This window comes from Physcomitrium patens, chromosome 8, assembly GCF_059467195.1.
Source record: "Physcomitrium patens ecotype Gransden chromosome 8, ASM5946719v1, whole genome shotgun sequence".
NCBI classification, from domain to species: domain Eukaryota; kingdom Viridiplantae; phylum Streptophyta; class Bryopsida; order Funariales; family Funariaceae; genus Physcomitrium; species Physcomitrium patens.
The window spans coordinates 8,732,087-8,874,037 of record NC_143417.1 but is presented as its reverse complement, the minus strand read 5'-3'; the positions used below and the strand labels follow the sequence as shown (position 1 = coordinate 8,874,037).

Below are 141,951 nucleotides of genomic sequence, written 5' to 3'. Positions count from 1 at the left end.
TCATCAAAATAATAGATGATAAAATCATTTTAAAATTCATAAAAGATATCATTCATTAAATGTTAAAAAGTAGTTGGTGCATTCATGAGTCTAAAGGCATGACATTATAATCAAAAGATCCATACCTAATTTGAAATAAAGTTTTTTATTCATCTCTTTTTTTTGATGTGTACTAGGTTGTATGCTCTTTGTAGATCTATTTTTGTATAGATCTTTGCATAATTTACTTGATCAAAAAACCTTGAAATCAAAGATAGAGGATACTTATTCTTTATGGTGATCTTGTAAACTCCTTGATAGTCAATATACATCTACAGAGATCTATCTTTTTCTTCACAAATAAGATATGAGCTTTAATTAGAGATTTAAAATGGTGTATGAAGTTTTTAGCCAAATTTTCATTAATGTATTCTTTCTATGTATTAGAGACCATATACAAGACAAAGATTCAAGACCAAGGAATAGAATTAACTCAATATTAAAATAAAAATTAGATACAAGGCAAGAAGGTCCTGTCTAGACCACAAAAAGTGAATTTTTGAGATTGAGGATCCCCTCAACCTCGACTCTTATATATACTATATTCTAGAAAGCTTCTTGAGAAGTTTTTATGAGGCTTGAGAATAAAGCAAGGCTAAGATCCTTCTTCAACAACTTCCTAAATCATCTAAACCCTCCTAAAACCTTCTAAGATTTCCTATGACCTTCTAGAATTTTCTTAGAATCTATTAGAATCTTCTAAAACCTTTTAGAACCTCCTAGAACCTTTAAGAGCCTTCTTAGAACCTATTGGTACCTTCAAGAATCTTCTAGAACCTTTTTTAGTTATATGTATGTAATATTGTCTCCTCTTTTAGCTTTGAGGTTTCCAATAAGCAATGTTGCACCAAGCTAGTATATACATAAGAAGTTGAAGATTTTTCACATTATGTCCATTATATATTGTAATTATTTTTTACGAGAAAAATGATTCATAGGCCCTTGTAGCCATCAATAGTATCCCAAGCCTTCTACTTGTAACCAAGCATGAACTTTGGTATTTTTATTATAGAATTGTCCTGCAAATACTTCTTTTAGATGTCCTTCATAGGTAGGTTCTATCTCAAACACAATTATCAATGACCTATTATTAAGTATCCTTTGACATCTTCATGATTTAGGTGGCTCTTCATCTCAGAGTTGTCTTCGTGAGCTATTTGGTTGAGATGGTATGACCGGCAAGGCATCTATTTTTTGAAAATCTATATCATATAAAGTAGATAAGATCAAAAGAATATAAATAGGTTATGGTCGTGAACTCAAACTATTGATTTATACTATTCTAAATATTTGATAATAATTACCTCTTCAAAGGTTACTTCCTCCATTTTTTTAGGAGGCCAAGAATTAAGAATCTTCATAGTAAAGCCATCTTATTAAACTATCATTCTTCATTTTGCTACTTTTAATCTAGATGGATGTTATTGATGGAACCTTCAAACCTTCATTTTTGCATTTATAAGGTTGTCAACTAATTCCCACGTACAATCATTGATATCATATCTATGCCAATGGACCAAATATTAAAGCTTTTTATGTCTTATCCTAGAATCTAATACCTCTTCTATTTCAAATTTAATATGATCATTGATTTCAACTATAGGAAGTAGCAGTTGTCTTCGACTTGGTATGTTTGATTCTTTATACATTTTTAAATATGAAACATGAAAGACTACATGAAACTTCATGGATGAAGGTAACTTCAAGCAATAAGTTATATTATTAACTTGTTTCTAAATCACAAATGGTCTCAACCTTCGATAGTCCAACTTATCACATGGCATATTGGTTTTTATATTGTACTGAAGAAGCCATACTTTATTTTTAACTTAGAATAAAGAATATTCTTTCTTTAATTCATCCACTAATAGCTTATAACATTGTTGAGCCTTTTTTAGATAAATCTTTATGGTTGCTTGAAATTTGACCATCTTCATAATAAACTCCTCTGCTATTGGAGTTGCCGCCTTTGAAGGCTCTATCATATCCAACTTTGGATGATGAACGTAGTTTGAGTAGAATGGCGTTTGCTATGTAGATGCATGGATTGTGTTGTTATATGCAAACTTTGTCAATGACAAGTAGGAAGTCTAATCGTCTTGTTACTATTGATGGTGTAATTCAAATATTGCTCAAGAATTTAGTTGATCCGCTCTGTTTGGCGAACAGTTTGAGGGTGGAAGGTAGAGAAAAGATTGATGTCAACGTCAAGAATCTTGAAAAGTACCTTCCAAAATCTTAATACAAATTGTGGTCCACGATCCAACACAATGTCGTTTGGCAATCCGTTGTCATATTGTAATTGCTTATAGTATGTAAAAATTAATTAAGACATATAATATATTTATAAGTCTTAATGTAGATTAGAGTGGTTAGTAAATAAATTTAAAGAGAATTGATATAGAAAAATTTATTTGGAGATTTATCTATTTTGATTATAGTGTTTATATTATATAGGATTTAGATATTTAGTATAAAACTTAAGAGGAGGTTAGAGTCTAAAGATGAAAGTCTAAACTATTAGGAGGCTTATTGGAAGGGATGAAAGAAAGGCATGATTGAATGAAGGCAAGGAATCGAGATCTTCATTCCTATTAGTCAAAGGCCATGCCCAATGGGCTTCAAGGAGGCTGCTTGAGGCCTTGTTAGGGATTAGGATTTTTTTTTTTTAATCCATTCGATCTTTGGAGGCTAGAATCAACAAGTTCAAGATATTGGGTATAATTTGGGTGAAGAATTTGTATGATTTCGAGTTTTTGTGAACAAGATATAGGTGTTCAAAGTTAAGGTGTCAAATTTGTACCTATTGTCACTCTTTGAAGTATAACATATGCATACAAAAAGCAATGAAAGATCGGCAATTGGATTTGGATAGAAATATTTCTTGGCTACACTTTATATATATTGTATGATGATTTCCAAGTCTAGATGAAGGAGTTATAGGGCATTGAAGATATCACATATAATTCAAAGGCAGTAAGTGAGTCATTTTATTGATAGTAATGGTTGGAGCCATATCTTGAGTTTTTGGACGATTTTTTGGCTCAAAATTTTGAAATCATCTTTTAAGCTTTGAAAAACTTTCTTTGCTTCATGGACTCACTCTAGTTTATCATTGCATGTCAATCACATAAGTAGAGCAGCAATGTTGGAATAATTCTTAACAAAAATCCTGTAAAAGGTTGTAAATCTAAGAAAGCATTACACATCACGTACAGTTTTTGGCTTTGCCTAATCAATGATTGCTTGTATTTTTTTTAGATCTATAAAAAGACCTTTATTAAAAATAACATATCCAACAAATTTGACTTGAGGTGCATGAAATATACACTTCTCCAGTTTTGAATATAGCCCAATACTTTGTAGCTTTTCTAGTACAAGGTAGACATATTTTTTGTGGTCTTCCGGATTCTTGGAAATAATCAAAATATCATCCAAATAGATCATAAAAAAGTCATCAAGATACTTACAAAATATGTCATTCATTAAGTATTAGAATATGACTAGAGTATTGATAAGTCCAAAAGAAATGACATTGTATTAAAAATGTCCATACTTGGTGTGAAATGCTATCTTCCATTCATCTCCTTCCTTAATGTGTACCAAGTTATATGTGCCTCGTAGATCAGTCTTTGTAAAGATCTTTACTTAACTAAGATGATTAAAAAATTTGGATATCAATAGCAATAGATATTGATTTTTTATCGTGATTTTATTAAGATCACAATAATCGACATACATTTGTAAGAATTCATCTTTCTTCTTTACAAATAATATTGAAGCACTAGCTGGTAACTTAAAATGTTGAATAAAATTTTTAGCCAAATTTTCTTCAATATATTCTTTTAAAGTTATAAGCTCATTCTAGAATAAATTATAGATGGGTCCAAATGGTGGTTGATTACCTTCTTGAAAGTCAATTGTACAATCATTAGGACAATGCTTTGACAGTATATCTACATTTTTTTAAAAAAATATATTTACAAAATCCTTATATGCCTCTAGAATTATTGTTGTAGCTACTACAAGTTTAGATTGTGAATTTGCGTAGATAGCAAACGCAATACCTTGTTTGGCCGCCCTCACAAATGCTCTAGCTTCAATAAATAAATATTATTTAAGTTTTGGCTTGTAGGATGTTAGAAGCTTTTTCATAGATCTAAGGATTCCATGATCTATTAAAAAAAAAATTAACTTTTGTGATATCCAATCAATTCGTGGATTATATTTTTCAATCTATAAGAGTCTTAAAATGACTGGACTTAATAATGATCTAATGACGTTGAATACTACTTGGTTGCTATGGTTGTCAAAGGTTATTTCTAATGGAATTGTTTCATAAGTGATATCTCTACAGGATAAAGGTTGACCATCTATTACTTCTACAAATACGGCTTTGGTTTTTTCTATTGTATAGATTTTATGTGATCTAAAAAATTCTTTGTCAATAAAATATACAAAGGCTCCCACATCAAGTAATGCATGACAATCTATTTTTGTGACTCCTAATCGTATAGGTATAGTAAAACAATGAAAAAGGCTGGCAGAGAGTATAAGACTTTTTTTGGTTTGTGATAGTGAAGAATTGAGCTATTGTCGTGATATAATATGACTATATAGTGAAATTATAATCAAAGTTGAATTTTTAATTAATATCTAATTATCTTAGTTCAATTATAATTTGAGGTATCTAAACATGGCTTTTAGAAAAGCCTCTTAGGTTATTTTCTTATCTTAATAGTTAGTAGGTTGAAGGATAGTTAATAATTTTACCTTCTAGGTTATAAAAACTCTTCTACTACCTTAAAAAGACCATTAATTAATAAAATTAGGATAAATGAGGTAAATGGTTGATATGGTTGATACTAGGGTCAAGTTAAAGGTAGAATTGGGCTAAAAAATCCTTCAAATAAGTTAGATTGATATCCGAGGGTCGACCATTTGTGAGACAGGGTCAAAATCAATCCTCTGGTCACTCAAACGACCATCGAGGGTAAGTTAGGGGATCATTCAAAATTCGAAGGTTAGAATTTGAGAGCTAGCTTGAAGTTCTTTTTAGAGACATAAGAATTTCTTTGAGAAGGTTTTAGAAGACTTAATAATTTTTGTTCAAAGTCAAGGTTTGTATCAGTGATTTGGATTTTATATAATATAATTAAGGCTAGTAATTTTGGCTAATTCGTGCAATTGGTGTAACATCTAAAATTAAAAACTAGAAACTCTTTGGATCATTGGATGTGCTAAGTATATATAAAATTTAGTGATAATCTAATAGCGTGGTTTAGAGATATCTAGTTTTTAGCACAAGAGGATTTTAGAAGGTGGCAGTTTGAGGTTGGGTAGGATTTCTATGATATCTAAAGATCTATTAGTTGGATTAAGGTAAAAATTGGCATGGTGTTGAAGGACTTAAAGATCAAGCTATGTACTAATTTTGAATCAAAGTTAATAATTAGAAAGGGAGAAATCATTGTTGGGATTTTTGCTTCACTTTTCAAGTTGGTGGCCAAATAACATCAGTGCAATTTTTGGAGGTTTTCTCACAATCTATAAGTTGGATTGGACTAAAAATTCATGAGCATATATAAGACTTATATTGACAATTTTATGCAAAATTCCACATCAAGTAGATAATTGGATTGGATGTTACAGCTTATTAAAGCTCATTAATTAGGATTAGGGCTTACAAGAAAAATCTAAATTACTTAAATATAAAAGTGATAAGGTAATTAGGATTTACGTATAGTTAAGACTACTAAGAAGAATATTTTAGCACTTTTGAATTGAAATTCAGATTATATTCTTCTCGTATGGGCAAAATCTATTAGGATTTCTTGGCTACTTAAAAAAACACAATCTCACCTTCCACAGCTAGGTACCTGATGCATTCCTGAGAAAAATAACATGTAATACGATACCGCACAGTTCCTACTATGGCTGGATGCTTTTGTCTTCTTATAACGCTTTTGATGATGTAACTGCACTCTTCATTCAATATGTATATTGGCATTTCTCTCAATAATTATAAACCTTGTGGCCAGATTTTCCGTAATATAAGCATAGGCCAAGTTCCCTTTGACATTTTTTTTCTTCTTCAGAAAGAAGTTTGAAGCAAAGTGCATCAATTTGCATATCTTCTGATTTAAACTGCTCATTAGAATTGTAGTGAAGAAGCTGCAAAATAATTAGTATATACATGTGACATAATTAAAGAATATTTATCTTATTATCGTTGAAATAAACAGTTATGGCACTTCACAACTTGACCAATGGCTTCATTGAGTATTAGAGGATTTGGCATAGACAACATTAAGTCCTTAATATCGTCTCTTAATCTCTAATGAAATTGGCTCATCAATGCATCTTCTCTTCAATTTATATCACATGCTAATTGTCAAAAATCTAAGGCATACGTTGATGCAAAGTAGTTTCTTTGTCAAAGGCTTCAAATTTTAGTTGTTGAAGAATGAATCTTATCATGTTCACCAAATGCTTCCACAAATGCTACCAAAAATGCTTCAAAATTATACAATATAGGAGAATTCTTTTCAAATAATGGAGTGAACTAGGATAATACTTGACTCAAAAGTAAGGTTTCAACCAAATCAACATGAGAGATTTCAATAGAATATCGTTGAGGTTGAAGCAAGGTGATTAGTTGTACTTGATTTACAAAGCCACAAAATTTTGAACGGGTGCCATCAAACTTTTTTGGAAGGCTAATCCTTGGTTTTTTTGTTGTTATTGTTGTCAAATCATTACCTTCAGTGGATGCACCTCCTAAGTTTGAAGTAGATATAGTCGTTATAGAATTTGAAACCTCTGTTATGATTTGATGTAGTGGTTGATGTACTCTAACTCTTTAACTATTATATATGGTCATATATAGTTCTTCATTCTGCTTTGACAAAGTCTCTGTCCTAGTCATCAATGTTTCAAGAGCATTAATAATAGAGCCTAACTTGATTTCTTTTAAGTCTGTTATATTGATTTTTCTACCTTCTGCCATAAAAAATTAAAGAAATATCCGCCTTCAAAAATAAATAAATAAATAAACTTGATCTATAATTTAAAGAAAAAAAACTAAAATAATATTAAAAAAAGAACAATATTAGTCTCGAGGAGGGTAATGTACAACCTCTAGATTGCTATAGTACTTCCAAAAAGAGAGCTAATCGACTCTCTATCAAGAAAGATCAAGCTCTTAATATTCTTTTATAGTAGTCTTGACAAACAGTTAGGGATCATATACAAGACAAGGATTTAAGACCAAAGAATGGAATTCACTCAACATTTAAACAACAACTAGATAGAAGGTAAAAAAGTCCTAACTAAACCACAAGAAGTGAGTTGTCGAGATTGAAGATCCCTTCAAAATCGATCCCTATATATACTAGGTCCTAAGAAACTTCTTGAGAAGTTTCTATGAGGCCTGAGAATAAAGCAAGCCTAAGATCCTTCTTCAACAACTTCTTAAATCATCTAAAACCTCTTACAACCTTTAAAGACCTCCTATGACCTTCTAAAACTTTCTTAGAATCTACTAAAACCTTTTAAAACCTTTTAGAACCTTCTAGAATCTTTAAGAGTCTTCTTAGAACCTATGGGTACCTTCTAGAACCTTTTAGAACTTTCTAGAATCTTTTGGAACCTTCTTCAGTTGTATATCTGTGACACCATTCAGTAAATTTATTTGGTGAGAAGCTATAGATTGGTCCAAATGGCCAAATGGTAATTGAGTTCATTCTTAAAGATCAATAGTAAAATCATAGGGACAATTATCTATAAAAAATATCTATATTCTTTTCAAAAAAGTCTTGATAATCTTGATATTGGCTTAGAATGTTACTTGAAATATTTTTTCTATCAATAATAGATATGGTGTTGTCATAATGTAACATGACTAATAGGTGAAAGAGTGGAAATTATTATAATTTAGGAGATCTTAGTTCAAATTATTAGAGAAAATCATCTTAGAAATATAGTTAATAGTCAAAGGAATAGTAAAACTAAAAGGTACTAATACTGCCTTTCTAGAAAGGTGACTTCTACTTACTTTGTAGGACCATAAATAAGGCAAAATAAAGTAGATTGAAAAAATAAATGATATAAGCATCTTTAAAAAGAAATTAAGAGTAAATTCTAGCAAAATTTACTTAAAAAAATTAGATATTGATACCCAAAGAGGGCCGGTTATGAACTAGGATCGAAATCAGACCTTGAGGAATAAAATCAAGTCTCAATAATGATCCTAGGATTCTTTTGTAGATAAAAGAATGGACTTTGATAGCAAACTAGATAAGATTTATATGAGCATTGGTTTTGAATGATTTGGAATTTTTATAATTTTTTAAGAGCTTTACAAAGTCAAGATTGTTTTCAAATGACTTGGGTTTTGTGAAATAAATTAGGGTTGACATTTCTAGTGATTTCAAGAATTTTGTAATAGATCTATAAGTGAAATTTTGTGAGTTAATGGTCATAGTTGTGCTTAATATGTGTTGTGATTCTTAGCTTGATCTAACAATTAAATTGAGGATTATTGAGGTTTAAATGGATCAAGGTCTCAGAAAGTAGAATTTTAGGTCTAGTGAGGGTTTTTAAGATTTCTTGCAATATATTAGTTAGATTGGAGTGGTATTTATATGAAAGGATATTAGACTTGTTTTTCTATATGTATGAGAATTTTGAGATCAATCGAATGGTGAAAAGAAGAGAAATTGGCTCTGGGAGATTGGCATCAGGGTCAAAGAAGGAGGCCGGCTAATATCCAAACACATTTTTGAGGCTATCCTCTATTTGGTAATTTCAATCCTTTTCAAAAAAAAATTTAATTGTTTTCAACTTAATTGTTAAAAAGCATGAAAATTTTGAATTAAGATCAACAGTTTATTCATTAATAATTGAGGTATAAATTTGTTGTATAAATTACTAGGATTTGATTTAGGATTTAGGGTTTGGTTTAGAATTTGGTTAGGATTTGATTTAGGATTTAGGATTTGATTTAGGGATGGTTAGAATTTGATTTAAAATTAGGATTTAGTTAGGACTTGATTTAAGATTAGGATTTAGTTAGGATTTGGTTTAGGATTGGTTAGATTTTGATTTAGAATTTAGGGTTTGATTAGGGTTTGTTTTAGGGTTTAAGATTTTATTTGAGTTTCTTTTAGATTTAAGATTTAGTTAATTTTTGGTCTAAATTTTGAATGAAGTCCAATAGGATTTTAATTAGGATTAAATTAAGATTAAATTGTGATGTATTTGAGATATATTTGTAATTATTCTAATATTTCTTTAAGATTTCTTATTGTTTCTTTGTAATTCCTTTGAAGTTTCTTTGAATTTGATTAAAGCTTGCTTAGTATTGTTATGATATAATTAGATTTTAGTTAATATTCTATTAGACTTAAGATTTTGTTGTTACAATTTCCATTCTATCTTCCACAACCAGGTGTTCAGAGCATTCTCAAGTAAGACTTCACGTATTATGATAGCATGTATAGCAAAAGTTGACATTTTTTTGTAGCATGCATAAAAGCTCTTACACCTACTAATAATGGATTAGATGTATTGATCTTATGAATTTGTATATGCCTAGTAAAATCAAAGATTAAACTAAGAAAATAATCAAGGTTACAAGAAATTTAATTTATTTAAAGAGTATATTTTTTTAGCAACAATAATTTTAAAATAATTGAATTAAAAAGAAATTTAATTATATTAAATATTACTAAACTATTATGACCACTAGTTATTACATCTAAAAGAGTAGTTTTATATATAAAATCTTTAAAAGATAATAAATTATCATCTATTATTTTTATATGTACATGTTTGGATTTTTTAATTAAAAATACATCTTATTTTTTGACAAAGTCTTGGTCTATAAAATAGGTTGAGGCTCCTAAATCTAATAAGGCTAAGACTTTATAATTTTTTTGTCTTAAATAAACTTCTATTATAAAATAAGGTAAAGGACTTGAAGAAAAATATGAACTTTACTAGCTATTATGCAAGATTCTTATAATAAGGTAACGATAAAGATATTTGTATTGTTGACACATAGAGAAAGATAGTTAGAACCATATTTGAAAATTTATAGAAGTTTCTAGAATTGGGACTCAGCTACTCGATAAAGTAAGATATTCAATAGAATATTCTAAAAAAAATTTAAGGCGGTTATCTAGATAGAATCTACGATAAAACCTTCTAAAAAAGACTTAGGATGGTTATTTAGGTAGAATCCATCATAGAACCTTCTAGAAGGAATTTGAAGCAGTTATTTAAGTAAGATTGATCATTTAGGAATATTTTAGAAAGTCGAGGGTGGTAGAATAAAGTATAAATAGGATTGGCTAAAATTCTAAGGGCATCTAGTCAGGTATGGCTTTAGACCTCCCCTCTTAGTAAAGTTTGGTTTTGTATCTTTTTATTTAGTTTTGATTTATTCTATTTTTATTTGCATAGTTTTATCTTTTGTATCCTATTCTGTTTAAATTTGTTGAGTTTTGTTTTGGTCCATTTTATTCCACTTTGTGATAAGATTTTATGTTGTTGTAAATTAGAAAAGTTTTAGACTCTCAAGATACATTGATTTTATTTTATTGATATCAAAGCAAGTATTTGACTATTTCGTAGTACTATATCAATAACCATCATTTAGTTTGAAGTCAATTATTATAGTCACATTGGATATTATAGTGAGACTACCATGAACTATTCTAAAAAAGTCAACTGAAAGGTGAGAAGGCATTATAATAGTAGAGTTTAGCAAGAAAATTATAGCATGGAAGATGTAGTGGAGCAATCTCACATAGAAGCTCAAATATAACACCTCTTAGGCTAGTTAGCTACTTTGTAAGGACAAATAAAAGCTTCTAGAAGAAGGAAGTCAACATTTGTTAGGCTGAAATTAAATAAGCCTAGTACATACTTTGATACTTCAAGACAAGAAGATGTATGTCAATGGCTCTTCAATATGCAACAATACCTCCAATTATTTGGGACAAATATCATTGAAAGAATTATATAAGCAGCTAGCTATTTGAAAGATGTGGCAGCCATTTGGTGGTAACATGAAGTTCAAAGCTATAGAATGCAAAGTGAATTTTGTGATTAAGAAGAGTTTGAGACTGGGTTTAGAAATCGATTTTGGTCCATCAATGCCGAGAAGATAGTATGTGATCAGTTAAAAAATCTTATACAATCTAAATCAATGTAAGATTATGTCTCTTGATTCAAATTTTTATGCCTCTAAATTGGTAATATTTCAGAGATAAAGATGATGGATCAATTTCTACGAGATTTGAAACCTAGGATCGAGCAAGATGTAGAACTGAAGGATCCACAAACATTTGAAGATACAATTTGGATTGCAAAGAGGGTCAATACTATAGATTTCAAAAATTATGGAATACAACCTATAGTACAAAGTTCTATATCTCTATCTAATACTATGGTACAATAAGTAATGCCAATAGAAATTGATGCCCTATAAAGATCATTGACACTAGAAAGATGACAAATATTTGTGCAAAAAAAATTAAGTTTTCATTTTTAGGAGCAAGGCCATCAAATTGGAGGTTATTTAAAACATCAAAATTCAATCATCAATGGATTCATAATCTTAAAATTTATCAAATTGATAATGAGACAAAGTAAAGAAATAAGGCACCTTAATAAAGGCATCGAGGATCAATGTTGGAGATAGATATTTACTTTCAAAGGCAAATGGCATGGCCTTGGATAACTATAAAAAAAATCATTCGGTGCATCTAATGGGGCTACTAAGAGGACAACTATGTCAAGTGCTTGTCGATTGTAGCTCTACAAAAAATTACATCTCAACTAAAATTGTCAATCAAGTTGGGATTAAAACCAAGATAATCAAGAAAATGAATATATATCTTATAGATGATAGAGAAACATATTAGGTGAAACATATAAAAAAGAAAAGTTAAAATTAATTGACATCTATGTCTTGAGAGTTTTAAGATAACAAAGCTAAGATATGATATTATTTTTTGTATGCTATGGTTAAAGGTAGAAAATAAGCAAGTTGATTGGGTAGCAAGGGCAATCTTCTTCAAAGATGGTGGGTGCAAGGTGACTCTTTGTACCTCCACATCAAGTAAAGAGGAAATTAATCTACAACTAAAGACTTACTCATAGAGATGTCCTTTACAAAGAAGAAAGTATAGTATAAGCAATCAGTATAAATAGTGGTTTTTAATCTTGTATTAGTGGTGGATAAGATAATTAAAGGAGTAGAATGGATAAAAGAACTTATACGAGAATATTGAAATATCTTTCCAACCAACATACTTAGTGGTGTGCCTCTTGATCGAGGGACTTCCTTTCAAATAGAACTATTGTTTTGAGCTAAATCAGCAAGTCAACCAATTTATTATCTAGCACCAAATGAACTTGAAGAGCTACAAAAGCATTAGATGAATTTTTAGAGAAGGACCTCATTCAAGAAAGTACATCACCATAGGAAATACCTATATTTTTTGGACCAAAGAAAGATGGTGGACTTTGGCTTCACATCAAATATCAAAACCTTAATAAGTAAACTATTAAAAATGTATATCCACTTCTATGCAAAGATGATTTTTTTAAATAATTTTAAGATGTGACCATCTTTAATAAAGTGAATATTTGGAGTAAATATTATTAGATGCCTATTGTAAGAGAGAATATAGAAAGAACGGTATTTTTTATATTATCATGATATAATATGACTATATACAAAAAATATAATTAAAATTGAATTTTTAATTAAATATCTAATTATTTTGATTTAATGATAATTCAAAATATTTAAAAATCACTTTTATAAAAGTCTTTTAGTTTATTTTCTTAATTTAATATTTAGTAGGTTGAAGATTGATTAGTAATTTTACCTTTTAGGATATAGAGACTCTTTTACTGCTTTAGAATGATAATAAATTAAAGAAATTAGATTAGAAAAAATAAATAATTATTATGGTTAATACAAGGATAAAGTTGAAGATAGAATTGGACTAAAAACCCTAAGGAAAGTTTAGATTGATATCCAAGGGTCGACCATTTGTAAGACAGGATTAAAATCAGACCTGTGGCAACTAAAATGACTGCCTAGGATAAAATAGGGTTTTATTTGAAGATCGGAGATTAGGATTCAAGAGCTAGCTTAGAACTTGTTTTAGAAGTATAAGACTTATTTTTGTAGAGTTTTTTTGGACTTAGAAATTGTTATTAAAACTCAAGGTTTATTTGAGCAACTTGGGATTTATACAATACAATTAAGGCTAGTACTCTTGGTTAGTTCATGAGATTGGTATCACATCTATAGTTCAAAATTTGGTAGTACTTAGTTAATTAGGTGTGCTAAGTGTATGTAAAATTTTGTAAATATCTAATAGTGCACTTAAGAGATATCTAGGTTTTGATATAAGAAGGTATCAGAAGTTGGCAGTTTGAGATTGGATAGTGTTTCTATGATATTTGAAGATCTATTAGTTGGATCAAAGTGAAATTTTTCATGGTCTTAGAAGACTTCAAGATCAAGCTTCACATCAATTTTGAATTTAAGTTAATAATTGGAGAAGAAGAAATTATTGTTGGAATATTTGCATTAACTTTTAAGTTAGCAACCTAATAACATTAGTGTGGTTTTTAGGCATTTTTTCATAATCTGATTCTTAGATACCTGTAAAACACAATCCTACCTTCCACAACAAGATGTCTAATGCATTTCTAAACAAAACAACATGTAATATGGCATAAGTGGTGAACTCAATATGAATGATTGTGGTAGAAGGTATTGAATTGTATTTGTGGTTATTTGAAAGTGAGGCATGTAAAGGCAAGAAGGTTGAATTTGGAGTCTTTGATAGAACTTTGGTTGAAAATTCAAGTAAATCTTCAAGTAGAGCTTCAAGTGGATTTTTTACTAGTGAATAAGATATGTACTTTGATCCAAATACTACAAAAATATTTTAAGCATTTACATTATTTATGCAACAGCAATAGAGCAATGATTCCAAAGAGGTTTTGGCAACCAAAGTACAACTAGAGAATTTAGTTACATAAGTGGTCGTTGAACTTCATTCTTATCATAGCAATATGAGCTTGGTCTCTGCTATCCTTTTTTTATCACTTTCTCCAAATATAGTCATAAGTACTTTCAAGAATGAATTCAAATATATAAAATTAATGAATCTTTTTCCATCAAAGATGCAAACCAAAAAAGAGTACTCTTAGAGAAAAGTATCATGATGAATCTAACTTAAATAAATCCATCATTGTATTAAAAAAGATACAATCTTTGATAGAGCTTTACTTGTTGTAAAAACCTCTAAAATTTTGATCTTATTCTATCAAACTTCTTTGGCATACTTGTCTTCAGCTCCCTTATACTTGTAGTAAGAAAACTCTTTGGATTCAATTATAAATTTTTTTTGCTTACTTCTCTTAATTGCACAATTTCTTAATGCAAACTTTAAACTTTATTGTTGACTTCTTTGATAGACGTAGGAATAATGCCTCTATGATTCACATTGAAAAAATAAGAGATTTTTATTCTTAGAGTATTAATAAGCTCTTGAAGATTTTAAATAATACAAATCCATTTTTTATTTTTGTTAAGAATAGCATCTATGATCTTTCTTTCCACAAATAATTGAAATGAATTCAAAAAATTAAATTAAAAGAGGATAATCTACAACCTCAAATATCAAATAAAAATTTCCAAAAAGAAGGATAATTCACTCTCTTTAAAGAAAAAATAAGCATTATAAAATTAAATTATTTATTTAAAATTAAATAATTTACAAACTTTAAAATATAATAATAGAAATAAAATAACTCATTTACTTCTAAAATAAGACATAAATAATAAGTTAAAATTCTTATCAAATTATTAAAGATATGAATGTCAAAAAAAGAATCTTTAATATATTCTTGTGTCACTCAAAAATATTAGGAAATTACTCAAAGTTGATAATATATTAAATTAAAATAGCTATTGCCAAAGATAAGAAGACTAGAAAGTCTTGAGATAAGACTAAGGACTAGAAAGGCATTGACAAGAATGAAAAAGGCTTCACTCTTGCCTCTATATATACTATCTAACTAAGAGCTATATAGCAATGTTTTATAAGACCTCCAACATGTATTAACTTTGTTAGATATATATCTTAACTTGTAAGGTAAGTTTTTTATATGTGCACCATATATTTAACTTATTCTATAAGCTACCAATGCACATGGCACATGATTAATTTTTTGACTAAATATCTAACTTACTAATCAATTATAAACACGTTGTCGTAATACATAGAATCTTGCTTGAAAATACTCTAAGCACTTGGCTGTAGAAATTAGAATAGAAATTATAACAATAAAATTCTAACTCTAATAGAATACTAACTAAATTCTAATTAGATCATAATAATACTAAGCAAGCTTTAATAAAATTCAAAGAAATCTCAAAGGAATTATAAAGAAATAATAAAAAAAAATTAAAAATATTAAAATGATCACAAATATATCTCAAATACATCTCAATTCAATCTTAATTAAAATCTTATTAGAATTCATTCAAAATTTAGCTCAAAAACTAACTAAATCTTAAATCTTAAATAAATCCTAATAAAATCCTAAATCCTAAATCAAATCCTAAATCAAATCCTAATCAAATCCTAATCAAATCCTAAACTCTAAATCAACTCTTAACCAAATCCTAATCTTAAATCAAATCCTAATCCTAAATCAAACCCTAATCAAATCCTAAATCCTAAATCAAATCCTAACCCTAAATCAAATCCTACTCTCCAATCTACAAAAGAAACTCAAAATTTGTTGAAGATCAAGAAGTACTTACTTAGTTACAACCACATAGAGATTAAGCATAGTATGTTGCTAATAGTCAAAAGATAGCATAGAGTTAAAGTAAGTTATTGTGGTGGCACCAAGGATTTAGTTACATGAGGTAGAAATGGATGTAATATCCAAAGGATGAAAGTTATCTCATTGATGAGCAAACCACCACCTACAAGTAAAGAGTATTGAAAGGAAGAATCATCTTTCTCTACACTTCTTTTAGACTATAATCCTTGCTGATGCTAAGTGTTTGTAGCTTTTAGACTTCTTTTCTTCAATAGGTTATGGGCTCACTCACATTTGCTTGAGTATTTTTTGAAGTTCTTTGAAGTGGTTTTGTAAGTGTAGAGTAGATCAAGTTGTTGTTGCTGATGTTAGGCTTTGGAAGAACCTAACTTTCAGATTCAGATCTAGATCTAGATCATGGTTTGCTCTTACTTGCAGTTAAGATCATTTTGGTATTAGTGTCTTGTTTTTCACCTATAGACAAAGTTTGCATTGTACTTTTGCTGAGATAGATCCTTGGTAATCTAACTTTATGATTTCATATCCTAAAGTTATTGATTGTACTTAAAAGGCCTCTTATGGTGTATAGAGGTGATTTATGAGCATAAGAGAGATATTAGAGTGGAAAATCAGATTTTAGACACTCAGATAAGTCATCAGACTTGTGAAAAGTCTTAGAAGTGAAGTTGAGAGTTTTTTTGAGAATAAAAATACTAGTTTGTTCACAAAGAAGGATTCTGGGATTTTAAGGCAGCAAAACCTTCTTGCTGATTTTTGACAGCATTAGGACTTCTTCTTATAAACTTTTTTGATAGAACTCTTCTTTAGACATGGTTTTAAGTGAGGGTGAAGGATTGAGAGTTATTGAGAAGTTTAGAGGTAACAATTTCTACCATTGGAAGATAAAAATAGAACTTTTGTTGGCATCTTTGGATCTTTGGGATATTGTAGATGAAAGTGAAGAGGCTCCAAGCAAAGATGCTGATATGAAGGAGAAGAAGGAGTTCAAATGTCGTGAAAAGAAGGCTTTTGGATTGATTGCAACCAATGTAGATGAAGCCAACTTCTTCTACATTATCTCTTACAAATGACTAGCGGAAGCATGGAAGACTCTTTGCAATATCTATGAGAGTAAAAACTTATCCAACATCATCTATACAAGGAGGAAGTTCTTTACTTGCAAGATGGAAGAAGGTGAAGACCTCATGACTCATGTCAATAAGGTAAAGGCTCTTGCAAATCAACTAGCAATTATTAACAAGCCTTTAGAAGAAAGTGATATTGTCATGACCTTGCTAATGAACCTTTCCGGATCCTATAACTACTTTATTGTGGTATTACAGTCCATCAAGCTAAAAGAGCTTACAATGGATTATGTGACGGCAAGACTTGCCCATAAAGTAACCAAGAAGAAAGAAAAAGAGCCTCAAAGTGAAGATTCAGTACTCTATTCACATCAAGGCAAGGGTAACTATTCAAATCAACGAGGTAATGTCAAATCTTACTTCATTTGTGGCAAAGTAAGCCATTTTACTCGAAATTACTACAAAGGTAAAAAGATGAAGAAGGACAATGCAAATAGTATGCAAGATGAGTTTGGAGGATAAGATTATGCCTTCACGGCAACAAATGGGACCTCTATGGCTGCCATATCAAGATGGATTGTAGATTCAGATTGTTCTAAGCATATGATACCTTATAAGTGTTCATTTGATACTTATGAGGCTATTTCAACATGAAACGTGGTATTGGCAAATAGTGGTATATGTAAAGCCATTGGAATTGGCTCTATTATGATAGATGTGGTTGTGAATGGACAAACCAATAGGATCAGATTCAAAAACGTCTTTTATGTACCTAAGATGAAGCAAAACCTACTTTCGGTGAATAAACTTGTAATGGAAGGTTTTAAAGTTCAATTTGACAAGAATAGATATTTTATAAGAATATTAAGTAGAGACAAGGTCTTCAAAGGCTTGAAAGAAGGAAATTTATACTACCTCATTTTTAAGAAGGTGAATAGAGTAGAGGTAGCCGTATTTGCTGAATTGACATCAAACCAAGACAAGTTGAATATATGGCATCATTGCCTTGGCCATTTGAATGTGAAGAGCATGAGAGAGGTCAAGACCATGATAACTGGCTTAGATCTTGGCAATACAAGCCAAAATATAAAACAACTTGCATGTGAAAGATGCATACAAGGCACACAACAAAGAGCCTCATTTTCAAAGAGTGTAGCAACGCGTCCTATCAAACTGTTGGAGATTATCTATTTGGATGTATGTGGACCTATGAAAAACATAGGTATTGGAGGATCGAGGTATTTTCTCACTTTCATTGATGATTATTCAAAAAAGATTTGGATCTACATTCTTAAAGCCAAGAGTAAATACTTTTGGAGGTTTAAGGAGTTTAAACCACTTGTTGAGAAACAAAGTGAATGCAAGATCAAGGTGCTGCATACAGATAATGGAGGTGAGTACATGACTAAGCAATTTGATATTTATTTGAAGAATGAAGGAATTACTAGACAAACCACAACTCCATACATTCCACAACAAAATGGTATTGCTGAAAGGATAAATCAAACCATTGTAGAGATGGCAACGAGCATGCTTCATGCTCAAAATCTTGGCTATGAGTTTTGAGCGAAAGCTGTGGTGAATGTAGTATATATAAGAAATAGGTGTCCAACAAGTGCTCTTACATCAATGACACCACAAGAAGCTTGGAGTAGGAGACAACCTTGCATTTCTCATATGAAGACCTTTGATTGCATTGCATATGCAAAAATACCAGATTGTATGAGGTCCAAACTTGATGCAATAGGTAAAAAGTGTGTATTTCTTGATTATTGTGAAGGTACTAAGGTATATAGGCTAATATGCTTGAAAACCAAGAAGATCATCAAAAGTCGTGATGTTGAATTTTTGGAGCACAAGAGTGCTTGTGAGCACTTAGAGATGTGTCGAAGTGGGAGTAATGGTATGTTTATGGACACATCTTTGAATTCAAGAAAGAAACAAGAAGATAAAGACAATGAAGATGATGAAGATCAAAAGCTGAAGAAGGTTGAAAAGATGAAGGCTCCTAGAATTGATAGGACTAGCAATGAAAGAAATGAAGATGTTGAAGATTGGGCGATGATAATGATGAAGAGTATCAACCATTGAGTGATAAATGATAAGGTTTAAAAGAGAAGAAAGTTAGAAAAGAACAAGGAGTGCAACAAGGTGAATATTCTTCTACAAGTGAAAGGAGATATTCTTTGAGAGAAAGAAGGCAACGTGGCAAATGGTGGAAGGACCATATCTTCCCTCAAGTAAGTGAAGAACATGCAAATGTTGCTCTTCTTGCTGATCCATTGTCTTTGTATGATGCTATGAAGTGTGAAGATGCAATCAAGAGGGAGAAGGCTATAGAAGAAGAGTATCAATCTCTTATAGACAATGGTACATGGGAATTGATACTTCTTCTAGCAAATCGATCTAGTGTTGATTGTAAGTGGGTATTTAGGACTAAAAGAGATGCAATGGATGTGGTCGTGAGGCACAAGATAAGATTAGTTACAAAAAGATACTCACAAGTTGCTGGAATTGATTTCAATGAGATTTATGCATCTGTTACCAAATTCACTACCATTAGGACCATTGTAGCAATTGGGACAATAATGGATTTGGAAATACACCAAATGGATGTGAAGACAGCCTTTTTGAATGGAAAATTCGAAGAAGACATCTATATGGACCAACCTCAAGGATTTGTACAACAAGGCAAATAACATCTTGTGTGTAAATTGAAGAAATCCTTGTATGGATTGAAACAATCACCAAGGGCATGGTACCAACGAATTGACACCTTCTTTATTAATGAAGGATTTGTGAGGAGTGAAGCTAATCATTTATTATATATGATGCAATCTAGAGAGTTCTTACTAATTATAATCCTTTATGTTGATGATTTGATCATCTTGGCTAACAATATGAAAAAGATGGATTAGTTGAAGGTCAAATTAGAGAAGGAATATGAGATGAGTGATTTGGAAGAGTTGCACTATTGCTTGGGAGTGGAATTTGTAAGAGATCATGGTAATAAGACCATTACAATGAGCCAAACTAAGTACATTGAAGAAGTATTGAAACGATTCAACATGGAGGAGTGCAAGTCCATTGTAACACCCTTGAAGGCAAATTTGAAGTTGATGAAGCTCACGGATGAGGAGTTTGCTTAAGTTGAAGGTGAGATGCAAAGTATTCCATACAAGGCAGCAATAGGCTCACTCATGAATGCAATAGTAGCCATAAGAGTGGATCTTGCATATGCGGTGAGTGTTGTAAGCCAATACATATCTAAAGCTGGACCAATGCATTGGAAAATGGTAAAGAGGATATTGAGGTATTTAAAAGGTACAAAAGATTTCAAATTGTGCGTTGGTGGTAAGAACATTGACTTGCAAGGTTATTGTGATGTGGATTGGGCTAGAGATGAAAATGATAAAAGATCCACAATAGGATATGTGTTCTTCATTGGAGTGGAAGCCATTTCATGGAATTGTAAGAGACAACCTACCATTGCAAGATCAACGATGGAGGTGGAGTACATGGCAGTAAGTCATTGTGCAATGGAGGCATGTTGGATAAGGCAACTCTTAGAAAATATGAGTCTAGTACAATTAGAAGCAACTCCAATTATGTGTGACAATCAAGGATGTCTTGTATTTGCCAAAAATCCAAAACACCACTCAAGGACCAAGCACATTGATGTTCAACATCATTTCATATGAGAGAAGATTGAAGATGGAATAATAGGTATAAAGTATTGTTCTAAAAATAACATGCTTACTGATGTGCTTACAAAGGCATAAGTGAAGGAGAAGCATCATAACTTGATTCAGAGATTAGGATTAAAAGCCTTTTGAATATTAACAAAGTGAGAGTGTTGAAGATTAGCAAGTACTTGCTTAGTTACAATCACATAGAAATGAAGCATAGTATGTTGCTAATAGTCAAAAGATAGCAAAGAATTAAAGTAAGTTATTGTGGTGGCATCAAGGATTTAGTTGGATGAGGTAGAAATGGATGTAATATCCAAAAGATGAAAGTTACCTTGTTAGTGAGAAAACCACCACCTATAAGTAAAAAGTGTTGGAAGAAAGAATCATCTTTCTCTACACTTCTTTTAAACTACAATCCTTGCTTATGCTAAGTCTTTTTAGCTTTTAGACTTCTTTTTTTTAATAAAATTATTGTCAATGCTTGGTTTTGTGCCTCATGATCTGATTTCGACCCTAGTTCATAATCAACCCTCTTTGGGTATCAATATCTAGTTTTTTTAGATAATTTTTGCTAGAATTTATTCTTAACTTCTTCCTAAACATACTTATATCATTTATTTTTCCAATCTACCTTATTTTGTCTTATTTATGGTCCTACAAAGTAAATAGAGGTCACTTTTCTAAAAAAGCAGTACTACTACTAAAAGTTATACTACCTTCCTATCTTTTATCTATATTTTTCTATTTTATCTTTTAACTTGGCTCTTCTATAATAAGATCCATATTATCATCTTTCACCATATAATTGTGTTACAACACGACATCTACTCCCTTTGAACTTGTGCATCTTTTGGTATACACCAAATTATCCAACTTTGTTTGATTCATACAATATTTTCAATGTCCTCATCCAATTCTTTTTCATATTTGCTATTCAAATCAAAATCATCTTGTTGTCTTGAAAGATTTATATCTTCAAAAAAGTCTTTATTATTTATTTATATTTACTTTTGTTTGAATATCTTCACTCACTTCTCTTATCATCATCCTTTAATCTAATAGATGTAATTTTATCCAAAAATCTTCCAATCCATTTTCTTGATAAATACCAAAAATCTTTCATCATCTTCTAATGTTCCTAACTCATATAATTCTTTCTCGATTTTTTTTTTTTGAATGCTAATTCAACTTGAATCAAAAGCACCTATATCTTGTAAGAGTATTTTTTTTTTGTATACCTCCATAGTCTTGCTTTACATTGATACTTTTCTAGTTTTTTTTCAATGCCAATAAAACTTAAATCAAAGCCACCTATATCTTGTAAAAGTACCACCATTTTTATACCTCCATAGTCTCGCTTTACAATGATACTTTTCTAATTTTTTTTATTTTTTATTTTTTTTTCAATGCCATTTTTTCTATTTACTCCACATGTGCAAGTAGTTTGAAAATATCCTCCCTTTTATACCTATATAGTCTTTCTTTACAATGATACTTCTCCAAATTTTTTTTTTTTTTTTTTTTTTTTTTTTGCTTTGGTTCCACATTCCATTTAAGATGTCTATGTAATCTTTAAATCCACTGCCTTTATCTTTATATTTTAAGATTTTTAGATTTTCCACCTTTGAATTCTATACTTGATGATGAACCTTATCTTTGTCAAAATCCAATTGTGTCCCTATTATATGTGCATTATCTATGTAACTTTGACTTTGGTCCAAAAGAGAAGTTCTCACAATTAACTTAATCATAGGTAATGACTTAGTACCCTTATCTTTTGTTTCATAATCTTTATTTGCTACATAATCTTGTATAACATCCTTCATATCTTCTCCAATGCATCCTTAAGAAATATCATAACCTTTTGTTGTTTGAAAGCATTGTATAATTTTATAATATTGAAAAATCTCATACTCTTGAAAAGTCTCATAACTTTTATGATAATTCTTTGTGGTTTCACAACCACATTTAGTATCATAACTTTGTATAATTTCATAAATCTTTTTATAATGATCATGTAAAAATCTATAATTTCTTTCATCCAAGTCATATGTAGTCTCATAGCTATATGTAATTTGACTTTCATCATCATCTCCATGCATAATTCTACAATTTCTTACATTATAATATTGTGAATTCATATAATTTCTATGAACATAACCTTGAATAGATTCATAATCCATTTTTTTGAAGGTTCAACCTTAAACTCTTCAATATAATCCAAAGTACTGAACAAAACAACTTCACCTCCTTTAAATGTAGTAAATGTGCTTTGGTCACCAAAAAATGCTCTATCCAAATTGCCATCACCAACTTGCATAAACTTATTCAATGTAGAATAGCTATAGCTACCAACCACATTATCATTAGTTTCCAAATCTTTAATCTTCAAATTTCTCTCAAATTTTTGGATACCTTTGTCTTCCATAGTAATAGTATGAAAAGAGTCTTTGTTCTTTCCTTCACCACCCTTGGTATAAGATCTAATTTCTTTCATTTGCAAAGAATTGGTTCCTCTATGAAGTCCCCCACTTGCTCTTCCATTTCTCTTTTTTTAAGATTAGTCCCTTGCATTGATAAAGATGATATAGAAGCTAAAGTAAAAGATTTCTTAGGCCATATTGCAACTCCTTTAGCTTTTGCTTCTCATTTCTTTATTAAAACAACCACTACTTCCTTCAATTTTTCTCAATTATTGGTACAACCACTCTCCATAGAGTCATGTACAAGAAGCATGAAAAGCTCGTCTCTCAAAGCATCATCAACACCATTTAAAAATAATTCTACCTTTAAAGCACCCAATGATTGTCTCTTTGAGGATGAGAGTTGATAAAATCTCCCATCAAATTCTTCTAAGAATTCATAAAGATCCATATGCCTGCCTATTTACAACTCTATTAAATCCAAAAAAATTTGATTGATAATCTTATCTTCATCTCCATCAATAAATTTTTCCTTCAAAAGTTCTTGAAATTTTGACTATGTCTCCATATCCCTTCCAAGTAATTTCTCTATTTTTTTATGAATTCCATGTTCAATAGCCAAATGGAAGCTTAAAATTATCTTTTCTTCAGGAATTTGGCATATCTCCATCTCACATATATAAACTTGTAAAAACTTAGTAATGTTGCATCCTTCAAATCTCCCAAATTTTTTGATGACTCTTTACACTGCTCTTGTGATATCTTTTTCAATTGCTTGCACTCTTTGTTGCTCTTCCATGAATATATAAAAAGCCTTAAAAAAATCACTAATATTTGATCCATCCAAAATATTCGACTTATTCAAAGTTCTTGATGACACATCTTCCATTTTATTCTACAATGATCAAAAATGTTTCTTGAAATGCTCCAATAAATACCTTATGATACATTAAAATGCTCCATCATGTCTATAAAGCCCTATTATATTCTATGATAATCTAAATATTTCTATTCTATTTTAAGATAGTTTGTAAAGCTCCAAGAAGTCAAAAAGCTCCAAAATCAATCTTCTTTCCATCAAATAGATGATCAATTTCAATAACCACCAATAAAATTTAATACTTTATACTTCAAGCTTTCATGTCGGATTCACCAAATATATTATAATACGAGGAGTCTTGCTTGAGAATGCTCCAAGCACCTGACTATGAAAAGTAGAATACAAATTGCAATAACAAAATCCTAACTTTAATAGAATAGCAACTAAATTTTAATTAGACCATAACAATACTAAGTAAGTTTTAATTAAATTCAAAGAAATCTCAAAGGAATTACAAAGAAGCAATAAAAAAAACTTAAAAAAAATATTTAAATGATCACAAATATATCTCAAATACATCTCAATTCAATCTTAATTTAATCTTAATTAAAATCTTATTGAAATTCATTCAAATTTTAGGCCAAAAACTAACTAAATCTTAAATCTTAAATAAATCATAATAAAATCCTAAATCCTAAATCAAATCCTAAATCAAATCTTAAACTCTAAATCAACTCCTAACCAAATCTTAATCTTAAATCAAATCCTAAATCAAATCCTAAATCAAATCCTAAACTCTAAATCAACTCCTAACCAAATCCTAATCTTAAATCAAATCCTAATCCTAAATCAAATCCTAAATCAAACTCTAATTCTTAAACCAAATCTTAACCTTAAATCAAACCCTACTCTCCGATTTGCAAAAGAATCCCAAAATCATCGTCAAGGCTTGGTTTTGTGCCTCATGGTCTGATTTCGACCTTGGTTCATAATTGGCCGTCTCTGGATATCAATATCTAGTTTTTCTAGATAATTTTTGCTAGAATTTATTCTTAACTTCTTCCTAAAGATACTTGTATCATTTATTTTTCCAATCTACTTTATTTTGCCTTATTTATGGCCCTACAAAGTAAGTAGAGGTCACTTTTCTAAAAAGGCAGTACTACTAAAAGTTTTATTACCTTCCTATCTTTTATCCATGTTTTTTTTATTTTATCTTTTAACTTGGCTCTTCTATGATAAGATCCATATTATCATCTTTCACCATATAGTCGCATTACAACACGACAATGTATAAAGTCAACATTATATTTATGATCTGACCTAAGACTTTGTGACGTTAAGTCCGGCAGCATTGTGCGGCTGATGGGATTGTACCGGACTCTCCACCGACCAACAATTACAATCTCTCAGTTGGCCTAGTGATATCAATTTGCCTGGGTGAAATTGCAATTCATATCAATTTCGAGTCTGTGAAGATAACGCGCCTGCGCGAGAATCCAAGAAAGCATTCGCACTAAATTCTCAGTGCGCGCTGCAAAATTCAGCGATTTTGGTTTGTTTTTCCTACATAAAGCTGTGCAAGGGCTGTAGGTTTTTCTGACTTGTTTTTCCCGACTTTCATCACGTCTATTGTATCTAACCAATAGGTCGGGAAGCAAATTTTAGGAACTGTTAGTCTTCATGAGAGTTCACAGCTGCCTTGACTGAGTCCTAAATTGCAGAGTTAAGGGGATATTGCTGTAATCTCATTTGTGGATTTCTTTACATCTACACAAATTCTTGGTGACGCGAAAGTAAGATAGGTAAGTGATTCCAATTTCCGAATTACTTTACTGCCGTTATGAGCATCCAGTGACACCTGATCTCTCAAGGTCAAGCGTTTCTGAACGAATGACGGAGTTTAGGTCCTGCACTTGCCACCCTAGGAAACAATGTGGCGTCACAGATAAGGACCGGCTCACATTTTTGTCTGCTGCCAATGGCTCTGAAATCTTTGTATCTTCAGTCCGGAGGCACTGTGCTTTAGGTTCGCAAGCATCAGAGACATTTGTAGCGCTAGCAACTGGATTAGAGGATGAGACACTTTCAGATTCAGGCGTCAGATCAATGATTTCCTCAACTGCTTGCTCCAATCCACGAAGTTGTAGGAGTCCTTTCTCTGTGGCCTGTACAGAAAGTTTACATGCACGCACTCTTAAAAAGTATGATCTGATAATTGTAAAGCAGAATCAGTTGCAACTTTCAAAGTCCTCCAAAGCGGAGGTGAGGCATTTCCCGTCAATTTATTTTACTTACCGACCGAGTTTCTATTTGTTGATAGACAGGTGAGGATCCGCTGTATATAGAGGGCTAAATTGTATGTGCCCGAGATATTAGAGATTATAGAGAAAGAATCGGTAGATACCACGTATTCATAAGCTCGACCTCTGCCTCCAGTACCTAATCGCGTGACTTTGCGGTCCGACACCAATCTGAAAAGTCGACAACATAGCAGTCCCTGTTTAAATGAATTTGAAAATGTACAGAAACTCCCTGTATTATAAAACGTTATGTAGCTGATGAAAGATCATCTAGTGCAATTTGGAAGCAAGAAACTTAACAAACAATTTCATCTATCTAGCTGCCATAAAGTTGCATTGTGGAGCTCCAGTACCAAATGTCGCAATATTTTATGTGCTCCACGTAAGGAATCGCATGTGAAAAGAATTTCTGAGGATTGTTGCCTTCCTAACCATAGTGCAACTGGTAGACGAACGATCCAGCTTGTTTTCCATTGTCTTAAAATTTATCAGTGCTAAAAATATGCTCAAGCCTCACAAGAGATGACTCAGTGGAGATGTCTTACAGTCTAAGGGCTTTGCTGGTATCAGGATTATTGCCCAATTCCTGCCTTATGAGCCTCTCTGGAACAGTCAAGTCTCCAATGAACTGTAGAATTTGGAGGGTGAAACGCTCCGTCCGCTTAAATCCTCTACGAATTCTTTTCTTCGTGTCACTAAGTTGACACGAGGATTTGGAGAATCTCCCAAAATTTGTTGCACTTTGAGCCTGAAGTACCTCGGTTTTGGATATTGATTTGTCGACGGAAACCAGGGATTTAGAGAACCTCTCAAGGTTCGTTGCACTTTGAGCTTGAGGAGCCTCAATATTGGACATCAGCTGGTCGCAGGAAAATTTGTCTTCTGAAAGAAGCTCTGATTTCGTAGAAGTTATCGTAGAAACATCAGCCATGGGCAGACGGTTACGTAAACTGCCTGCGTCAACCAAACTGCTAATCGACTCAGTGCAGTAACATAACTCATCACACTTGGATAGACTGGTATTTTTTTGCGGTTTGGTTTGGCATGGAAATATAGTCAGTGATGTTCTTCGAGGCGTACGCAACTTTCGCACAACCTGCACAGGAGTGCAAAACACCTGATGAGAACCTTAAATCAATGCCTGCACCTCGGAAAACTGTTTATCAGTGACTCACCGCTTTGCATAGTCGATTGGTCATTATCGTTTGGGTGAAGATACATGTCCTGACTAGCTAATAACTCAGAAAGTTTACCACGGAGATTTTCGGAGGTAATCCAGCTAGAATTCACAAAGTTGAAGTAGTATACATACACCTCTGTTTAGATTTGCGTTTCTAAAATGTTCCTGGAAAACGAGTTTCTGCGTACCTTGCATGAATTATCTTTTATAAGAAGAGGTAGCTTATTTGAATGCTTATCATGGTAGTGTTCCTTGCAATGAGGATTGGCGAAATTTTTCTGTACAGATACCAACGTCCTTATTGATATTTTATTGGTAGGCGTCTTGCATCAATAAAAGACGTACACGACGAACCAATTATTTCAAGTACTGCAATGGTCTCTCTTACTTCGCGGGGGACTAATCACACTACCGAAATCTAGTTGTATGATGCACTATGTCAACTTCTGTAAGGTGAAGTAGACTGTGGTGTAATTTAAAATACAACAAAAATGAATGTGTTCAGTCTGTCGTCCAACTTTACCTTGTGATAGTCCTTTTCTGAAAGGGTTGAAGTCAGATCGGACGAAAGCTGATGCGTGCGCTTTAGCTTGCAAGAAACGTCTGCAAGAAGTGATAGTGCCTCGACGGTGCAAGCTTGTCCGTAGCCTTTTGAGGTAATCGACCGGCTTGGCATGTAATAGACACCAGCTCCTGGTGCTAGGCATCTCTCGTGCTTCTGAGGAACTTTGAAGCCCACCCCAAGTTTTGTAGAATGCGAGGATCGAGAGGTTTTGGTATATTTCGTGATGTGAGTTTGAGTAAGCTGCCTTTGGTTCAAATGTTCTGCCTCTGCATCTTTCATGAACCCTACCTGATTCCAGTGTTGAGGAGTGAGACCTACCCTCTTTGGACGATTCTTAAGGATGACACTCTCCGTGGGGCCTGGGCATGCAACTTGAGGGACCTCCATTACCTCTGGAGGAGCACAAGAGTTTGCAGATGAAATGTATGCATCGTAGATACTCGACGATTGCTCGCAGCCTGCCATATTCATAATATGTCACCAGTCAACATATACAGTATTCCAAAAACCAAAATGCCTATACCACATTATACTTGCTAACAATATTGAGGGTTTCAAGCTCATCTATATGAAGTCGCAGCCTCGAAGTACGTGAAACACCTCAATGGCCGAAGATGTTAATAAGATCACAATATATCTTGAAAAGTACAGAAAAACGAGTCGCATATTATAGTCTTCAAACCCTTCTTTGAATTGAGCAGAATATTTGTGTTTGCATATATATATATATATATATATAAGTATATTTATATCTGTGTGTGTGTATTCCTCTCAACCACAGCCTATTACAGTTAGTATCACTTGAGCAGCTATATCATAGCAACTTGGCGCCAGTTATATTAATGAAGCCGAATTGCTTAAGTTTTTGTGAGAAGTCTAACTATAGTGTGCAGATGATAGAAAGATTGTATTACTGACGATCCTGAAATACTTGTGCTGTTGGAATCTTACTTTTGAATTCTGCGAACTTCATCTTCCACTCCTTTCTCTTCACTTCTAGTTTCCTGAAACTACTTCAACTTTCAGATCCGTGCATGTAAAATTCTTATCAATTGAGTGTCAATAGTGTTGGTGTCAAAGCCAGAGCTTAGTTTACTGCTAATGATTGAGCTCTACAAATCGCAGAGTTCATTGAATTTAATATCAATAAAATGCACGCTGTTGCAAGCTACGCATAGTTTTAAACTCGAATGTTAGAGTCGAAGAAGGCATTCATAGGACCTAACCTCTGAGGTGTGCTCAGCATGTCCACAGTTAATGAGCTCTCAATAACAGCGTCCATGGAGTCCGCAAGCTGCATCATTCATTTCGTGGTTAGACAGCTTCGGCACCTTGTTCAACAACGCTCTTCAAGAAAGTTTTCACAAATCGTCTTAGTATCTGCAGACGCTTGGATGATCACAAAAAACATCACATTAATGGCAGTGTAAAATTAACGCTCATTATGATAATAGTATACTGCTAGTGCATATTTCACTTAAATAATATTGTCTCGAATTCTAGAATTATTCTGCTGTAACACTTCTTCTCGTCATTTCATCCCCTAGAACCCATGACCAATCCTAGTTAACCAACAACTTGCTACGTCCGTAAACCTTCACAGGTCTCACATAATCTTCTGCAAATCGCCACCTAAATCTCGTACAAACCACCGTGCGAAACGATCACAGTGGGGGGAAATTCGCAATTCCATTCACAGTTGATCAGCTCAAAGGCATCAGATATACCTCACGCACAGTTCAGATTTACATGTGCAAGCAGCATCGTAACCCTCGTCCCAATTTCCATGCTCATGCTCCATCCAACCTTCCCTAGCAAAGTACACCGTCCGGCAGTATGGTGTATAGCAGCTCTGCCACACAACTAAGCTTCACCATCTCAGTGCTTTCGAAGCATCCCACCTCATACCATGACGGGAATGAGACCCGAGGCGGTAATAGGTGAGACCACGCCATAGGAATTTGAATCCAGAGCTGGCGCGGTGGCTGCCAATATTCGAAATTGCAAGAGGCGGGGCCAAAAACTCGACTAAAGTAGCAGTTTAAAAAACCCCTTCATCCACATGTTATCACCCATCGATGTCTATTCGATATATCATCCGTTAGATGAACAACGTTCATTCATTGTGATATTATTTGGCAGGACGCTGTTGGAGAGCAATTTTCGCTCAGCGATTCAAGCTAAATTGATTTTTGGCCTCGTTGTCATCGCCAAGTGTTGCTCCATGCGAATGCCACCTTGCCCGGATGCTCGCCATCGCCGACAGCCTTCTATCCTTGCTTCACCATAAGGTGAAGCAGAAGAGACGCCAATGTAGCCTCGTGAACCAATCCTCACAGCCTTCCGTTGATTTTCAATCTGTGCTTTGGATTCATTTTCATTGCTTTAGAAGGTGATTCGTTTTTTTGCTGTTCGAGCGAACGGTTGATCGATTGAGGTTTCTTTCAAGTTTTTGCTGATCGAAAGGTGAGTGACGCTTTGTGGCGTGTTCTCTGGCGGATTGTGTTAGTTTTGATGGGTATTCTGTTAAATAGCTTCTTCGATTGTATTGTGAACATGAGCTATTTCATTGTCTGTTTTTCTGCTTCAGAGGTTAGAGCTTGAAACAGTTCCGGGCCTTTCGGTTCCCGAAATTCGAGTACATTGTTGGGCATACAACACTCATACCAGTTTCTAGTGCGTGATATGGAGTGTCTCGATTTACTTACGATTTTCTTTATGTGGATCGGGTTATCATTTTTTTTCTTTGCATGTCTTGGACATTGATCAGTGTACATGATGAGCTCTTGCTGTGAGCTTTTACATGATAAAGTGCTTCTGATTTCATTGGTTGATAAATTATGTTGAATTGCATGCCACATAAGACGTCAGTACTTCTGCTGAGAAAATCCTAGTTAAGAGAACTTCTTGGTAGCGTCTAGATGAATATGCAGAATCTGAGGTTTCCTGGGTGCTGCGTTTGGTACACGTGACGAAAGTCAGCTTTGCAAAAGCAAACTTGTTACCATGCATCTCCCTACCCTTCCCCTGTAGCCTTCTGGATGGTGCAGCTTACATGTCAGTACTTCATACTGCAGAACACAACTTGTTCATTGTCTAGTGTTTAGCTTGAAGTTTTTCAAGGTGGTCTACTGGAAAGTTCATCATGTATTGCCGTTTCCTCTATCAGGTCACAAGTATTTGTTCACACGGAAGTACAAAGCGACATGACGAAGGATATAGAATCAGCACATAAACCATGGAAGGCGGAATATGCCAAGAGCTCCAGGTCCTCTTGTAGAGCATGCAACAAACCCATTGTCAAAGATGCTTTTCGTCTGGCCAAGGTTCAGACTGCTCATCAATTTAACGGAGTAATGCCAGTAAGTATTTGCAATCTTAAACACTTCTTCATGATTCGTCGTTTTGGTGAGCGCTGGAATATGATTACAGTATGAAAAAATCATGGTCTTTACTCTTGTCTCTATTTGTGTTTTGAACTCCATCGTTTCAGTTGGTCACCTAAATTTGCGATTGTTAGTTTTGCATCTCGCATTCCTGAAACTGAATTAGCAAAATGTGTTGGTTTTTACAGCTGTGGAATCATGCGAGTTGCGTCTTTCAGAATGAAAATGAAATCAAGTCGTAAGTATCTAGAATTGAATGTGTCTAGTAATTAGGATGCTTGTCTATCGCACGCCTATACCCTAAGATATTTCAAAGTTGCTGGTTTGAGCAGCCGTCGTTTAACTGGCAAATTCAGGCAGAATTGTTAAATGTTTCACATTTCTTTGGAAGTACAGAGTACCAATATTTTTGAAGCTATTCATTCGACTCTTACGAGCTCTCATTATGTGTAGTGTAGCCAGGCTCGCATCGGCATTTTTAGGGTTTATCAATGTCATCTCCTGACCACAAACCTTACATTGCAGTTTGGAAGAGATTGATGGATTAGAGGACTTGAGGGCAGGTGATTTGCAAAATCTGCGAAAGTACATAGAAGGTTTGCGATGTGTTCTCTCCACCTGGTCAGATATTTCCAGTTGAACAAGCACTCTTCTAGTGTTCATTGTTATGATTACACAGCTTTCACTTCCCTTAGTGAGAATTAAAAGTGGGATTAGTCCCACAATAGATCATAACCATTTGAACTCAGGGAATCATGAAAATCATTTACGAACCATTTCAGCTCTTTTGAAATCAGGGTCGTTGGCAGCGTCGGACGAAGAGATTAACAGAGGCAAATCGATTACACCAGCGCCTACAGCTGGAGGGAGTGGAGACAACACTGGTGAATATGAGATTGAGAACGCCAAGAGCTCTCGATCTATTTGCAAGAGCTGTAATGAAAAGATTGAGAAAGGACACGTAAGTGAAATGCTGTTGCAATTCACTCTGAGCAGTGGTTTATGTGGTGACAACCAGGTCGTCCCAGTATGCTTACATTAATGTATAATGAGAGGATCAGGATCCGTACGCTTCCAATCTAATTGCTGGCATGTTTCAGATGAGTGTGCGAACATGACTTCGCAAGAGTACTTGTTAGCGTGTTGCTCAAGTTTCTTAATTTCGAAATTTTGTTGCTGCCAGATCCTGACTTTTGAGAAAACAATACGGCACATGGTAGTTTCATCTAAAGATGAAGTTTTGTCTCGTGCAGGTGCGCGTAGCAACTATGGTAGACAACCCTCGCTTTCGTGGCAAGCAGCCTGCGTGGAGACATGTTGAGTGCTTCCTCAAACTGAGATGGTGGACAAGCCCTCTAGCTGCAATGGCTGGTTGGGATAATTTATCAGTTAAGGATCAGTGTGAGGTCCAAGACCTAGCCAAAGCCTGCCCAGGTAATTCATGTAGTTTCCAGACTCAATGAGCTCCTCTCTACCTCTGCTTGGCGGCCAAGAGTCTGGCACAGCTGTCAACTACTTAAATTCAAGAGTAGTCATGCATTGCTAATAATAGTTTCTGAATGCCATATAAGCCTGCTACAATACCCCCCTAACACTTGAAAATGCGCAGTTCTTTTTTATTAAATATTCAACTCCACACTTCGTGGCTGTGTATTTTTCTCAGGGGGGATAGAAGCAAGCATTGTCGAGGAGATTGAAAATCATGGGGTAGGTAACAAAAGAAAAAATGGAGCTGCAGCAAATCCTAGCCCCAAAAAGTCTCCTCGTCTATCAAAAATCAAGGAGAAGGTTACCAATGCTGCTGTGAAGAAATCAGCAAAGACGTAGGCCTGGGTTGGGTCATGTAGCAAAACGCCCCTTTCTCTAGGTGGCGTCGTTGTAGATTTCAAATGAGGTACTTGTAGCAGACCTGAAACAAGGTATTTTTATTAGGATCGTACAGGGGTTCACACTCAGGTGAGGTGTTTTAACTTATAATTTCCATGGGGCACTCCCATTTAGTGAAAGTCAGGCTGGGTTCAGAATCATTTGGTGTTCATTTCCTCATTATCAACAGTAACATGGGATAGATCCCTTGGACATTGCTAGGTGAAGGGCTAAAATTAGTAGCAATGCATCTAAGACTTCTTTGGGCACTTGGAAAGGATGAAATTATGCTCAAAACGTGAAACACAGACTATCACTTGTTTAATTTATTTCTGAATGACCCAAAAACAAACATGTTCAAGGATCATTTGTAGTCATGAACATGAACTAATACATCTCAATTTAAATGACCAATAACGGCGGTTGTAATAGTTACCCCATCCCCTTCAATGGTTGTTACATGCAGAAATGTAATACATATGACAATTTTACCTACCTCACGAGCAGGTCGATGCCTACTGAGGCTCGGAATAATATGTTTGAATTATGAGCTGAGAGCGGAAGTTCTACCCTGATAGCTTATCCCCTCCGAATCCAGTATTCAGAAACCCAATGTTCTGCAAGTGGCTAACGTCACCCCATGAAATGATCGTCCAATCTTTATCATCAGAGATGTGGAAGACGCTGATGGAAGCATTCACGACCTTGCCGGGACATGGCAGCCCTTTCGCAATAATGTGGCTGGTTCGCAACACTCCACCATGAGTGACTACCACAACCCTTTTGCCTGCACAGCCCACGGGACTCTCATCACAACAATAACAACAACAATGCTGCCACAAATACAAATTCTGTGCCCATCTTCAATGCTGCTTTAGGATGTTGGGGTCGAAGCCTCACCCACTATCCAACCTAAAAATCTAGTGCTCAACAAAACATAAATACGAACGAAAATTCAATCGATTAAAGATAACACCTAGTATTCTAGTACTTGATAGCGCCCTTAAATGTGTGGACAGAAATTCACCAAGATTCTCTAAAGCAACTTGTTCGAAACTATTTTGGACACGCACAAACAGCTGCTCCAGGCTCTCCCCTCCACCCTACACAAGGAATCGGTTATCGAACTTGAGTCGGATGATTAACCATGACGAAGTTGATTGGGCCATCGAGTAATTAGAGCATGTGAATCATGATAACCAACAGAAAAGAAATTGTTCTTAGTAACTGTGAAACATGTAAAACTTTAGGATGTGGTGCTGCTGATCGTACTGGTATTGGAAGGGAGTCATCGTTCTTCATAAACACTTTTAAAGCCTCTGGTGCTGCCGTTCTCGCCTCAGTGCGTGTCAGACCCTCCAGATCCCCTAGACATCTTTCACGAAGATCCTCTCTAACAACAATCTGCTTTAACCTCGATCATTACAAATCTGACAATGGAACTAGCTGGAAAGAGATTAAGCTGCCTGACGATGTGGCTTTTATATGATGCAGGATCGATCGCACGTAATTGTCAAAGTGCATACAAGTGCAGCACTCTTCTGAGAAATTGACTTTCAGAAGAAATTATTTCAGAAATCATCCATACCTTGGAGCACTGGCATTTTTCAGCAATAGATTGGGCTGTATCTAAAGCTCTATGTAGATCTGAAGTATATACAGCAGCAAATTCTAGACCCATGCTTGCTAACTTGTCAGCCACCTAAAGAACAATGCCAAAGAAACAGCCTCAGTGAAAATTGAAAAGAAACACAATTTTCAGTGAATCAAAAAACATGAAGACAAAAGTGCTAGTGGAATAACAACAGCGCACCTCTCTGGAGAAAAAAATTCAAAAAGCACTACAAACTTAACTGCCTGCGCTTGTTTCTTGCCAGGTTCGTTTAGGTCCGATTCTGCCTGCCCCTGAAAAATGCACACATCTTAAGTTACTCTTCAACACTCCCAACAGCAACAACACCAATTGGCATCTTGTCTAGGGTTTAAGAAATTACAGCCCCAATTTAAGTCAAATATGTCTGATGTACTGGAGGACAATCTAACCGGCTGACGAGCATCGAGTTCGCAATTTGCTCGACTAGAGATTGAAAACAACATTTTCTGCAGCTTTCTACACTGGATGAAACCTTCCATCGATAGAATTGGTGTTGAATTCTGTTTCAAAATTTTGTTGAAACAGGATCTAATCTAAACGTGCACATCCTGCATTGCTAAGTGCTATACTGCATCCACAGGGATTTTGTCTGACCCTACAACCATTGCTTCTGTGCACCCTTTGGCATTTCGAGCTACCATGAGTGTGTATAGGCCAGAAAAAACAACAATGGAATTGAACCCGACACGATACAAAGGAGAACATTTCCACCTGCAGTACGTTGGGAAATTGACGATCTAATGACGGTAATGCACGCACGCAGAGAGGCAAAAGCATTTTTGGAGTAGGGTCGAGATGGTAATACCTGAAGCCGGCCCAAAGCATTCCAGCTTGTTTCGCCGTGCCGCACCACCAAGAGCTCTGCCACATTGTCAGGAACCGGCGTTTCTCCCATCTTCGCTGCCCCTCCCTATCTCCACCCCCATTCACCTCGAAATCAGTCCTCTCCATACAATCTCAAAAAACCATGTACGTAAACGTGATCTACACGACCACGAACCCAAGCACCAGATGCTCGCTATCAATGCGGTACCCGCGCTAGGTGGAAACAATAGTAACACTTGCAGAGCCCCGAACTAAAGGCAAAATCCGCAGCAACCTGAAATTTACGGAAGGACGTAGTGAAACATACCACCGGCGCAATTCTCAACCGCGGAGGCGCTAGGCTAAATCTCGCAAAAATAATAAAATCTCTCCTTCAGGCGGAATGCAGCACAACGCGAATTCCACCCTATCGGTGTCTCCACTGACAGGCTCCTCCCAGAACTCTTCTAGCACCATTAACTGAAAGAAAAACTAAACCCGACTCAAAAATAGCACGAACCCACAAAGAGTTACAAGCCACTGACTCTAAAGCGCACTAACAACGCACGCAGACCAGAAAAACAAAACACAAAAGGCTCTGCACCAGCTCAGTAAAAGCGCGAAGCGCGGGAAAGAAACGTCGTTGAAAACGTTGCATCGGTGGTGGAGGGAGGTGGTGGAACCAGAGGAATTGTGCGAACACGCAATGGTTTGAAAGCGCGAGGCGATTGGGGACCAAATTCACCGTCTCAATGTCGTCGATCTCTCTTTCTTTCATCCATCCACTTGTTTCTTCCCAATCTGAAAACTCCAGCTGCGATCCAAACAGCTTTAGCAATGTAACTTCAAGAAAATACACTTCGTGTTAAAATCAAACTGTAAAAAAAAACTCGCCAAATCGAGCACATCATGTCGGTTCAAAAGAATATTCACCGCATCAAACTTCAGCGATAACCAGTCTTATCATTCACGATTTAAAAAAAAAAAAAAAAAACACAAGTATGAAAAGAAGAAAAAACAGAAAGAAAACGCTGGTAAGATTTTCGTAAACAATTCGCGGCAGAAGTTGGCTCATTTTGTGAATGAAAAACTCAAGCACGATACTCTGTTTTATTAAGTGAGCGTGGTCATGGGACCCAAGGAGCTTGTGTCACCACTTCGCCAAAAAAAGAAAAAAAAATGCACCCATCGCCGTGGCACCAAACGTGACGGACAAAGACGTTGCAATTGCTTTTTCTCCGTCCCATACTTTTGCCTTTTTGCTTTTGATTTTTGCGTGTCTCTTTTCCGTGCTCTAGACTTACCATTGTGGGTTCACGAGTGTGAATATGTGGAAGAGGAAGATGCCCGAGGCACAATCCTTTTCCCCGAAACTTATTGTACACATGGGCCTATCCACGTGTTTGACACATGTCGTGATCTGTTTGGTGGAGGATGTTATTTATGGGAGTGTGTGCTCTTGTGCTTTGTTAAGATTGAAGCAAGCACCAGAAAATAATATTATTGTTATTAATTATAATCAAAGAGTAAAGGAAAGAAAGAAGGGAGGAAGGCGCGATGACAACGATGATAATTAAAATCTTATTGTCATATTAAAAGGAAGAGTTTATGGGAGCAACAAGACATCATGTATAATAGCATTCATTTGCATTGGTTTATTATTCTTTTTGAGTATAATACTACATTATGGTTCTTTTGAAAGAAGTTTTTATAATTCTAAAATTGAACTAAGTCATGTGGATTTTTAAAATTGTGTATATTTGACAATTTAATGGAAATTAGTATGAGGCTTGACTAATGATATTATATTGTGAAATATATCTATTATATAAAATAGCTTGCATATAAGATTAAGAGACAAAACCACAATTTGATTGGCTATTAAGAAAGAATTCTAAGAATGTAAGGAATGTAAAGTTATTGGATTTTCTAAGATCCAAGTTATTACGATTTCAAGAATTTCCAATAATAGCTTTATCTATCAAGATTGTTGCCTAGGTGCATCTTATGTTCTACTTGTTGTTGTACTAGCTCTTGTCGAGTTATGCTCTCGGTTGTATTGTGTTGTTTTATTGTGCTTGTTTTTTAAAGCTTAAAGCTCAGATTTTTCGCAAGTGGGATTTATTGTGTTATTGGTCATGTTATGTTATTTTTTTGTATTTGTTTTTCAAAGCTAAAAGCTACAGCTTGTATTTCATCTAAGTGGAATTTATTGTGTTCTTTGTCATGTACTACTTTCTATTGTATTGTGTCGTGATGTGCCTATTTCTCAAAGCTCGTAGCTCACAACTTAGATTTCTTACAAATAGAATTTGTCATGCTTTCAATTGATAGGAATTTTCATTCTAATATTAAATCACATGAATTAAATTTTGATGTTATGTTTTGTGAGTTTTTTCTAATATAAAATAATATTACTTTATAATAAAATAAGTATTTTATTTTATTTTATTTTATTTATTTATTTATTTACAAAATATTGACATATCCAAAATATATATGAACATATACAGATTTTTCTTGATATATGTTTGTGGATTGTAGTTGTTGTATGGCATGATTTTCTATCTATGAATATATTGAGTACCTAACTATAGAGAGTTTAGCATATTAGAAGTTGCAGATTACCTTCTTCCAAATTAATATTATACTTAGTATTTTCTTTGTCTTCAAGCCTTTTTTTCTACTTGTCTTGAGCAATATTAGATATTTTTTTTGAGTGTTATTATGGCAGAGCTTATTGAAATGAAGAATGCAATAGTACAAATGCAAGAGCAATTGAGAAAGTTGATGCTTATAATACCTCAACTTAATATATCACCACAAGGATGAACAAGAATAGCAAAAAGTGACGATATAGAGATGATTAGAGTTGCTTCAATATCTGCACCAACTTATGTCCCTCCACCCATGGTGTAATATCCTTTAAGTGGTAAAAAACCAAGAGTTGCTATGTCCGAGATGTTTCATGGTACAAGATCCAAAATTCGAGGATTTATCAATCAAGTACAACTTGTGGTTGAACTTCAACCTCAAAGCTATCCAACTCCTAAATCATAAGTTAGATTCATTAATATACTATAGTAGTAGGTGACTAGTAGGTGACTAGTAGGTGAAAGGGTGAAGAAATATATCATGTTTTGAAGATCTCACTTCAAAAATATTGTAGCAAATTATCTTGGAAAAATAGATATTAGTAAAAGGTTAGAAAAATTAAAGGTGCTAATGCTGCCTTTTTACAAATTATGCTTCTATTTACTTTGTAAGGCCATAAATAAAGCAAAATGAGGTAGATTAAAAAAATAAAGAATATAGACATATATAGGGAGGAGTTAGGAGTGCAAATTAGTAAAAATTACCTCAAGAAGACAAAAGTTGATACCCGGAGAGGACTGGTTATGAACTAGGATCGAAATCAGACCCTGAGGCACAAAACTGAGTCTCGACGACGACTCCGGGACTCTTTGGTAGATCAGAGAGTGCGGTTTGATAGAAGATTGGATAGGGTTTCTATGGGCATTGATTTTGGGTGATTTGAAGTTGATATGACTTTGTAAGAGCTTTGCAAAGGGGAGGTTTGTTTCGGATGACTTGGGTTTTATGAAATAAAATAGGGTTTATGTTTTGAGTGATTTTGAGAGTTTTGTTGCAGATCTATGGGTGAAATTTTTGGGTTCATGATTATAGTTTTATTAAATATATGTTGTGAATTTGAGCTCGATCTAATGGTTGAAGTGAGAGATATTGAGGTTTAAGTGAGTCAAGGTCTCAAAAAGTAGAATTTTAGGTCCAGTGAGGATTTTTAAGATTTCATGCAATCTACTAGTTGGATTGGAGTAAAACTTGTGTGAGAGGGTATTAGACTTGTTTTTCTATGTCCATGAGAAATTTGAAACCAATCGAACGGTGCAAAGAAGAGAAATTGGCTTTGAAAGGTTGGCATCAAGATTGGAGAAGGAGGCCGGCTAACACCCGAATATATTTTTGAGGTTTTCGTCAATTTGGTAACTCCGATCCTTTTCAAATTTTTTTGTGCTTATTTTAAACTTGATTTTTAAGAAGTATGTAAATTTTGAATTGAGATCAACGATTTATTCATTAGATATTGAGATTTAAATCTGTCATAGGAATTACTAGGATTTGGATTAAGGTTTGGCTAGGGTTCGATTTAGGGTTTGATTTAGAGTTTAGGATTGGATTAGGATTTAGGGTTTGGTTAGGGTTTAGGATTGGATTAGGGTTTGAGTTAGGATTTAGGATTTGATTAGGATTTGATTTAGGGTTTGGATTAGAATTTGGATTAGGGTTTAGGGTTTGGTTAGGATTTGATTTAGGATTTGGATTAGGATTTGATTTAAGGTTTGGTTTAGGGTTTAGGATTTTAAATAGAGTTTGATTTACGGTTTAATTTAAGGTTTATTTAGGATTTAACTTAGGATTTAGGATTTATTAGAGTTTAAGATTTAATTAGGTTTGGTCTAAAGTTTGAGTGAAATTCAATAGGGTTTTAACTAGAATTAAATTAAGGTTGAATTGACATATATTTGAGTAACATTTGTCATCATTCTAATATTTCTTTAAGAATTTTATTGTTTTTTTGAAATTTCTTTGAGTTGTTTTGAATTTGATTACATTTGTTTATCATTATTATAATCTAATTAGAGCATTGTTAGTATTCTATTAGAATTAGGATTTGTTATCGCAATTTCTATTCTTTCTTCTATAGCCAGGTGCCCGGAGCATTCTTAAGCAAGACTTCACACATTACGACAATGGTTTTCATCTTTTCTTGAATGACGAGATCAAATATTGGATAATCTTGAGGCATTTTTGGCAAAATTTCTATCCATGTATGGAAAAAATCATGTAACTCGTATTGCAACCAACAAGATTCATATTTGAGACAAAATAATTCATTTGTAACATTATATGCTTTACAATTTTAACAACTTGTAACTGTTATCAAGTGGGATGATACTGCACTTATTAGCCAATTTTTCTATAGATTATAATATGAAGTAAAGAAATTGATGCTCAATTTACTTGATTATCAAACATTAAGTCAAAAAATTGACTTTGCAATCAAATGTGATAATTAGCTTTTTGAATTTCAATTTGAGAGTCGCATAAATGGGCCTCAATATTACTATAATTTGATAGCAATACCAACATCTCCTCAACACATATATTCAAAAGTAGAAGATATACAAATTGATGCGATACATTTTAAATCTCTTACCAAGTAAGAAAAGACTCATCACCATTAAGAAGGATTGTTATTATATTATGGAGAATCTAAACACAATGCTCAACATTGTCTAAAGAAAAGACAAAAGTACAAAATGAAGAGCACAACTGTGAAAGAAGAAAATATGTCAGAAAACGAATTTGTCTAGGTAGAGACTATGGAGCTGGAATCTTATACAATTTCTAATGAAGGTCATATCCTTTTTTCAGAACCCTTTCCTTATTTTATAATACATATACATTTAGAACCTAATAATTATAAAGCCTTTGCCTTGATAGATTTAACAGCCTCAACTTATTTCTTAGATATACAATTTGTTAAAAGTCATAAAATACTAATAGTACAAAAAACTAAACTTATTCATATAGAAATCATTAATAATCGTCTGTTATCTTTTAGAGATATTATTCATGAAATACTTCTTATAGATGTAGCAATTAATGATCATAGTAGTGGCATAATCTTTAATATAATTAGATTTCTTTCTAATTTATTTATTTTAGGATTATTGTGGTTAAAAAAATATAATCCTTACATAGATTTATCGTACTCTTAACTTCTCTAAAAATATAACTAAGAGTAAAATTAATCTAATAGAAAGTCATAAGTCTAATACGATAAAATTTATATTTGTTGGTGCTAGAGCTTTCTTGTATGCAACAAAAAAAAAAGATCACCATATTTCATTTATGTCACACCTATTTCTAATCATGCAAAGACTTCAAGTGGCATTCCAAGCCAATATCAAGAATTTCAAGATGTGTTCGAGAAGAAGAATGCAGATACTCTTCCAAAATATCATTCCTATTACTGCTCAATTGACCTTCAAGAAGGAGCACAACCACTATTTGGACCAATCTATAGTTTATCACAAAGTGAATTAGCTAAATTTAAGGAATATTGAAGAAAATCTGGCCAAGAATTTTATACACCATTGCAAATTAGTAGTAAGAGCTCCAATCTTATTTGTCAAGTAGAAAGATGGATCATTGCAGATGTGTATTGATTATTGAGGACTCAAGAAGATCACCATCAAGAATAAGTACCCTCTATCTTTGATATCTGGACTTTTCAATCAATTGCATCAAGCTAAGATCTATACAAAAATAGATCTACGAGGAGTATATAATTTAGTACGTATTAAAAAAGGAAATAAATGGAAGACTACATTTCAAACTAGGTATGAACATTTTGAATACAACATCATGCCTTTTGGACTTACAAATGCACCGACAGCTTTTTAACATCTAATGAATGATGTTTTTCAAGAGTTTTTGGATAGTTTTTTTATCTATTATCTACATGACATCTTAATCTATTCTAAAAATATAGATGAACATAAACTTCATGTTTGTCATGTCTTACAAAAATTAAGAGATGCGGGACTCTATGCTAAGATAGAAAAGTGTGTATTCCATACTACTCAAGTCGACTTCTTTGGATATATTATTTCAAATGATGGACTTGTGATAGATCCTAACAAAGTTTAAACTATCATAGATTAAAAGATTCCAAAAACAATAAGAAATGTCCAATGCTTTTTGTTCTTTCTCAACTATTATTAAATCTTCATCAAAGACTTTTCTCGAGTTATAGCCCCACTTATACGTTTGATTTGCAAAGACAAACTTGAATGGAGTAATGAAGCTGAAGCATCTTTTGAAGCTTTGAAGTCAACCTTTATTTTTGCACCAATCTTGTATCATGTCAAATTTTTTAAGGTATTTTTTATGGAAATAGATGCAATAGACTTTGCTTTGGCTGTCGTATTATCATTAATGGGAACAGATAATAAACTTTATTTAATAGCTTTTCATTCCAGAAAACTTTCATTAGTCGAGATTAACCATGAAATCTACAACAAAGAGCTTCTTGCAATGGTGGATTCATTTTAAGAATGGCATCATTATCTAGAAGGCACTTCCAATCTAATCACCGTGTATACAGACCATAAGAATCTCTCAAGTACTTCATATGAATATATGTTTTAAATGGTCGTCAAGCCCATTGGAGCATGTCTTTATCAAGATTGTCACAGAAATATGCATATAAGCTAGTAATTATGTGTATAAATAGATAGAAGTAAGTAGAAGTAGTTAAAAGTAAATTAATTCTATAATATCTTCTATAAAAGCTTCCTAAAAGCTTTATAGATGCTACTTTGACTTTATATGTGTCTTTAATTGACTTTTTGGATTAGAAATGTGGTCAACAAGTTACCCATGTGCCACACATATTGTTAGCTTGAAGAATAAGCTAACTATGTGGCCTCCACGTAGAAAAACTTACCTTGTAAGTTAAGGCATATGTCCTACAAAGTCAACACACATAGGAAGTCCTATAGAACATTGCTACATAGCTCCTAGTTAGATAGTATATATAGAGACAAGAGTGAAGCCCTCTTCACTCTTATCAAATTCTTTCTTGCTACTAGTCTAGTTTCAAGAGTCTTAAGTTTTCTTGTCTTTTCGTAATAAGCAATTCAATTTTTTTTTAAATATATGTACTTTTTTATTTCTATTTTTTCACTCTTTCTTTGACATGGATTTCATTGGTTTACTTATCATCTTTTAATTCATGTCCTTGACAGATTGATAAGAGTACACTTATAGTATCACTGCTGTATCTTGTCTTGATTAAGAGTGGATTATCCCTTTCTCATGATAAGACATAAGCATATTAGAAGTTACGGATTATCATCTTCTAAACTAATATTATTCTTAGTATTTTCATTGTCCTCAAGTCCTTTCTTCTACTTAGCTTGAGTTGTATTAGATATTTTTTGAGTCTTATTAGAGTAGAAGTTGTTGAAATGAAGAGTGCAATGGCACAAATGCAAGAGCAATTGAAGAAAAAGATGCTTGCGATGCATCAACTTAACTTACCACCACAACGATCAACAAAAATGGCAGGAAGTGAGGATATAGAGATGATTAGAGTTGCTTGAACATCTCTATGAAATCATGTCCTTCTACCCATGGTGGAACATCTTTCAAGTGTTAGAGAAGCAAGAATTGTTTTGCCCGAGAAGTTTGATGGTACAAGATCCAAATTTTGAGGATTAATCAATCAAGTACAACTTGTCATTGAACTTCAATCTCAAAGCTATCCAATTCCAGGACTACAAGTTAGATTCATTGGTACACTTCTTTCAGATTTAACACTATCATAGTTTTCATCTTTTCTTGAATGACGAGATTTAATATTGGATAATTTAGAAGCATTTTTGACAAAATTCCGGTCCATGTATAGAAAATATGATCCAATCCATGTTGCGACCAATAAGATCCATATTTTATGACAAAATAATCGATCTATAACATTATATGCTTTATAATTTTGACAACTTGCAACTGATATCAAGTGAGATGATATTGCACTTATTAGCTAATTTTTCTATGGATTACAATATGAGGTAAAGAAATTGATGTTCAACTTACCTAATCCTCAAACATTGAGTCAAACAATTTACTTTGTTGTGAAACGTGACAATCGACTTTTTGAATTTCAATTTGAGAGTCGTATACATGGGTTCCAAAATTACTATAATTTGATGGAAATACCAACATCTCTTCCACACATACATTCAAAATTCTAGTACAATTAAACCTATGTTTATAGGTGCAAGAGCTTTCTTGCATATTGCAAAAGAAAGGTCACCTTGTGTCATTTATGCCACATCTGTTTTTAATGATGCAAAGACTTCAAGTCGTATTCCTAGCCAATATCAAGAATTTTATGATGTATTTGAGAAGAAGAATGTGGATACTCTTTCAGAACATTGTCCTTATGACTATTCAATTGACCTTCAAAAATGAGCACAATCGCCATTTGGATCAATTTATAGTTTATCATAAAATGAATTGGTTGAATTCAAGGAATATATTGAAGAAAATTTGGCCAAGAATTTCATACGCCATTCCAAATCACCAACAAGAGCTCCAATCTTATTTGTTAAGGAGAAAGATGGATCATTGTGGATGTGTGTTGATTATCAAGGACTCAACAAGATCACCATCAAGAATAAATACCCTCTACTTTTGATATCCGGACTTCTTGATCAACTAAATCAAGCTAATATCTATACAAAAATAGATCTATAGAAAGCATACAATCTAGTACATATTAAAAAAAGAAATGAATGGAAGACTGCATTTTGAATTAGGTATGAGTATTTTGAATACAACGTCATGCCTTTTGGATTTACAAATGCACCAGTAGCTTTTCAACATCTAATGAATGATATTTTTCAAGAATTTTTAGATGACTTTATTGTCTATTATTTAGATGATATCTTGATCTATTTTAAGAAATCATGAATTTCATGTTCATTGTGTATTACAAAAATTAAGAGATGCAAGACTCTTTGCCAAGATAGAAAAGTGTATATTCTACACTATTCAAGTCGACTTCTTAGGATACATCATTTCAAATGATGTATCCTAAGAAAGTTCAAATGATTATGGATTGAAAGATTTCAAAAATGATAAGAGATGTCAAATACTTTTTAGGCTTCGCTAACTATTATTGGATCTTCATCAAAGACTTCTTTCAAATTATAGCCCCACTTATATGTTTGACTTACAAAGATAAATTTGAGTGTAACAAAGAAGCTGAAGCATCTTTTGATATTTTGAACTTGACCTTTATTTTAGCACTAATCTTATATTGCATTGACTTTTCTAAGGCATTTTTTATGAAAATAGATGCATCAAATTTTGCTTTGGGTGCCGTATTGTCATAAATGGGAATAGATGATAAACTTCACTAAATAGCTTTTTATTCTAAAAAATTTTTAGCAGCCGATATTAACTATGAAATCCATGACATAAGCTTTTTGTAATTATGGATTCATTTCAAGCATGGCGTCATTATCTAGAAGGCACTTCTAATCTAGTCACCATACATATCGACCACATGAATCTCGAGAACTTCATGTCAGTATGTGTTTTGAATCGTCGCCAAGCTCGTTAAAGCATGTTTTTATCAAGATTTGATTTTAAGATCACATATCTACTTAGAAAATAATAAGGTTTGTTAGATGCCCTTTCTAGACACTCTTATCTTGCACCAAAAAAAGGAGATGTTATTGAAGAAATAGAACTTTGAAGTCACAACACATAGAATTAGTAAGATTGTATACAAAGAGAGTATGGAATAAGATATCTTTCACTTCCAACACCTAATACTTATAGGTTGTGGTTGTTGCCCTACAAGACAACTTCCACTCATTGACTTTTATACATAAGATCCTTGGTCCTACGATCCTTTGGTATCTAACATACCTCGAGGGTATTCTATGGTCCTTAGATCCTTTCGCATCTTACTAACCACAAAGGTATCCTATGCCAAATGCTAATTAATCTTATATAGTTTATGAATATTCTCTAGTTCATACTTTATTATCTTCATTTTGACTCTTGGTCCTTGACCTTATCCTATATCCATAGGATGCCCTTTTTAAATACCAAGAGTTAATTCTTTGACCATTAGCAACTTATTTAAGGTAATATCTTCTACAAGGTAACTTATTCATTTTTTTACTTTTACTTCAACACTCCCACTTTGCTATTGGTCAAAAGACTTTCAATCCTAATATCTTTGTCAACATGTGGTGTCTATCCCTTACTAATGCCTTTGTCAATAAATCAGCAAGCATGTCTTTCGTTGTACAATACTTCATATCAATCACTCATATTTCAATCTTTTTTCTTATAAAGTGATGTTGAATGTCAATGTGTTTGCTCCTTGAATGATGCTTTGGATTCTTTGCAAATACAAGACATCTTTGGTTGTCACACTTCATTGAAGTTGCTTCCATTTGCACATCTCTAATGTCTTCTAAAAGTTATCTTAGCCATATTGCCTCCATTGCACCATGGCTTGCTGCCATGTACTCCGCCTCTATTGTTGACCTTGCAATTCTTGGTTGTCTTTTGTAATTTTATGAAATTACTTCCATTCTAACAAAAAATACATATTCCATTCTTGACCTTCTATCATTAGTATCTCTAGTCCAATCCACATCACAATAACCATGCATACCAATGTTATCACCTCGAAGACATAATTTGAAGTTCAAAGTACCTTTTAAATACCTCATGATCCTTTTGATGGTTTTCCAATGGATTGATCCAGCCTTTGACATGTGTTGACTCACAACTCTCACCGCATATACAAGATCCACCCTTATGCCAACTATTGCATACCTAAGTGAGCCTAATATTGCCTTGTATAAAATACCTCGCATTTGTTCTTCAACTTCAGCAAACGCTTCTTTCGTGACTTTATTAACTTCAAATTAACTTCCAAAGGTGTTCTAATAGGCTTACACTCCTCTACGTTGAATCATTTTAGCACATCTTTAATGTACTTACTTTGGCTCATTGTAATGGTCTTTTTAGCACAATCTCTCATAAATTCAACTATTAAACAATAGTCAAGCTCTCCCAAATCATTCATCTCATACTCTTTTTCTAACTTTACTTTTAATCAAACTATCATCTTCATAGCATTGGTTGAGATGATCAAATCATCAACATAGAAGATAGCAATCAATATGAACTCATTTAATTGCATCACACATAATGAATGATGAGCTTCACTTCTTACAAATCCTTCATTCATTAAGAATATATCAATACGTTGGTACCATGCCCTTGTAGATTATTTGAGCCCATACAAGGATTTCTTCAATTTACAAATAAAGTTTTGTTTGCCATCTTCAACAAATCCTTGAGGTTGATCCATGTAGATGTATTCTTCCAACTTTCTATTCAAGAAAGCCGTCTTTACATCCATATGATGCATCTCCAAGTCCATTACTGCCTCAATTGCCAGAATAATTCTAATGGTGGTGAATTTGGCCACGGGAGCAAATGTCTCATTGAAATCAACTCCAGCAACTTGTGGATATTATTTGGCAACCAACCTAGCTTTGTATACTATAACATTGTCTATGGCATTTCTTTTGGTTCTGAACACCCACTTATAATCAATTGAAGATTGATTTGGTAGAAATTGAGTCAATTCCTATGTTCTATTATCCATGACTAATTTGTACTCTTCTTCTATGGCATTCTTCCACTTCGTAGCATCCGTAGACTACATTGTATCACATAAACTCAATAAATCAACAAAAAGTATAATATTGGCATGTTCTTCACTTACTTGAGAAAAGATGTGGTTCTTCCACCATGCACCAAGTTGTTTTTGATCTCTCAAAGGATATCTCCTTTCACTTGATGAAGCCTCATCTTCATGCATTCCAATAGCTCTTGCAATCTTTTTTTCTCTTAAAATTTGTTTCTTTACACTTAAAGGTTGGTACTCCTCATCACCATCATCATCTTTAACATCTTGATTATTTTCATTGCTGATTTTTGCAATTGTAGGCACCTCATAATCTATCTTCTTTGATTCTTCATCTTGATTTGAAATTCCACCATCTTTACTAGCATTATCATCATCTTCTTCTTCTTTCATAGCTGAATTTAAAGATGTGTCCACAAACATACCATTACTCCTTCTTAAATACATCTCCAAGTGCTCACAAGCACTCTTATGCTCCAAAAACTCTATATCACGACTTTTAATGATTTTCTTGGTTTCTAAACACATGAACCTATATGCTTTGGTACATCCATAATATCCAACAAATATACATTTTATTTCCTTTGCATCAAGTTTGGATCTCATGCAATCTGGTTTTTTTGCATAAGCAATGCATCCAAAGATCCTCATGTGTAAAATACAAGGTTTCTTGCCACTCCAAGCTTCTTGTGGAGTCATTGATATAAGTACACTTGTTGGACATCTATTCCTTGTATACACTGTATTGACCATAGCTTCTGCCCAATATTCATGCCCAAGGTTTTGTGCATAAAGCATACTCCTTGTCATCTCTACAATGGTGCAATTTACTCTTTCAGCAACTCCATTTTATTATGGAGTGTAAGGAGTAGAGATTTATCTTGCAATGCCTTGATATCTCAAAAATTCATCAAAATGCTTTGACATGTACTCACCTCCATTGTCCGTGTGCAACACTTTCATCTTGCACTCACATTGCATCTCCACAACTACCTTGAATTCTTTAAACCTTGAAAAACGTTCACTCTTGGCTTTTATGATATATATCCACATCTTTCTTAAGAAATCATCAATAAATGTCACAAAGTACCTTACTCCTCTAATCGATGGTATCTTTATTAATCTACAAACATTAGAATGAACCATCTCCAATAATTTGCTTGCACATGTTGCAATTCCACTTGGAAATGAAGCCCTTTGTTGTTTGCCTTGAATACAACCTTCACAAGTAAGTGTCATAGCATTGTGGCTGAATTGACCAAGATCCAAGCCACTTATCATAGATTAGAGCTCCTTCATACTTATGGCATTCAAATGACTAAGTCATTGATGCCAAATGCCAAACTTGGTTTGATTTTGTGGATAATCAACATATGCCGCCACTTCAACTCCATTCACCTTCTTACAATTGATGAAGTAGAGGTTGCCATCTCTAAAGCCTTTGGCAACATGTTGTCCACTCAATGTCTTCACAAAACACCCATCTATGTCAAATTGAACTTTACAACCATGTGATATAAGTTTGCTTACCAAAAGAAGGTTCTCCTTCATCTTTGGCACATGTAAGACTTCTTTCAATCTGATCCTCTTCATTTGGCCCTTCATCACAATCTCCACCACAATGGAGCCAATTCCAATGGCTTGTAATATGTCATTATCTCCCAACCATATTTTTATTGCTCGAATTGCTTCATAAGTGTCAAATGAACACTTATATCGTACCATGTGCTTAGTGGCATCCAAATCTATAATCCACTTAGACATGGCAACCATGGAGGCTCCTTGACTTGCCATGAAAGCATAATCATCACTACCAAAACTATCACTAGCATTATTTGCATTTTTTCTATCTCCTCTCTTGGCCTTGTAGCAATTTCTAGCAAAATGACTTGGTTTTTTATAAATATAATAATTTCTTATGTTGTTTTTTAAATTATCACATTGATGTGGAAAGCTACCTTTACCTTATCTTAAGAATATAGTCGAATCATCACTTTGAAGCTCGTTTTCTCTCTTCTTAGTTATTTCATGTACAAGTCTTGATGTAACATAATTCATGGTAAGCTCTTTCATATTGATACACTCCAATGCCTTAATGAGGTAGTTGTAGGACTTGGAAAGGCTCATGAGAAATGTCAACACAATTTCTCTATGATCAAGTGGCTTGTCAACAAGTGCTAGTTGGTTTGTAAGTGCTTTTATCTTATTGACATGAGCCATGAGGTCATCTCCTTCTTTTATTTTTATCATTAAGAACTTGTCCATAGAATATTAACAAGGTTTCTACTCTCATAGATATTACAAAGAGTCTTCCATGCTTCTCTTGGTCCATTATAAGCAATAACATGTGAAAAGTTGGCATCATCAAGATTTGATGCAATCATGCTAAAAGCCTTCTTTTCACATTGTTTGTATTCCTACTTCACCTTGACATCAACATCATCACTAGGAGGCTCTTCACTTTTATCAACAATGTCCCAAAGGTTCAATGAAGCAAGCAAAAGCTCTATTTTTATCTTCCAATGGTAGAAGTTTTCACTCCTAAATTTTTCAATCACTCTCAAGCCCTCACTCTTACTTGAAGCCATGTCTAAAGAAGGGGTGGATCAAAGAAAATCAAGAAAAGAGAAGATAGAACTCTCAAAATCAACAAGAAGGTATTGTTGCCTTGGAAAACTAGAATGCCCTCTTTGTGAGTAAATTAGTGATTTCACTCTTTGATCACTCTCGACTTCACTTCTAAGACTTCTCACAATTCTTATACACTATCAAAACCTCTCTTACAAGGCTTACAACTCTTTTATCACCTCTAATGTTTCACAACACCTCTTTTGACTATAAGAAGATCTATTAGGAACTTAAGCACATGAAAGTTCAATGTTAGTGTATCAATGAGGTAGGTCAGCAAAGAAATGTACTACTAGTATTCAAAAATAATATTTTAAAGTGTATAATAATCTCCAAGACCATGAATGCACTTAGTAGCAAGTAAGAACATAACTATATCAATAATTAGATGCAAAAAAGAGAATTAGAAGATAAAAAAACTCTAACATTAGCAACAATCATAAGATCTACTCTTTATAACAACATAAGAACTTTAAAGAACTTCAAAACTCACAACTAAAGGTGAGTGGGTCCATAACCTATTGAAGAAATAAAACTTTGAAGTCACAACATATAGCATCAGTAAGGTTGTACACACAGAAAGTATGAAGTAAGATATCTCTCACTTCCAACAATCAATACTTATAGGTTGTGGTTGTTGTCTTATAAGACAACTTCCACTCATTGACTTTTACACATAAGATCCTTGGTCCTAGGATCTTTTGGTATCTAACATACCTTGAAAATATCCTATGGTCCTTGCATCCTTTGGCATCTTACTAACCAAAAAGGTATCCTATGCCAAACACTAATTACTCTTACATAGTTTATGGATATTTCTTAATACATACTTTATCCTCTTGACTTTGACTCTTGGTCCTTAACCTTGTCCTATATCCATAGGATGCCCTTTTTAAATACCATGAGTCAATTCTTTGACCATTAGCAACTTACCTAAGATAATATTCTCTACAAGGTAACTTTATTTACGTACTTCTACCTAATCATATAAGTAACAATTGGAATAAATATATATTTCTGTGATATTGGTAGGTTAGAAACTTGATCAATAAGTTAACCATGTGTCACAAGTATTGGTAGCTTGTAGAACAAGTTAACTATGTGGTACACATATAAAAAACTTACCTTGCAAGTTAAGATATGTATCTAACAAAGTCAATACGTATTGGAGGTCCTACAAAATATTGATACATAGCTCTAGTTAGATAGTATATATAGAAGCAAGAATAAAACCTTCTTCACTCTTGTAAATTTCTTTCTTATTTTTAATCTAGTTTCAAGTCTTTTTAGCCTTCTTGTCTTTGGCAATAGCCATTTTAACTCAATATATTACTATCTTTTAGTAATTTTTTAGTTTTTTTAAGTAACATAAGAATGTGTTAAGATTCTTTTTTATTGAGATTTATGTCATTGACATTATTTCTTTGGTATAAGTTGGACGTATGATGTAATGTGTGGTTTCTCACTATATGGAGGAAAACATTGAGTAAAACTTTTCTTTTTGAATTTTGCTATTAGAATTTGTAATTTAGCGGATTTGCACTAAAAAAAATTTGGCTAGCCAAAGATTCATTACTATAATCATTACTTATTTTTGTTTACGGTTTTTTTGTTTTTGTTTTGTTTTTGGCCCTCTTTTTCACTAAATCAGCATGAAGACTAAATCAAGCTTTCTTTTGATATTTTTTGCTTATAAGGCTATTACACCTATTGCTCTAACTGCAAAGGTGGATTGCTCCTATCCAAAATTTGTTCATGTGTCACTCTTTTACTTATATAACTTGTATGCACACCTCAAGGTATTGGTTGTACTAGTGCCATTCTTGCACAATTTTTGCACTTGTATGTATACACCAATCTACTTACTTATGTAGTGTTTCACCTTGCTTCATTTCATCTCCAACAAACATTGTAGTCTTGCACCTGCAAGCCTTTGGTCTTTGTAGTGATTTGAAATGCACTCCTAGACCATCTTAACTCTATGTTGGTTGCCAACAATCATATCACACAATACAACACAATGCAATACAATTGCACATCCTCCTTGCAACAATACACCTTGCCCTTCACTCTAGGGCACACTGGCACACTCGACCTCCCTCCTGTACAACTTCGGGCATAGGTTTCTTTCCTACCATGATGAAATCCACGCAAAAAAAGAAGAAAATTTGTTCAAAATCCACATGCCCATGCACCATGCGTAGTACGAGTCTTCACGACATGCCACTGGGGACATCTTTCTTCCTGCCGTGGGGGGACTCGCCGAGACTACTGAACGGCCCACGATGGAACTCTCGACGAAGCTGGGGCAGCGGAGCCTACTGTTGACGCCAACTGTGGCCATGCTCTAAACGAAATGCATTCGAATTAATTTGAACCAGTGTACTGAATTCTCTTTGAAATTAGGCGGCGCTGGAAGCAACGGTGGGGATGCGCCGAGATCGTCTTTTGCGCGTCAGACACGTGACCCTTGAAAGTACAGAAGACAACGACAGCGGCGGCACCGCGTTTGGTGATGGGACCACTTGACGCGAACTGCCGCGCCGCCAACGCTTCCCGCCACTGCGTCAGTTTGAATGCCGCGATGGGCCAGCCAGGCTCCGCGCTTCGTCCGGGGGTCCGACATGCTATAGATTTGGATGCAGTGGTCGTTACGCTGTTCGTTGCAGTGGCCCCGCGAGCATGCCCTTCCACACGATCCTGTGCGACGCCATCGGCGGGCGAGCTGCATCGGGCACGCGCGGTGGGAGAAAGCTCCGGGTCAAGCGTCCGATCTTGCGAGGTCGTCGTCGTTCAGGATGCAGCTGATCTCACCATGAATTGGAGTACGGAGGTACTGGCAATCGACAAATGTAGATTGATGCGAGGGCGGCGAAAGGAGGTGGTGGTTGGAGTAGCATGGCGAAGCGCGATTTGGAGGAGGTTGTTGAAATGTTGCCCGCGGAGGAGATTCAGAATGATACGATGATGCTGAGGTCGGGTTGGGGCTTGGAGGCGCCCAGCGCGGGGTTGCTTAGACATGGAGGAAGTAGAATGACGTCTGCGAAGGTGCAGGGCGATGGTTTTGTGTGTGTTGGGAGTGTAAAGCTGCGATCGACGGCCTCGGGTGCCATGAAAACGGATGTGGGTTTGCAGCAGGAGGCTGTCGGTGTGGGGGCGGAAGACAGGGACCGGGAAGATGGGAATCACCGTAAGGTCTTGCGGTTCCAATCGGAGGTCGCTGCCCGAGGCGTGCCTAGGTTGTCGTCGCAGCGGGTGTGAGAACGCAGCTAATTTTATTTCGTTTTTGTCTAACTGTTTGGTATAGTTGATTGTTGAGTTCCTTAGCCTTAGTGTGATAATTTGTGGTCGGAAGGTGAGAGGATGTCTTCGTGGCTATTTATTTTGCAGCAGATTGTCGGAATGCTTTGTCAATTGCGATTCTATTCTTGGCGTAATGGTAGTTTTTTGAGGTACTGAATTAGGATTAATCGTGAAGCACATAATTGAAGGATCACCTCGGGGAAGAAATTCCTGAACACAGAGCAGGGGCTCTGAAATTAGGTAGCGTGTTATCACAATTATCTAGGTGCCAGCAAGGGTGTTTTGAACACAGGATTTGACTATGTTCTTGTTTGGATGCGTAAATTGTACGGAGTGGAGAGACAGTAGACAGGGTTGGTAGGTTATGCTGTGTTTTTTGGATTGTTAGAGAGCTTGACGTACCTTTTTAACTGCTCCTCAGCTAATTGTGAAAGTCACAATCAATTCCCTGTCAAATAGTTCTGCTCAGTAACGTCATGCAAAAATGAATGCACCGTTGAGTATTGTCTAAGGAATTGAACAAGGCGTATGTTTTTCAGATCGTTGTGTAAGATCACTGATGATAGGCGGAACGTTAGTTATTATGTAACAGGTGCGGGACATCCCTTCAGTTAATTCTGTTTGAAAGGATTAGGTATTGTTCAAGCAGTACGCTATGCATTGCGAGAGTTCTGCACGGCAGGGGTGGCAGCGTTTGTATTTGGGTCATAATTTAGTAAACAATGACGAAACGGGTGGGAGTCGATTTTAACATTATTCAACCCACGGGGTTGACAGCTTTTCGAAATACTTTTCTGTTCTTTTTATTATCCATTTTTTCCCGCCGTATGTGAAGTTCCAATGATCAATGAAATGTTTGAGCAGACGCCTTTAGCGGGAGCTGAGCACGGGCGGCGAAGGACCTTCTCAGGCCCAAGCCAATTTGGAGGCGGTGGTCCTCTTCGTCAAGGTTCTTTTAAAGAGTTCACACAGGACGTGCAGGCCGCAGCCGCTGAGACCTACTTGATTACTCGGCTCGCCCTCACGCTTTTGAAGTTCCTTGGGTATAACAGTCATAACTTTGATGGCTTTCCTTCTGGCTTACCTATTTGTTGTCGGCCTCGCGTGATTATTACTCTTTCAATTTATGGAGTTGCGTTAGACACGATCACAAATAAATTTGATAGATTTGAATTTATTGTACTTTCATCTTGATGTTCCGTGGTTGCTCTTCATGGACTTGTGGGGTCTATTTATATTTTTTATGCTGTCGCTAATGTTGATGCTATAGTCAATTTAAAATTTAAAACATGTAACAAGTTTGAGTTTTTTCTATGCATTGTCCTTTTCGTCACTTGCATTTAGAATCTGAAAGAGATACTCATTGCTTTGATGGAACAGAGTTGGAACGCGATGGATCAGCAAGTTCATCCGTCTGAGTCTATATGCAATGTTCCTCATGATAGGCTTTATTCAGGGTGAATTTGACACCAATGCTCTTTGCTATTAGGCCCATAATTAAATCTTTGTTATTTAGTGATTCACCCATTAGCTTAAGGCGGCTTTATTCTACGAGAACCTTTTCATCACTCTTCTGCTTTCACTTTTACAGTCAATGTGCTGGTAAATTTCAGTGACAGCAACTGTACGAAGTTGTAGTTCAAGCGCTAATTTGTCATATTGGACTTTATCGTGGCAACAAGTGGGATGTTTAATGTGTGTTCTTTTTTGTAAGTAAATTTTAAACGGACGCTTCTATGGTTGCAGTTGGATATTCTTATTATTATGACCCACGTATACATCGAAGCCTTATATATGGAGAGAAACCTCGGAACAGGTTAGGAACAATACCTTCGATTGTGGTGAGACTATATTTTGTGTGAATAATTTAAAATTGTATTATCAAGCTCTGATCTACACAATATTAGAAAGCACTATTACATCGCAAATCCAATAATGTATGCCAACTTCACTGATTAATTCCATCATGGAGCCTCGGGGTTTCTATCGATATGGTTATTTTCAGTGATTTTGTTTGTCGGGTTTAATGTTCATTAATATTTCTCATCATTCTGAGACTAATGTGTTTTCTATTTGAAATAATTTTTTCCTTGTTTTTTTCCTTCTCTTTGTTACATGTCATGTCTTCTCATCCATTATTGATGTTTTCCACTTGATGACACTAGGCATTGACAATGATGGACAGGTTCGACTTGTATTTACCGCCCGACACTGACAAATTAAAGCCGGTATTTATATTCATAACTGGCGGAGCTTGGGTTATTGGGTAAGAACGCTTCCTTTCGAAGGAGTTCTTCACTTCATGATTTTTGGTGGTTCAACTAGTTGCTATGCATTTTAATAAATAAATATCTCAGGTACAAGGCGTGGGGAACTTTGTTAGCGCAACAACTTGTGGATTGTGATATCATTGTTGCCTGCATTGATTACAGGTGCCGCCTAACACTCCTTAAAACCTTGTATTTATGGCCATTAGACATGCTGCATGTATTGAACTTTGTCATCACCAATGTCTTCATTGAGTTTGTTAGTGTTTTTTTTTCCTCATGTTGATCAGATTTAGGAAACGACAATACTCTTTGAGAACACATGTTCTCAGGATGCATGTCGGTTGTACTCTTTCACATGATTATGTCTCAGTTTGTGACTTAACTTTTAGACCCAGGTTTATGACGGTTTGATATTTGGACGAACCCGAAAATGTTGTTTTTAGTTTTCGTGAATTTTGCTGTCATATTGTTATTCCTGATGTTTAGCTTCGTTGTTCTGTCAAGCACATATACACAAGCATTCAAAATCTTTACGAGCAATGTGGACATTGCAGAAATTTCCCGCAGGGCGGCATCAGTGATATGATTTCTGATGTTGAAACAGGGATAGGTTATGTCATTCAGAAGCTTGAGAGCTATGGTGGTGACCCAAACATGTAAGTCAGATCACGTTTTGCAATGCATTGGTGTGCTAGGTTGTGCTTTAATATTTGAGGGTTCATAACTTTCATGATGTGGAGTTAGTCTTATATTTGATCTTTATTATTATGTTTTCTGTAGCTTTTATTTTATTGATCAATTTCGTGGATGTTGTAAACATACAAAAAAATTGTTCTTGACAGATTGTCCTTACTTCTGCAATGCTGAGCAGGGTTTACTTGGCAGGTCAATCTGCTGGAGCGCATCTTGCAACTTGTGCTTTGTTGAAGCAAGCAGAGAAAGAAATAACTCAAGACCCAGCAGATCTTGTTTGGAGGTCATCTCAAATCAAAGAATGTATGGCTATCTCAGGCGGGTAAGTTGAAGTAATTTGATTTGAGTATGTATTTGTTAAGCACCATTTCCTTCTGTTTATCTACCTCGCTAATGTAAATGCTTTATTAATCCTTCCGAAGCAGAATTTATCCATTGACGGGTAACGGGAAACTTATGATGAATCTAACTTGGTATTTTAGTCTTTAAACTAGGTTCTCTAAGAAGCATCATCTCTTAAGCTTTAGTTTTGTGCAGATATAATCTCACGAAGCTCGTGGATCACTTTCATAAAAGGGGTCTCTATAAATCAATTTTCTTAAGGTACCCAGCTCCTTGCGGATCTCTTGTATTGTCTATTGGTGTTGGGGCTAAAAATTGACTATTAAAACGCTCATTTCAAGAAAACGAAAGTCACGTTGATATTATCATCAAAATTAATAGATTCCAAAGTAGTCGTAATGAACAGATTCTGAAGTTCGGATTCTAATTTATTGTTATCAATTGTGCACACGTAGTATGGTGGAGGGGGAGAAGTCTTTGGCAACCTATTCTCCAGAACTCATGGTGTTGGCACCTAGTTTCAGGAAGGCTGTCCCTCTGCTTCCTCCCATTACCTTGTACCATGGAACAGCAGATTACTCTATCCCTCATGATTCTAGGTATTTCTCCACTTTTTCCTTCCTTTCCTTCTTCTTAACTCTCTTTTTCTCGCCTTTTTTTCTTTTTTTCTTTTTCTTTTTTCCCCCTCGTATGAGTCCGGTGGTTATCCTGAAAAACATATTGCCATGGGTAGTGTGGCACCTCTGTTGGAACTATAATTGGACGATTGATTTTAATTGCTGAACGCTTTGGTCTATGTATTAGATTAGTTGTATTAAAATCTCAAGCTGAATTTTGATGTGTTTAGTGTGGCGTTTGCGGTTGCTTTGCGACTGGTGGGTGCACGTGTCAATACAGTTTTTTATCCAAACAAGACGCACACGGATTTGTTTTTGCAGGTTTTTTCTTATTCTCTTGGGTTTATTTATGTTGTAAAAGTAGTTTTCGTTTAATCAAATGTAACTTTTGTAGAGAGTGAGAGATCCATGGAGTTTTATTCTCCTCATACTTGGCCTAGGGTTTTGGAAATTATTGTATTGAATAGAGGCGTTAGTTTGCCTCATACTATTCACCAGGTTTCATCTTGGCACATGGAATAGATGACTCTATGCTCTTTATGGGCTCACGAGGGTTAATTTGTTGACTACCCTAATTTCACATAACTGGAAGAGAACAGCCCGTAGCAATGCCTTGAAGTTCAAGAATCTACTCGTATCTCTATTAAGTCAGGAGGTTCATGCCAGCATTCATGCTTAACTTTATGCTTCTGTTAGATTTGAATTAGCACACCACTTTTGTAGTAAATTATACCACTGAGATATTTCTGGTTTTTGGTTGCAGGATCCAATGCGAGGTGGGAAGGATGAGCTGTTGGCAGACATTTTGGCCGTAGTGCATGCAAACGATGAGGAAGCGAAGGCGGAAGATGTCAAGAGGGCATATTGTCGTCGAAGACTTGTGCCGGAATTTCTTCTGCAACTTGCCCGTTTGGTTAGTCCCTTTTGAAAAGAAATTCCCATTGACATCTCTCAGCGTCAATTCTAGATATTGAAGTGTAATGTAGTGAGTGGCACACGAGTGTTCACCTTTGTAACTTGTGGTGAGCTCATTTTAATGTTACTTACGAGTCAGTCCAATTAGTAGCAATTCCTAGTCGAGTTAAAGGCCATTGTAATAACAGCAATAAATGTTGGCTCTGAGTTTTCTACAAGATGGATTTTCCATTCTAGCCAAGCAGGGTTAGAGTACTGTACACCATAGCTGGTAGGAGTTATAGTGTCTGTCAATTTCATTTTTTGCAACTTATTGTGGTAACCATCACCAAACACTAGAGATGATGCCGAAAACAAAGAATTTTAATTTAGACTTCAATCAGCCAGCCAGCTACCTCACAGTATTCAAGTAAGTAAGCAAAAAACCCAACGTGTTCCTGTTTAGTTTTATATACTTCAGGTTTGCCAAAAAGACCTCTAGGACTCGAATGATTCTCGGTTTCCAAACTAGGTTTCTGTAATGCTCTTCTTGTAAATAAATTAATGCATAAAGATTTTCCCCCTCTATTTTAAACTATTTTTCATTTACATATATATTTTTATCCAACACGTTTATTTGAATATCTTTTGTGCACTGTTTAAATTGTTTCAAAAAAATTCTGGCCAAACAACTACAATGTATTTTTAGTTACCATGGAAATTATCTTGTTTATTTACTCATTTAGTTATTATACTATTTGATCTTGCATTACACATCTTAGAGTGCTTAACATTGATAAATAAATAAATAAACATGTTTGAAAATTTTATATATATATATATATATATATATATATATATATAATAAATAAAAATAAAAACAAACATTGCTGATAACAATTTTTTGATTTTTAATTAGAAAACTAACAACTTAATTCACTTTTTCTAATTCTTGAGCAAATAAAATGATAGCTCATATGACCTTGATTACATAAGCATGTAAGAGAATGAAACAGTTAATTAATCAGTGAACATCAAAGTTTTTAGACCATTGAGACTTTCATAAAAACCCATTATATTATTGTGAGCAAATGGAATACAAAGTGGTATTCTATCAAAATCACACTTACAAATATAATTAATTACATCACAGTCAAATCTAAATATATATATATATATATATATATATACATACATGAAAAGTCATTTTCATGAAAATATGACCATGATAAAATGCAATTACACATGAATAATTATTATGTTTGGAATAGGATGGCTTTTATTCACAAAGCATCAAGGAAAAATTAAACCAAATGATCTCTCAACGCCTACACTCATTTGCTTTTCCTTTCAAAAAATTTAAATAATAAATAATAAATCCATCAACTATCGTGTAATATTTTTCAATAATTAACATTAAACAATTCTTATTGGATGAGAGCCCACGTCAGCATTTTGAAGGACTTCATTGTGACCCCAAAAATAATGTTGGATCCAACTTTGGAGAAGTTTCCAGGAGGTTCCCCTACTTAAGCGCACGCTGCGGGGGGGGGAACTGATCACACGTGTTCCCCGGAGTCAGGGGAACTGTGCCCTACAAAGTGGTCCCTACCACCGCTCCTCGATAAGACGTCTACAGACTGGACCTGTGACCGCGGATGTAGCCTTCCCCTTTACTCCTGCACGAGCTGGAACCTAATCCCGTGCGCATGATGTAGCCCGCGATTAAATACCTCTCGTGACGAAAAAGAACTTTTTAAAGTAATAAAGTTGTAATAAAATGCCTCGCTGACACCATCGGTGATAACATGTAATCATGGTAAACACAATAAAATCTTGGAAATTAGTGTTCCTTTTTAGGGTTTATTCCCTACTCAAGAAATTCCCTAAAAAAATGTGTGTCCAAACTTTATTTAGTTTTGTTTTCACAAATGAATTGAAGGTATAAATCTTGATTTTGCCAAAAGAAAAAAGTAGAAAAATAAAATAAAATAAATCAAAACATTAAAACATTCAAAAAATAGCAAAAAATAAAAAATAGAATAAAAAATCATTGAAGTTAGTATGATAAAAGCCTTATTATAATAATTATTGACTGCTAGACCATGTAGGCAATCAAATGGCATTCTAGAGATCTCTCAAGTTCTCACAAACATTGTGACCCTTTTTCCCCACTTTTGTGCACTACCCATTCTCCACCACCTCTTTTTACCATGCTTTGTCCCATATGTATTGTTTTATTTAATTTTTTTATATGTTTATTTTTTGTTTGTGTACATCCACATACTTACCCCCCCCCTCCAATCCTCCAAAAAAAACAAAATTAAATTAAATTAAATTAAAAAATAATTTAAAAAGTGTTTTAAAAGATAAAGCTTTGTTCATGTAAAATTAATGATCATGTGGTGAATCAAATGGCAAGGAAGACACAGCCATTCACCCATGTGGGTTTTTTTAATTTTTTTTTTTGTCATTGCTATTTTGGATGAGATGTGTGAAATGGAATGATATGGTGGTGGCATGGTTTATGGCAATAGGGTTGAGTGTGCGGCTTAATTTGGGTTAGGGCATTGGGTGTGATTAAAATCCCCAACTAGAATGAAAAAGTAAAATTATTAGAGGAAGAATAATATATATATATATATATATATATTACAATTATCTTACCAAAAATTTGCAATGTTTTTTTAAGCTTAGGAGGGGCTTAATGAGCAACATTGTAATTCAACAAGTCTTTCACAAACGTGAGCACACCAAATCAAATTTGTTTTAAGAAAAATAACATACTAACAAATGATGGTTCCAAAAATCAAAATAAAATGTAGAAGACATCATATCAAGATCTACAGATACCATTAAATTTATTATTATGTCAAAAGAAGGAATAAAACAAGTAAAAAGTAAAATAGGTTTGATTAGTATTTTAAATATAGTATTCCTGATATACTAAAAAATTAAAATAATATATATGTATACATATAATTTTCAAAAATAATAATAAAAGAAAAAAAGATAAAAACTAATTTAAAATTGTGATCTCCATCAATTTCATTAAAGTCATGTCGGAGTTGATTGGCTGAAGTCCACATATTCAAGAAAACTTGAAAAGTAAAAATTAAATTATGATCAAAGTGTCCAACACCCTTAGTAAATGAATTCAATACTAAGAAATCAAAAGAAATAATATAAATGTTGTCATTATGAATAAATTCAATAGTAAAATTTATACATTAGGAAAAAATAAAATAAAAATAAAAAATCCAGGAAAATATATATACGATAATATATATATATATATATATATATACTGAAAAAAGGAGAAAGTAAAAGAGCGCGCAGTAAAAAGCGAAAGTAAGAAAACGGAAATCCGTCGGTGAGGTAAACCCGCGGCGGGAGTACGGGACGTCTTCATCCAACGACATCTATTCGTCGAACGAACGGAGGAAGCGAGCGCCGTGCCGGGCCCGGGGAATGGGACACCGGCGATGACCAGAGAACGGGTGTTGGGGGGGGGGCACTTGGTCAAAGTCTGAGAAAGCCCGACCCTCCTCTCTCTTCATTTAATCATCCAAATTAGGACTTCCATTCCATTGACCTTCCTTCCCATGGCCCCGCCAATTTTGATCTCCCGCCACACTTTCCGGTCTGTAATGTGTGCCACGTGGACTGATGCAGGTCAGTGATTGGGACGATCAGGCCCGCAGCCGATATATGCTGTCGTGGAATTTGTCTTAGTTGGCCAAGGGACCCCAAGTCAATCGTGCTGAGCTGTCACGTGTCCCTGCACGGACGCTCAGTGTGGACTCGTCATACCCGTTTGAAATCCGACGGGTACGTGCATTAGTGTGTGTGTTCATCATTCTCTATCCTTTTTCTTTTACATTTTCTTCTTTTTAAATGTATTATATTATGTTAATTATAATTAATTGTGTTATTTAATTCGAAAGCTAATTTTCATGAGCAAACTTTGACTCCATCTGGGCAGTGGCTTTGTGGTTTAGTGGGAAAGGGACCCAAATTCAAATGGGGAGAGTAAACCAAGGTGGTGGTGGATGAGTGACCTAATTTAAATTCATCGAATGTGAGGTTGTTTACTTAAAAGTCCTCGTTTTTTCTTTATTTTACATTACATGTGTGTAACTGTAATTTGTTTCAATGGTTGGAACATGAAGATGTAACTACCTTGACAAAGTAGACATTTGTTTGTTGAAAAAGTATTTGATTTTGCGGCAATAGATTTATATCAATTGGTTTGGATAATAAGTATACTTATTTTTGGGTTTGGAAGTGTAAATCTTTCATTAAAAAATCAGGTTTTATCAGATTATATATATATATATATATATATATATATATATATGTTTGATTGCATTCGTGGTTTATGTTATTAGCAAGGGGAGTATTGACTTGACCACACAACAAATGTTTTTGGAGTTAGAAAAAAATGAGTTAAATATACATAGAGTTCACAATATTTTTTTTCTCCCAAAATTTCAGATCTTTCTGAAGAAAAAAAAAGTTTCTAAATGCAATATTTACAATATGTGTTAAAATTTATTAAGTTTTCAATGCTCCAATATATATACATATACATGCATTGCAAAATTTATGTTGAATATTACTTTCTTAAAGAACTTATATTCTTCACTCAAGGATTTATTTATTTATTTATTTATTTAAATAATATTCCAAGAACCACCAAATGCCTCAAGGTATTTATTTGACTTTATTTTATTTTATTTATTTTTCTTTCTTTATATTTATTTAACTTTATTTTATTTTATTTATTTTTCTTTCTTTATCTCATTTTTCTGTGTATGTTCATATTGCCAACTTCAAATTATTTATTTTAAATCATACTCTTATCCAAAGATTAGTTATTCAACAAAGAAATTAATATAATATTTGAAGTACTCAAAATTCACAAAATTACAACAATATTTGCACTTAACGTGCATATATTTTGCATTAGACTAGTTTCTCATGTAAATGGATTTTCATGAAATTTTAAGTCTTTTTCTATTTCTTTTGCAAATTTTTCTGTACCCATTTTATGATTTCTTTTAGTGCCACAAGTACATTTAACCAACTGATTTTTATGCAATACATACCCTCTCTGAAAAACGAAACATCAAATATTTAATTTTTCAGTTATTTAAGTTTTTTTTACTTCAAAAGTAAACTTTAAATATTGTTTTATTTTTTTATTAAATATTTGAATGTTTATACCATTGTTCAATCCTGAATATGTTTCACATGCAGTGATGTTCTAACATATGCATATTATTATTGTTATTTTTATTCTGAAATAGAATACCATGATTAAGTAATATTTTATTTCCAATTTTTTCTTATATCTCTTTTTAAAAGTACTTATTTTTTTATTTTTTATTTTCAATTTCTCATGTAAAATTTATTATACTGAAAAATACTAAATCATTAACATTGTTGCTAAGAACATTCTAATACAATTTAAATAATACCGTAACTTATTGAAAATTTCCTAATTTTCACCATATTCCAAATTATATTTAAACTAAGTTTATTGCCATTATGTTACATGTTCAGTTTTATTTACTTTAATTATTATTTGACAAGCTTGTTAATTATTAAAGATTATCGTTCTTGTATGCCATCAAATATAGAATATGCCGTTAAAAATGTAGTATTTAATATACAGTTTTTAATATCTTGAACAGTAATTTTAGACTAGCTGCAAGTTTAAACATGCTTAAAATTCTAACTCCATACTAGTATAGAATAGATAAGCATGACCAATCAAATAGAACTCTTTCTAATATTTACATATTAATTTGCGGATTTGAATATTTAGTGTCTTTATTTTGAAAATGTTTATAATTTTTTGAGTTATTATTATGTGTATACATACATATATACATACCTACAAGGTAAAATTGATTCATAGCTTAAGATATAGATAAATTATCACTATTTTTTTTTCCAAACCTTTGATATTTCAAGTTACAATAAGTAATACTTGTTGCATACATTTAAATCTAAACACATTTGGAATTTAATCAGTTTCAGGATTGAATTTATTTTATTTATCTTTACTATGCACAAGTTACTTCAAAAAGCTTATCAATTTCAAAGAATCATTTATATAAACATGGTTAATATTTTTTATGAAGAGGTAAGTCTAAAACAATTCAATTAAGAAAGTATTATTAATTTCATTATTTCAAATAACAATATGTAGAAGGAGTTATAATTTTGATCAAATTTTAAATTTGATTAATTTCATAAGAAATATCAAGACATACCAATTTCTTTCAATCACTTTTTCTCTTTTCTGAAGTAAACATTTTATCATAAATTTTAATGAAAAAAGGAAAAGATAAAACACATTTACATTTCACTAAACGTTTTCTTTCAAAATCAACAAGTATGTATATTAAAGAAGATACATTTTAATTAACTATATATTTTTGTAAAACAAAAGATATAAAAAGAGACAGACTAAGTTTTGTATTGTCTAAAACTTTCAACATAATGTGGATTGTAATAGAATAATTACATTTTTTCTGTACCACCAAATTTTTGATGTTGAATTTAACAATTTTGATGCCTTATTTTATATACTAATATTGCAACTATCCATGATGAATTTTGATATCTACAAGCAATAGATTTGAATGTGGATTGGATTATAATCCTATTTAATTTACAAAAACAATGAGAACACTTTTGCTCTTATTACAGAAAATAGATGATTCCTATTTCAAAGAAGGAGTTTTATTCGTCTTCCATAAAAAAATCATTAGAAAAAGAAATTGATACATTGCATGGGTTGCCACAATAATTGTATTTATGTAAAATGAGTTCTACTATTAAGTACATAAATACTTCAAGCATGGATTCACATGAAGATTTAACTATGCTTTAAAACTATACTAATAAAACCCATGAAGAAGTTTCAGTATAGAAATCATATATAACATAAATTATTTCATACATTAAATTTGTATGAGCTATTTTGAAATCATCTTTGTAGATCTGCAACTATGCATCAACATAATTATTTTTCAAAATCATGTTACAGATATGAATCTTAATTTTTGTAAGTTGAACTTCTAAGTGCCATTTGAACCTTGATATTCTAACATTTTGTTTCATGCACATGATTCCACATTTCATTTTTTCAAATGCATCACATATAGAGGGATCTTTGAAGTGTTTTGAAATATGAACCTTACCACAATTGAACATAATATGTACAAATTTGTGTACAAAAAAAGTGTTTTTTTTTAATTCTTAATAAGGATATGTAAAACTAAATAATAAAACTATTCAATTTATGTTGTAAAACAAAGATACTTTCAAACCAAAATATCTGATCACATCATGATTGCTCAATTTCACTTCATTTGTTGAACAATTGTACCACTAACTATATATATATATATATATATACATGCATCTTTTAAACAATTCAGTTGTATGAAGAAATAAATAAAATGAATTTGAATCATTTTCCAATGCTCTTCCATCCATTTCATTCCCACAAATAGTGTGTATCTAATCAACTATATGTATATATATATATATACATATAAGATTTTTTATTAGTTTATTTGAATTAAAGGAGTAAAGTATGAGTTAGGTTCAAATGGTGTGTAGAAATACATTAGTAAACTTTCACCATCTTGTCATTACCATCCACACATTGTCTTACTAAAACAATATTTAATTACAATATAAAAGTTACTATAGCAACCCACATCTTTGATATATTCTTTCATTCAACTCTAATGGTTTTTAAAGAATATTCCCATTTTAATGGGATTTCATTAACATACAATTGTATAACATTATGTTTATCTTTTACAATTTTAAATTTGCACTATACATATCTCATTTTTGTTTAAATATTGCAATATAATGGCATCTTAGTATATATATATATATATATATATATATTTGTTAATATTTAGTTTATGTTTTAGTAAAATGTCACCCACTTGAGATTGTCTATTTAACATCTCTCCCATCAAAACACAAAAAAGTATATTCACTTAAATCTAAAGTAATAGCTTGATTTTTTTATTTTATTATTATTTTTTTCTTCTTGTTGTTTCTAAAAAAAACCACATTCATTGTCTTTAATTTAATCATCAACTCTAAAGTGAAAGGTGTCATTTGCAATCTCTAAAAGTCATTTAACAACACAAATAATTATACCGTTCATCAAATAGTTAAAAATGTGCATGGAAGTTACACCCAAGAGAATCAAAATGCTTTATATAAAAATGCTGATGTTGATCAGAATAATAACAGCAACTATACAATACTTTATTCATGTCACTATGAGGCACTCTCTGCTATGAACATTGACTCATAAACAAACATTGAATTTTTGTTTTTCATTATTTAATAAACATTTAAAAACAGGATTTACTTTACTATGTTGCAAAAAATATATAATAAAAAATTCCTATTTTAAACCATATATATATATATATATATATATATGACTTGTGCATGGTAATGAATTTTAATGAATTGACCTGGTACTATATATATATATATATATATCCTCCTTTACAACTACCATTGGGTGGATGAATTCCATCGTAAAGAATGAATGTCGAGTGCGATCCAACGGATGTAATCCGCCAAAGCGTGAATGTGACGGAGGAACTGGTCCCCTTGGAGCACCAGTCGCCAAATCAACAAATCCGGAAGATGCTTAGCATCCAAATCTTCCTTCAAAAGAATGGGTCCATCTCCCCGGCCGGGCATGTTCAGCCTCGGGGAACGGGTCCACTGCACACCCTCGCCCGTGGCAAAAAACAAAATCAGCCACATCGAGGTAAATAAAACTTTAACCCAGAAGGGGGTGGAACTCAACGTAGGTCAAGGGAGGCATGAGCTGGTCTTCTTTTACCCCAGTTGAAAAAAAATATCGAATTGAGATGAGGATGGTTGGAGGGATAGGGATAGGGATTGAGGAGGGGGGAGGAGGACTGTTTTGACACAGAATGCCGACCTGATGAGGACTCCAACAATGTAACCGTCAGGAGGGTGACGGGTTCCATAATTCATGTCACCAATTGGGTTTATATTTATGTTTTCCCTTATTCTTCTTCTACTTCCATTACTACTACTTCCTTTCCTTCTCCCATTTGAGTGTGAGTCATTTGATGTGAAAGCAATGATTTGTGCTATCATTTCATGGTATGGGTGGAAGTGCAGGATCAATCAATCCATGTACCTTGATTGACACCAATTGGAAGCTTTAGAAGACTCACAATAAATAAATAAATAAATAAATAAATAAATGTATATACATACACATAATACTAGTATAAAAGAATTTGAAGGAAAAAAGTATGCATTTCTGGAGTCTTCCTTTTAAGTATATAATAATAAACTAGATTGTGAATGTATGACTATGTGTATGACCTCAATGCATGCACTCAAATCACACCATGGTGGGCAAGGGGTCACTTAATGGCTCTCACAGAAAGGAGGCCAAGGGTCGTTACGAAGTTTTGGACTGTTACTTTCAACGATACGATACGATACGATACGATATACGATAGCGTACCCGTATTTCACAGGATGGATGCGTTCACACGGTAATAACGTCTCCTTTTTTTCGACTACGAAGCGAGCAGTAGTCCTTTTTTTCTTTCTTTTTCTTTTTTCTTTTTACCTTTTCCCTGTCTTCAGTGTTTTTACTACTGCCTGCCAGTCAGCGCCTCTTGCGTCCACCTCCGCTCCGCCCGGCAGCACCGTGATTGAACGTTCTGTTGCAATTACCTCATCGAATCTTAATTACCGGCTTAGTGGACCACTCGCCGCAAGACACACACGCTGAAGTAACTAATCGGCTGACAAATTGAGCCACGATCCCAGACAACGTTCCCTTTAAGTTCACTTCATTGATGACACCTCCACGAGGAAAGTCCACATCAGGGGCCCGGTTCACACATGTGGCAGGTCCAGTCACAAATCAGTGAGTGAGTGAGTGGGTGTGAGCGCTCTCCTCCGCACTCGGCCCCCGTCTTCCCCCCTCTCACAAGACACAGTTTATCAGTAACTCACGATTCATCCCATCTCGATGACTCCAGCTACTACTTGGACTGATTGACCGATTGACCTTCGATCGGGTCTTCGCCGTTAGCCAGTAGTACTTAACCGGGAATCACCGGTCGTGAACGTGTCCCCCCCCCCTTCCGTTCACCACCGTGCACAACCGTTCACCACCGAGGAACATATGATCCCGCGGGGCACATGTTGCTGCAGCGACAGCAACTACGCTGCAGACGGCGAGGATTACCCGGCGTATTAGTAACTTGATTAGCCAGAGAGGGAGGGGAGGGGAGTTACGAGATAATAACGAGGATTTTACGAGGGGGGTGTTTAGTGAGGGGAGTTAGTGAGTCGGGGGAGTGACTAGTGAGTTCCGAGGACGCTAGAGGGCGATCGAAGGGAAGCGAGAAGGGAGAGCGATGGCTCCCATCTTGTTCCTTGTTTGTCGTCCTGGTCTTGTGTGGGCTTTGTTTGGGAGGTGTGCGTGTCGCTCTTCTCGTCTCGTCTCGTTTCTCTTTCTCTGTCTGTAGTTGGGGGGTGGAGCGGGGTGTCTGCTTGTGTGCAGTCTTCGCAACTGGAGCGGAAATAAAACTGGGAGTTGGTGGAAGAGCTCCGCGGTGCCGGATCTGGTCTTCGGGGGAGGTGGATCGACGACGAGGAGGAGAGGGAAGGAGAAGGGAAGAGAGGGTTGGAGTAGTAGTGTCGGAATCGATAGATGTAAGGGAGTAAGTTGCAGAATTGAGGGAGCGAGGAAAGCAGGGATTGTGTTGTGGCGAGGGAGGGAGAGGCGTGGGGGTGGGGGTGGGGTGGGGGGGGGGGTCGGGGGCGGGGCGAGGTGGTTGAGGAAGGCTTGAGGGGAAGAGTGCTAGAGGGGTTGAGGACGGGGAGGTGGAAGGAAAATGGCAGTGACGGACAATGCTGGGATAGGGCTGGCCATGAATATGGAACACCTACCCATGACCAGGAACTATCCGCTGATTTCGTCGGAGAGCAAGGCCGATCAGCAGGGTGATCAGCAGCATCAAGCGGCCTTGGAGGAGCAGCGGCATCAGCAGAATCAGCAGCAGCAACTGCAACACCAGTACGGGCAGGTGCACTATGAGCAGCAGCAGCAGCAGCATCAATCTCAGAATCAAGCGCATGTCAGTCCCGTTTTACAGAAACAGGTTCCATCAGGGGGGCAGGGTCAAGGGCAAGGGCAACATGCGCAAGGGGTGCGAGCTAATGGGACCAGCGCAGCCAACGGCGTGAATGGGCACATCAAAGCAGAGAACGGGAGCGACGGGGGTAATGACGAAGGGCACACGCTGGATGCGCGCAGTAATGTGAGCAACGACAGTCTAAGGGAGCTTGAGGACTTGCTCACGAAGTTGAATCCTCTGGCGAAGGAGTTTGTGCCTCCTTCCCACACGGACTTGTCCAGCACCGCCGTACCCTCGCCTGCTGCTTCTTCGAAAGGTCAACCTCGCAAGGTAGGTCCCTTCCCCTCTTCCGCCATTGATAATGCATTCCCTGTCTCTGTCTCTTCTATAATCGTGCAACGCCGACATGCAATTTCGAGTCAGGGGTTGAAATCTCCAAGTCTTCTCTCCCGGCACTGGCATTGTGCCTTTGTAGGGAGCTCAATCTTGGGCTCTGATCCACGGCGTTGGCCATGTGATAGAAGAAGAATGGTTACAACCAGGGTAACAATAGGCGAGTCAACAGTCGGACGAGTCGTGCGCAGCGGGAGGATAGTATTCGCAGGACGGTTTACGTGTCCGACATAGATCAACAGGTACGGGACTCTTTACCCCTCCGACGGATCTTTATTTTGTCCTAATTAGCTTCAATTAAATTAAATTAGTGAGATGGTGGGGTCTGCTGTAAGAGTTTTAGAAAATGCAACGCAGAGGTTGTCAACCTACGAGACACGACGCTATCGCTGAGTTTGCGTGAGTCCTCTTCAAAGATGTGCTTTACGTTTTCATTGGCTACCAGATCACGTCGAGGTTATGCTATGAATCACTTGTTAGGCTTGGATATCCAATCCAATTTGGAGCTGGGGTGGCGAAAACGATATTTTTCTGTTCACTCCGAGCTTCTGAAGTGGTCGCATGGAAGTTAAAAAACTAGAATATTGTCAGTACTGCTTTAAACCTTTCGAATTGGTCATTAGTGTGCTATAATATGCCCCGGTCTACATTTAGGTCATTTTTGATGGTAGATGGTAATGTAGCTGCGTGTATAAGTGCGCCGGATATTTAGAAGGGTTTCAGGTTTGGTATTGAAGTTCTTGTGCAAACTCCGTTGTCCAATGCTGACTCTGTGAGCGTACCTGTATGAGAAGTTGAATTGCCGTAATTCTTCTGAAAATTGACATTACTGAGGGTGTTGTCAATAGCTTATGGTTAGGCTTATATCACTTTATACCAATGCTCTTTTTTCTTGCCGAAAATCATTCTAAGTTTTGGTCAGTACCATCTTACTGGGATTGGGACACTTTTGGTGTGTGTTATAGGTGACAGAGGAGCAACTCGCCGCCCTCTTCATCACCTGTGGCCAGGTGAAATGCGATCGCTACCTCTAATGTATAGGAGGGTCAGTTCTTTGTATTAAAAATGTTTCGGATTTACTTAAGCGATAGTGAATCTGTTTGATCCGGTTCACACTGTAGTGGTGTGATAGTATTAAGAATTGTGTAAGTCCTTACCTCTGGACTAATTCTGGGTTAAAACGACTAACGATCATCTCAGCGGATTATTATGATAGTTAAGCTACCAAAATATTACGAGATCAGGAATAAAACTAGTACGTGTGTAGTGCCTACAGGGTTATGATACAAGTTACTGTGTTGTGCTCAGGTTGTGGATTGCCGTGTATGTGGTGACCCAAACTCTGTGCTCCGATTTGCTTTTGTGGAATTCACTGACGAAGGTAAACACATCTGCGCATCCGACTTTTATTTTATTTTATTTTATTTTATTTTTGTGCTTGACAGTTTCTGAGAGCTGTATAATCATAAGGTTATTAGCCTAATTTGGTTAAGAGTGGGTTTCAAACAGATCTATAACAAAGTTCAGTTAGCAAAGTCGAATTCGAAAACAAACAAATAATTTATTCTAACGCATTTTCTTTGGTGTAATGCTTCCTTCATCATCACCAGAGGGCGCTCGTGCAGCATTGAGTCTTGCCGGTACAATGCTGGGATATTACCCAGTTCGAGTCCTTCCATCTAAGACAGCCATTGTACCTGTCAACCCGACCTTTTTACCTCGGGTAAGCGTTTTTTGAACTGATAGGTGTTTGATTCATAGGGACGGCGAAGATATGCTGAGATGAAGAAATACAAATTTGGTTTTGGTTCTATTGTACTGCTACTAGCCAGCCTTAATGCATGGGAATTGTTTCATACTTGCAACGATTGTTAGTGATATGCCATAGTTCTTGAATACGGCTCGGATGAATTCTGGCTCTAACTTAGTTACTCTCCATTACAGTCTGAAGATGAGCGTGAAATGTGTGCACGGACCATCTACTGTACAAATATTGACAAGAAGGTGAAGTGGAGTGAAATAGAATTTCGTTGTTCTATGCTGACGATGAGATCCATCCGTTTTACTGCCTGCTTTTTTGCGATAAGTTGCTCTTCTCTTTGTGTATTGCTGTCTCCATGTCTCACGACGCCATGAGAAATGTTCATGCTAGTATCACATTGTAATGTGTGGCCGGGGCTCTGAGCGAGCAGTGACTTGATGCAGGTGTCGCAGGCCGATGTAAAGCTTTTCTTTGAATCATTGTGTGGAGAGGTAACTAAACCTGCGGTCACTTTCGATTTTATTCGTTTATTTATTAGCTCGCTGCAATTTCTAATGCTTCACCTGAGCCGTATACATTGCAGTGGTTTCGTTTTACTTTCATTTGATGGGAATCTGGACGTGTGATGGAATGTGAAGGTTGCTCGGCTAAGATTGTTGGGTGACTATCATCACTCTACTCGAATCGCATTTGTCGAGTTTGTGATGGTAAGTTTTATGCTCTTTTCGGAGCTTGTATTGGTTAGATTTTGTGTCAGAACTAATTGTTTGAGTAACCGCAGCGACTTGGTCATTAGGATAACCCTGAACAGTGTTTATTTATAGTTTTGGGGTGCAGAAAGGGTTTCGAGGAACTGTTGAATTACTTAATGCTCTCAGTGGATTGAAGAAGCCTACCCTCGCCTTTGTTGACTCGAAGTGATTGTCTGTGGCAGGCGGAAAGTGCAATGGCGGCTTTGAATTGCAGTGGCGCAATATTGGGTTCACTTCCAATCAGGTAAGAAATCCGTTTCCCTGTTTCCATGCACTGTTTTGTTTCACTACTTTATGATATATTTCTTCATAACGGGTGTCAAACAAAATATCCTATTTGCTGCCACCTATTGAAAGTTTACAAACTATACATGTTCATATCTCCTGGAGGTTAAGATGCCGTATAGAACAAGTTTCTTTTTGTCTTATATCACTAGTTAACTTGGTACTCCTTGCCCCAATTGTGCAGAGTGAGCCCATCGAAGACGCCAGTTAGACCACGGTCACCGCGTTCCCCATTGCATTGAAGCTCCCCATAGGCCGGACTGGTGTCAACTATCTTGTGCTCCCTACAGCAGGGTTTTAGAATCTGCTTACGACTCAAGTGGTCGCTGAGACCCAATTCATCATGTTTTGTCACATCTCCAGACGTCGTCGATCTTAAGCTGGAGGCCGGAGGCAGCTTACAGTAGTAGAAGCGTGTTCCTGCTTACGACGGAGCCGCTTTGGACTCCCTGTCCCTATTCATCTGCTATTCCAGATCTCTACTGCGGAAGGCAGATCTTGCCCTACCCTACCCCCCTCCCGGTGCTCTTTTGTGCCCGAGAGCCTGCGATCCCCACAGGGCTTCGAAGTGCGAGTGGCAAGCTATCTCTTCTCACTTGTATTTCATACTTTGTGCGGCAAGAATGGCAAAGAGGGAAGGTCCCTCCCCCTTCTCTCGGCTCCAGCATTTATCCTTCGAAGCTTGCAGCACTCAGTCTACCTTCTCGAGAGACCTCTGGCTAGTTACCCACTGCAATAATGGATTCTTATCCGCAATGCCCAAGGCTTTATTTAAAAAAAAAAAAAAACTAATTTATCCTTCCTCTTTTGTGATATCCCCTTTTGCCCTTCCTCTTTTTTCTTCCTTTTGGTTTCCAACGCTTTTCATCACAAGTTGGATAGACCTGTTGTCTCAAAACTCCTGAGCCCTGGTGTTGGCCTTTTCAAGGAAGGAAAGCAAGCATGTGATGGGAGTGCCCACTCTGTCCGTCTCTCTCCCCATCTTTTCTCCTCTCAGAGCCTCTTTGGATATGCTTTTCAAAGAGTGTCAATCCTGCAAGCACACACATGCATGCTCGTACAGTCTATGCATACAAGTTCATTTTTCTACACACACACTCTTGTGATTGGTGGGTTAATGAAATGGGGTGTAGGAGTTTGTTTCTGCATGTTCACAGAACTTGACACATCATGCCTGTTAACACATGAAGACATGGTTTTCTCTTCTTCATTTTCATTCAGTCATTCTTTCTTTCATTCGTGTGTATGTGTGTGAATACATACATACATACATACATACATACATGTATATATTTGTCTATGTGTATAATTGTATATAAATGCATGTAAAAGTTTTGACCCAATCTTGCCATGGACTGACTTAAGAGTCACAAGGACTTGACGGAGGGACACTATTCCAAGCAGCAGTGGTGCAAGCAGGTCACTCACAGAGGCTCTCCACTTTATTTTGAAATCAGAAATAATTTAAAGAAAAAAATTAAAGAGGAAACGACAACAAATAAGGACAAATTCTGCTTTGATTTCATGCACTTAGTTAACTCCATTTGGGAAGCCAAGCCAAGTCCCTCCTCAAGTTGCATTGTCATTGATGCTGGTTCACTGGAGTCATCACTCAAAAATATGAATCACCACAAATTCTGATTATTTTTGCAACTAGATGATAATCAATTACCTCTAGATTTTCATTGTCTATCGCCAAGTCAATTTCATTCATGAATTATATTGCAGTGATGATATTTCATTCATTTTTTTAATATTCCATCTCATGATTTTACAGGGCTGTCAATGTATGCTTGAAATAGTGAATAAACCTTTATTATCACTTTGAAATAATAAAAATGATGCAAAAGTTTTATCCGTTTGTTGCTAAGACAAGTTAAGATTTAATTCCTATGCCAATATCAATATCGTGGGTTTTACATAGACTCAAAAAAGATATATTAGTAAAAATAACTAAAACTTGAGGCATGGATAACTAAATCTAAAATGAAGGTAAAGATGCTAATTGAATACTCTTTACATGTGTGTGTGTGTGTATATATATATATATATATATACATATGTTTTTTAATACATGTTGTCTTGATCTTGTATATATTGGATTGATGAATTTATCAACAATTGTTTGATAATATAATTTTGATCATATTATGAGAAAAACGTTTTAAAATGTATCTGTTTTAAAAAATATTATGTGTATGGTTTCAAATTACAATCATTTACAACTCGTTTTGTTCTATATACATAATATAATTGGAGTTGTTTTTATCAATTTGGAAGTAGTAAAAACCACACCTATTAGTATTTTTATTGTACTGCTTATCATCAGTATCACTCTTTATGCCAAAAGAAGGTGGTATATGAAAACAATAAAAACACCTACAAAACAATGTTTATTTAAAACAAAGATTAATAGTTTACTGGAAGATTAATAGGTTCTTTTGCCAAATATGTGGATTCTAAGATTATCATTTGATTGTGAAAAACTCAATAAAATGACATGGAAACATACTTTTCTCAAAACAACATTATTTATTTATAGCTGAAATCAGTTGCATCACATTTTCTGTTCAGGAAGAAATATTCAATATTCTATTAATAATAATCAACCATATACTGTGATATTTCCAAGTTATTTACCAAAATAGTTGCAGAACACATAAATAAATCAATCAATAAAGGCAATATTCAACAATTATATTATACAAGTAATGTGTGCAATTTATGGGGGAACATTGGCAATGATGAAAACAATTGCCAGTACACTAAAATTTTAGATTGTCAAAAGATAAATCATAAAATTTAGGAATGACAAAACCAAAGTAAAATAACTAGAGATATGTATATATATAATCATATATAGCTAAAAAATGTATGATTTCAAAGCACTGGAAGTCACTATAATCATTTGTAGCGTAGTATGATTAGAATCCTATTGAGAAAGACTTTCCACTCTCTTCTGCCATTCTTCAAGCCCTAAAACCCCACAAAAACCCTGATTCAAGCTTTTTCCTGCTGCTTCCCCTGGAGCTTCACATTTTATGAACACAATGACGATGACTGTCTTGGGGACGCAGGATGATGGGGTTGGCCTCAGCTCAACCCTAAAACCTTGAAACCCTAAACCTCTAAACCCTGAATTTAGCTCTTGGAAACCATCAACACTTGGGTACCATTTGTATACCAGGAAATCGGGTTCCCGTTGTTGGGCTGGCGAGGCTGGTTCAGTACCCATTCTGATCCGAAGTCTGACGTCTGATTGATATAAGGGACTATGTATTTCTCCATCTGGTGGCTGGAGATGCTGAGGTGATCACTTGGGAGGCTGATAAACGAAACCTTGCCCTCTTCATTTAGAGACCTCAGTCCTATCCAATCCTCCTTGTACAAAGCAGACTGACAAAAAAAATATAAATATAAATCCCAACAGCTCATGGATCAGGGTGATCTAGTGTAATAGCTGCTACTGTCTAGGTTGATTAAGCAGAATGTTCTGAGTTTCACACGGGGGTGAAGAAAGAAAAGAAAGAACAGAATCAAATGGTAAAAAATGGGAAGCCCCCAGTGATACCTCATTTAGGGGTAGTACTTCGCACAGCGTCACGTCATTGTCTGGATAATACTGGAACCAAGCTGACTGTGGTGGAACAAGTACCAGGTCCTCATCAAACTGCACGGCATTGTAAACTCTTGCGCTTATTAGTTTCGTGGACACGGAAGTTTCTCATCATTTGAGATGAATGGAACTGACAAAAGCCCCCTGTGCGTTTGAATCTGTAAACCAAGTTTAACGCTGAATGTCTGGAGGAGGAGAAGAAGAAGCCGGTGTACTAGTTCGTGGTGATGAAACTGAGGGAAATTTGAAGTACCTGAATTAACACTAAATGATTGAGCTGCTGGAATCTTTTCTTGAAGCTTTTGTTTTGAACATGGGGGATTTCATTGTTGATCCTAGGAAGAAGGTACGCACGTTTGTAATACGTTGACAGTTCCTATCCACCAAAAGATGAAACTTGATCAACAAATTCCTTGTGGGAAAATCATGTTAGATGCACCACAAAGAGAGACTGGAAGTGCATTGGAGCAAAATACGTTTTCTACGAACATGAGTGACTTACAGAGGGGATTTTGAAGTAACCACTTGGTGCGAAATTGCTCTGCACTCACCAATGGGTCGAAACATGTGTCAATGCCACCCATAGTCACAAAGAAATGAAGAAATTGCGTGCATGCTTCGGTTTTGAAAATCGCTTCACATACTTCGTGTTATCCAATATCTCAGATACTTTAAATTCCATCGAAAATTTCACTTGCTTTGCGTTGAACTCCATACATGAAATTCTCCTAATTGGGGGCATAAAAACTTGTGTGACATTCACTCAACGGTTCAGTTCTATGGGTTGAAAGAAATATGGTGCAGAAGCATACCTGCACTATAGGGGAATAAATTAAGGGTGCAATTCCTTCATTGAGAAATCTGCACAAGGGCAAGAACTGCAACATCCGTATTAGTATAGTTACGTTCTGCGTTCATGCAATACCGATGTTTTTTTTGACATCGAAACAAGATAATGCACGAGCGAAGTTGGACACTGAATGATCTTGAAAAAGATGGAGAATACAGACGACGAGTAGAGACTCGAAAGAAAAAGATGCAGTCACGCACTGTGCAGTAAGGAATAGCCGCAATGCCTGCATGAGGTCCGCCGAGGGAAATATAATTGTGAACCTGCACAACAATGCATAATCCCAGTTCAGCAGAAAAATCTTCATAAGCCATAGGTAGATTGAAAACAATGTTGAGCTCGGCATTCCCCTGACGGGATTCCCTCTTTGGGTACCAAGGAGTCAAAAATGCAACCTGACTCCTTGCGTCGGATTGAAGTAATACAATGTGAGCTTAATTTCCCATTAAATTGAATATAATATATAGTCTTTGTGGCTAGGTAGTGAGCTTATGTGATACATTATAAGAAACAGAATTACTTTTCACATATTGAAGTGTTTCATGTTTTTGTCCATCTCTGTGTCGTGATGGGACAATGAACTCTCGAATGATGAGTGGAAATGGTACTCACCGGCGGTCCTCCATGGCACCATTCAATGACAGCCCGAGCTACCATGTTTCCCTGAGAGAGGCCGACAATATTGTATCCATTTCGCAACGACGGTATGGATTTGATCTGCAGTTCAAACAGTAAAAGAAACAATCCATATGAATTGAGAAGGAATGCACAAAACACCGAAAGCAGTAATTTCCAAGTACAAATTGGAGGAGCCCCACATTGAGAAGACATAACCAGGCCTGACGTCAGATTTGCGTACCTTGTTGCAGACCATCGCAGCCTGTGTCATTCAAAAAATCAACTATCGTTAGTGTGGCAGATTGGCAAAAACTTCGTTCCACCAGACGATCGTAACGCTAATTTCACAATTCTATGCAGGAATCACCGTATTCTTACTGATGTTCAGACCCTGATATATCGTTTCTTAGTGCAAAATATACCTGTTTATCGATTCGTAGCAACCAAGAATCAATCCTTCCATTTCCAATGGATCTGCAGCAGATAATCGAATTTTACAATCAGGCAATTCCTCGGAACAATCTGCCCTTACCGCCACGCCTCATCAAAACTACTCTAACAATCTAGAGAATTTAGTTAACTGGGTATTTAGGGCTAGAAATAACGTTTGTGTGGGGGTCCTAGTTTTCAAAGGCATACACGGTTCACGTAGGCATTAAGTGCACTCAGAAACTCATGGAAGGTCAGCCGTTGTAATGAGCAAACAAAGAAATACATAATTCAAGTCCAGATGTGAGAAAGAATCACATACAGGCAACGCCCTTCGGCTCCCGACAAATCACGAAGAGCCTTCGTAAATTCGGTAACTCCATCATTCCCGCATTGATCATCGAGCCCTGCTCACAAGAAGCCCAAGTCATTAACCATCACCGCAGTGACTCCTGGAATGACACAGAAACCTTGGATGATCGCTACTTCGTAGATTAAAATTCCGAGAGCAAGAGGAATGATCAAGGTCATCTTCGACACAAATTCCACCGCTTCAGCTCAGAGCAAATCATATTCTCGTATCCGTAGAGCAAGGAGAAGGAAGAGAGACAAAGGAAATCAAGAATAGCAGACCATTCACTGACGAACCAAACGGCAGACTCGACGCTTACATCGAATCTACGACTTCTCAGTTTGAAACAAAGGATCTAATCGTGGAAATGCCAGTATATTAGACATGAGCCTTGCGTCTTTCACAAATAAGTTTGGAAGAAGGGAGATATTAGACGCCTCAAAGACAGGTCGGAGACAACCCGTTCCAGTAAAAAGTTTCATGCTCAAAGAAACCGTTCCCCTACACACCGAAATTGACCCCACCAAATTGCAGTTGCAATTAATCCACCCAACCAAGTCCAATTCAGTTCACACCAGGCAGCACGATGAAAGGCAGAGGATCAGCAGCTACTACTACTTCCAATTCAAACCCAGTTTCTGTTGCAACACATCCACTCAATACACATCAATTCAGTTCAAAACCACACAGCAGTCCACATACCGTGCAGGACGATGAAAGGTAGAGGCCCAGCAGCTGTTGCAACCTCCAATTCGGCGGCAATCAGGCAACACAGGATCGTCACGAAACCGAGCTGGGGGTTCCATCGCTGCGCCATCGTATGACCAATTAGAGACGGTGAAGTGCGAATTGCCAAATTCACTTGGAGACTCTCTAGTGAGCCGTAAGTTAATGTGTAAGTTCTCGCTGTCCGGACGAAAATCACACTGTGCACTATATAAGCAGGCATCACCGGCTTTTTGTCCGCCCTTTGGATGAGGATGACTGCTGCGGATAACCGACGGATGGTCTCCACGACCCTGATGCGGAAACTTTTGGCGCAAGGAATTGACCTGGAAATACGAGCTAGCGCCACATCCAAAAGGTCCGAATAACCTTGAGATCGCTTCCTAGAAAGTGGAATGCGGTTTCCCTTTGCTGCCGATTTAGAAACGTGCCCACTCGAAGGACGTGTAATTCTGTCTGGGTTTGAATTCCAACTCAGCTTATCAGCATCTTAGAGGAGATCGGCCGTGAATCCCTTTTCTAATGAGATGCTAGAGAGAAGTAGTGATCGGTTGTAGCACTCGAGTCTCAGAAAAGTGTAAATTGCGTTCATCTGCCCATTCTGCCATTTGCGGTGCCGTAATTCTTCTCACCCTTTAGCTTTTCCTATAGCAATCCTGCAACTGTGCTTCTCAACCGCAGAGTGAGTCCTGTTGGGTTTTGTTTGTGAGAAACGATATCAGGGATGGCGTGAATGATACGATTACAGGGTGGCCTTGAAGCAGGAGCTGAAAATCACGCATTGGAATTCCAACTCAGGCTTTTCAGTTTGAACGAATGCCTGCAGAGGCGATTGTGTAGTGTGTGGCGAGTGTAGGGCTGCGGCAGTCTTACGAAATTTGGGTTTCTGTTACACGAAAACCTAATTGTCAGGAGTGACGCGTAGGATATTTTGTAGCAATGGAACTATGCAAGTAGGTTATGGCCTCCTTAATATATATTTTTAAAATCTTGTTTCGCTGTCGACGATCTCTACGAAACAAGCGGTTGGGTCTGGGGACATACAGTGACCACCCCAACCGAGTTTCTTCGTTTAAAGAAGGCTATATCTTCGATCGCAGAAACACGGCTTCGTGAGTGATATAGCTCATGCGAGCAGGTAAAATTCTATTCACTAATTCCAGGGAAAGAAAATCTAGATTAATATGCCCTGAGGAAGTTCAGTTGCATGTTAAGTGTGGACTTCAGGCTTCACGTTCAGCTTCTACAAGAATCAGACAATTGCAAGACAATACGGTAAATTACTGTCCGACTTTGCCAGCATAGGGGAAGCTTAGAGCCAGCGAAAAGTAAGCATGACAATCTAAATCGAGCGCTGCGCTGGATGCTGTGAATAGCGATTTTGATGACCTTTAATTTTGTGAAGATCGTCTCACAAGGTAAGAAATTGAGATCGAAGAGCTTTCAGTTCACGGACGGTTTTTCTGTATTCATGAGTTGAAGTTCAACCCTGAATTTACCCATACATATCTATATCAATTTTTCTATATAGTTCCACTGCACAGTGTGTTTTATCAGCTTCTGTTAGAGCACTTCGTCTTTGACCAGGACGTGACGACGTGATTGTATTTGTGATTATTGAAGAAATTAATAGGGTCTTGATAGCAAAGGCGTAGTAGTACTAATAACGAGTACGTATTTCTTCGAGGATTTCGGGATCTGATTTGGGGCGAGTAGGAGTATATCAGTCATTCTAATTTGGCAGATAGGCAGCTCAGGACAACACAGAAAGAGATTTCCGACACCCATTGCAGATATGCTTGTCGTCATGGATGGTGCGATCTTTAGTGTACCTCAAATGTTAGAGTATTTAACATTTGAGGTACGTGTATCGCAAGATTCATGTAATTATCCGATTACCTTTTCTCGGACAAGAGTTGTTACTACTGGTATTCCAGTATCCTGAGAACAGTGTGAGACAGTTAATGTTCTAGTACAGTGGTAGAAGGGCTGCGCTCTCAGAAGGCAACATGGGGTTCAGTTAAATAGTTGTGACATGAATACCAAGTATCATGGACGCAGACAAGAGCTGCTTCTCAACAAGTAGAGGCCAGACAAAATATGACTTCAAGTTAATTCATAGAAGGTTCTGCATGTGCAGGTAGATGCTTCAGGGTCAGGTTGAACAGCTGCTCATGATCCTTCCACTTTAGTATCAGCACTGGGTGCTACTAGTCATAAGCACGAGTGACTCTAGGTAAATTGCCTTCAACCCGCTGGGGACTCACCAAGGTCCGCTCAGACCCTTAGATGTTCTGTACAAGTTTGTGATAGTTTCAACCAAATGGTTGATTATCAAGTCAAGTCGTTGCGGCGACCGGACGACCACAAACTCAGAAAATATATCGAAAAAGGCACTGCTCAGACAAGATTTGTGTTGGAAACGAAGAGTTTTCTTCAACGCCTTCTCACGAAAGCTAAAAGCGAGCTGGGATTATCGAATCATCATAGCAGCAGCCAAAAACATACCAACGGGTCTGAAACCCCAAAAGAACAGAATACAGCACTTAGACACAAATCTAACAGCACCAACAAACAGTGAGTAACGAAAAACAAGAAACAGAACAAAACAAAGAAGACCCAAATCCCAAAACCGACATTTTTAGCGACGGTTACACCACGCCATAAGAAGCTAACCTATCAACCCAAAAACAACATGGAGGTCGGGGAAAAGGGAGAGAGCTTGAAGACAGTCTCAACAAGCGATGGCGGAACTTATAGGGCTCCGGCGACCAGCTTGGCTTGACTAGGCAAACCCTAAATCAGTGATCTATTTTCGGGAACGTTGGTTCGCAATGGAGAAGGCGGACGTTCTCATCCCCCGTTCCCACTTAAAAGAACAGGATCCCATGTTACCTACTATTGTTATCTACCATGGTAGATAGTAAAAACAAATTAAAGATTAGGAAATAAAATTTGGTGTTCGAAGATCGTTATTGACACGACACGTGGTAAATTTGGCACACTATATATTGTTATATTGTTAAGTGCTTACTGGCAGAACACAAATAAAATTCTTTTTTTTTCTGGATGTGTTCACCTTTCCAAACTTTTATTTTTAATTGTTAATGTAATAAAATGGAATGATAATTGAGATAAATATCAACTACTAGCAGTTCTATTTTAACACCATGTTTGTAATGTATTTGATGAATTACATAAGTTCAACAAAGTACATAATTTTCTATCAATTTGCATTTGTATTATTAAAAAAAATGATTGTTTTATTTTATTTTTAATCTTTCATATATTAGTTTTACATTACACATCATAGTGAAGACATTTTATATAATCACTTGGAACAAAGTCTAAGTTATATTGGGTTTTTTGGGATCTATTCTTTTTTAAATTTAACACATTAATACTCCATTGAACACCTCCAACTTGGTTGCCTTAACCCAATAACAGTACCATTCATTCTAAAAAAACTATTTCAATTCGGTCTCAATATTGCTCTATTGCTCAATTTTTTAAAAATAAATTAAAGTATTGATTTATTTTTATTTAAATATTATACATTTATATTTCAAGGGCTAATTCAATGAAGCCTTACAATTATAAATGTCTTGCATATTAATATAAATTTTAGATCTTAAATATCATGCCTAGTCTTAAAAGTCAAAATACATGGAATTAAAGAAATTAAAATAAAGATGGATAAAACATAGATAATTATTCAAGAATTACAAAAAGAAGTTTTGTGTTTGGTATAAGCAAATCTATTGTCTTTTTCGGACTTCTAATATGTATTCAAACTTAGAGTCGATTATAAGTTAGTAATTATTTTGGTTAATAATTAATGTTTTTCATAGAACATGTAGTCATGACTATTTAGCAGTATTAATTTATTATGTCAATATGAAAAAGACTAAACACAAGTATGCAACTTGAACACTTTATAATGGTATAAAAACTTATCCATTTGTAGAAATGTATGAGAACATGATTCAAATAGAGAAGAAGCAATGTTAAAATGAAAATAAATAAATTTGATAAATTAAATCAAGCTAAGAAACTAAACTAAAATATTATTTGAAACTAATTTGTTTAGTTGAAATTTTATTTAGTGTATTTTTTTATTTTTAGTTTTCAACTTATATATTCAATAATATCTTTTTATTCTTTATTTTTAATAAATTGATCTACAAATATAAATTAGTTTCAACAAGTATTAATATACAATAGTTAAAACTATTTTTTACAGTTGGATATATATATATATATATATATAACAAAAAAAATTCTACTTTATCTTATTGATAAGCTCATAAATAATTAATGATAATATTAATATATACTTACTCTATGCTTTTACTTAGTATGTTCATTAAACTTAATATGTGTGGTGTTTTTAACTCATGTTCTTGGTTGTTCTTACTCCAAATATAAATAACTCCTAAAACAACAGCCTTTTAAGTATAAAGTATATCAACTAATTTAATTTGATTTAAAAGTAAACATATTGTAACTTGTTTACTTGATTTTATTAAATAAATATTTTTTTCAATCTAAAATTTAGACTTTTATGAATAATCGAGATAAAGATTGCAAAATTTGATATTCTTTACAACACTTTATTTTCTTCAGAATTGAGAGAGCTCCACCTTTCTCCAAAATATAAATATAAATATAAAAGGTACGTGCCCAATTTCATCATTTCAAGAAATTAACAATTCAATGTGGATTTTCATAACAAATCCCCTCCAGGAATTTGAACAATTTCATTATGAACATTTGGCATACTTGTGGGATCAGATTTTGGTAAAATAATATTCCTCAATAATTATGTTTCTTAACGCTTACAGACCTAGCTGCATGGAATCATTACTCAATCCTAACGAAAATAAGATTTCTAAAAATGACTAGTGAACGCCAGAAATATATTGATGAGCTACCATCAAGTAATCTCATAAATGCTTTGGGAACAACTCGGTTTGGCTAGGTTACAATTTCAGGATCAGTGCTTGGACGCTTGGGCCAAACATACAACTCAAAATTCTGGCCATTCACACAGCACAAGGCGAAACCTACACACAACAGCAAAACAAGGAGGCTGGTTTTCACGGAAAATATCCTTCCAACCATTTCAAAAGCTGAAACGAAATAGGTCTGACTGCAAAAATTCCACCTTAGAATACAAATGACGCACCTGCTTGAGCAAAAGAATGCCCAGTTTCATGATCGTAAGACAATTTTATTATTTTATATATTTTACAATGTAAATAAAAAAGGAGTAGCTAGTCTGCTTCACTGCAGCACACCATAGCCTTAAGTTGCAGATCTTAACATTCCACGGCCTAAACAACCACCTCCTCCGCATCCAAATGTGTATTCCGAAGCCCCACACTCAATGTACATTCGTCCACTATCGAGTTCACAGCGTCTCTAAATGCATAATAATCTTCCAGTTTGTTGTAAACCTGGTGAGAGATTCGAGCGTAGGCCAGATGCTTGGAACTGTTCATGTATGACACTGATTCCCCTGCGTAGAACAATGGTACTTCGACATGAAACTCATCTCGAAGGCGTGACCGCATCCTCAGAGCATCATCCTGCAGTATCCAGAAATGTTACCCGCTTGTCAATTGAGTTACTCAACAGCAAACCATAGCTCTGTCTATTCAAATTTCTGGGTGGATTTCTATCCGTTTAAACTATTTTAATAGCCATTCCTACGACATCAATACAAAAGACGCTTCAACACCCCCGTTCTCATTTCAACTCAAACCAGATTGCTTATTTATAAATTGGAAGGCAATTAGGGTTTCATCTACTGAAGGTGTGAGAACCTTCCACAATGTCAAAGCAAGAACTAGTTACTCAACTTAAACGAAAGCTTCTTGATACTCTTGGTTTTCAGAGAAGTAGTGGAGTTTTAGAAGAAAAGCTTACGTGAGAATGGATGTTTATTTGTGCAGGAAGACCAACCATGACCATAGAGGCAAACATCTCAGGAGGTGCACCCAAGGATGTCCCCCACGTCCTAGCGAGCATCACTCCCATCTCCACCGCCATGTCATGGTTGCTCTTCTCGTATGCTTTCAAATCTCCAAATAAATCCTTCATGAACTGAATTGCTTTCGGCACCGCCAGAAGAGCGCTGTAGTCTCGAGTCCCCACCCAGTACGTTTCGGTGAGAAGCCCCGCCCCATAGCTGTGGGAGACCACAGGATGATGAAGCCGGGAAAGGAGCTGAGGTTTAGCATGGAAGAATGCCACCACTGGGGGCGCAAACAGCCATTTGTGGACATTAGCCATGTAATAATCTGCGTTTATGCCATTGACATCTACATCCACGCTGCCAATTGCGTGAGCCCCGTCGACAAACACCTTCTCCACTCCGTAATTGCGACATAAACAAACAAGATCTCGGACGGGAAGAATGATGGACGGCATTGAAGTTATGTGGTCCAGGATGACGAGTCGGATCGTGCGAGATGGATACTCTGCCTTTTTCTTCTGAAGAAACTCTTCGAAGGTGCGAATAATTTCAGAATTAGATGCGACCGGGAAAGGCATTTTGTATTCGAGCAGATGCGCGCCAGCGCGTACACAGTAGGCCTGAGGAGACGGCAGGCCAGCATTTCAGTAGATTCTTAACTTTAAACAGAGTTCTTGAACTCAAACGCGGGAAACTGTTAGAATTGAGAGCTAACGTTGGAATTAGATGCAACATCCATACAGTTACTCACCTGGAAGCACTTCTTCACAGCGCCATAGGCGGAATCGAACATCAAAATGGCATCGCCCTGTTGAAACCTTCCCTCCAGGAATCCCCACATGCAATCCAGAGCCACAATCGCCGCGCCTGAGGTAGCGTTTTCCAGCAACACAACCTCGTCCACATCCGGATAGCCGATCAATTCCGCCAATCCTTTCCTGGCAGCCAAGAAACCATCCGTGAGGGGATCCCAGCAAAAGGCGTCGGGATGTCGTAGCCATTGGGCTTTCCATTCTGCTTGATCGTCCAGCACGCACTTCGGGGCACTTCCGAAGGACCCATTATTGATACGTGCAACTCCAGGCTCGTGATGCGCAAATTCTCGCTGGAGGGTTGCCTCTCTGGATTCACTCACAAAATGAAAGTTCGCAGGCGCGGAGTAACCATCACGATCGGCGAGCGACGCAGCAATTGCACCATCGGAAGCGTCTTCGTTGTGGGAATCCTGGGAGTTTGTTCCATCCAATCTCTCAATCGCAGGCGGTGGAACATACTCACCTCGCTTGCCCTCCGAATCTCCGTCACCTCTGCCACACCCTCCGACCGCATCAACTTGACCTCCCCCGGACTCAAAACTCGACAATTCCTCCGAAACTCGACTTCCACTCTGCCCACACTCCTGCCCTCTCGTACAAATCTCGGCACTCCTCGCTCTGCCATCGAAATCCCCTCCACTCTCAGCAACCGCCGCTTCCGCTTCACGTCCCCCATCCTCCCAATTCAGCTCAGATTTCATGGGCAAATGCGAGCTAATTCTACCAACCCTTGGGATGGGATGAGATGAGAATACACACACTTGGCTCAATTGTGTGATCACCCCAATTGAGAATCCAGCAGCAACCGCAGCAGCATCTCCACCGCTGTGACCCGGTCATGGTCGAATCCTGTGCACATTCTTCATGACACATCATCATCGTTACTCCCGGGAAACTTGCCCATGGTATCGTTAATCGTCTGCAGTTGTATTGAACGATACTTTAAGATATTAGGGGACATTAAACGTGGAGGATGTATGGGAGAACAAAGTGTGGGGATAGAGAAACCCTAGTTTATCTTAGAATGTAATAAAGTAAGGGAGGAGGAGGAGGAAGAGGAAGAAGATTCCCTAAGTTTGGGGGAATGTTAAATAGATCCATGATTTTACTAAATAGACCCACTACTCTTGATGAAGAATATGGCAATCATTATGAATACGATTGGTTTTTATTAGTTGCAAATCTAATAGTGGAGAAATAAATTTAGAGGTCATTCATTTATTTATTTATTTTCATGATGGTTACAATGGGTTGATTTAGTAAAAACTTAGGTCTATTTAATATTTCCCTTAAATTAAGGAGAGAATGATGGGGTGACATTTTAGGTGGATAGATCACCTTCATTTTTTCCATATCCAACTCTTTTTTTCCCCTTCTTTTGGTAAATATTAAAATGACTTTTCTTTGGTGAATATCCCATCTTATAGGGCTAAGAGGCCTCAACTTGTCACAATTTTATAAATTGTTGATTTATTGAATCATTTTTTATGCAATTTATTGTTTGGTATAGTTTAGTTTATTTTTTTAGTTTATTTTTTATTATTTTTTTTGTAGTTTATTTTTTTTCTTCTAACATTGATGTTTAAAATTGTAATACCATTCTTATACACTTGGAATTTGGCTTGTTGCAAACATCTATGAGACTTTGTTGGAAAATTTCATTGATTTTCATGTATTAGAGGGCATATAATTAGTAGAATGAATTTGAGAATTCAATAAAAGATGATAGAATAAGAAAACTATTTAGAATTATTTCTGGAATAACAAGGAATTAATAAAAGAGTGTTATTTTAAACTTTATTGAAGAATGCATCTTGCTAGAAGAATGAAGATAAGATATACTAAATTTTAGGAGAATTTGTAGATGTGACAAAAAAACATGTCTTCTACCTAATTTGCTTTGTCTTCTTATAGTTAAAAATAATTGGTTTTAAAACTTGACATTGGAATAAAAACCTATTTGGTATAGTGTGCTTTATTGGCAAAACTCATTGCCAAGTACAATTTTAATACAATGATTATACACAATTGATATAGATAAAATTTCCTAATTTTTCTTGTAATCCAAGAGTATTTTTGATTTTTTTTTGATTTTTTTTAATGGATTATATAAACTACCATTTGTAGTGTGTTGGTACTACTTTCATCTATGTAGTATTAATTAACTTATCTATATTTAATAGAATCTTTTTTAATTCTTTATACTTATTTTAATATCCAAAAATAAAAGATAATACAAAAATCATAAGATAATATAAAATACCAAAATAGAAGAAAGTTAAAACATAATTTTAGATGAATGTTAAGTATGGATTTTAAAAGTAGGCTTAAAAATTGTGTACTATATCTAAAGCTAAGTTGTAATTTTTATTTATTTACAATACAAATTAAACTAGAATAAAAAATAACCTAAGTGAAAGTTAGTGTATTTGTTGAAGGAGTACCTTATTTGTTTTTATTGATTAGAGTATCCTACATTATTCTAATTTGCTTATTTGTTGTCATTTTAATATATTTTGTTTGTATACTTTTGATAGAATTGCTTATAGATGTTTTTGCAATAGCTGTTTCATGGTGTTAATTTTGTAGCAAAAATTGTTGCTTAATAGTAATTTTGGTAAGATTATTTGTAGATGTTGATATAGTGGTTGTTGCTAGATATTGGTTTTATAGCAAAGAAATGCCATCATTGTGGACAATTCGAAATGTGTTATTTTGCAATTGTTGTAGATAAAAAGTAATTGGTATTTTTACAAGTTTGAATTTTTTTGTAAATTAAACACAATCAATTTTTGTAAAAGTTTACAACATCATGTAGATCTAATAAGCTATATAAATAAATAAATATACTTATATAAATTTAAGGCTTATTATAAATCAAATAAGTTTACTTATTTATGTTTTAGAAGTTTAGAGTTTTTTTCAAATATTAAAAATATTATTTTTAATTGATTACTTTGTATCAAAGATTTTATATATGATTGGAGTTTTTTTGGTGCAAGATTTGAATTTTTTTCCATTGCAATTATTATGTATTATTTGTATTGTATCAAACATGCTTATTTATCTAACATATTTTTAAATTTTTGTTGTTATAATTAATTTTATACATAATAATAAATATTATAAGATAAGTAATTAAACTTAATAATAGAAGAAAAATTATAAGTTTAATAAGATAAAATAATGAATAAAAGAAAAAAAAGTCAAGAAAACTTAAATATTATAGGTTTTTAATAATTATAAAACATTTAAATTGGATCTTTTCATTTCTTCTATATCTTGAATTCTAAATCCAAAGTTGCGATATTAATTAAAATTTTGTAAAAAAAATCTAAATTTAATGTGTAAATAACTATTGACTAATAGAATATTATTTATAAGCGATGTAGGTTAAAAAAAGATTCTAATTTTTAATTATCTAGATAATTAAACCATCCAATTAAGTTCTCTTCTTGCATTTCTTATCAATTTATTTTGTATGTATTATACAACATACAAAACCATCTTTTACATCATAGATATATTCATTGTTATATAAAGTAATGTCAACCATTTAATCACCTTAAGAAATATATATATATATATATATATATATATATACATATGGAATATTTTTTTTATCAATTATATTATATTAAAATATAGATTTATCCTTATTTAACCATAAGTTGGAATACAAAGAATTGGCACTTATATTGATTTATAGAAATACTTCAAGAATCATTTTTATGTGACTTTGATTGGCACTTCTAAATTTTGTGATACCATATTATTAATTGATGTTTAAAAAAATGTAAGTGTTAAGAATTTATTAAGTTATTATTTTTTTATTTTACAAAAAAATCAAGTATAATTATATTTAGCTGATAAAAAAGAATAATAAAAAATATTAATGATTAAACATAGTAGCTTTAATTTGTTCACATACAATCATCTCCATACATAACAATGGATCACCATCACCTTATATTATAGCTATGATGCCAAAATATAATATAAGAAACCAATATTGCAATGCAAAGATCTACATTTTGTGTTCCATCATCCAAAATCAAATCTAAGTTGTTAACTTGTGCTATTAATGAAAGATATTATAAGTCTCAATTTTTGTATGGATTGATTCTTTGAAAATACCAATTTTTATTTATTATAGTTAGATAAAATTTGGGAGCTATTTATAATATGGTGGATTTTACTATTTCTAATGTTTATGTTATATTAATATATTTGAAGAAGAAATTAGAGTTGGGATTGAGGTTGTAAAGACAATCACCTCCAAGAGCCATGCATTTCTATGACTATGTAATGGATATCTCTATTGAAGTTTTATTTGTCTCATAGATGAAGACCACCAATTAGTCTTTTTATCATCTTCAGCATTTCCAAAGCCAAGTATAGAAAGCCTTGTTTGGCCTGACTTGGTCTCACCCTAAATTTTTTACTTTGCACTTGTGCTTGTTGAAAGGCTAGTATCTTTTCTTTTCTTTTCTATGTATTTTTATATAGTATAATATTAGTTTTTTTGGTAGAAGTAGTGTTAAGATTAAAGTAGTTGATAGAGGCTTATGTGTTCTTTGTGCTTGTCTAAAAAATAATTAGGTATCTATATTCCTCTAGATTAGATAGTGGTCCAATAAGGGTTTGGTAGATTGAATGGATTGCAGTGTAAGTATAAGTATTTGAAGTTAATATCCTTAGGACTAAGTTAATCAATAAGTTGAGATAACTACAAGTTTGTTTGGATGGTTTGAATTAGTAGTTACTTAATTTATATATATGTTTCAATAATGATTTGCATTTAAGCTTGAGTTGAAAGATCACATGTTTTGCTGAGTTATTAGGTAATTTTTGTATTTTTCTTTCATTGAATGTTTCTTGAATTTTTTATTTATTTAAGTTTCTACCAAATTACATTTTTTTATTTTTTATTTTTTATTTTTTTTTAAAGAGCATTGTTATTGCCCAATGTTTATATTATGGCAGTATAAATAAATGTCTCACTCCTTCTTGATGATTAAACATTTTGGCATGGAATTAATATTAGGTATAATATTAGATTACTTTTCTTTTAGTTTTTAAAATTATATTTTTTAAAAAAATATTAACTTTACTTATTAAGATTAAATTTAGATAGTATAATATTTTATTGATTAGAATTTTTTGCCTTGTTATATCCTTCCTCTTTAATTTTAATTGTATTTATATTTATTATTATTTTTTATTCTTTGAAAGATTACAATGTCTCTATTATTTTAGTATAATATTTTAATAGTAATATTACAAATAATCTTAATTATTTAAATATTTTATGATATTTGATTTGTAAAATTGATTTTAAAAGTATAATAGAAAAGAATCAAGCCTATATTTGAAATGAAGAATTTATAAAGTTTTATATTTAAGATTAGTGTGCTTCGGTTATTTTAGTATATTAATATATATAACTTTTTTTTCAACTAATGTTAAAAAATTTGATAATATATCTTACAATACATATATTTTTGATAAATATATTTTATTGAGATTTTTTATATAAGAACATAACTACTAAATTATGAAAAAATTGTAGAATATTCAATTTATAAGAATTTATCTAGTTTTTATAGATATTAAAAAAAGATAGTAATAGTAGAGATCTTCCTTGGTCTTTATAGAACCATCTTTATTGAATTATACAATTAGGCCTCTAGCTCATCACATTGATTTGACATTGTTCATTTCATATTATATATAGAATATTTATGTATATTCTAAAATTTAGAAAGTGAATACTATGAACTACACATACCTTTGTGTGATGATTTTTCATTATTATAAAGACTTCAACTTTATTTCATCACTTGTAAGACAAGCTTCAAAACTTTAATATTAAATCATGCACCTTTCAATTGAATATCAATTGGTCAAAATCCAAAAACAAAATATCAATAGATTTTAGAATATTTTTAAATATGAAGCTTTTAGCCAAATGCATGTAGTTTATCTTAACAATTATAAATTTTTAGAATCTTTTTCAAATGATGCATTCAAATTTATACGTTAGATAGATTCACATCAAAAGAATTGTAAAAATTTAAAATAATTGACAATCAACTTGTATAGCTTGATATCTATAAGTATCTTTTGTCTTATAATTTTTTAATATTAGAAGTACTTCTTAAGAGATATATAACTTTCATATCTTTAAAAGAACTAATAATCTATTAGTGTACCAGCTTAAAAAAATATCAGCTAGAATTGTAAGCTTAGCATTTAAGAAGAAGCTAGACATATGTAGATGTGAGGCTTTGGAAGAGTTTCCAAGTAGATTAGAAATTCTTATTATATTAGAAGATTTGGATTTTTTCAAGTGTAGAAAATTCAAAAGTTCTAAAAAAAATTTAAAAACTTGATATGTTTAAAAAATTGAGTATGTAAAAATGTGAAGCTTTGAAGGAGTTTTTAAATGAACTAAAAAATCTAATTACATTGGAAGAATTGAATTTCTTAAAATACAGAAATTTGAAAAAATTGCAAGAAGGGTTTAAAAACTTAATATGTTTAAAGAAATTGAGCATGTAAAAATGTAAGGCTTCATAAGAATTTCCAAGTGGATTGAGTAATCTTATTGCATTAAAAGAAAAAAAAGTACAAAAATTTAAAGAAATTACAAAAAGGATTTGTAAGCTTGACATATTTGAAGAAATTGAGTATGGTAGAATGTGAGGCTTTAGAGGAGTTTTTAAGTGTGCAGAGAAATCTAATTGCATTCAAAAAATTGTGGTTCTACAAGTACTCAAAGTTAAAGAAGTTATAAGAACAATTTGGAAACTTGACGTATTTGAAGAAGTTAAGCATGTGGAATATACTTGCATAATACTGCAATCTATTTTGTCAAAATTTGGTTATTACAAAATTAGATATTGTTCCTCAAGTAATGATTTATCTTCATATATTGAATCATAGCAATTCAATCTAAAGAATTTAATTACATTAAAGCTATATAAAACTAATAAATATAACATATTAAAGATATATTGATGTAAAAAAATTTATACTAAAAAATAATATTATTTTATTATTTCAAATCATATTTTATTTTGATGATACTTAACTTCTTAATAAATTCAAATAATATGCTTTTTAACATTTTAAACTTATGTTTTATCATAATTTTCTTTATATTTGTATATTACATTCAAACTTGTCAAATCCAATACAATCACTAGATATGATTTGTATTGGATATTACAAGTAAACGGATTTTAAAGTCACATACTTCAAATGGTATTTTTTCTTGTGCCAAGTCTTCTTTATGCAGTCAATGTGGTTCAATAAAGTTTTTTGAACCTCATCCACTACCTCAAAAATACAACCATTGTTCTTTAGTCATGTGCATAAGAGACAATTAACATGCAACAAAGGTAATACTATAATGTGTAGTATATTTTAACATCTTCCTTGGAACATGCTTTATTATCTCTTTTAAAGTTGATAGCATGTTAAAGACAAAAAACCTTGCTTCAAAAATTGTAAACTTATTTGTTCTAATAGAGAAGTAAAAAAAACACTATTTTCTTTGTTTCTATCTTCCAACACTTGTATCTTTGTATAAATACTCTTTTTCTTGAATAAATAGTTTTGTAGTTCTTTATTATTATAAGTTATTACAGAATGTCATACTCAAGAAAAGCCCATGCACTTTGCAACTTCTATAATAAACAAAAGAAAGTAATATGTATAAGATTTGACAATATATCATTAATGACATAGAAGCAATTGGCATCTTGGGCCAAGGATAAATTTGATCTAGCAAAAGCACCTCCTCAAAGCACTATTTTTGAGATTTTCAAGAAAAAAAAGAATATGCCAATATGACCTCAATGAGTTTGAATATGAAGCAACATTATACAATGAACCAACTAGAGCTAGACAATGCTTTGGTGCTAAGAAATGTTATCAAAATTGTGGAGGAGCATCTGGAAAATGATAGAAGGCATGTTCTAAAGCATTGAGAAAGATACAAAGTCAGGTCCACAAGGAAACAATTGCTGAGGAATAAGGTTGCTTGATTCAACGGTCTCTAGGCAGCTTCTTTCTGTAGGAATGAGAAAACTTAATACATTTTGTACCTGAGACATCTGATTTTTCCTATTGCATTGATTGGATATCAAGTATCGGTGATTATCAATTAGGGAACCGAGTCAGTGGACTGAAATTGTATTGGCTATTGCAGCATATTGGATATAACAGCATTGGATTTGACAAGTTTGACTGTATATCTTTTCCCCAGCATTCTCAATGAGTGACTTTTTTGACATCCTTCATTCACAATACCAATATTTACAACAACAATGTTTTGAGCATTAACATACCTTCAAAGCAATGAAAACTAGTACATTACAAATGACATCTGCCACACACCATCACTGTATTCAATTGAGCCATTATCCTCATGTGTAAGTGCAATTGTACTCATATTTCTAATTCAGATGGTATGACCAATGATCATCCTACTTAAGTGCATCACCATGGCTACTAATAGTCTTTCTTTCTTCTTTTTGTGTTGCATGCAACTTGCATTGACTCATAATGAAGTAGAAGAAGAATTCGCATACATCCAGTCTTGACATCACCCTGACATCCAACGCAAGTTAGGAATGACAAGTAAACTTTGTCCAAGGCTTCGACAAAACTGATGCGCAAAATTTACTTGAAAGATACTCACATGGAATGCTCAAACAGTTGCGTTCAAGCCATTTGCTGGTGTTTCCAGCGCCCCACTCGCCATCCTCAACAATCTGTACCATTTGATACAGTGGTGGCGGAAGTGGTTACCGGCGCCTTAAAACACTGAAAACATTCTTGATCCTGTGGAAACAGGCCATTGAGCTTTCGACTCCAACCGACCTACCTCGCAGGATTAGTGTACATGGATGAAATAAATTGCTAAACAAACTTACACGAAGACATGGAATACCTGCACATTTAATCTATTTAACAGAAGACATACGTCTCAGAGAGGTCAAATCAATGCTCCTCACATGTTGACTCGAAGGAAGCTTTAAATGTGCACCCACAGTGGAGGAATACCAGCGAATCTTGGTACTAAGGATTCATATGGGTTGTTGGAAATTAGAGTACTTTCGAACCTAAAGGTGTTGTTGGGTAGCCGTTGCGTCTTGCAGATGTTGAAATGCGCCTACTCAACAAAGCTGAGGAGAAAGCCACTGACAATGCGTCTGACCAATGTATTAGGAATGTGGCGGCACAAACGACCATCCAAATAGGCAAGCCCACTAGATAATACAAAGTTGGTAGCGGCATGCCGCACGCGTGGCAACATCCCAACGTTCTCTTGTTGTGGTTGAGGCTCCTCTTTCTGGACAGGAACTATGGCTTTCTCCTCCGTTGTGGCTTTCTCCTCTTCCCCTCTCGGGAAATGGAAATACTTGGTTGCCTGCTTCCGCAAGCCCTGCACGGCGATGACCACTAAGAGCTGCTCGCAGAGTGCAATCATTGCAGGGCCCAGACGTCTCTCCTGGTTTTGCCATGTCCAGACCAACTTATCAGATCTCATGTTGTATAAAGTAATGAAATTAGTGAGAGACAATTGAAAATGGTTGAAAGCTCAGAAGTTTACGTTACGATCATAGTTTCACATGGAAGGGAATCTGGCTCACATTGTCGCCTTGAAGGCGCCGGGTTGGTCGTGCAGTGGCAAGGGAAGAGTCTCCAGCAAGAAGGCCTTCTGCTATTAGAAACTTCTTAACAGCGCTAAGTATCTCTTCCATGAGAGAAGTATTTGGTGGCAGATTCCTTAGCAGTACCTGCAATAGATTCCATGACAAAGCGAACAATCAGATTTGTGAATCTAATCTTCAAATTTCGACGACCACAAAGGGCCAATAATAGATTAAAAATATTTTTAATGTTTTCTAAAAAATGCGGGGGCTTAAAATGGCTAGAAGCTACCAGTGCATCTATCCAAGAATTGAGTGCACAGCTCTGAAAGACACTAACTCGAGTAGAACTAACAACAAATCGCTTGCTAAAGCTTCTAGAAAATTCAGTTCCAAAATTATGAAGGAACGAAATGTAAGAGATGATGAAAACTGCCTCGATGAAACACTTCACCTCAATGTTAATAAAAAGAGAAACGCCATCATACCTCTTCATCTAGTACTTTCACCTTCAAGTAGTCTTGCCTGAACATTGTATCCAGCATAGCCTGCAAGTAACCCTCGATATAAACCTGCACAATTTTTGTGAACAGTCCACATCGTTCTCAAATAGGATTTGTAGATACAATCGTTGATCTACAAACTTTTACGTTGATAAACCAGTAACTATCCTCTCTGCCTTCCTGGATCAGCGCTCCTGAGATATGCTACCACTTTCTACTCCACAGCCCGACTTTATACGCAAAACACACCCCCACATCTCCCCAACCAAACTTACACACGTGCACAAACGCGCACATAAAAATATAAATAATAACTCTAGAATCTTAGGAGGAAATAACTCACCTCGTCCATACCAACAGTGTGATCCAGTTTTATGCGCCTCGTAGCACCCCCCTGCGCAACAGCACTGCGAAGAACTGCAGGCCGCATAGCGACATTCAAGATGCCCCGTCTGAATCCGCTTAACTGCGATAACAGTTTTAGAATACATGCGAGTTAGTTCACAAGCGAATTATCACATCACAATTTTTTCTAGCGCCAGAGAATCAAAAAGAAAAATGAAATATGCGAAGGTCATATCCTAAATGACTTTAATTGGTCACTTGCTTCTTGCTCCAAACAATTTGAACTGGAAAAAGAAGCGTATGAAAGAAACCTATACAGCGGTAAAGCTGCAAATAGTTTAGAGTACAATATAACTTACAAAAAGAGTAATAAAAATCGGCTGAGAATCAAGTATAAAACATTACCAAACCATCCAAACCACTCGTTTCAGCCCCCTTGAGTACACTGTCTGAAATTTCAGTAACTACCGCAAAAAGAATGTTTGATCCGGCCGCTTTCACCTATCAAAATCCACCCAGAGTAGTTGCAAAGTCAACAGAGTACCAGCCGTTTATAATAGAAAGAGAAATTGATTTTGACTCTATACAGTTACACATAAATATATATATATATATATATATATATATAGTCACACACTCACACAATAAACACGTATCTTAATGCACTTACTCCATCACGTTTGCAAACCATTACATTCCAACAAACAAGAATCTAAAGCCATACCGTATGCTCAACGTCACCCAAAAGGCGGCTTGTTCCTCCTTGTCCTTTCTTTCGCAAGCCTTTGCTAAGAATATTAAACATTCCTAAAAATTGAAATGACACAGATAGTTCAAAGAGAAAGTTAAGAGATCGGTAAAAGCCATCACGATACGTGAGCCGTATTTGGTGTATGCAATCACCATGCCCAACGTAAGAAGATCGTAAACGTTAATACAAACACTAGCTGATAATGATGTGTACCTAGAGTGAGACCCTGCACGTCGACTGAGCCGTTGGATGGATCAAAGAATACGTCTAAACTTGAGGCAGCAGAATCATCAAACAATGAAGCAAAAGCTGGCGGTAATAGTGAGCTTCCTCTTGCAATATAGATAGCCCGCATTGCATACCTGCAAAATGCATGATAATTTCAATGCCTCACATATTGGATTGTTCTTATTCTCCCGCTTTCGTTGAAGCTGGAGTACATTCTAAATCATGTGTCAAATTCAATGGGAAAATATTACATAATGCTGGTGATTACCGTTGTATAAATTTATGATAAAGCAACGTTGCAATTATCCCCAATATTATACCGCATAATCGGGCTAACTGGACAGTAAGATATTTTACCAGGAATAATGTTGAGCACATTTCACAGCAAGCTGTGCGTATGTAAGCAGCGCATTGGATAAAAGCACTCCATTTAGTTCAACCTTAAAACCTCGGACAGAGGGTACCTGAAAAGCACTTGCAAAGACCGCAAAGGTTAGGTCCTAAAATTGAAACTTGAGCTCACCTATTTCTGTAAATACTGTAAATATACTGCGAGGGAAGACTGAAACTTGCACCGAAAATAAATAAATAAATAAATAAATAAAAGAAGAAGAAGAAGAAAAGAAAAGAAAAGAAAGAAAGGAAAAAGAAAAATCATAGTAAAGTATACTACACTGTAAATGGAATCATGATCAACAAAATAGACACCACAAATAGTGCACATTACCTTGATTACTGTGTGAAGTAGGCCTCGCAATGTTTCTTGTGCAGAGGTATAGTCTGTTCGAGGACTCCCTGGTGTGAAGCTTGCCAAAATCTGTCAGAGTACATCACCCCTCATGAGGACTCTGGATGGAAGATTCAAGTGATAGAATACACTAACCAAACAGAGATTGCAAACGTCGTGTGTCTTATTCCTCCATTATAGACATCAAAGGCAATACTGGATTCGTTGTAGATGAGAAAATAGTTTAATTTGTCATAGGAAAAGGCCCCAAAGAGAAGTCTACATAAAAAATACAAAGAAACAAAACTAAACACAATACACAAAAAATCCCTTAGTTCTACAACAACCGACTTACTTTAATGGGATGTATTTCGAAACGTTCATAATAAATGAGACGACTGGGTCCCGTCGACGGAGCAAGCGAAGTCCGGTAAAACGGCGCTAACTTCATCAAAGTGTCTTCGTCAATGTTGAGGTCTACAGCCTGCAACAACCAGTTATTATTTTGATACTTTAGGGAGCAAATAAAAGCCTTGTAGAACTGACACCTTTTTACAGTTGTCTAACAAAGAAAATTGCTTGCTATCCCCATGTCCTCCAAATATGTGTAGGATTTGGTTAATGTTCTACCCTCGTAAGGGAACAAATTCGTATTTAAGGACTTGACCTCAAACACAGCCATGAACATAAATCACTGCATAAAGGTATATTTATAAATTTCAGAATACCCGTCAAATAGTGTTCAGTCAATGAAATTGATGAGAACCTGCAAGAGAATGGATAAATAGTGAAGTTGGATTGGATTGGTTCCTCTGTGTGCAACCACACACGCCATATGCAACACCGTTTGGCCCTCCCTGTCGTCACCCTTTGGTCCATGAACTCGCAGCATGTGCTTAACCACTGATCCCTGCCACTTCACGTCCACATCCAAGCGCTGACGAGCCCAAAAGCATATCCATACAGCCATCAGTAAGACGAAAGATACTTTCTAGTCTTCTATATTTATTTTTATTTTATGTTTGCAGTTAAGTTTTTAGTTAGAAAGTAATTAAATAAGCTTTTCTTTCAAAAAGATTATTTAGAAAAATATAACACATCTAAGTAGTAGAGTCTATTCTTGTATCACAAAGAAAACAAACACAGATCTACAAGGCAGATTACTTTGATTTTCTACAGGGCATTGATCAAACCACTGCAACAGAATGCGTCCAGATAATGTCGATGTAAATAAATAAGGGGGTTAACCAAAGGCAATAAATAATTTTAGAGGATAATAGTTAAAGGGATCACGTCACCTCAACTTTCAGCTGGCACAAAGTGCACTCTTCAACTACTACTCCCTCGACGAAGAGATTTGTGATGCGGGCAGCAATAATTGGTGCATATAAGACACGCTTTTCAGTCGTTTGGTCTCCCGCTTCTGTCTCGTCCGCAGACGCATCGTTCCTCTGTCACCATCGCCAAGTAACTAATAGTTTAAGATTAATTCACATTAATGTACAGCATATTACGCTAAGGGTCAAGCTTAGACTTATTGAGGACTAAGGATCAACAAAAGGAACCTTGCCCTCGAACAAATCAATGAATATTCAAGACCAAGAATTTGACAGAACACAGAAATATCAATGCTGCAATTACCATGATCAGATTAAATACCGCAGATGACGACCTATGTTGGAAGGGACAAGTCGAAAGGGCTAGGAAGGTTTTCAAAAAAGGAACACAATAATATGAGGTCTTTCTCAGATGTCCGCCAGAACAAAGAAGCAGAACGATTGAACACACTCTGGAACATCTTCAAATTGAATGATGTGCTGATTTATTTTACCTGTTTAAGCGGTTCAACAATAGTGAAATAGAACAGTGGAACCTTCACTTCCACCTCCGTCTTCGGTCTTCGCATATTTGTCTGCCACCCAGACTGCTTATTTGCATCACTGTCTAGGCAGACTCGTAAAACTCGAGTAGGTCCATCAGCAGCAACTTCATAACCGACATTTAAAAATCCAGCACCTGTACTGCTGTCGCCTTCATACTCAGAGTCCTTTGAATCATCTAGGAATGGCAATTGAAATTCAAAGACCTTACTGCGCCTTGCAGCACCGAAGCGCTTCCACTCCCTAATTTTGTCCATATTGATGACATGACAGAGTTGAGTTCCTGTGCAAAACATTGTTTCAGAATTAATAGTAGATATGAGGTGTACATGTGAAGAAAAGTCCCGGCACTAAATGAACTCAAATTTCAGAATAAAATCTATCATAACATAGATCTTTGAAAATAAAACTGACTCAAGACACACACACACACACACACACATACACACACACGTTTATATATATATATATATATATATATATATATATTCACAGCTTTTTTGGCTGTGGAAGTTAGATTTGAAGAATTCCGCTAATATTTTTGTAATAAAATAATCAATCGCCAAAAGGAATGGAAAAATTGACTGAATATTTTAAAAAAAACCCAAAATGACGATTAAACGCTAATGTACTGTATTCTCCTTTCCTAAAACCTCCACTTCCACCCAACTGAGCAGATGTTTATGTTAGAAGTTTGCAGTTTACAACCATATGAATACTCTGAACAGATTTTCCATCAAAGTAGCAATTCAATGCACTGTGAAAACCGCATATAACAATATAGTACAAATGGCCAGCTTCAAGGCCCTTAAGATTCATTCTAGTTAATAAATATTAAGTAGGAATGTGCACATTCTAGGAATCGGACTTCAAGTCACCTTGTATCGTTACGACAAGCTTGTGCGGTAATGCCAAGTCGTCCCAAACATAACTGACTGAGGCTCCTGGCTCGAGCACCTCTTTCTGTGTTAAACCCTGTGAAGACGGACAAACAAGCAAAAATAAAATAAACTAAATATAAATGTGAATATGCTTTTATAAAAAATAAGCGCAAGACATCACGTATCCATCACTCTACGGTGCATATCCGAGTTGTGAAGAACGTCAAATATTATCGACTGATTAAAAAGGATAGTGCTGCTCTTCATCACCCCTAAGCCATGGAATCGAAACTAAAGTATTCCAAACATAACTTCTAGCAGCTGTGTTGAAGGCGGAGAACTCTAATTTTAAAAAATGAAGAAAAATGTAGAATATAATATTGGACTGCCACTAACTACTAAACAATCGATACAAGGTATAAAATGAATAGTTACCTTTTGACTGTAAGATAAAGCGCCCGAACGCAACGCATTCTCAATACGATACGGGATAGAATCGGCTGAATGCTTCCGGAAGCTCATTATAAGAGTTGGGCTGTCTTCCTGCACCTCTGCAAGTGCGAACAACATTCTGCCTTTCGCTTGCTTCGAGAAACCCGACTGTCCTTTTCGTCGAATTTTGATCCAGAAGGAACCCAGGGCAGCAGCACAAACAGATCCAGACCAGTCCCATTCAGAGTCTCGAAGTCTAAAACGCACTGAAAGTGGGGCTTGGAAGGGGTTCTGACCATCATCGTCTTTAGACTTTCCATCACTTTCATTTGATGAAACTCGGTAATGTAAAGCTGTTTTTTCGCCAGGATTAAGCACCATGACAGCGGAAGTATCGTTCTGAAGCAGGGTCGCATCACGTGTCATGCACACAATCGCAAAGAACATTTCAAACGTCAAAATAATCCAAGAAAGATAAAAAATTTAAGCCTGTAGATGACAGTATTCACAACTGGCCGACTAGCCGTCTTAATGTCGGCATATCAATTTTGTTGCGATTTCGTTGCACAGAAAAACTAACCTGAAATCCATCTTGACAGACGCAGATGACATCCTTTGATTTGTTTACGACAACGTAGCGAGGAGCAAGGTGAACGGTACTTGTCGGATTATTATCACCAACAGCGGGAAGCTGCAGCTCTACTCCCAACTGGACACGTTGATCGGCGTGTTCCTGACTTGAAACTTTGAGACTAATCTCTGTTGATCCCGCCAAATTGTAAAGATCCAGTATAGCAGGTTGAGCTTCTGGTAGGACTTGTTTAAACATCACTTTACTTGACCTGTGACAATCATTGAGAAGGATCTCGAAGTTAACTCATATCGTTGGATCTCAAATGGAATTTCAACCAATGAAGGCAATAAAATACAACTAACCTTTACTTGTAGATTCCAAAGGCAAGAAACGCTGCACAATGATTTCACTCATTTGAACACAGACTAACGCGTAAGATCCAAAAATAAGTATTTTTGTAATTAATTTAGTAAAGAACAACAAGAACAAGGAGCAGAATTTTTGAAAAGACACGCACTTATTGAACCAAGAAACTCTTGAACCAGGTTGAAGGGTAGATGCTGTTTCATCCGAAGGCCATTCCAAATTATCATCGTCAGATTTTCGACCCCTTCTCCTGAAAATATAAATGCAGATTTGAGCTAAATAAATTGCCATGCAATCCCTCCTACGGAAAAAGCTCATTGCATTTAGATCGAGAAAGGATCCCTAACTAGCAACTGAGCATATCATGAAACAATGAATATTGACAGTTAAACCAATCTAACAAAGAAGATTATTGAACTCCACAATGAGTGTAAATTTCGAGAGGCAGGCAGAAGTAACCAATCAAATCTAAAAGTCTTATTCATTCAAGAGAGTCTGATAATGCAGTCACAAAAAGCATAGCTTTTCATGTTCTTCAATACTCACCAAAGATAAGAGCTTTTCTGCTTTGGAGCACAGTAAAGAAGCGGAACGTGGCTGTCATTGTGAAATGCATACTTGGTGTAGAGTACCACCTAATATCAAAACATCAAATCATTAGATGATATTTCAAGTGAATAGTAATGAACAATACATAATCACCACTTAACAGTACCATGGGATCTAGACCATCGCATGCCATACATACATAGCACTGCCGATTTGTCCTCCTCAATTTTTTATATCAAACATGTAAATTGTTGTACTGCAGTAATAATGCACCGAAGTAGAGCATAAAGGATGAAACACGCCAAAAATACGAGACTCAGGAGATGAAAGATAAAAGACAAAAGACAAAAGCAGGAAAAGAAACATACAAGATTCGCCACAAGAGACATACCTCAAGGACACCATCATCACCTTGACGAACAATCATCTTTCCATAATGAGCACCATCACCAAAATCCACATCCAGCTCCATTTCACGCAACGAACCTCCTTCAATTGAGGCATCAGGTGATTTCATTTCTCGGCCAAATATTGGTATCTGCTTGCTTGTCAAACCTGATTTCTGGTGCTTAATGACCATTGACAAAACTCCAAGGTCTGCATACATTAGCGCCATCTTTCCTGCTGTGACAATGACTTCATTTTGGGGCTGCAGTTGACTGCCGGCTTTACCTCTAGCCATACCTGCAATTATAGACAATTTTCGTCAATAATACAGCGTCTAGATAGACGTCCCAGTGCAACTGTAAATAGTCATCTCCAAAGTCTAGGACTTTTATGGGTATGCTATACATACTACACTTTATTTCTTTCATCTTTCTGTTACAAATCCTTGGATCTGTACGCTGTTGTAACGTGCAAAGCTGGTTTGGATTCAACATGACTAAGTACAATATCTTCACACAAGCTTCTTATTCCTGAACGAAAAAAGTTTCAACCACGAATAATGGAAAAGATTCAGAAGCTACACTATTCCTATCCTAGCCCTCATTGATATCAACTGCCTTTTCAAGAACTTGATGCAGATACAGCATTCCTAGCACTTTTTGCAGCTTGAATCATTATAACAACAATAAAATGTCTTGATGTAAGAGCTACCTGGAGCCAGAGCAAATAGCTTGGCGCTGACGTTTGATGTGAAAAGATTAAAAATTCGAATAGTAGGGAGTAGAAGAAGTTCTTGCTGCTCCTGCAATGCTATAATAGGCGGCTTGCCGTCTACTAAATCTTTGTCAAGCCTCTTCACTGGAACCTGTCTCCTTGATGTTCTGATCAGAAAATAAAGTCCCTGGCCATCTTTTTCTGGTCGTACTGCTGGGCAAAATACTATCACCAAAAAAAACACAGAAAACGTAATGAGAACCTACGATAACACGACAAATGGAAAAGGATCGCTGCAATCTTTGATAAATTCGGGCTCACGTCGTTCCCAGAACTCGATCAGAGCGATGCTTGTAATTTTCTACTAGTAAATCAGGATGGCCTCATAAAAACTAAGTAACCAACAATTTGTTGACAATATGTAATAATTTACACTTCATTGTAGTTGCTGATATAGAAAGTTCTAACTATGGTTGCATACAACTAGATTTTTGACAACCCAACAAGCTCCAGCAAGTGAGACAAAGAGAGACCAACCTGTTCCAAAAGCAACATCGGAATTTCGATCACCAAACTTCTTTTTGAAATTGTACTGAAACTTCTCAAACAAATTTGAAACTCGTACGGCCTTAGCTCCCTTCACGTCATCTGACCATTCATAAGCACTGGGAGATTCCTCTTCTTTTTCATCTTCAGCCGGAGCTGAGCCACTCGCAGGCCTAATGGAAAGAAGGAAATTTCCTTCACAACAGAGAGACATTTGAAGTAATTAATACAAGCATATCAAATAGAGCAGATTTCAATGAAGATGATGATTTAAGATGACAAATAATTAAGACAAGGCAATGTGGTCTAAGATCTTAAGCCATAAGTATTGCAACCATAAACTTATTATTCGTTCCAACTTACCAACGTTGAAAGAGGTCAAAGCTTTTCTTAGTTCTCCTTCAAGTTTTAGAGCATCAAAAGAGCCCATGCAATCATCAATTGTGTCACCATCCTCAAGTAGAACAATAGCTCCACTTCCTTCCTGTTTAGGTCGTCGGCATTGAAGTTCTAGAAATTTCCCAGTAGCATTACGTATCCGAACCATTGGAGAAACTGTCACGGATACTCCACCCTACAAGTTTACACACTTCAGAGGTTGGTCCTAGCACTCGTCCACAAGACGAGCAAGATGATATGCGAGATTAATCTGCATTATTTAAATGGTCCAACAATACTAACAGGAATAATCTCGTCATCCTGCAAGGTTGCCGATCCGTTACGCTTCTACTAATAAATGACACATTGACACGAAAAATGGCATCCACAACAGTTTCAGTTTGCACTGAAACTAGAAGAAAAGCATCCGTTGGTGTACTTACCTGACTCTGGCGCATGACATCAACAACCAAGATGGGCCCCGGGGCAAGATTCTTCCGGTCTGCAAAAAGAAGAAAGAAGGTGATTAAATACCCCCAAGTTTCCAAACCAAAATCATCTTCTTAGAAATTACTAGTAGGAGTTGTACCTTCACCAAACTGCAAACGAGTTCTCATTGCTTTTACACCAGGCTCAGTCAAAGACACTTGAACAACCGAAGACTGCCCACCGCCCTGCTTTTGCAAATAGAAATTAACTGTTGATGCCACCTCAGCTGATGATAAGTCCCGCCGTGAAGTAGTGTGCCTGCGTAAAAAGACAAAAATCATGGGTCATTAACTCTCCAACAAGACAGGTCAACAATGGGCTCAAATGAAAATAACTTTGTGTTTGCAATTGAACGATGCAATGGTTATCACTATAATGTAGTAATAAAACCAGATAGCCATTGAAAGAAATTACTATCTTTAAAAATCAACATCCGAAAGGCTTAAACAGTTGATGTATCTCAAAAGTAATCTCCCTTTTCGATACGAAAAAATTTGGCCATTATGTACCTGATGAGAAATGCATCTGCCTCCCAAGACTCAACTACCTCCTCTCGCCTTCCGTTCCCGTGATCAAAGCGGCATACCAGATCTAAACCTGTCTGGTTCTCTATCTACACAGATGAATAAATCTTAATCAGCTTGGGTTTATCATTTAAAAGGCTTGCAAATCTTTAGAATGTTAAACAAACCAACATTGATAAAAATATATGTTGAACCCGGGCTCTTTCCGATGTCCACACATGTTATATGCAGTGTGGAGAGACCTGGAAACAAAGAAAAGGATTCCATGAATCAAGGATAGGATACCTGGCAACGATTTGCTAATACTGGAGAATGTCTTAAGGTGTAAGGCCCAGCAAGATCAAGAGCTCCAATGAGAAAAAGCAACGTATCCAGCGACAACTCGCTTATGATAATGTCAACCTGTACAATACAGGAAACAAACTTGTTACTAGAACACAGATTAATTTACTTTTAACAATGCATCACGTGTAGAATACAGATGAGGATAGTTTTTATATTGTTTGATTGAAGGAGAGCCAAAACAAGATCCTTTGATTTGAAAGCACTGATTCCTCGTTCTGTAATATTTGACCACAGATATTGATAGTATCCACTTGTTCTGCTTACAAACGAAGGAGTCGGTTCTGGATTTGTCAAAATCTGTAGCCAAATGTGCAGTTGCATTTACTTCATCTCTTGACCACCACCTACACTACCATTGCAGTTCACATTCCTTTTCACAGTAGAGCCAATATCTTATTGTAAATTCGAAATGATGAAGGTTATTTCACAGGCATTAGCCAAAGCTATTCAGTCACTGAGAAGTGAATGATCAAAATAGAAACGAGAAAGATATATGTCGCAACGTGAACAACCACGAACCTTTCGCAGTCTACAGAATAAAGAAGTAGGAGTCTTTCTGCTTACGACACCTGCAGTCTCCATCTCATTCCGCGCGCGATGTAGTAATTCTATTCCAATAGGGTTGATTACCGCTACCCTGCAAGAAATTGATTCATGAAACAAATTAACACTTGAGAAAATTTCTCTCCAGAAACTTTCCAATAACAATACAAAAAGTTCTATCTTTACCTCCTTTACAGCAATCTTATGAGAACAGAAAGGAGGACCTCCATATTTCAGTCACGTCGAACTCAACTCGGCCTAAGCTAGTGAAGGAGCTGTGGCAAGGTTATAGACGTTTGTGGCAGCTACCGAATACTACATGACAAGTGCTTATCGTGACACGTGTATACAAGATATATGAATACACTGTACCAGCAGCAATTTTGAGCTTGGAAATAATCGAAAGAAATGCTGCACCCGAACAGTACCCTTGTCTTCCCAGATCCCATCTGCAACACCACCCCTATGTCCTGCATACAAAGTCTAACCAGAGGAAGCAGGTGCATGCCTCCAGAGGCTTCGTGCAACAGCGTGAAGGTAAAATCATTTACGTTACATGTCACATCAGGAATCACCGTTGCAGCTATAGCAATGTCGTTGAGTTGTTTATCACTGTCGACCTCATGACCATGGTCTACCTCATCTTTATCCCCATGCTCTAAAGACACAAGCTTCACAGCTTCAGGATCCTCTTTTTCCCGTGCAAGTATCCGCAACTTGAATGAACTACCTGGCCGCTTAACCAACATTGGTGAACCTTCAACGAGTGATAAGCCACATTTACTTTTTCGATTCACCAAGTGAAAAGCACGACGTCTGATCTGAAATCCGAGCTCTTCATTCCCTTCAGATTTCTCATCAGTTACTTCAATGCACTCCCAAAGCTCCAAAGATTTGTCGGGGGTGGTGGCAACCTCCGCCAACCCAGAGCCTGGGAGAAAATGGACCCGATAAGGCTCGCCATTGCTGTCGGCGGCATGAAGAGACAACAAGGAGAACCACTTGGTCTTCTCATTCTTATTCTTCTGGTACTTCACCTGCATTTAATACTTAGATAACTCTATAACCATTGACCAATAGGATCGAATATTTGCAGTTTGTCATCTAATAAGACGACCACCACAGACAACGCAGAAAGTACAAAAACTATTGCTTCATTCAAAGTCAAGGCACAAATACCTTAACTATTTGAATTCACTGAGGATGCAAAAAATTTAACCAGTGACAAGATTGAGTACCTTAAAGAGGGCCTTGTCCCCAACAAGGGAGTAATGCAAGACACCCGTAAGTCGAAAAGTGCCAGTTTTTGTGTCTTTCTCCTCCACAGCCAAATAATAGTGCTCATTCATATCCTTGATAGCTATAACAGCACCTGCAGGATGAACCAGAAGTCGGTGAACAATGAGGCATTTCAATGTGCACGATAATAGCCATAAAATGTGCGCTTTTTAAGCATCAAAATAGATCTCAGAACAATAACAAAGGTTAATAATAATGGTCAACAGGACAAGCATCTCCTCCATCAGCACGAAAGCAAATTCTGTCATGATCAAAACCTTGACCTTGCTAAGATATTGATTACAATTCTTGTAAGATTAACTAGCAAATATGTATTACGAACATCCTGAAATTGGAAGAAAGTCGGTGAGCTCACTTACCATCTGGAAGATAAGACTCCGTGTTAGATGCTTCTTCTTCAAGTTCTCCAACTTGACTCTTCGTAAATTCATAATCTGGCTCTGACAAATTGGAAGTGCTGGAAGAGCTTGAGAGTCCAGATAACGGTGCTGTGACATTTAACAATAGCTGTGTGCGGTGCAGGAGTAACACCGGTTAGTATAGAAACTCAATGAACAGTTAGAACAATAATGATGACTGAAGAGAAAAATAAGGTTACAAGAAAATCACAAGCATTAAAAGCGAAAGCCGATGCACTGTAAACTACAGTTCCACAACTGAAGGACGATAAATGACAAAACTACCCCAACATGTACAATTAGAGATGCTAAACTGCATACAATAGGCCCAATCAATGAGGACGTCGATGAAAGATCAAATATAGTACCTGAACTTCTGATGTGGTTATTGCAAAATCAAGACCTACCACAGAGCAACTTCCTTTCCACGAATTCCTCCATTTCCAAAAATCCGGATGGTTATCAGCTGGAACCTTCTCCATAAAAGCCGTAATCGACAATCGCTCCAGAATATACGAATGAGATTCATCAAAAGGTTTCCAAGCACCATTATCCACCACAGGCTGCTCGTTCAAGTCATATTCATCGTTGCCATCTTCCGACATACCAGATGAAGATGGTGTCAATGAATAACTGCTAGGTTGAGATCTATGAGAACTCTGACCAAGTCCACCATTACCGGTACTCGCTCCACTAAAATTGTATCGAAATTGCGGAGTTCGGGTGCTTCTGCTGCTAATGCGACCAAATGTACGACCTTGGAGACCAAAGATAGAGGCACGCGAAATAGCCGCTGAAATTTGTAATACACTCCCATGCTTGAATTTAGCTTCAGCTTTAGTATCCACCTCCATGATGAATCCCTCGACCGGAGCTGCAAAGAAAATCCCGGCATGTCAACTCAAGCATGTATCATGCGATATTACATCCAGAAGTGAGGAGCTTCGGCAGGATTATCATGAGTTCAACTACTGAGAACAGGCAACTAATCAGTAGTCTATAAATCGACACCAGGAAAGGCACTTCTGAATCCAAAAGATTTAACAGATGAAACAAGGTAAGAGCAGAAGTATACACACTTACCCATAATAGACGTTCCACGCTGCACAAGGACAAGGGATAAACCAACAAGATCTGCACTTAAGTTGCCGTCAAAACCTTTCTTTGGCACCACTTCTGGCATAAGTTCGGTTGCAACTTGCATTCGCCGAGGAGCCGAAACCAGTCGCCGCATCTGTGCAGGTTTCTTTGTCGTGGCCCAAGGTGGGAGCGACACTGACCGTCCAGTAGTCTTTAGACTAGAACTTGGACCGTCTACATTATAAGACTTCTGCAGGGCAGATACCTCAGGAAATTCACGAATATTGGAACGAGATGAACTTGCTGGTCCACTCAGCAATGCAATGTGAGCATTAACATATTCAAAAAGGCTGTGCAAAGCACTTGTTTGAATTATAACCAATCCTCCCTGCTCATTGTAACCATTTTTCATGAACGGCAAAAACAAAACTGGTCAGATAAAGATGAATCAGGCCCACGAGAAGATAGCATCATTATTTAAATATCATGGCTACTTAACCAGATGTTCACTAACAGTAAACCAGTGTCTATTGTAGATACACTAGATGTAGTTCACTAAAATCTACTGATTAAAATGAGACTTGACTTATCCATGAGTGTTGATAGATACTTCTAGACACATCCAAACAAAGTACTTCCGAAGAAATTGGGTGCAACACAGCCACTAATCTTTAGGTGAAGCACACGCCCCATGAACCTCGTTGAGAATATCGAAGATAAATAACCATGATTTAAGGCGTAGAAACTTGCCTCAACATCCAGAGTGAAATTTCTGGAATCTTTGCCAAGCTTAAGCTTAATGTGGAGTGTACTACTTCCAGTCACGAGTAGCACGATCTTATCACCGAGAGCTTCCCTCAAATCATCAGTAACAGTAACACTTCCAACGTCCACGCTCACAACTATCCAATGAAGCTCATCACCTCGACTATTCCCTAAGAAACCAAATGGCCTTGTCAGATAGCCTGTACAATAATAATCATTGCCAAACAAGGAGCATCTAGAATGTAATGAAACATCCACTTAAACGGTATCAAAATAAATAAATAAATAAACTGAAAAAGAATATCCAGTTAGTAGGAACACTCAAAAAACTGAAATCAGAGGCTATAGGTTGCTTCACATCTAACCTGACGATTCAATATCTGTATCCTCGTTATTGTGAATTGATCCGTTCATGCTGCGCACTTCGTGTTCATATTCTTGCTGGTGAGAGGCAGAATCCTTTCCACTAGAGTCAGCCATCGCATTAGCGGGTGCTAATGAAGTACCCTACAATCATGGAATGATTGATCAAATTGATGCATACATAACACAAACAGCATCTCCTACTCAAATGAAAAGTGCCGACAAATGCCGGAATGGCACAATTGAGCACTTGTAGACAAGTGCACCTTCATCCATGCTTTCTGGCTCGAACTGTTAAACAAAAAATAATATTTAGCACATGTAAAAGACACGAGCATACACACACACTCATACGGTTACGTATATATTCCGGCAATAATATGTCATTCACAACCATATTCAAGCGGGTATTGTGTAATACTAACCGAATGGGTTTTTGAATCAGCGAGAGTCCGATACAAACTGGATTGTCTATTCACTTGTCCAAGGAGTTTTGGTCCAGAGATCACAATTTTTGAACAATCCAAGGCAAATCCAGTTTCGGATATCTGGAACAACGTCATGACATCAAGTACAGTACCATCTAGAAGGCTCTTGTACAACGACTGCTGTTGATCAGCCTTTTGAAGTTGGCTTTTAACAACACCCATGTGTGCTCCATTTAATTGGAAAGAAACCTGGGTTGCGTAGCCGTCACCCACAGACATATCAAGTGAAATTGGAAGAGTTGCGAAGTAACAATATCTCCCTTGGCCTGGAAAACGAGTTTTGTCTCCACCCCGGCCATCACCATGAATACGTGTTTGTCTCCCATGTGAAGAGCTCACACGACCGTAAGTAGCATTTTGTCCGGTAGTGCCACCATTTATCCTACGATCCCCTAACACAATCTGAATAGCTTCTAGCTGGAGATTGAGAAATAAAACAAATAATATCTTTGCGGGCGCTTCTGAATTGACTTCTGGATCGGATGTTTGTCTGATTGGGTGTTGTTCACTTGCAGTATTTCTTAAAAAATCCGCTGAGGATGTATTGTCAATGCCAGGTTGCTTCTCGTCCAATTCGCTAGGTGATCCAAATCCTTCCAGAAGAGCATTACCGAAGTCAATAATCTGCTTAGCATTACAACACATCGAATGATTTCAAGGGATATTAGTTCATGTGAGATTGAATCCATAACCTGTATTTTGAAGTTCATTGTCACAAAAGCAACACTGAGGACTATAAAATAGTACTATGTAGACAATCCCTTCACAAAGCTACAACATTGAAATATAAGTAATGTCTACACTTCACGAGCATGTCAATGATTATAAGAAAGAAAGTACCTCTTGGAATATTGTCATCTCCTCTAGGTACAAGTGAAGGGCAAACGGTGCCAACCTTCCTTCGAGTGAAACGGCAGCAGACTTAATGACCCCCTTCTGTGAGTACAAATTATCTCTACACATCCGTAACCATTATAATGAGCACAGATTAACGAAGCAAAAGCTTCCTAAACTTTGGGGTATGAATATGAAGTATTTTTGTTCACATTCTTCACAAAATACTACTATCCAACCTATGAAAGCATGTGAAACAAATTTACACGAGAACCAACCCGTGCCAGCTTAACAACAAGTATTATCTAATAAGATGTGGCAGAAAGCCACTTCAAATGAGACTACATAAACAATGTAACAGAATATTAGAGTAATATACTTTCAGAACAAAGTATTATAGATGAATAAAGTGTGGATATAAATTAAGAACCTGCAAAATGATGACTGCATGCGACAAGAAATAGGTCCCAGAACCGGCACAGTCGTTTTCCTGTTGCGATCCGTCCGAAGCATCACACCCGCATCCTCAAAAGCGAAGTAAAGGTTGTTGCCGACTTGCTCTTCTTCTGACCCTAGCGTTTCTGCTGGAAAATCTGGTGTAGGGGGTCTTCTCAGCCATAATTTCTCATCCACACACTCATCCCACCATCCTAAAGGTGCAGCGTCTTTCACGGGTACTCTAGCCTCAAGTTTCGATAGAGCTTCCTTCGAACTTGCAGGCCATGTCATTAGCTGTAAGGACCCAATCTCAACGACAAGAGATGAACCTCGACTAGAATGTGCAATCCCGTCAGCATCTGCTACCTTTGCTTGCTGATCATCCTCAAACTGGCCCATTGTTGCTGCAAATGTAAACTTGGAACTTTCAACAACCATATAAATTTCAACGTGGCTCTTGGGAACGGCAAGCTCAACATAATGTCTGCAAAGATTGATGTAATTCAGCATTATTTCTTCATAAGATATCTCAGATTCTTTTGAATCGGCAACAGCCACCTTGTCAGGCTCCACATTGTGGCTCGAGGTCTTCGCATTGGATAGTTGATCCAAAAGTGGCCTGATCCGATAGCTTGTAGTGCTGTCGCTGTAGACATTTAAGCAACCCATGCTCAACGCACAAGTCATCAATCCACCTAATCCTTTCTCACGTTCGTTGCCAACATCAGCTGTACCAAACTCTGCAATCAGAAATGCCCTAGACACATCTCCGGTGAAGGAGGGGCTAACCAAATCACTTCCGTCCACTTCGAAATTCTCTGGGCACTTCCATACATGCTGACTCCAAGCTTTAGCGACACATTCCTGCCAATTGAAATGTCTCGTACGAGCTGTAGCCGTCTGAGGCACATCTCCAATGTCCTGAAAACCGTTGCACCTGTCGTTCCCCTTGATCCTACCTTTATACGGCGTACTTGTGAGTAGGTGCAAGGTATCTGACCTCTTCTTTTTCCATCTACCGTGCCGCAATGTAACCATATCCTCATGCAGTGACTGAGAAGCGACTACAGAGATAAGATCCACTTGCCAATGTCCAACTCCAAATCTACCCCCACTTCCAATGTGATCTAGACCATACTCAAGGGAAACCCTTTCCAGAATCATATGTACACCTGGCTTAAGTACTCCTCTTGTATCTAAACTTTCTACGGATTCACTCCACTCTCCAGCAGTCTGATCTGTTTTATCCATGATATCATCATCTGCTGTACAAACTAATGTGAACAATCCCCTACTGAAGTAAACTTCAAAAGTAGGTCCACGATTTTCAACAACTTGAAAAAGCGAACTTTCAGAATTGTACTCCGAAGAGAGAGTCGCCATTTTCTTTTCTTTCTCATCTTTCCGTTCTGAATTGTTCCGATCCAATCCTGGTAACTCAGATTCGCCACGCATAGGCAGCCGTTGTGCACCAACAGTTAACTGCCAAGCTTCTTTCACAAGTGCTAGTGAAGATAGAAGAAAGAAAAAGATGACGAACAGTAAATGGCTCCAAAAACCGATAAATTCAGATAAACTGTGCACCCACAGCTGCCACGCTAGTACAGGGAACAAACGATGGGCAGGTACGCGGATAATCCCCAACTCAGAATCCTTACCATTACCTTCCTGATGCATTCTCTCTGTAGCTGCATCACTTTTAACTCCATCACTAGGCTCATCAATGTCCTCCAACATATTTGATTTAGTGTACATATGTGATCGAAAATCGTAGTTTGACGGCCCATTTCTTGTTGATTGGATTAGGCTTCTTCTGGTTTTCAACAATGTCAACTCTAGAGCCTTGTCGGTTTCTCGTACCCCAGCACCATTTGCTTGGGCAGCAAGTATCAAAAGCACATCAAGTTCTCTAGCGTCCAATCCAACAAGGACTTCAGGAACCTCAACAACCACACCTAAATATTCTATTCCTCTTAATCTTAGAGCCAAAGAGACAACTTCAAATAGCAGTATTTGATCCCTCTTGTCACAGACGTAACTATTCAGTGAATTTCTCCCGTACTCATTTCTTTTACTGATACTAGAGTTCCTATGACGCTTTCCAAAACTTTCATAGCTTCCTGAGAGGGCAAATCTGCTGTTTGTGACGATTTCAAGATTCAGCGCCAGGCCTCGGAAAATGCACATTTTTTTCACTGAACCAACCCTTCGCTCAAACCGATTACGCACAGCTTCCTTGAAAGCTTGAAACAACCCCTCTGCGGGTTTGGCATCATCGGCAGAACCTTCTTGCACAGTGAATGACTCCAAGGATGCCGAGCAAACATAACTTGAAGGTTTCAGGGTTTGAGAAACAAATTTAACAGAGCAGTTGTGCAGTTCAACTCTGAGGGAGGACAGAAAAAAATTCGCCAATGAGTTTATAAAAAAACTAGTCACGGTAGATTCTTTACCCTGCTTCGCGTCGGCTTCAGTTTTTTTGTAACCCTGTTCCCACCATTTAAATAACCATAAAGCTGTTAGAATAAATGGACTATACAAAGAATTACTGCACACACACCTATATGTCTGTCTAGGTCTGTGTATGCATGTGTGTGTGTGTGTGTATATATATATATATATGTATAGTGAGAGAGAGAGAGAGAGAGAGAGAGAGAGAGAGGTCATGGCATATATTACTCCACCAGTGGGATCTCCTAGTTTATTTGTTGTGGTGGCACAGTATGACCTACATGATCACCATATTCATGGACCATCACAACCATTAAAGAAATTAGGGAGAAGTAAAATCTACCTCTCGAGCCAGTTCAGTTTTCTGATCTACAGTGCCTGAATCTGCACGAGGTTCGCTTGCAAGCCTGAAAGTACACCAAAAAAGAAGATAATAAGACTTCACAATATTCGCAGGTTCGGAAGCTTAAATTCTATAACATGAGTAGGATGTTGCGTTCCTGTTGTTTGGTGCAAACTACATGACTAGTGTATTCAGCTACTTAATACAACCCGAAACCGAACGTACTGCATTGCAGATACAATTCTGCGCTGCTAACGTATTAATGGGCACTAAGATAAATTTCGAATTTCAAAACACTGTTCACAGATTTAATTATAGCATTTGCAATGTTTCCAAATGAAATACATCCTAGCGTGGATATCGCGAAATTTTTAGTCCACTTAAAAGCTTTCATTGTTTCACATAAACAGGGAAGTAGAGAAAAAGACATAAACCTGGGTTTGACCACAATATGTATACCACGGACAATGACTGTCCACATAGGAAAACTCAGAAGAGACAACTTGAGATCCGCCTCTTCTATAACGACCTCGTGAACAAGCAAGGAAGTCGTCGACATTGCTGCTTCATTAAGAGCAGCAACATCAAGACTGACATCGCGAAGTCGCACGCGCAGTTGGCTGGTGGAAGGAGTAATCTTGAGACTCGCATCTTGCCCGTGTGCAAGAAATGGTTTCAGTCTCTTGACCACCTCATGCTCAAGTCTACTGAGCAAACCCATGGTGGCCCAACCTCACTTTAAATAAGACCTCGTCTTCATCTCCTGCAGAGTCATGGTATTCCGTACATAGACGGCATGCTATCAGGTGAAACGACGCCCTTGTTAAAGTTACAAGCGAGACTCGCCACTTTTATCAGCCCACCTGCTACTCCAATTCAGAGCATCAAAGTCTCCGAATGTAAAACCCCGAAATAACCACCATCACCTAACACACTGTCCCTGCGACATTAAACCCACGACAGGGTTCCACCAATCCAATACTCATCCAAGAGCTTCTCCATCGCAATTCTGAAGCACATCAATTCGAAAAAGAATCATCACCATTCAACCAACGGCACTAGAGCCAATTCGTAAAAATGCAGGACAGAAAGAGATCGCCAGCAGGCCAATATAGCTTTCAATTCCACCGTTTCCGTTCCGTGAAACTCTAAACCTACCCGAGACTCCAAAAACCGAAACAGAACAAACACTACGCAAATCACAACTATTCTTCATAAGAATCCTCCTCAATCTATCTAATTGTACACTCATCAACCCATCCAAAACACCAATTCTCTTCTCACTGCCACGCTCTCCACTGTTTGAGCAATTAACACCGTAGCAGCACTTAAAACAGTGCACAGAAACTCTGAAAATCCACAACAATAACAACAACAACAACAACAACAACAAAACCCCCGAGTCCACCCCAAAGCCTACCAACACCACAATTCTACCTCTCGAAAAAACACCGCAATTGAACTCAAACTCCACCAATTCCACCGCTAAAAGAATTCCCCAATCCACAACACACACGCACACAAATTGAATGAATCGCTGTCAGTTGTTCTCACGCCCGTCACCATGGCGACTCCACGAAAGAAACCTCGAGAGAACTAACTACCTTGGAAATGACGCAACCAGAACTCTCCAGCTTGTTCGAGAACTAATGATAGGTGACCGACACAATGATTAACAAAGCAAAGCGAGGAAGTTAGCAAGGTTGAATGAGAAAAGCAGCGCGAAAGAAAAAAGTCGAGAGACGAAGGGAAAGGGGCGAAGAAGTGGCCAAATGGAGGGGAATGGGACGGGGAGAGCGCAGCAGAGTAGTGAGTTAGTGAGTAAGTGACTGTGCAGCTCTCCTGTGCCTGCCTCTCTCCGCCTCTGGATTGTGGGACACCTGTCGGGCCCCCCCCCACCGAAGCAGGATGACTCTCTGGATTCCGGATGGACAGACACAAGATAGAATCTGGATGGATGGATGGGTGGTTGTCCGACGGCGCTCTTTCATGGATAGATGGATGGATGAGCGGGTGGATGAGTGGATGGATGAGCAGGTGGATGAGTGGGTGGATGAGCGGGTGGATGAGTGGATGGATGGGATTTACTTCTGTTGTTTATGGATGGACAAATGGATGCCTGTGGAACTAACTACGAATGGGGTAAGTAGTTAATGATTGGGCTCTATGGTTAGTGAAATATAAAGTATTAGTAGTATTCCTTTTATTAAGTAAAATTTTTAAGTAGTAATTGTGTAACTGCTTTTTCTTGTGGAGCTTGCTGCAAGTGGGATATGAAGAGTCATGCCTTGATACTCTTGCACCCTCTTCCAGAATTCTCTACTTTTAAAGAGGTTTAATTATTCTGTACATTTCGTACAAAACTTGCACAATAACGAGTTGAACTCGTGCTGTTGTCACTGAATTTGGAATTTGTGATCAATTCCTAGCACATAGTAGAGGCAGCATGGATCTTGAATTTAGTAACTTGCTATGTGTCGATTGAACCTCTCTGCACACTTGGTTACACCATCTCAATTAGTACACGCTCTAGCCATAGAACAAAACTCCGCTCATGTGTACGTATGATCTCAGGAGCATTGGATTCATCTCTCCTTTCTACTTCCCAACCAAGCATATCCTATCATTTATCTTGCAAAAAGCAATTCCAAAGCTTTTTACTATCCCTCTTATCTCTTACACAACTTCCTTGCGTAGCACAAAATTCTTGTGTGCAAAGGCAAGTGATCCTATTGCATCTCATGTCATATGCTTTAAATGCACTGCTCCTCACTCCTGCTCTTGCATGTCCTGTTGTCATTTCAATATGAACTCTGTTGCAAATCTGGACGAAAGTTTGTGATGAATTGGGAAGTCAATTCATCTAGATAGCAAAGTTGCTCACCTTGCGTTGCCAAACCTTGAGACCCCTATAACCCTAGACCATTACAAAGCATATGTTGAATATATATATATATATATATATATTTTTTATGAAATTATATTTTATATAAAAAGTATGAAATTACATTGTATAATATATTTAACATTGACACTTTGCTTTTAAGATCATTAATAAAATAAATAAAACTTGCATGAGTATAATGTGTCTGGATAGATTTATAAACATATAAATATACATGATTTTTTCAAAAATAATTAGTAACTATTTTATAAGATGTATAAAAAAACACATTAAAGTATTTTATTAAACATATTTTTTTTAACATAAAATGTATTTATTTTTGTTTATAAAAACTATTGAAATGTTAATCTATAAACAATTGTTTTGTAATATCAACTTCATAACCTTTGGGGGTTTTTTATATCATTATATTGACAGATAGAGCTATGCTATTTACTAAACAATGTATTTCATAATACTTATTATTTGAACATTATTGTAGATTTTGAACAAAATGTTAATAAATAAATGAAATTAATTACCTTAATGCACCCTACGTACAATCTTTAATGTTAGATTCAACAATATTGCAGCTAAAATCAACATTTGTAGCTTTTACAATGAACCTAAAAGACATTTTTTTATGTGATTATCTTAGATATTGAATAAGAAAGGAAGCATTAAAAATTGTGTCTAAATTGCAAAATTATTGATAGTTCTTATCAAAATCTCATCATTATTTGGTATGAATGATTGAAAAATCACAAAGCCATTAACGTTACAAATTCTACTTACATACATAATGGATTTGGTTGCTGACGTTATTCTATCATTGAACAGAGATTAGTACTATTTGACTACTTACACCATCAATTATATATAATTGATATATTACACAAACCTTTTAAGCTAAGCAAAGCAATTGTTAATTACACCACCTATTTGCATCAACTCTTTTGGAGCGTGTAGAATAACAAATCTTTCTTTAGGAATTCAATGAGCAGTGAACAAAACTTAGGTGTTGTTTTTGCAGCAATTCCATACAAAGCCTGAATTCAAACTGTAGATACCAAGATCATCACCAACTACCAACATAAACGGCAATAAGATACTAAATCCCATCACATCAGTGCATTAGGATCCTCAATTTCAAGCACTAGGATTCGACAATGCCGAGCATTTGCAACCAAAATTTGACAGAACCACTACCGGAACTCAGACACTACTGCACTAACGCTACCAATGAATCGCAATCTTAGTACAACTAACTATGTAGCTCTGAAATGCGGAGCACAATAATAAGATATAATACCATATGCTCCAGCTTCCGGAATCAACCATCTGAGACTTACGGAAAGCGTCACCGCAAGTTCAGTACCAAAGGTCGGATTTTGGACAAGGGATGGACAGACAGACCAAAGGTAGCAAAGATCAGGTACAAAGAATTGGGAGTGCTATGAGCGGAGGGGAAGAAGAACAGACGCAGCAAAATTGAGGCTGGCGTTGTTGGGCGCCGGAGTGAGGCCGAGGATGTTAGCCATGATCTCGTACAGCTCCACATTCTCGAAGGATGGAATTCGCCTCCCTTGCGCAAACTGAGGGCCACGGGCTATGAAGATTGTTCGCATAGAGAGTAGTACGTTGTCGTAGCCGTGTTCACCTCCGCAGGTGATGGGCTTGTCAGTTCGAGCGTAGGCGAGGGTGTAGCCTTCTGCCACCAAACCCACAATGGGAGCAATGCGGGGGCTGTGCGAGTAGTGCAACCGGGGCGGCAATTGCTCTTTTAAGTAGATCTCTAAGAACTCGGCGTTGTTCATGTTGGATGACGTGAGCGCGCGTGCCATGCTGCTGTGAATGGTTGTGACGTCAAGGTTAGGCGGCGGTCGAATGTGCAGCACAGGGGTGTAATCCATAACCCACTCTCGAGGAATCAGAACCTCGGAGGCAAGATCTTCCAAATAAATCATCTTGTCCTCGGATTTCCCAACCATTCCGTGGTCCCCAACTAGGATTATGGTGACATCTTTGTCCAGTCCCCTCTTCTCCAGTCCTGCAAGAAGCCGCCCTATCATAGTATCGATGCGCACTACAGCAGCTGTGATTTGCGGCGCGTCCGGGCCAGTTTCATGCCCCGGCTCATCTGGAGATTCGAAGTACAGCGTAATGAGGCTCGGCCGCTCACGTGAAGGTAAGTCCAGATACCCTAGTACAGTGTCCACGCGGTCTTCGTAAGGAACCGAGCTGTTGTAATCCTGGCAAAACCTCGATTCGCACGTCCAATTCCCCTTCTTAACCTGCGATCCCGGCCAGAAGTAGGTCGCAGCTTGCAATCCCTGATTCACCACCGTCTCCCAGATCGGCTCTCCCAACCACCACTTCGGGTCCAATTCGCCAGGTTTGAACGTGTCATTGCTCCCAGGATTAGGATCTCGGAAGTAGTTCCCTACAATGCCATGGTACGCGGGGTACAGCCCCGTAGCAATACTATAGTGATTCGGAAATGTCTTCGATGGGAAGACAGGAATCATCCCCGGGTCAGCTTCGGTCCCTTCCATCCTCAACCTATCGATGTTTGGCGTGGCCGCCTTCCAGTTATACCCAAACCTAAACCCATCCGAGGAGACGAGAATCACAACCGGCTTGTCCAGCTTCTGCAGCGGGCGAGATGTACCCCAAGGATGCAAACCTCGCGATGCCCATCTACTAAAAACCTCATAGCTCAAGAATGGCACACAAATGACCAGTGCTACAACCAAGCAGAAAGCTGCACCTGCGTAAGAGTGCCACCTCCCATGTTGACATTGTTTATACCAAGCCACTGGCAACTCCTGTTCAACAATCTCCTTGCTAGAAGATGAATCCAGAAGCAAGTTCCGGTCCTCCTCCGACCTCAACGATAGCTCTGTGGAGACCGGGGGGCTAAGCCGAGCACCACCACTCTGCTTTGTCGCCATAGCCTCCTCCGCGTTCCTGTTTTTTAATATCGAGATCAAAAGTGACAACAACAACAACAGGAGGCTCATCCACCTTGTACCAATTCCATCGTCAGGTCCTGCGCTCACCTTGCCAACTCTGGTCTCCGAACTGCAGGGACAATCAATCGAAACGATAAAATTGAGCCTCGAGAAACAACGGCAAAATGTTATGCTGACCCTGCGATGCGAGACCCTTGCTGGATCCCATAGTATATTCTGTCGGTGAAGCCAGTCTAGACAAACCTTGAAATCCCCTCCCGGGTTAAAAAAAAATAAGCACCGAAGTGCAGTGCAGGAGGTGCCGTGACACGTTGGTATTGGCTAACCGCCCGGTAGCGGGGATGCGGCCATTATGGTTACGCACTCCCGTTTTGGCCACGGCGAGATGTTTGTCCTAATTGTTGACCTAAGGCCGTGTATAACAACTCATTTAGCTCGGCTAAGCCAGGCTAATTTGGCTTGTACCTGCACATAATGTAATCATATTGGAAACTGTCCTATCTGTGCTTACCTTCGTGAGTTGTCCTGATTGTGCTCCTGCGGTGTGCTTGGGGTTAACGAGGGTGACGATTGCCAAGGTTGAAGTATTCTCTTCCATCCGCCAACCAGTCGTGAAAGTTGACCTGTTGCAGCGTATATTTCCAGAGCCGTGATGCTCCCTCGAAAGCGAGGGCTGTTTCTTGCATTCGCTACGATACTTTGAAGGTCTTCTGGCCCATATGGCACTGAATCGAATTGTCGTTGACGTTCTTCTTGGGCCCGCCGTTGACGAAGGATTGATCGTGGAGAATCTGGTGCTTGGGTTCTGCGATCTCGATCGTCCTCTTGTACCATTCTTTCCTCCAGGGTATTTTTAATTAATTGATTTATTTTTGACACAAATGCAATAATTAACTTTTCGTAGTTGACAAAATAGAAATTATATGAGTTGATCGTGAACAAAGATTGCCTTGTTAAGATTTCTAAAATTTTTACACTATATTACATGTTTACATCTCTTTTTACAATAGAAACATTTTGAAGTTGTCATTTAAACTCTACATAATTGGATTTTTACTTTGGAATAAAATACTTACACTTGTCATATCTAATTTACATTAAGAATTAAAATTTTAATACATGCAACAAAAATCATTACATTTTGTTTGAGGAGAATTGAGTTAAACACCTTCCCCTTCATATTTCTTACACTCCAACTTCTTACACTCCAAGCAAACCTAGTGAAATCAAAACATTTGTACACAGCCACAAGAGCTGGTATCCATCCAGTAGAGCAATTCCGTCCTCATCCTTGTTCAACCATATCTCGTTGTTACTAACAAGTGCAGATACATGGAATGTAAATTGCGGATACAGGAGTGGTTTTCACAACTCCATAAAGAAATACAAATTCAGCTAACCATTTATGCTTCTTTCTTGCACCTCAATACATCGACTGGCTTCAAATAACTCGCAGTAAAGATGTGAACAATTATCAATGCCTTGTGGCAAAAAAATAACCCAAAGAGGGAAACAGTAACGTTCCGCATGTCCAGCAACAATCCATCTTAATCACCATAGGACTTAATAAAGTTGTGCAGAATTACATTTCAAACGAGCTATCCAGTTTCACAAGAAACCGCACTCATTTTACATGTAGGCATATGAACCAGAGCAGCTAGGACGAGAACCTCACAACTCTAAGGAATATTAGCAAACCCCCTTTCCAGCTTAACTTTTGCCGAAAGAAATGGAATAGCTTCCAGTGTTGGGATCCTTCACTGCTTTGAAGTCGTCCACGCTCATGCCAAATTTTCCAAGTACGTTGTTACCGAGGTCCTTCAATTTAGCTGCTCAATAGCCAAATTTAGAAGTAAATTCCCTTTTCAAACCATATTGAAGCCAATTCGAATACACTTGTATCAAGCGCATGCTACACAATTTTTAGCTAAAAGCCCCTTCCGCACCTAGTGATAGGAACGGCGTTAACAGAGAGTTGAGCAACGAATGAGTTCTAAAGAAAAATCAAAAGTCACGTTTGGCCCTCTCTTACATCCCTCCAACCGTCGAGAGCGGGTTGATCGTTTGAAACAAACAACGACTTCAAACACATTCACAGAAACAAAGCAGTTCATTAACAAAAATGTTCAACTTAACCCAAACAAAGTACACGTCTGAATTATGGAAACATCTTACTGATCATTTCATCCTTGAGTTCCTCTCTTTTCTTGGCAACAATTGGTTCCAGCCGGATAATCGAAGCCCTAACTGCTTTGTTGGAAGGATCTAGTTCAAGAGCTTTCTTCAAGTCTGCAACAGAAGAATTAACATGATACTTGAGCTGCATTTCACCTCTATTTATTTCAATATCGATCTTGGGTCATTGATTGTGAAAGATAACAAATTAAAAATCAGCATAAATTTTTCACCTGTTTATGATGGACATCCTCTTTATAACTACCTCAAAAATCATGGAAAACAGATACTCAAAAACATTGTACACAGGCACAAGTACTTCATACTGCATACCAGAAAGAGCTTCCTCAAATTTCTCAAGGTTTTCATTGGCCTGCGCACGTCTCATTAGGGCTTTCAAGTAGTTCGGGTTAAGCTCTAGAGCCTTCGTGCTCTCTTTCACTGCAGCCGAGTAATTATTCTGCAAAATAAGAATTTAAAGTGAACTTTTTAATTAAACCCCTCAGCTCAAGGCACTGGTATCTGACCAACAAGCGTGTAACTGCTACACTAGTTCCATACACACAGCTCTAACTTCATGAGCAGATGAAGGTTACAATAATAAATCAGAAAGAAATGATGGCTCAGATGTCGAGAAATGATGCCACGGACGTTGCAAAAGCAGCCACCAAATAACACCAGAGGTTGTGTAAAAAGGATGGCAAAAATCAATCGTTGGGTATAACTGACATGATTATTATACTCAGATCTGTTCGTGAATTACCAGATTGATTTCGCAAATAGCTCGATTTGAGTAGCATTGTGCACGCAGCTCATTTGCACTTGGATCATTGGCAACGTCTTCCAATGCACTAGCGTAGCATTCCAAGGCCTCCGAGTATTTGCCGGCTGCATACAAATTGTTGCCTTGAGACTTCGCTGCATTTGCTAGAGATATGGCTTTCTGTGTCCACTCGTCGCACACAATACTCATCAAGGATCGTAAAAAGTAAACTTCATCTACAAAATCGACTAAACAAACATGATACGAGTACGTGTAATTTACAGCAGCTGATACATATGATTAGTCAGTATATCGTACTCCAATGACACTAGCTTATTCTTTTTAGGGGGAGGCCTATCAATTCTAGCACTTGAGGATTAAAACTCGCGAGAAACTGTTGAGAAATGGTTGCATAACAGTGATCACACAATAAGAGAAAAGGAGTGTTCTGTATTTCACACACCGCTCGGAGCTCCTCCTCAGTCAAAGCATCCTCAAAATGATCTTCGGTGCTTCCTGATGTGGTAGCTGATTTCTCGTTCGAACTTGAAGCGTTCTTCTCTTCACCGACTACCTCGTCTCCTTCACTTGCGGTATCCCATCCATCTCCTTCACCTTCAGCATGTAAGTTACCTCTTTGCTTGGACTTAGCCTGATGTAATGCTTCTGTAAGAAACATAGCTGAGTCAATTTTTACAACCAAATTCATATTTTTTATGAACATCAGAATGGAGTTAACGAAGTGTAGCATATGCTTAGACGAGATAACGATATGCACCTTCTATTCCTACATGTTTTATGTACAATTAACTTAACATAACAGACAAGGAACCTCGCAACTAAAATTCATAGCTTCAGACCTGAATAGTTCAATTACAAACTAATTGCACGAGCACTCGGATGAGATTTCAGACAAACTCATAAAAACAAACCAGGAAAGGTAGCGATTACAGCGTTTATCAACAACTCATCAGGAGAGTCACTAAATTCACCACCTTTATCCGGCATATTCGTGCCCTCGGAGCTAACTGAAACACTAGTGTCCTTTTCTTCCACTGGTAGGCTACCAGATTTGTGAGAAGCCGCTTCTGGAGTAACAGAAGAAGTCGACTTCGGGTTCTTCTTTAACTTCTGCTGCTCATATTCAGGAGCATCGACTTCTGCAACCTCAATGAACACCATGTTTTCTGTGTGCTAACCTCAGGCAGAGTATATCCTGATCGTTACAAAAAATCAGATGATGTCAAATTATCGTAAGCTTCATTCGAATCTGTGATGGCATGATGAATTCTAAAGATAGAGGTTCACTTGCGAATTATATAGCTAAGCACAATCCTCGTGGGAAGACAACCACAAATGCTGAACGCGCTAAGAGCACCTACATAAAAGTTGAACATTCGAGGGAAAACAGCTGGCTTAAATGTCAATAGATATAATCACTAAACCCAAAACCTCAACTCCACTTAACATAAAAAACCTCGTACATCACGGTTTCCCTTATTGCATATTCTTGAATGCAACATGAACAATAGATATCTTTACCTTCAGTAAGGAGGTACCAAGTTAAGGATGACAAGTCAAGAACAACAAATAATACCTCTGGCAGACTCAGCCCTAATTTGACTGAGCAGCTGTAACACAAGCGGAAAACTATAAAAATAGTAAGATTCATCGAAGAGGGCCAAAATAATTTCACAGGTGTCCAATTGTCATTCGAGGAGTCAGCGAGCCATTTTTTTCTTCCAAAAAAGAAAAAAAAGAAAAAGAAAAAAACACACATTGAGTTCTTTCAAAAATACAGAGCTATCAGAAAATTGCACACAACCAAAACACAACGCGCTTCACACAAAGCAAACTGTCTTTGCTCTTATTCCTTTTCATTCTCAATTCAACGCACTATCGACCGATACTGTCCTACGTTTGCGCGTCTGTACAAACAAAGACAGGTAACAAGATAGAACAACAAAAAATATACATCAAATATGATCAAAATTCCATGAAATGAAAGACGACAATTGAAAACCTGTTCAACGCCTTAACTAGAAACGAACCAGAACTAAGGAATCAAAAGCTGCACTGCAACTTGATGAAGAAACAAAAATCTTAAAATCCCCCAATGCAAAAGCAGAGCCGCACATCAGAAACCGAAAATTTTGCCTTCTACGCCGAGAGATTAAGAAAAAAAAAAAAAAAACCACGAGCGCCACAGACGCACCATACGAGCAACTCAGCACCAATCCCATCCCCGTAAGCGCAAAAAACTTCACAGATCAAAGCGTAGGAGGTTTGTCACACTCACCGATCACACGGGTGCAGTTCCAACCCGCAGCTCCAGTTCCGAGGAAAGTCGATGCGAAGGTAGTTGAAGCAGCAGCAACAGCTCTGCGAAATATTTCAATTGCGATTGCGGAGCACTTCGAAGGTGCTGGAAAGATAGCAAAGCTTGCAAGGCATGGACTAGTTTAATACCCTGATTTAGAACCTTATTTTGCTATACTTGACACCCGTCGGTCCTGGGACCCGGGTATCATGGATTCAACCCAGTATCAAGGTTTTGCTGCTTCAGATGAATTGTTTTCTATGCACTCATATAGTTTATATATATTTATCTTTATTCATTTATTATATATTTTGAGGTACAATAGGGTTCGTTTCAGAGTACCTGCTAGAGTACGATCAATTTCTTCGGTAGCTTGATTGTCATTCGTCGCAACATTGCCTCACTGGTGCATTCGGAATCGGTGTCTGATTGGATTCCTCGAATAGACGAGCTTTCAATTGAGCATTAGGTTTGGAAAATCGCGTGATTGTGCACTTGGACGTTTGATTACTCTTTGTCCGTGTTGTCTGAACGGAGCTAGGGTTCTGGGATGTCCAGATTGTCGTTAGTTTAATCAGGATTTCGGGTGAGTATGAACTGGCGATTGTGTGTTATTGGGATGGAGATTCTGGAGTTTGTAGCCTCTGCTGGGAATTTCTGTAAGGCGATTTGCTGTGGAGAAATATAGGTTTACAGGAGAGGTGATGAGCTGGATTGTTGAGGGCCAGCAAGGGCGTGTCGAGAATTCGTGAGGGGCTGTGAAGGAGAGCTCGTGCGAGAAGTGGATTGGAGCAGCATGTTTCCGCAGTTTGCAAGCACGGCGGCCTCGCTCACGCGGGCTACGTCGTTGATGAACAGAGTGGGAACAGATGCCTATTTGTACGATGACCCGGAGGACGGTAACATTGCAATGCTGTTGGACAGCAAATTCGAGGTGGAGAAAGTGGAAGGGATGAAGCGCTTGATCGCTTTAGTGTCCCAAGGTCGCGATGTATCAAGTTTCTTTCCTCAGGTGTGTGTGTCCTCTGCAGTGTATCTGCTGTTCTCTTAATAAGAACTGTTCCTGGAGTATGGTTTGAGTTAAATGGCTTCTTTCCTCGATGATTTAGATTGACACGATTTAATCGCAAGCATTGTGAAATGGACGTATCCTTTACTTGATCATTTTCAGATCATTACAATTGACGTTCCTGAAGCGTTTTCAATGTGGACCTAGAGACACCCAAAGTGCTCAAAACTTAAATATCAAAAATTCTCTGACGCATCTAATTGTGATGGGTTTCTTTTAGCTTCTTAATCACTGGTTTCTAAAAGATAGTCGTGGTTTTTGGGCAGGTGGTCAAAAATGTTGCAACAACATCGCTGGAGGTTAAGAAACTGGTCTACATCTACCTTGTACATTATGCCGAAAAGTACGATGGCCTCTCACTTGGATGTTGTGCATCAATAGCAGCTCAACAAAAATTCTTCTTTGAATACTAGCAGACTCTAGTAAATCCACATTGTTGCTGTTCTATCATTCGCTCGTCTAGAATAGTAAGCGTTTTCAAACCTATGTGCATTCAGCAATCTTGATGCATAATTAAGGGTAGTCTATTGCTTCATTGGGATGATTAGTTGCTCACATGTCTCGTGTGTATTTTGACAGACGCCCGGACGAAGCATTGCTGTCCATCAACAGCTTTCAAAAAGATCTATCTGATCTGAATCCTCTTGTTAGGGCATGGTCTCTTCGGGCAATGTCAGGGATCAGAGTACGAGTCGTTGTACCTCTCGTTGTCATGGCTGTGACCAAGTGCACTCGAGATCCATCGCCATATGTACGACGCTGTGCAGCTCATGCCATCCCAAAGATACACGCCATAGAACGTGATTTACACAAAGAAGCTTTGGAAGAGGTAATTTTTCTTCTCGCGTTAGGATTATATTTGTCCCTTCATATCTGGATCATTTTTAATGTCTTCGTTGTTTGAGAGCATCCAAAACTTTTGTATAAATTAGGTAAGGTCTTAGGCAATGTAAGATGTGTACTGTAGAAAGTTAACATAGATCTCCTCTATCGTGCAGCATAGTTTTCTTGCTTTTACACACCATACGTCATGAATGTCTGTGTATTTGGTAGTTGATTTGCAAGGTTTTGCAGATGGTAGATTTGCTGTTAAATGACAGCTCTCCAAGTGTCATTGGTGCCGCAGCATCGGCTTTCTTGATTATATGTCCAGAGAAGCTTTCTATTCTAGGTCCAAGATTCAGGAAACTTTGTGAGATGCTTCCCGATGTTGACGAATGGGGTCAAGCGGTCTTGCTGGACATCCTCATGCGTTATGCTGTTGCAAGGTATGTCGGAATAGCATTTGTAATAACTATTGTGGTCACTCACTTCTAATAATTTAAATCATTCTGTTGGTCTTATCTTAGATCTATCAAGGGGAGTAATCGCATTTTTTTTTTTTTTTTTTTTTTTTTTTTTTTTCATATTTATCCTTCGAATGTGTTCAACATTGTGGTCATGAACATTTTCTAATCTTCCTTTGACTGTGCAGTCCAAGTTTGGATAGGTATCATAGCTTCTTTGTCAGAGTGGACTGACATTTGTGCTGCCATCGATATTCTTTTCCAGGTATGGTTGTGTTAGAGGTGCTGGACAAAATTCTTGTGCAAGGAATGACTTACAGCATAAGGTGCAGAAGATGCATAGTACAGACAATTCTGATCACTCTGCAGAAGAGGCGAGTGAAGTGGAACTTCCAGCAGATATACGAGGTTTGCTTCACTGGTCAACTCCGCTATTTCGAAGTCAAAATAGTGCTGTGGTCATGGCAGTCGCTACTTTATACTGGGTTTTCGCACCTGATACGGATCTGAAGAAAATTGTGCAACCTCTTCTATTTTTACTCCGATCATCCAAGGATTCACACTATGTGGTAAGGTAGCAAGCTCAATGATTCTGGTCTTGGTTGTGTTTGAAACTCAATTGCAACTTGTACTCTTCAATAGTATTCTCGACTTTCACACATTTACCGCGATTGTTACTTTATATAAAGCCAGATGAAGAAGGAATTGGGGGGGGGGGGATGTCATACTTCTTTCTATTTTGCAGGTGTTGGCAAACATCGCAACTTTTGCCCTTCAGATGCCACCTCTGTTTGCTAGCTACTTCGAGGAGTTCTTTGTGCGTTCTTTTGACACTGATCCGATTCGTGCACTGAAGCTGGACATTTTGACCACCATTGCTACTGAAGCTTCAATTCACACAATTCTTCGCGAGTTTCAGGTTGCTCATTGTCTTAAGTTTTCAGAAGTTTTCTTTTGCAAATATTTTGAAGCGCGTAGATTCTGGATAGTTCAATAATCTACTCATGAAAAAAAGTGTCGGGATATTGTTTCTCTGTCCATTTGTTGTGAATGCTGAATTCAAAGATCATTCGAAATACCTTTCTGATTATGTTTTGTTTTAAAATGTTGTTCTGAATTAGAAGTCTTTTAGACTTGCCTTGCCGTTGATGACGATATGCTTTGTGAAGATTGCTCTTATAGATAATTATCGCAGAGGTTGAAATTATTGTTCTAAATTCAAAATGCTAATATTATCCTATTTCAGGCCTACTTGAGGGACGTAAACCGTCAGTTTGCGGCGAATACTGTGAGTGCCATAGGCAGGTGTGCAGTACGGTTACCAGCTGTACGTTCTGCATGTGTAGATGGTCTGCTAATGCTCGCCAAAGGAGTCATAGTTGGAGATGGAGTAAGTCACAGCAAAGACGAGGCTGAACAATTGTCTTGTCAAGGAGGACTAAAAATGCCAGCAAAAGAGAAGTTAAGTCAGGAGGCTGGAGTTGTTGCTCAATCTGTGTTGGCACTTCGGTCCATAGTGCAACAAAATCCCTCTGAACAAGAACAGGTGCTGAACCCTTTGTAGATCAGCATGTTGTCACGAATATGAATGTTAATTCTTTAGGATGTCTTTTTTAATGTCTTTATCCAGGGTCTGTACGTAAGCTTAGTTTTATCTCCTTCAGTTGTGTAAATAGTTCAAAGCAAACAGTGCGCAATATTTAGCGAAAAAATTAACTCAAATTCAAATGTAGTTTTCACTGTCCTTATCGGTCATTGAAATTGCTAGTAGGACAGCTTACAGTTGGAAGTGAAATTCTCCGCATTTGATTTTCGTTTAAAAATCAGTATGCTTGTAAACAATCTGGGCTTGCCATTTCATTTTTGAAGATGGTGAGCTTTTATTGCACGTATTATCTTAGGTAATATTTAATGTGTCATATTGCAAGAATATTAACAATTTTGTGATTTCCGTTTCAGGTTTTTGCTCGCCTAGTTCGTCTTCTTGATCACATGAAAGTTCCAGAGGCTCGTGCTGTGGTAATCTGGATGGTAGGTGAAGAGGGTTTAAATAGTGAACTTGTTTCCCAGATGCTGCCAGTTGTTTTGAGATACCTCGCAGTTTCTTTCACAAAAGAAGCAGATGAAACAAAGCTCCAAATACTCAACTGTGCTGCGAAGGTAATTACCATTGGAATCGTGGGTTGTGTGGTATATTATTGGATCTATGGAGTTACAATTTTATCTTTGGCTTCCTGTTTTAAGCTGTGGGAGTCTCATATCTTTGAAATCTTGGGATTTCATCCTCTCCATTCCAACTCTGGCTGGCTTCAGGTGTTTGTCACATGGGCCGGTTTCGAAAATGAAGTTTTTATGTGTGATGAAAGCTGTCCTGATGTGTTTTACGATGTTACCAGATTGTTCTAAAGCTGGAGGAGGCTTCTGCATCTATACTGAAAGAGACTGCTACCTTGGTTTTAGAACACACCCTCAACTTGAGTGATCTAGATACGAATAACGACATACGTGACCGTGCACGGATGTTACGGCGACTAGTTCTTCCCAAATCACACGTCATTTCACAGAGTAAGAATAGGGAGATTCATTTGGATTTGGCTCAACAAATGCAGTCTTTGGGAGTTGACAACGAGGCAACGAATGTGTCAAATCAAGAACCTAAGACCGTATTGGGCGCGAATGGTCACGCTACATTTCAACTGAGTAGAGCAGATGTGCTTACAAAGCTTGCAAAACAACTACTACTTGTGCCCAAAGCTCCTCCCGTGTTGCCTGCTCTTGCACCTGATAGATCATCATTTTTGCCTGGCACAATGTCCCACATAGTCAACCATAATGCTCCAGGTTATACGTCACTGCCGAAGCCTCACAGTTTGGACGTGGTAGCTGATGGCAATACTCCGGGTTCTGCTAGGGATTCTACACTGCACAAGCATGAGCGTAGTCTAATTAGTGGTTACACAGAAAGTGGAACTGAAGCCTCTGGAGATTCTGGGGGTGGTGATAGTGATGGCTATTCGGATGACAGTGGGCCCTATGATAGCGGAAGTGAAGACAGTAGAAACGAGGAGAGCTCTTCAAGCCAAAATATCCTGGGCAAGGGCACACAAATTCAAGGGCAGGGTGGTACGGATCTTGCACCGCTGATTTCAATGGATGATGAATCTGCGGGAGGAGAATTAACAAAAGGAAATGGTTCTCTTTATTATGGCTTGCCTGTAAAGTCAGACAGAGACTTGGACTCATGGTTAGACTCTCAAGATGTAGAAGCTAAAGGCTACTCCCAGACTGCTGACCCTTCTAGCTTGCTAGGCTATGCCTCCATATCTTTAGGACCCTTGAATCCTGTTTTAAGCAAAATAACTCTCTTAGACTATACAAATGGAGATGGATTAGACGTAAAATACACCTATGTGAGGGAGCCTGCAATTTGCTCACAGGAAATGGTATGTCTTCGGCTGTATTTCTTCAACCGATCTGGAGACCCAATGTTGAAAATATCTGTGAAGGGAATGGAGGAGCCAGCCTCAGTTGATAATGCGTAAGTCTTCTTTGAGATAGTGAATTCATTTACCTTAGTAGAGGTGGAATGTGGTGCATCTTTTGTCAGCCAAGAACACCGCTGCCAAACATTGATGCATAGAATGATCTTCAGAAAATAGATCTTTCGATGTTAATTTTCATCATCAAATATTTGCGAACATTGCAGAGGATGCAACCGTGCTGTTAGAGGTTGGATTTATCAGTCCATCCAAGCATCTTGATTCCATTTTTTTTATTTCATATTTGATTTATTTTTCATTTCTTATTTAACCGATTGTATCCTGGCTGAATATGTAGGGATCAAGCAGGTGTAACTTCGGAAGGTCGTAAGGTGATTTCTTTCGAGGAGATAGCTGAATTGGCTCCTGGTGATACTATTGAAAGAGATCTTCAGGTTGAGTTCAAGCATCAACTCACACCTATCAAACTCTTTGTTGTGTTGAATGGAAAAACGTACCCAGCGAAGATCGCTCCCGAGGTCGGGGCTCTTGTTTGTCCGTTGCAATTGACTCGAAATCAGTTCATCACTGCCCAATCGCGTATTTCAGGAATGCTTGAATCGTCTCGCAGGTATGCATTGACTCCTTATGAGTGGCATGTACCAGCTTGATGTTGAGATTTATGAAAATCTATGTGTTCGAGGGTTATAATCAATTTTTATCATCTTAAATGATCCTTTGTAATATTGCTATAAAAAAGTTCTCATACATGTCGGCGAATGCTCTTGTTTGATAGGTGCCTACTGGGTAGCTCCTACTCGCAAACCAGCAATACTGGAGACGATAAGATTCTTTTTATTTCACGAGCAATTGCCTCTAGTGTCCTAAGAGTTGCCCATGTAGCAGTGGTTTCTGCAACCCTTCCAATTTCTGATGCCATAGGCTTCAGCGGTTTACAATTATGTTTTGCTGGTGAGACTTTGACTGAGCGGCTCAAGTGTCTCATCTCTGTAACATTTGATACAGAGAATGCAGTTTTGATCAAGGTGAACTGTGAGGACACGGTTTTTGGGCTGAATCTGCTCAAGCAGCTCGAGACCATCCTCAGTTCATAGCATGACACTTCATAGTCCGATACTAGTCATTGAGCACCACATTTTGAGGCTCGTGTATTATTCATGTACGAAGGAGTTGAGCATGTATATGTGAATACCTAGCACTTCTTTAAGTTACATAACAAATGATTTGGCTCCACCCTTTCATGTTGAGAATAAAGTCGCTCTTCTGAACCTGAAGTGCGAATTTTTAATGAGTAATTCTAAGGTAATAGAACAAGTGTTTTTAACTCTTTTCATTTCTTCAACCTCTCTGAGCATTTCAGTTAGAATCTGCGACTTTGCGAATGGCGTGAAGGCATTCTTACTATTGACATCTGTAAAGCAGTTACTAAATGGTGGAAGAATGGTATTGGTGGAGGGTTTTGAGATGTGCATAGATATGTGGTCATGTTGATACGATTTAAAATTTGCAACAAATTTGCCTCTTGTCAATGACGAGCCACCATGGAAGTCTAGGATTAGGTGCAATTTTCAACCCCGTTGTTTATGTGATGCTTCAAGAAAATCTCAACCAGCGACTGTTGGCGATTGAACGGTGTTAGATCGCGTGAAACACAATTTCTACGATGCACATTTAGACTTTATTGGTGAAGAATCTGGTTTTCTCTGCTGGTTTAATTCCCACGGACTTAGAGTTAGTGATATCGCATTTGTCTTCGAACAATTCGGGGAGTGTGAGTTGCTGTGGCTGATGACGTTTCACATCACATTCCATGAACAGGGTAGCCAATACATGTTAGATATTACTCCTAGTCAACCATAAAGTCCTTTCTCATTCATCATGAACAGAGCCCTACATCCATAGCATGAAACTATCCATAATCTCAGTATATATTGAGACCCTTTGTGTACTTCTACAATGAACAATACATATTTTATTTCATTGTTCTCTTATTCTGTTAATGTATCAAAGTGGGATAGGTCCTATGACTTTGCTAAGGATCCTTCTTGTTATTATTATTATTGTCACTTAGATTGTATAGTAATCAACTTTTTGCAAACTTTGGTGTGGGCTCAAATTCTCCATTGTAGAACTATTTTGTTTTTGCTCTCTTTATATTCAATCATCAATTAGATACACTCATTAGAAATAGTAGCTAAGATAACCATGGGCACAATGGATACTGTTGTATCTAAGGATATCATGCTATCATGATCTTTTAACTTCAAGCTATGGCACTCTACACTACAAAACATCCTGAAGAAGAATAATCTCTAGGATGTCATGAGTGAGGATATATTTCTAGCCTTGGAGACATCAACATTAGAACTCAATGATTTAAGGGCCACCCCAAAAGTCATCCAAGTTACGTCCACTACTATAAAAGCTTTATCTATTGAGAGTGACACAATTAGGCAAAAGCAAATAACAATAAAGTCCAACATTGATCTTTTGACCCAACTTAAATTGCATATTTGTATCCAAAATAACTTGGATCCAAGAGTTTTTTGGAATTGCTTAGTATTAATGTACTAAACAAACACGATTGTTGACACAATGCTAGTATTCAACAAATAGGATAATATTTATATGAATGAATAGATGGACGTTTCTACCTTCATTACTAAAGTGTACAATATCTAATAGAAAATGACTACTATCTATCAATTCCAGTCAAATGCTATCATTGTACATCACATCCTGAATAGATTACTATCCTATTTTCAATACTTAGCTCAATAGATTGAAAATAAAAGAACCATTTTGTCTTTGGAAGAATTAATTGCTCAACTTCACAATGAACAATACTTCATTTTCATTCAAAAGAATGAGGTCAATAAAGCTCTTATAATGAGAATTCAAAACATGGTGCAATGTTACTACAAACCACATTACAATACTTATAATTTCTAACCTTGAAGACATCTTCTAGGTAATCAATAACATCATCTATAATTTAACCTAAATGAATTCATCTACAATATGTATAAAAAATAGGGATACATCTTTCAATATTGTTAGGACCAACACCCGCCTAGTTTGTACCATTTATACAAAGATTAAGATTGTTAGGAGCATATTTTGAAAAATTTCACAACACTAAAATATTACCCTATTTTGGACAACATCAAGGTGTGCTTCACCTCTAACTATGGTGCCAACATATTAGAAGAAACAAGTAGTGAGATTTATTCATCTCACTTTCTTTTTGAGGTAATTCTTGAATCTGCACTTGATGCACTTAGTCTAAAAATTAATCTGAGAGAAAGATACTAGCCGTTTGACTTTTGTGCTTTAATACATTTTTTAGGAGACAATAATTCATTTCAATTTTTAGATCCACCCTATGCTAATTTTGTGACTTTGGCGGAAAGCCATACATATGTAATTAAAAGGCAAGGTTTTGCTAAGGTTTCTTTTCTATTTGTTGAAATAAAAATCCTTAGAGATATTTATTATGTACTAGGCTTCTATTGGAACATTGTCTCAGTAGAAAAACTTATAAATTTTGAAAACATAGCTTCTTTTTATTCTTCTACATGTGTAGATTTTACCAAAACCAAAACATATTAAGTAGTTGCTTCAAGAAAAAAAAAAAAATCAAATAATTTATATAAATTCACAACTAATATATTAAGGTATCAAAGATCTTCTAGACAAAAGCTATGCAAACTATGGTACATGTCCTTCAACTAAGTCCAATATAGGTATCACGCCTACTAAAGTACTTTGGAAATATAAACTCAATTTAAAAAATGTCCACATATTTGGATATATAAATATTGTCTATCTAGATAAGATTGAAAGAAGAAAGCTTGAAGAATGGTCCATCTTTGGCATCTACATGGACTTTGATCTCAAACCTAAGATATACCAAATCTATATAACATTAAAAGAAAAACTCTAATTACTTGGAATGTTGTCTTTGACAAAAATTATTTCCTTGATATACTATTGGTTGACTCAATATATAATTTTGATGCACTATTTTTATAAAATCTAATTTTTATGTACCAAATTTTTAATAATACTTTAGTAATATAATGCAATACAAAATCCAAAATAGAGACTTCAAATTACTTGCCAAATTCTTCTAATATCAATAATATGATCATGCTATTCTTTGTATGTACTAAATTTGATAAAACTTAATGACAAATAATACTAATTTTGGTGATACTACACCAATCAAATCACTTACTGCCAATAATATCATCCACATCAAATTTTAGCTCATATTAGTCTTTCGTTGATAACTTCAAGGATTAGTCAACCAATGATAGTAATAAAAATTTCATATTGATGTCAAAGATGCTAAGTGAATTTAGTAATCTTCAAAATAATCATGATTCCATCACCATGGTAGAATCCAATACCACTATTTGCATCAATCAACATTCAAGAAGTCAATCTATTTACTTCAACAATTATTTTGTTGGCCTCAATAAGCTTCTACTAGAATCAACCACCTTTCATAAAGTCACCTAAGATCTAACTTGGTGCAATTATATGTGAGAAGAAATTGAATCAATATACAAAAATAAAACATGGACTCTTAATTAACTTTTACTAAATAAAGTTTTTATTTTAACATAATGGATTTATAAGACAAAGCTCAAAGCAAATAGCACCGTTTGGAAGGAAAAGGTCTACATAGTAGCATGGGATTTTAAACATCCTATAAGAATAGACTACAATGATATATTTGCCTCAATTGTAAAATAGGGCACAATCTATCTACTACATATATTGGTTGCCAAATAAAACTAGCCTTTTTTTTATATGAATGTGAAAATAACCTTCTTATATAAAGTTCTCGAGCAAGAGGTGTACATATCACAACTACATGGATTCAAAATAGCAAAAAAAGAACACCTTATTTCTAAGCTTTACAAGGCTCTCTATAAATTGCAATAAGTACCAAAGGCTTGATACACCAATATCAACACATTCTTATTAGAACATTCTTATTTATCAAAAGAAAAAATGATTATAACTTGTATGTTGTTCATGTCAAAAATAAAACCCTACCGCTAGTTTTATATGTAGATGATTTACTAGTCACCAAAAAATTTCTAAAGTAGATTGCATAGGTAAAGATACAATTAAAAACATATTTTGAGATGTCCAATCTTGGTGAAGGAAATATGACATTTTTTAAAAAGTAAAATGCATTCAAGTGAAAGGAGGAAATTTTATTATCCAATGCACCTACCTAGTATAAATCCTTGAGCTATTCTAGATGACATCATGCTAGCCAATTTTGATACTAAATTAATTCATCAAACTTCTTATTAATATGCAAGCTCTCTACTATAATCCAAAATAATACCGTTTATTAGTCAAAAAATTAATTCATCTTATATATTCACAATTTGATATTTTCTACTTTATAAGAATAGTGAGACACTTCATGGCAAGACCTCAACTGCTACATCTTCAAGCTGCCAAAAAAATTGTACATTATTTGGGTAAAACAATAAATTATGGGATATTTTAAAAGTGAGATATCAACATGTAAATTACAAAGTATGTAGATGCAGATTGGATGGGTGATTTGGAAGATGGTCAATCTACTATGGGCTTTGTATTCTGACTCAAGGATGGACCTATCACCTAATTGTCAAAGAAACATGTTATAGTGGCACTAAATTTGTCCAAGATATATGTAGTAGATGGCAACCAATATATGTAGAAGATGGATTGTGCCCTATTTTACAATTGTGTGGCAATAGAATACATCATGCTTTCTATTGCCACACAAGAATCTGCTTAGTTAGATAAGTTGATAAGAGATCTCGGCCTAACAATACACAAACTTGTCTAGATTCAGTGTGATAATGAGGCAAGTATGAAAATGACAAACAATCTTGATATCAACCCGCAAATCTGCTCATTATTACTTTACCGGAGACCAAATCACAAGTAGAGAAATTCATCTAGAATACATGCCATCAATAGAACAGAAGGCTGACTTCTTCACAGAACCATTAGAAAAAACTTTATTCAAAAAATTCAAAAATAGATTGGGCCTATGTAATTACAATGCGGTGAATCAACCACCATGCAATCAACAAACTGATCTCTAGAACCAAAAATTAGCCTCTCATCTAACTCACAATTTTCATGTTGACGGTTCTTCCCCTCTCGCAATTAGTCATCTTCTTTGCATCTATGAACACCTATTCAGTAGATTCTCTCTTCCTCACCATTTGAAGCTCATAGTTATGTAGAAATCAATGCCACAATTTATTGACACACCGCAAATTCTTTGCAAGCATGTACATACGATCGACAATTGTAGCTTCATCGCACAAGCAGGGAAATATGACCTCATCTGTGGCCTCTAGCAAAATCTTACACATACAAGCAACCTCCGCCCATACCTCATTTAGAACACTATGTAGAACATCCCTCTGTTCAATCAAACATTCTACTTCTTTCTTGATCTCACTACCTAAGACATCATCATGATTTGCATCAACTTCTACCTTTCTTTCTGGGCTACAACTTCCAGAAGACAAACGCACCAAAACGGACATCTTGACCTTCAAAAAACTAGACCACTCCTCTGTAGTGTACTCTTCATCAGAAAACCCTGAAGTCAAATCAACCAATTTCAGGCACATCCTGAGGAGCGTGGAACAATGAAATTCTTGTACAAGCTCAAGATCAACAAAATGCTCCAAAAGAACCTCTTGGACACTATCATGAACACAACCACATGAGAATTCAAGATCAAAAACAGAGGAATCAACACTATTAAAGCCACATGAATCTCAGTATAAATATGATATCTTGTGTGTGATCTCGTCACCGTCTTGACAGCTGGCTCATCACCAATACTTTGTTTTTACAATTACCTCGGAATAAGGGAGGGTGTTAGATATTACTCCTCGTCAACCATAAAGTTCTTTCTCATTCATCATGGACAGAGCCCTACATCCATAGCATGAAACTACCCATAATCAGTACATATTGAGACCTTTTGTGTACTTCTACAATGAGCTAAAAACATATTTTATTTCATTGTTCTCTTATTCTCTCAACACAATGTTGCAATACAATTGTTTAATCCTCTACAGACCCAATTGTTTAACAAGGAAAATGTGTATGGAGGAATACTTGTCTTTTATCTCTTTTGATATGCAAAGTTTCTTCTAACCTCCACAAGCAGCACTGCTTCAAACATGCCCTATTGGAGTCTAAAATGGGATTTATTACTTTACGTGACTTGAAGATTTTTCTTGCATGCTCAAGATTTCAAGTTTTTACGAAGGTTAGTTCGGGGCGACCTAACCAACTTGCGGTGATCCGATTCTGAAGACTACTTCTTGATCCTCGACATGAGGCACGAGTCTCAAGGCGGAGTGGAAATTGGAAGAGGACTCACCAGCTTGCGTGATGAGTGATCTGTTAGCTTGCTAGTGCCTATGAGTATAAATCGAGCATGAAGCCATGTGTTTGCCAATGAGAGCTACATAATTCATGTAAACATGTGACCTTTGTGTCACCTTCGTTTAATAAAGTTTAGGTTTTTGTTATCAGCCATGGCGAATTTGTTTAGTAGAGGATGATTCTCGTGCTTCTCAGGTGCTAATCTAGTATTCTGGATCGAAGTCAGAAGTAGGGATGGGTCATCGGAGTGGTCCATTCTCAAGGCGTCCAATCTTAAACGAGTCCCATGAACCTGAAAACAAGTTGCATCTTTGGTTCCATTGCCGGGACAGGAATTTATTTCTATCCCGAGAGAGTCAATGACATAGACAGGGCCGGTTTTGATCTCATAAACACCTCCATGGATGGATATTAATACCAAGCAATGAGAGGAGATTAGAACCATTGTATGGCCTTGAGAAAGCCTTCCCTGAAGGGTCAGTATTGTTAGGATCATGATCTTCTCATCTTTAAAAGCAGGTAGTCTGCCAATAATTAAATTTTTATTTTGCGTGTCGAAACTAAATCCTGATCAATAAGAGATCGAAGAGAGCTCAAAAAGTCAAGAAAAATAGCATGAGATTTTAAAAGAAAGAATATAACAGTGAAATAGAGAGCACTGTGCAAAACTTGGATCTTTCCGGAAGTAACAGATTGCAGTCCGAGTATTAGGATGGATTCTAGATTATGGAGTCTGTACTTTGATGGATCGAATAGTGAAAAGTTCGGATTGGATATAGGCATTGTTTTACAAAGTTCCAAAGATTAAAAAAAACGAATGATACAACAAAAATTAGAAAAGAACACCACTTGAAACCAAGCCAAATATAACACCCTGGCTTGAGGATTAGAAATTGGGGTAAAAAATATATTAGTGCGAGGAGATTTTAAGTTAGTCTGTTAGCAAGTGGTCAGAAATTGGCAAGTCAAGTCCAACGGCTTGTAACCACTGCACCAAAAGGTTTTAGAACTAAAGAGTAGATTTAACACTTCTTTTATCAGCCACTTTTCCAAAATAAAAAACCAATTACTTGACCAATTGTGAACTAAAATTAACCCTCACTAGTTGGAAGCCTATTCTAATTCACAACAATTTAATTATCTAAATGTTCTAACAATTGTTGATTAATTTATTATTTGATATCCAAGAATTTTAATAACATACTACCCTAGTAGGTGGTTTCATCTAATTTCCAACCATTAATCAACTTATGAGTAATTAAATAAAAATTCTTCTTACTTCTTGATAAGAAAACTTAACCAATTTTGTAATTAAATTTATTCTCAAACAATCACAATCCACAATATAAGCCAGACAATAATACTCAAACCACACACATCTAACAAATTATTATTTTTTTCTTAATTTTATTTTTAATTAATTTTATCATAGTTTTATATTGATTTTTTTCTTTAATTTTTTAATAAAAATTCATTAAAATTTGAACCTTCTTTTAATAATTTTTCATCCATGAATAAATTTTTATCTACAAATAAAAATTTATCTAATTTCAATAATTAATTATCAATAATTAATCATCCTTGTGAGCTTTCAATTATGTTCTAAAATAAAAAAAAAATCTTATTTCATGGTAATTAAATAAGTTAGATTATAATTTATATAAAAAAATCTAATTTTATAGAATTTTGAAGGTTGTAAC

At 36.2% G+C, this 141,951-nt stretch overlaps 11 protein-coding genes and 1 long non-coding RNA gene across 21 annotated transcripts; 4 read left to right on the top strand and 8 right to left on the bottom strand.

Moving 5' to 3' along the window:
• Positions 1–25,354: 25,354 nt before the first annotated feature.
• LOC112285671 (uncharacterized) lies at positions 25,355–29,937 on the bottom strand. Its single transcript, XM_024526649.3, has 8 exons — positions 29,708–29,937; positions 29,207–29,360; positions 28,932–28,984; positions 27,939–28,438; positions 27,604–27,693; positions 26,781–27,331; positions 26,340–26,406; positions 25,355–26,100 (listed from the first exon to the last, which is right to left on the bottom strand). The coding sequence occupies exons 2-8, from the start codon at positions 29,281–29,283 to the stop codon at positions 25,774–25,776; spliced, it is 1,665 nt and encodes a 554-aa protein (XP_024382417.1). The 5' UTR covers positions 29,284–29,360; positions 29,708–29,937; the 3' UTR covers positions 25,355–25,773.
• Positions 29,938–30,118: 181 nt separating this feature from the next.
• On the top strand, positions 30,119–33,597 carry LOC112285393 (poly [ADP-ribose] polymerase 1). The gene is made up of 7 exons (XM_024526184.3): positions 30,119–30,446; positions 31,150–31,342; positions 31,555–31,604; positions 31,892–31,962; positions 32,164–32,327; positions 32,620–32,800; positions 33,030–33,597. The coding sequence occupies exons 2-7, from the start codon at positions 31,187–31,189 to the stop codon at positions 33,191–33,193; spliced, it is 786 nt and encodes a 261-aa protein (XP_024381952.1). The 5' UTR covers positions 30,119–30,446; positions 31,150–31,186; the 3' UTR covers positions 33,194–33,597.
• Positions 32,956–36,391, bottom strand: LOC112285394 (metal-independent phosphoserine phosphatase). Of its 3 annotated transcripts, XR_002970678.3 has the most exons (8): positions 36,019–36,391; positions 35,692–35,796; positions 35,087–35,137; positions 34,821–34,934; positions 34,505–34,636; positions 34,260–34,335; positions 33,729–34,019; positions 32,956–33,275 (listed from the first exon to the last, which is right to left on the bottom strand). XR_002970678.3 is itself a non-coding variant. In XM_024526185.3 (7 exons), exons 2-7 carry the CDS (start codon positions 35,779–35,781, stop codon positions 33,799–33,801), a joined length of 684 nt encoding a protein of 227 aa, XP_024381953.1. In that variant the 5' UTR covers positions 35,782–35,796; positions 36,019–36,391; the 3' UTR covers positions 33,518–33,798. The 3 variants fall into 3 exon arrangements, 2 of the variants coding, with proteins under 2 accessions (XP_024381953.1, XP_090108601.1); XM_024526185.3 differs by lacking the exon at positions 32,956–33,275 and having other exon boundaries at positions 33,518–34,019; XM_090252475.1 differs by lacking the exon at positions 32,956–33,275 and having other exon boundaries at positions 33,518–34,019; positions 35,986–36,122.
• On the bottom strand, positions 36,032–36,598 carry LOC149988453 (uncharacterized). The gene is made up of 2 exons (XR_016504462.1): positions 36,295–36,598; positions 36,032–36,170 (listed from the first exon to the last, which is right to left on the bottom strand). It is a non-coding gene; the product is annotated as an uncharacterized LOC149988453 (long non-coding RNA).
• A 16,730-nt stretch (positions 36,599–53,328) lies between these two features.
• Positions 53,329–59,365, top strand: LOC112286169 (isoprenylcysteine alpha-carbonyl methylesterase ICME). 2 transcript variants are annotated; one of them, XM_024527820.3, is made up of 12 exons: positions 53,329–53,913; positions 54,826–55,004; positions 55,342–55,418; positions 55,708–55,777; positions 56,147–56,227; positions 56,319–56,393; positions 56,786–56,887; positions 57,103–57,246; positions 57,462–57,527; positions 57,722–57,865; positions 58,114–58,204; positions 58,647–59,365. In XM_024527820.3, exons 1-12 carry the CDS (start codon positions 53,557–53,559, stop codon positions 58,809–58,811), a joined length of 1,551 nt encoding a protein of 516 aa, XP_024383588.1. In that variant the 5' UTR covers positions 53,329–53,556; the 3' UTR covers positions 58,812–59,365. The 2 variants fall into 2 exon arrangements, with proteins under 2 accessions (XP_024383588.1, XP_024383589.1); XM_024527821.3 differs by lacking the exon at positions 58,114–58,204 and having other exon boundaries at positions 53,330–53,913.
• A 10,230-nt stretch (positions 59,366–69,595) lies between these two features.
• LOC112285690 (polyadenylate-binding protein-interacting protein 8) lies at positions 69,596–73,936 on the top strand. 4 transcript variants are annotated; one of them, XM_090252472.1, is made up of 10 exons: positions 69,596–70,308; positions 70,503–70,613; positions 71,337–71,381; positions 71,680–71,752; positions 71,982–72,094; positions 72,316–72,375; positions 72,577–72,624; positions 72,772–72,840; positions 73,068–73,129; positions 73,355–73,936. In XM_090252472.1, exons 1-10 carry the CDS (start codon positions 69,736–69,738, stop codon positions 73,410–73,412), a joined length of 1,212 nt encoding a protein of 403 aa, XP_090108598.1. In that variant the 5' UTR covers positions 69,596–69,735; the 3' UTR covers positions 73,413–73,936. The 4 variants fall into 4 exon arrangements, with proteins under 4 accessions (XP_090108598.1, XP_090108600.1, XP_024382457.1 ...); XM_090252474.1 differs by having other exon boundaries at positions 69,641–70,308; positions 72,586–72,624; XM_024526689.3 differs by having other exon boundaries at positions 69,659–70,308; positions 70,500–70,613; positions 72,586–72,624.
• A 1,955-nt stretch (positions 73,937–75,891) lies between these two features.
• Positions 75,892–80,251, bottom strand: LOC112285691 (uncharacterized). Its single transcript, XM_024526690.3, has 11 exons — positions 79,738–80,251; positions 79,006–79,090; positions 78,677–78,728; positions 78,496–78,516; positions 78,249–78,353; positions 77,837–77,899; positions 77,599–77,664; positions 77,289–77,327; positions 77,040–77,162; positions 76,742–76,840; positions 75,892–76,566 (listed from the first exon to the last, which is right to left on the bottom strand). The coding sequence occupies exons 1-11, from the start codon at positions 79,982–79,984 to the stop codon at positions 76,312–76,314; spliced, it is 1,155 nt and encodes a 384-aa protein (XP_024382458.1). The 5' UTR covers positions 79,985–80,251; the 3' UTR covers positions 75,892–76,311.
• A 4,438-nt stretch (positions 80,252–84,689) lies between these two features.
• LOC112285332 (L-cysteine desulfhydrase) lies at positions 84,690–87,539 on the bottom strand. Of its 2 annotated transcripts, XM_073535591.2 has the most exons (4): positions 86,493–87,401; positions 85,693–86,361; positions 85,062–85,352; positions 84,690–84,827 (listed from the first exon to the last, which is right to left on the bottom strand). In XM_073535591.2, exons 1-3 carry the CDS (start codon positions 87,255–87,257, stop codon positions 85,098–85,100), a joined length of 1,689 nt encoding a protein of 562 aa, XP_073391692.1. In that variant the 5' UTR covers positions 87,258–87,401; the 3' UTR covers positions 84,690–84,827; positions 85,062–85,097. The 2 variants fall into 2 exon arrangements, with proteins under 2 accessions (XP_073391692.1, XP_024381813.1); XM_024526045.3 differs by lacking the exon at positions 84,690–84,827 and having other exon boundaries at positions 84,954–85,352; positions 86,493–87,539.
• A 7,413-nt stretch (positions 87,540–94,952) lies between these two features.
• On the bottom strand, positions 94,953–117,614 carry LOC112285872 (uncharacterized). Of its 2 annotated transcripts, XR_016504461.1 has the most exons (41): positions 117,447–117,614; positions 116,277–116,851; positions 115,843–115,906; positions 113,041–115,535; positions 112,617–112,731; positions 111,714–112,400; positions 111,291–111,432; positions 110,907–111,095; positions 110,164–110,544; positions 109,449–109,954; positions 109,042–109,189; positions 108,622–108,755; positions 107,756–108,420; positions 107,360–107,477; positions 106,781–106,897; positions 106,481–106,584; positions 106,072–106,229; positions 105,926–105,984; positions 105,468–105,678; positions 105,096–105,299; positions 104,556–104,783; positions 103,849–104,141; positions 103,455–103,543; positions 103,060–103,158; positions 102,549–102,810; positions 101,972–102,367; positions 101,534–101,630; positions 100,607–100,938; positions 100,074–100,226; positions 99,542–99,712; positions 99,131–99,259; positions 98,776–98,865; positions 98,406–98,512; positions 98,034–98,182; positions 97,794–97,876; positions 97,475–97,570; positions 97,068–97,190; positions 96,710–96,793; positions 96,222–96,368; positions 95,267–96,079; positions 94,953–95,175 (listed from the first exon to the last, which is right to left on the bottom strand). XR_016504461.1 is itself a non-coding variant. In XM_073535667.2 (40 exons), the coding sequence occupies exons 2-40, from the start codon at positions 116,561–116,563 to the stop codon at positions 95,741–95,743; spliced, it is 10,251 nt and encodes a 3,416-aa protein (XP_073391768.1). In that variant the 5' UTR covers positions 116,564–116,851; positions 117,447–117,614; the 3' UTR covers positions 95,224–95,740. The 2 variants fall into 2 exon arrangements, 1 of the variants encoding a protein (XP_073391768.1); XM_073535667.2 differs by lacking the exon at positions 94,953–95,175 and having other exon boundaries at positions 95,224–96,079.
• Positions 117,615–119,830: 2,216 nt separating this feature from the next.
• LOC112286192 (nucleotide pyrophosphatase/phosphodiesterase 1) lies at positions 119,831–122,078 on the bottom strand. The gene has a single exon (XM_024527869.3). The coding sequence runs from the start codon at positions 121,747–121,749 to the stop codon at positions 120,181–120,183; it is 1,569 nt and encodes a 522-aa protein (XP_024383637.1). The 5' UTR covers positions 121,750–122,078; the 3' UTR covers positions 119,831–120,180.
• A 1,073-nt stretch (positions 122,079–123,151) lies between these two features.
• LOC112286193 (uncharacterized) lies at positions 123,152–127,032 on the bottom strand. Its single transcript, XM_024527870.3, has 7 exons — positions 126,939–127,032; positions 125,635–125,855; positions 125,103–125,305; positions 124,640–124,819; positions 124,210–124,336; positions 123,877–123,990; positions 123,152–123,530 (listed from the first exon to the last, which is right to left on the bottom strand). The coding sequence occupies exons 2-7, from the start codon at positions 125,819–125,821 to the stop codon at positions 123,412–123,414; spliced, it is 930 nt and encodes a 309-aa protein (XP_024383638.1). The 5' UTR covers positions 125,822–125,855; positions 126,939–127,032; the 3' UTR covers positions 123,152–123,411.
• A 273-nt stretch (positions 127,033–127,305) lies between these two features.
• Positions 127,306–134,109, top strand: LOC112286191 (AP3-complex subunit beta-A). 2 transcript variants are annotated; one of them, XM_024527867.3, is made up of 11 exons: positions 127,306–127,971; positions 128,295–128,371; positions 128,608–128,857; positions 129,103–129,296; positions 129,580–129,883; positions 130,060–130,233; positions 130,561–130,860; positions 131,274–131,474; positions 131,711–132,852; positions 133,152–133,424; positions 133,590–134,109. In XM_024527867.3, the coding sequence occupies exons 1-11, from the start codon at positions 127,756–127,758 to the stop codon at positions 133,906–133,908; spliced, it is 3,450 nt and encodes a 1,149-aa protein (XP_024383635.1). In that variant the 5' UTR covers positions 127,306–127,755; the 3' UTR covers positions 133,909–134,109. The 2 variants fall into 2 exon arrangements, with proteins under 2 accessions (XP_024383635.1, XP_024383636.1); XM_024527868.2 differs by lacking the exons at positions 127,306–127,971; positions 128,295–128,371 and having other exon boundaries at positions 128,719–128,857; positions 129,155–129,296.
• The last annotated feature ends 7,842 nt before the right edge of the window (positions 134,110–141,951 follow it).

Excerpts from the sequence above, each read along its gene's own strand:
- LOC112285671 (XM_024526649.3), bottom strand. The coding sequence starts at position 29,283 with ATGATGCAGCTTGCGGACTCCATGGACGCTGTTATTGAGAGCTCATTA. Across the intron at positions 28,985-29,206 it reads ATGCTGAGCACACCTCAGAG|GAAACTAGAAGTGAAGAGAA; the intron begins GTTAGGTCCTAT and ends AAGTAGTTTCAG. Across the intron at positions 27,332-27,603 it reads TAAAAGATAATTCATGCAAG|GTTGTGCGAAAGTTGCGTAC; the intron begins GTACGCAGAAAC and ends ACTCCTGTGCAG.
- LOC112285393 (XM_024526184.3), top strand. The coding sequence starts at position 31,187 with ATGACGAAGGATATAGAATCAGCACATAAACCATGGAAGGCGGAATAT. Across the intron at positions 31,343-31,554 it reads AATTTAACGGAGTAATGCCA|CTGTGGAATCATGCGAGTTG; the intron begins GTAAGTATTTGC and ends TGGTTTTTACAG. Across the intron at positions 31,605-31,891 it reads AATGAAAATGAAATCAAGTC|TTTGGAAGAGATTGATGGAT; the intron begins GTAAGTATCTAG and ends CTTACATTGCAG.
- LOC112285394 (XM_024526185.3), bottom strand. The coding sequence starts at position 35,781 with ATGGGAGAAACGCCGGTTCCTGACAATGTGGCAGAGCTCTTGGTGGTG. Across the intron at positions 34,637-34,820 it reads AAAAATGCCAGTGCTCCAAG|ATTGTTGTTAGAGAGGATCT; the intron begins GTATGGATGATT and ends AGGTTAAAGCAG. Across the intron at positions 34,020-34,259 it reads AGTTGCTTTAGAGAATCTTG|GCAAAAGGGTTGTGGTAGTC; the intron begins GTGAATTTCTGT and ends TGGGCTGTGCAG.
- LOC112286169 (XM_024527820.3), top strand. The coding sequence starts at position 53,557 with ATGGCGAAGCGCGATTTGGAGGAGGTTGTTGAAATGTTGCCCGCGGAG. Across the intron at positions 55,005-55,341 it reads ACGCTTTTGAAGTTCCTTGG|AGTTGGAACGCGATGGATCA; the intron begins GTATAACAGTCA and ends TTGATGGAACAG. Across the intron at positions 56,888-57,102 it reads TATGGTGGTGACCCAAACAT|GGTTTACTTGGCAGGTCAAT; the intron begins GTAAGTCAGATC and ends AATGCTGAGCAG.
- LOC112285690 (XM_024526686.3), top strand. The coding sequence starts at position 69,736 with ATGGCAGTGACGGACAATGCTGGGATAGGGCTGGCCATGAATATGGAA. Across the intron at positions 71,753-71,981 it reads TGTGGAATTCACTGACGAAG|AGGGCGCTCGTGCAGCATTG; the intron begins GTAAACACATCT and ends CATCATCACCAG. Across the intron at positions 72,841-73,067 it reads CATTTGTCGAGTTTGTGATG|GCGGAAAGTGCAATGGCGGC; the intron begins GTAAGTTTTATG and ends TGTCTGTGGCAG.
- LOC112285691 (XM_024526690.3), bottom strand. The coding sequence starts at position 79,984 with ATGCCTGCTTATATAGTGCACAGTGTGATTTTCGTCCGGACAGCGAGA. Across the intron at positions 78,354-78,495 it reads CTGCGATGGTCTGCAACAAG|ATCAAATCCATACCGTCGTT; the intron begins GTACGCAAATCT and ends TTTGAACTGCAG. Across the intron at positions 76,841-77,039 it reads ATCATTTAGTGTTAATTCAG|TTTGATGAGGACCTGGTACT; the intron begins GTACTTCAAATT and ends AATGCCGTGCAG.
- LOC112285332 (XM_024526045.3), bottom strand. The coding sequence starts at position 87,257 with ATGAAATCTGAGCTGAATTGGGAGGATGGGGGACGTGAAGCGGAAGCG. Across the intron at positions 86,362-86,492 it reads CTGTGAAGAAGTGCTTCCAG|GCCTACTGTGTACGCGCTGG; the intron begins GTGAGTAACTGT and ends CCGTCTCCTCAG. Across the intron at positions 85,353-85,692 it reads AAATAAACATCCATTCTCAC|GATGATGCTCTGAGGATGCG; the intron begins GTAAGCTTTTCT and ends TGGATACTGCAG.
- LOC112285872 (XM_073535667.2), bottom strand. The coding sequence starts at position 116,563 with ATGGGTTTGCTCAGTAGACTTGAGCATGAGGTGGTCAAGAGACTGAAA. Across the intron at positions 97,571-97,793 it reads TGGGTGACGTTGAGCATACG|GTGAAAGCGGCCGGATCAAA; the intron begins GTATGGCTTTAG and ends GGATTTTGATAG. Across the intron at positions 97,191-97,474 it reads CGAGTGGTTTGGATGGTTTG|TTAAGCGGATTCAGACGGGG; the intron begins GTAATGTTTTAT and ends CTGTTATCGCAG.
- LOC112286192 (XM_024527869.3), bottom strand. The coding sequence starts at position 121,749 with ATGAGCCTCCTGTTGTTGTTGTTGTCACTTTTGATCTCGATATTAAAA.
- LOC112286193 (XM_024527870.3), bottom strand. The coding sequence starts at position 125,821 with ATGGTGTTCATTGAGGTTGCAGAAGTCGATGCTCCTGAATATGAGCAG. Across the intron at positions 124,820-125,102 it reads CTGAGGAGGAGCTCCGAGCG|AAAGCCATATCTCTAGCAAA; the intron begins GTGTGTGAAATA and ends GAGTGGACACAG. Across the intron at positions 123,531-123,876 it reads ACTCAAGGATGAAATGATCA|CTAAATTGAAGGACCTCGGT; the intron begins GTAAGATGTTTC and ends GCTATTGAGCAG.
- LOC112286191 (XM_024527867.3), top strand. The coding sequence starts at position 127,756 with ATGTTTCCGCAGTTTGCAAGCACGGCGGCCTCGCTCACGCGGGCTACG. Across the intron at positions 128,858-129,102 it reads ACAAAGAAGCTTTGGAAGAG|ATGGTAGATTTGCTGTTAAA; the intron begins GTAATTTTTCTT and ends AAGGTTTTGCAG. Across the intron at positions 133,425-133,589 it reads ATGCTTGAATCGTCTCGCAG|GTGCCTACTGGGTAGCTCCT; the intron begins GTATGCATTGAC and ends CTTGTTTGATAG.